This window comes from Perognathus longimembris, chromosome 2, assembly GCF_023159225.1.
Source record: "Perognathus longimembris pacificus isolate PPM17 chromosome 2, ASM2315922v1, whole genome shotgun sequence".
Lineage (NCBI taxonomy): Eukaryota > Metazoa > Chordata > Mammalia > Rodentia > Heteromyidae > Perognathus > Perognathus longimembris.
In genome coordinates this window covers 153531459-153674443 of record NC_063162.1, presented here as the reverse complement: position 1 = coordinate 153674443, position 142985 = coordinate 153531459, and the positions used below count along the sequence as shown (strand labels likewise).

At 48.3% G+C, this 142985-nt stretch overlaps 2 protein-coding genes and 2 long non-coding RNA genes across 9 annotated transcripts in view; 2 read left to right on the top strand and 2 right to left on the bottom strand.

Annotated features, from left to right (window-relative positions):
• LOC125347359 overlaps nt 1-2724 on the top strand; it is a 10054-nt gene extending 7330 nt beyond the window's left edge. The window contains exon 3 of the long non-coding RNA XR_007210153.1: nt 2712-2724. This is a non-coding gene — a long non-coding RNA (uncharacterized LOC125347359). The remainder of the gene's footprint in view (nt 1-2711) is intronic.
• Dnajb6 (DnaJ heat shock protein family (Hsp40) member B6) overlaps nt 1-29189 on the bottom strand; it is a 74006-nt gene extending 44817 nt beyond the window's left edge. For 4 of the 6 annotated variants that reach the window (XM_048340541.1, XM_048340542.1, XM_048340539.1 and 1 more), the window contains exons 1-5: nt 29045-29189; nt 9765-9855; nt 6931-7040; nt 5006-5065; nt 4111-4221 (exon numbers count right to left, since the gene is read on the bottom strand). In XM_048340541.1, coding sequence (XP_048196498.1) covers nt 4111-4221; nt 5006-5065; nt 6931-7040; nt 9765-9829 — 346 coding nt within the window. In that variant the 5' untranslated portion in view covers nt 9830-9855; nt 29045-29189. Of the gene's footprint in view, nt 1-1223; nt 1329-4110; nt 4222-5005; nt 5177-6930; nt 7041-9764; nt 9856-13267; nt 13273-23594; nt 23606-29044 lie in introns of those variants that run through there. The other 2 variants (XM_048340544.1, XM_048340543.1) reach the window with 2 other exon arrangements.
• Nucleotides 29190-54671: 25482 nt separating this feature from the next.
• Ube3c (ubiquitin protein ligase E3C) lies at nt 54672-140653 on the bottom strand. The gene is made up of 24 exons (XM_048340538.1): nt 140410-140653; nt 140219-140378; nt 128223-128276; nt 126191-126265; nt 124942-125088; nt 123569-123684; nt 120507-120664; nt 116163-116316; nt 114830-115047; nt 113656-113807; nt 111794-111981; nt 104452-104538; nt 102271-102428; nt 101885-102117; nt 92527-92631; nt 91795-91882; nt 91364-91461; nt 89763-89895; nt 86377-86624; nt 70860-71072; nt 66024-66212; nt 65864-65930; nt 61679-61809; nt 54672-56170 (listed from the first exon to the last, which is right to left on the bottom strand). Exons 2-24 carry the CDS (start codon nt 140282-140284, stop codon nt 56000-56002), a joined length of 3249 nt encoding a protein of 1082 aa, XP_048196495.1. The 5' UTR covers nt 140285-140378; nt 140410-140653; the 3' UTR covers nt 54672-55999.
• On the top strand, nt 97862-115662 carry LOC125347357. Its single transcript, XR_007210152.1, has 3 exons — nt 97862-97875; nt 105662-105667; nt 115420-115662. It is a non-coding gene; the product is annotated as an uncharacterized LOC125347357 (long non-coding RNA).
• Nucleotides 140654-142985: the final 2332 nt, after the last annotated feature.

Here is a 142985-nt window from a genome sequence, read left to right as displayed (position 1 = left end):
CCCTAACAAAGTCAGAAATGAGCTGTGGCTGGAGTGATAACAGTGGAAGCCTTGAGCAAAAAGGAGCTCAGGGACAATGCCTAGGACCAGAGTGGAGGAGAGGGGTGCTTACACCCAGGCAGTTTCTAAATACTTCTGCCCCTGACTCTAAAGGGATGGAAAGGCTGTTAGCCAGGTGCCAGTGGGGTCACTCTTACATTCCTAGCTATTCAGAAGGCTATTACCTGTAGGCCAAGGTTCAAAGTCAGCCCAGGGAGACAAATCCAAGAAATTCATCTCCAACTAATTAGCAAAAAAGTTAGAAGTAGAGGTATGGCTTAAGTAGTAGGGCATCAGCTTTTTTTTATATTTGGGTGGGGGGGACGACATGGACCCACTAAGAGTCTCAAGTTTAAGAATCCACTGTCTCGGGCTGGGGATATAGCCTAGTGGCAAGAGTGCCTGCCTCGGATACACGAGGCCCTAGGTTCGATTCCCCAGCACCACATATACAGAAAACGGCCAGAAGGGGCGCTGTGGCTCAAGTGGCAGAGTGCTAGCCTTGAGCGGGAAGAAGCCAGGGACAGTGCTCAGGCCCTGAGTCCAAGGCCCAGGACTGGACAAAAAAAAAAAAAAGAGAATCCACTGTCTCACCCCACTCCCAAGAAAAAAGAACAATTATCAGGAATTTGTCTATTGTAGAACACCAGTCATGGTGGTATCCTGAGATGAAGCGACCACCCTAATCCAAATCAGAACACCCTCTACATACCCAATATTCTGATGGGTGTACTTCCATGTGCCCACTGGCTGTGGTCTGGAGTACAGTCTCATTTTAGAGCTCCTTCCAAACCCAGCTCTCCCCCACTTCCTGGGAGAGCTGCTGCCTGTGGGGTGGGTACTGAGGGGTTCTGCCATCAAGACCCCAGGCACAACTTTCCCTAACTGCCACCACCTCAGGAACAGGCTGTGAAATCCCCAAAGGGCTCTAGAACTGACAAGTGTTTCAAAGTGCAGCTACAAACTCACAACCCTCCTGCTTCTGTGCCTCCTAAGTATCTGGGATCTAAGTATCTGAGCCCAGCCATCTTTTGAGCTATTTCTCTGAAAGCCAAAATTGAGGAGAAAAACTAGGACTGAAAAATAATTTCCTACAAGCAATGGACACTGTCACTAGGTTGTGCTACTAACCATCGCCAGGCCCCCAGCCAGGCAAGCTGGGCTCCGCCCTACACTACACATACCGCCAGCGGGCTGCACAGTCACTTCATACAGGTAGTAGCCGTGAAGCAGCTTCTTTTCCTGCGAGTAAATCCTTACAGCCTGAAAATGGAAGTCCCCCAGAACACCTACAAGAATGGAATGCGTTAGTATCACACCTCCCGTCTCAGGGCTGCTGGCAGGCCTGCTTTACATCTGAGCAGTCCACCTGAGATGGAGCACAAGAGCAGTTTCGGTAGCCTAGGGTCTCTGGAGGAGAAGGCAAATTTACTCATTCACAAACTTATTGTACATTCTTATCCCTTGGTATAATCATACAAAAATTATTTATAGGAAAATCATTTCTCACGGAGAACTTTGGCATGTCAAGTTCATTTTCCCAAGAAAACAAATCCTCGCTATAAAAGGCATCACTGAAATAACCATTTCCCTTTCACATGCTTGGGGATTGGTGGTAGAGAGGGACTAGTGTTCTATCACTAACCTTCATTCTTTCCCAACCTCTGCCCCACTGGAGCCGTGAAAGGGCGCGGCTAGGAAGGTGGCTTGGTGGTACAGTGCTTGCCTGGCATGCACGAAGTCCTTGGTTTGAATCCTTAAACAGAAAAGGCTGGAAATGATGCTGTGGCTCAAGTGGTAGAGTGGTAGCCTTGAGCAAAAGACGCTCAGGGACAGCCCCTAGGCCCTGAATTCAAGCCCCAGGACTGGCACAAAGAGAATGAGGAGGGGAGGGAGGGGTAGGAACGGGCAGTAGAGGCAGGGAAATATTATGTAGTCCAGACTGGCCCCCAACTCACCATCCTCCTGCCCCCCAAGGGCTGGGATTCACGGTGATACACCGCCACACTGACTTCTGGGGGGGGGGGGGGGGGGACGGCAGGGTGCCAGGATACTGGGATTTCTCACTCCTGCTTTACTTTTCTGTTCAAGGCTAGCAATCTACCAAACCTCTACTTCCAACTTCTTGAATCATGTAAGATAAAGTTTTAGGGTGCGCCTGACATCTTTCGCTGCAGAAATCAGCCCACTTCATCTTGTGTACACCAGAACTATAACTTAAGCCAGGAAGGATGCTGTTTCCTAATCTGGCCACCAAGACACTCATGGCATCAGAAAACTGGATGTAAAACCACCCCACACAGCCTTGCCTCCAAACAGCCCATGCAGGGTTTACTAAAATATTTTGAAGAGAAATCAAAATTGTTCATTTTTGGCCAAGTACCATCATGCCTAATCCTTGCTACACAGGCAGCTTGAGATTTGAGGATCACCATCCAAAGCCAGCCCAGTAAAATCAGTGACATTTTTACTTCCAATTAACCATCAAAGAGCTAGAGGTGGGACTGTGGCTCAAGCAGTAGTAGAGTGCCAGCCTTGAGTAAAAATGCTAAAGGACAGCGTCCAGGTCCTGAGTTCAAGCCCTAGGACCAGAACAAAACAGTTCTTTAATTGTTCATTTTCCTCACAAACTATTGCCTATGGCAAGCAAACAGTAACAGACACAAATGTAGTTCTGTTTATCTATGTTACAAGTATCCTTCATCAGAAGTACATGGAGGGCATAAGTGGTGAGACGCTTAATGAACATCACTACCTGTCCTCACAGAGAGGCCTCTCAATGCATACGGTGCCCATGGCAACAGTAAATCATGCCCATTTGTAGCTAGGAAAAGACCAAGGCTCACCGTGTCCCACAGCAAACATTTTCCTGCTGATTCTTTTTGGCTTTTCATGTGTCCATGAACAAGCTATTAATGAGCTGTCCTTCCCTCCCTCAATAAGGTTGCTCAAAACCATACTATACTCTAAGACTTAGAAAAATCTCAGAACCCATACATTTTGAGGTCAGATGAAGGACTCAAGACCTACTAGATCCAGGGCAGAACTGCTCTTCACAACGAGGACAGGCAGCTCCAAATGCCCCCTCTCCTTGTGAAACCCAACTACTCTTCTCTCTCCCTCCTGGGAAATGCCTGGTAAGTGTTCAAGCCTCCTCAACCCATGCACCCAGCAACAACGAAGACAAACACACAATATGCCTTCCCCCCTTAATATACAAAAGACAAGACCAGAAGTAGCAACCTGTTCAGTGCTGACTTCCTAGGCCCCCAAGGCATAGCAAGCAGAGGACCAGCAATAAGAAGAAAACCCTACAAGCAGACACCTAACAAGAACGTGTGACACCTGAGACGGTTTCAGACATCAGGACTGAGGCAAGAGATAAAAACACTTTTTCCCATAGTCCAATAGCTGCGGAACCAACACTGTCTTTAACTACTGACTTCTTAAGTCAAAAAGAATGCTCTTTAAAAAAAAAAAAAAGAATGCTCTTCTCACAAACTGTGAAGCCAATGACTGTAAGATAATAAAAGAAAAGTGTACAAATGAAATGTCTTCTGAACAGATTCTATGATGTATAGTGGTTTTAACAAGACTCCAGAGCAAATTCATACATTAACTTGGGAGCAAGAGTACAATTAGTGCATCACCTTTATAATAACAATTTAAAAAGTCTAAAGAGTGGGATTAAAGCATACCTCGGTGGAAGCGGTATCCTTAGTATGTACAAGGTCCTATGGGTTCAACACAAGTAAATCAAAATACAAGAAAAAACACTTCCCAGACCCCTTCACTAGGGTTCTGTCCTGTCTTCACCATGGTTGCCTGAGAGCAAAATCAAGTTAATTAGTACCCTATATGGTCAAGAGAGAAGATGCATTAATTTATCTTAAGATTCTAACATGCAAGTTCCAGTACTCTTCAAAAGGGAAAGGGTAAAAAGTGTGGTCATCTTACTGTGCTTAAACACAGAAGTTAGCAACAAGACACAAGTTAAATACCAAGGGGTCCCCCACTTGCCCTCACCACACACTGAAATACCTTACACCAAGCAGATGCCGTTTAACTTACCAAAAAAGTCGAATGAAAATGGGTCCCTTCCACCAAAAAATTCCCTGAAGACATCATCTGGGTTCCGGAATGTAAAGCCAAACTCAAATGGGCTGTCAAAATGACTTCCACCTACAGAAACACAGCACAGCTTTTAGTTGATAAATTCAATGTTTTTAGACACGTGACTTGTTTATAGAACGTTATATACACTTTGTGATCTAAAGAGAGAGAATTCTCTCAACCACCAGCCATTTCCTGGAATGCAAACCAGGCCCTATAGTGCTTGGAACTCTGTGTGCCCAGAGCCGACCACGCAGCACCACTCCTGCTGTGAGGTTACTCAACATCTAGCACACTCCTTCCTCATCTGTCATCACCACGCCGGTGCCTGTTATGAAGGTTAGCGCAGACCACCTTTCCCCAGGCACCAACTTGACCGCACACATTCCTAACAGAACCCTAGGCACCGGGGATGAGCTCCCTACGCCGGGAGGAGTCTGGGCTGCAAACCCTGTGGACAGATTCCTTAATACAGGTGAACTGTGTGCCCAACATGGCAGTACAGTAAGGGTCAAAGTTACCTCACACCTACAGAAGTACACCAACATACACTTTCTACTCTAAAAGTGTTTGTGGGTTTGTTTTTTTTTCCATTTGATTTATATTTTAAGACGTTGACTTTACACATAGGCCAGCCTGGCTTTGAAATTCTGCCTCTACCATCTGAGTATCAGGATTAAACATGTTTAACACATTTGTGTGCTGCCAATTTTTCCTTCCTATCCAATTCAGCCTACTGTTAATGGAATGCATCAGTTATTTTATCATCTTCCAACATCAGACCCAGTCTCAGTAATATTATCATTCAGATGACTAAACATTTTGTCCCCAAAGAGAAAACTCATTTACGTACCTCCTCCGCCACCATTTAATCCTTCTTTGCCATATTTGTCATAGATGTCCCGTTTTTTAGCTTTAAATTTGAGGGGGAAAAAAACCATTAGGGGTCAATTCCTTTCAAATTCTCTACAGTCAATCAGTATTTCACACATTTCAGCTTTTCAAATTTTAAGAAGGTAGGCTCCTCAAGCAGAAAAGGGGAAGCTGCAGATCCCTCACTCCAGAAAGACATTTTGATAACTTAAGTACCATGAAATTTTAGGACAAACTTACTCCATTGGACAATTTATCTCACTCTAGTACCAGGTTCAATGCATACACTGAAATCACAGGCCAAGGTAGAAAACCATTCCCCCATCACGGCAGTGAAAGGAAGGCCCGTGCCTCCCTGGGTGAGGTGAAAGCAGACGTGCCTACAGAGCAGCGCACCCGGGGGGGGGGGTGGGGGGGGTGCCGTGCTGACCCTTGACAGCTGACCCTGCCTCCACACCCCCGGACGACGACAGCCACAGCGTGGCTGTGCGGGACACATGCCGCTGATGATACGACAGTGACTCCTCAGAAACATGACATCCCAAAGGATGACAAACACGCACAGAACCCTCACAAAAATAGAACCTGCCAGGTACCCATGGCTCACCTGTTTAGCTATTCATGAAGCTCTATCCGAGGGATCACACATGTGCGTGCACAAACACACGCATGCACGCACGCACATACACAGATTTCAGTAACGATATTTTATTTTTCATAAGTTAGTGAGTTACATGTAAATAAGATAAGCAAGGAACCCTCTGAGATTGGGAAGACATTCAATAATGTAAAGGGATCGTATGCTAGTAACTGTGATGACTATGTGAGGTTTACACTTGGGGTTCTTCTAAAAACAGTCTTATAAAAATAGTGACCTGGAGGCTGGGAATGTGGCCTAGTGGTAGAGTGCTCACCTGGTATACATGAAGCCCTGGGTTCGATTCCTCAGTACCACATATATAGAAAAGGCCAGAAATGGTGCTGTGGCTCAAGTGGTACAGTGCTAGTAGCCTTGAGCAAAAAGAAGCCAGGGACAGTACTCAGGCCCTGAGTTCAAGCCCCAGGAATGGCCAAAATAAATAAATAGTGACCAGGGCCCAGAGTTTGGCCTAGTGATAAGAGTGCTTGCCTAGCATGCATGAAGCCCTGGGTTCGATTCCTCAGTACCACAGACACAGAAAAGGCCAGAAGTGGTGCTGTGGCTCAAGTGGTAGAGTGCTAGCCTTGAGCATAAAGAGCTCTCAAGGACAGTGCCCAGGCCTTGAGTTCAAGCCCCAGGACTGACCAAAAACAAAACAAAATAAAACAAAAAAAAGTGACCTACTCATTTCCTACCTGACCATATGGAAATATGCTTGGAAGCAAGTTCGCACTTCCTGTGGTCAATGAATCAGTACTTAATCCTTTACAGCCTCTGCCTGACTCACTCACTCTGGGCCACCCAGCACCTAAGGTATCAGGAGTACTTTTCCAGGCTCTAGCACTGGCCCTGCCCCCACCCATACTAGGTCTTATATTCATCATGAAATCCCTGGCTGTACCTAGCCAACAGATGAACCTTTACCTACTTACAAAGCCAACCAAGCCAATAGACCTGACTTTCAATGACATACAGTGCCTATTCTGTAGACCTGGGATGGATGGGAAAATATGCAGATGTTTGAAGTCTCAATCTTGCCCATTAATGGACCTGTGCCACGAAGACAAAGGAGATGACAGGTCAGAATGACCCGGGGCCATTACAGCACTGGCACCAACAGGAGCAGCCACCACCACACAGTGAACCCAAATGGCCCCTTCCTCAGCCCTTCACCAGCCCTGCAGAGGGCACTGGTGTCTCCACCCTTTCTGATTTACCACTCAGCCCATCAGGCTTTCGGACACAAAAGGCTCAGCACCACTTACCATCTGACAACACCTCATACGCCTCAGCTACCTGTTTGAATTTTCTCTCTGCTTCTTCTTTATTCTCAGGGTTTTTATCTGGATGCCACTTTAATGCCAGTTTCCGGTATCTTGAGAAAAAAATGAAGAGTACTGATCATGTTCAAAGTCTAGAAATCAACTGGGCTTTCACACACACACACACACACACACACACGTGGAAGTATAGCTGTGGCTTGAGCATTGAGCACATAAAGCTATGAGGCAGTGTGTTCAGCCTCTGAGTTAAAGCCCCCAAACCAGCACACAGAAAAGGAAACGGGGGGGGGGGGGGGGGGGAAGGGGATCAAGATCTAAGGATCATGGTTTGAAGCCAGTCCAGGCAGGAAAGTAAATGAAACCCTTATCCCCAATAAAGAAAAAACAAAAACAAAAACAAAAACAGAAGTAGAACTGTGGCTCAGGTGGTAGGGCACTAACCTCCTAGCCTTGGGTAAAATGAAACTCAGGGAAAGCACCCAGGCTCAAAGTTAAAGCTCCAGGACTGGCATCACCAAAACAAAACAAAGGCGTCCGATCTGCCAACTAATGAAATTAATACAGCTTTAGCTGTGAAGCCTCCCTTAAAAATGAAATAAGCAGGCCAGGCACCAGTGGCTCACACCTGTAACATTAGGTACTCAAGAGGCTGAAATCTGGGGGAGGGTCACGGTTCAAAGCCAGCCCAGGCAGGAAAGTCCCTAAGACTCTAATCTCCAATTAACCAGCCCAAAACCAGAAGCAGAGCTGTGACTCAACAAATAAATAATATCTTAATACAGATACACCAGATGACTTCCAAAATTAGGAAGCTATGAAAACTACTTGGGGATTCAAGTGTCTACCACACAGACTGGTACTGACTAGGATAAGTACAAAAGGACCTACAGAAAAGAATCTGGATCCAACATGACCGTCCATGGCTTTAAATGCTCTCCTCACTTCCTAAGCAACCCTCTGCTCAGATCAGTGTGGCCAAAACCAGTTGGCGCCACCACAGACCAGAATCCCTCTGTTCTGCATTCACTATCTAAAAAGTAGGGCTGAGAGATCTACTCAGAGGTGGAGCTCTGCCACCAGGAAGGAAGGAACAGGTCTTATCCACGTCGTTTTTATTCAAGAAACTAATATTCTCCAAGTAAGAGACAAAGAAAGGAAAGGAAAAACAAAAGAGAGAAAAAGAAAAAGAGGTGGAGGTGTGGCTCGGGTGATAGGGTACCTGCCAGTGAGTATAAAGCATCAGGGAGCAAGTGCAAATCCTGGTCTTGGATAAAAAAGAGAGTCCTAGCCAGGCACCAGTGGCATCTGTAACCACAGCTACTTAGGAGGCTGAGATCTAGAGGCTCAAAGTTTGAGAACAGCCCTAGAGGGCAAGATTTCATCTCCCATTAACCAGACAGCTTAGCAACAGCTAAGCAAGAAAGAGCAAGGCCTGAATTCAAGTCCCAATAAAAGAAGAAACTGAAAAAAAAAATTTTTTTTTTAAAAGCACACCTGTAATCCTAGCTACTGTGAAAAAGGTGGTTTTTTTTTTCTGTCAAATTAGCTTGCTTCCTTTCTGTTTACCTTGAAAGAATTGCTTTTTGAAAAGTTCCTACTTTGGTCAGGTGGCTTGGCCCTTGTTAATTTACGTTTTATTTACAACCTTTTTTCCAGCTGCACTTTAGGGAATCCTATTAGAAGCTCCTTGAATTTGTTACATGTCTGTAAAATAAGCCACATCCTTTTAAGGATTGTAAACCTGAGTTGGCCAGTGGGAGCAGAGGGGCAGGCAGGGCCTGATAAAAGGGGGAGCAGCCTGCCTGCTCTCTGCGCTTGTTTGCCCCACTTTTGGCTGATGGCACATCCTTCTGCAGAAGTAAATCCGGCCTTGCAAGTCCCTTTAGAGTTGGTGTCCTTGTGTAACATTCCAACATCCCGAGCTTTTTCTAGACAATCCTTAGGCTTGAACTCAGAGCCTAGGCATTGTCCCTGAGCTCAAGGCTAGCACTCTACCATTTGAACCACAATGCCACTTCTGGCTATTTCTGTTTATGTGGTACTGAGGAATCAAACCCAATAGACAGAGCTGTGGTTTAAGTGGTAGAGTGCCACCCTTGCATGTAAAAAGAAGCTAAGGGCCTAGAGTTCAAGTCCTGGTATCAGCATACACATACACACACACACAATAGTACTCCAGACCTATTGCTGTTATGTAAATTAATTGAGTAGACCAGGACTGCCATCTCTCCAGAGCCATCTGTGCTCCAGGACTTTGTCCTGATCACAAGGGTAATGTGTGCAGCACAGTGAACAGCTCTGATCTAAATGTCAGAATGGATCTTACCATGTCAACTGTGTCAACAGTGGAGTTCCAACTCCAGGATTGCCCTGCTCCCCCATCCCCCCCCCGGGGGGGGTGGATAAACTTGCCAAGCAATGTTGGCAAATCCTAGCTACTCAAGAAGCTGAAATCTGAGGGTCACAGTGTGAAACAGGCAGGAAAGTCCATGAGACCTTCCTAGAGACTACAAAAGGAAGCTGGAAGTGGAGCTTATGGCCCAAATGGAAGAGCCCTAGCCTTGAGCAAAAAAGCTCAGAGACAACATCCAGGTACAGAGTTCGAGCCCCAGTACTGGCACAATAGGAGAAAAGAGAAGTCAATTTAGGGCTAAGGGTATACCTCAATGGTAACATGTGAGGTCTGTCTTAGATTTCTATGACTGCAAAAGAAGAAAGAAGAGGGGAAAAGCCATTTGAATAGATAACAGAAATTTTATATTACTCAATTACCAATGGGTAATTGTACAGATGTATCCAGAAAAAAAAATACTTACGCCTTTTTGATGTCCTCGGCTGAGGCCTGCCTCTGCACGCCTAGGACTTCATAGTAATCCACCATGTTTTAACAGATTGTTGGAGCAAGTCCTGCAATTTAAAAGTCTGTGGTCAGGTTGGGTAGGTCATGAGTGAGAACTAGGCAGGAAAAGGGGGCTTCAGCACCTACTAGCACAGCCAGAACTCCTGCTCACTACCAATCGGTCAGTCAGGGCCTTGTCTAGGAAGGAGCTGAATCTACTACAACTCATACCTAAAAGCCTTTCTCTACTGAAAGGGAGACCTCTGAAATACAGCCTAAACAATAACCTAAAGAGAGCCCACAACCTTGCTGAGTCTGTTTTCCTTGACCAGCAGCCTCGGGGGAGCTTCAGTTATCTCCCTCCTTCACTATGTTGCTGTGCCAGGCTTTAAGCAAGACTGGAGCTCCCAGAACAACAGTCACCGTCCTGCTACATTCCCCTCCAGCTCTGCTGCTCTTATGGGGCCCAGCAGCAGCTCTTGCATGTTCCACAGACTGAATGGTACAAGACCTTAGACTATGTTGGGAGCGCCTAACTTCACAGCCCAGCTTCCAAATCCTATGCACCACCTACCAAAGGACGGTGCCTGTGGAGGAGGAAAGGCACGCACAGATCAATCACATGGAGCGAGCTCCCACCCCCTCCCTCACAGGGAGAATGAGGAAAAGCCACTGCCCTTCTCAGACCCGCTCTCCAGGGGCCATCTACTTTTCTTCCACCTCCTGAGGCCAGCATGTGCCTTTTCTCTTCAGATGAACCGATTCGCATGAGTAATGGGAAAAGGGTGGATGTAAAAAGAATGGGAGGGGAAGAGGGGCAAAGCCTGCAAATCCCCAATTCACATCCTGACCTCCCCCCAAGATAACCAACTGGATCTCTCTCTCTCTTTAGGGCTACAACACAAGCCTGGCTCTTCCTCCACTGCTACAATTCCCACTGTCAATCCTTTATTCCATCTCCACAGGACACAGGACAACCACTTTGTCTGTTTGGAGTAGGAGATTTTTGTGAGGTGTGTGCCAGTCTAGGAAGGATCTGAATCCAGGGGCATTGGTCCTAAACCTAGTTAACCGAAACCCAAAGAAAGGGTTCTCCACCAGAAGATATTAGGGAAAGGGCAAAAGACAAAAAGGAAAGGGCAGAAGGCAGAAGAAGGCTAAAGATGAACTTAAGAGGAAAGGAGGTATATAATATGGAGGTCAGATCTGGCCAGTGAAAAGGGGCAGAAACTGACTCCATCTCCACTATCTCCCCTGCCTCTCTGCTCAGAGGCCCTGGAAGATTCCCTCTCCCTATAAACAACAGTGCCCCACCAACTTGAATCCCTGTGCCAATTCTTGATGGGCGTGCCTGGGTTCGTACAGGAAAGTAAGGGAAGCCCCATCCCCAGGTAATGAGAGTTCCTGAACCCCAAGAGACAGGGGTGGCACATGGCCTATAGGTGACTGAACCTGTCTGTCAAGTGCTTGGAACTGGGAGCTTCCTGTGACCCTGCCCCCTGACCTGAGGCTATTTAGGGGCAGGCCAGCTCAGGCGCCATGACGCCATGCCACATGTTCGAGTCTTGTGTCTCTCGTCCCCATGGCGTCCCAGTTCAGCTCTCCATTGGAGCTGAATTGGTTTGATGGTACTTGGAAATCCTCCGGAAGTAACTCCCTGTGCCACTGTCCTGTTTTGTGTTATGTTTTTCTGAAATCTGGAACCGGTCCATCCAGAACTTCCCCAATAAACTCATCTTTTTACTTGAGACTGGGACTCTTGGAGGGATGGGGGATTCCCACACACATGCCATTACAGAAGGAAGGGAGAGCCTGTATCAACAGCATTCTAGGAATAAGTACTTTACATGGATTAAAGAATAACTCCTGGGCTGGGGATATGGCCTAGTGGTAGAGCGCTTGCCTCGTATACATGAGACCCTGGGTTCGATTCCCCAGCACCACAAGTACAGCAAATGGCCAGAAGTGGTGCTGTGGCACAAGTGGCAGAGTGCTAGCCTTGAGCAAAAGGAAGCCAGGGACAGTGCTCAGGCCCTGAGTTCAAGGCCCAGGACTGGCCAAAAATAAAAATTAAAAAAAAAAAAAGAATAACTCCTGAGTAACGTAGCCTCAAAAAAATAAAAAAAATCAGCCAGACTCTGGTGGCTCACACCTATAATCTAGAATCATGGTTAAAAGGCAGCCTGGGAAGGAAGTCAGTGAGACTCATGTCCAATCAACCACCGAAAAGCCAGATGAGGAACTGTGACTCAAGTGGTAGAGAACTAGCCTTGAGCAAAAGTGCTCAGGCCCTGAATTCAAGCCTCAAATCAAAAAGGCATCCCCGAGCTGGGAATGTGGCTTAGTGGTAGAGTGCTTGTGCCTAGCACGCACAAAGCCCTGGGTTCGATTCCTCAGTACCACATAAACAAAAAGGCCAGACGTGGGGCTGTGGCTCAAGTGGTAGGGCAGGGACAAGTCCCTAGGCCCTGAGTTCAAGCCCCAGAACTGGCCAAAAAAAAGCACCCCACCCCATCCATCCCCAATCTAAAGCAAAATTTTCAAGGGCTGGCTGGGAGTGCAACTCAATGGCAGAGTATATACCTAGCACCAAAAGACAAAGACAACGAAAGGTAGTGCCAGTTGCCAGCTGCTAAGGACTGGGGTCTTTGCTACTTAATGGTTATCAAAAGGTTTCATTTAGAAAAGATTAAAATATGCTGGATAGCGGTCAAGTGGCAATGGATGCACAACCATGAGAATGGATTCAATGCCAAATAACTGCACTCAGAGCTAATGAAAGTGGTACATTTTACCTTGTATACATGTCACCAAATTTTTAACAGTAAGAAGTATGTGGCACTGAGGGGATGAAACCCAGCACTCTATCTGCAGCCCCAAAACTTAATATTTTGGTAGTTGTGGGTTTGAACTAGAGAGGCACTTCTACTGAATGAACCTCACCGCAACCTCCAAGAACTGCGAACCATTCACAGGAAAGATTAAGGAAAAACTTTAATCTATTACGGAATTATAACCCCTTTGCATAACTTAACAATAATAAACAATCAAGAAAGTTGCACATAGCGAATGAGCATACATACAACTAATGAAGGCTCCCTCCCTGGTAGTTAAAATGACACAGTACATCAGGATTCAAAGCACACCAGTCAGACCAGTCAGAACAGGAACCAATGTCAGTCAGGCTCTACAGAGGCAGCAAACAATTCCCACACAACCCAAAAACACAGCTTGTATCTTCCAGGAACCAAAAACCTGACCACATCATCTATAACACAATCAAAGTATCCAAACAACCACGGGAAAGGGCTGGGCATTGCGTGCAAATCTCAGTGCTCATCCTCATCTCTCCAAAACATAGGACAGCAGCCCTTCAGATCTACTTCAAAAGGCTCAGAGTGCAAGACAGTAGTCAAAAGGGTTCTGAGAAGGCATTTTAGGAGCAATAACAAACGAACTACACCATTCAGCTGAGATGACAAACTCTCACAGAACAAAGGTAGAAAGCTCAGAATGATATTCTACTCTAAACATCTGAATTACCATCTACAAGAGACCAGCCACCAGACACCTTTGCTTTCTACTCAGAGCATGTCTGTTTTGTACTTGTATTCATAAGGCGTGTGTCTACAAGTAATGGTGGTAGCGGGGCAGAAAGATGATGCAGCAAGGCAGTGAGCCAGGAATAAGGAACCAGAGGGCCAGGATGACTCAACTACCACGACCCCTGCAGAACTTCTACCAGGAGAATTCTCTAAGGCAGTGGACAACATCAACCGACATCCCTAGCACTTGGGCAACATGCGAAAGCTGGCATTCTGACTTACTGAATTAAATAAAGACTATCTCACAAAGAAAACCATACTGAATGAGAGACAAAACAGAGATTCAAACCCTGTGCCTCTAGACAAGTAAACTGTTTAACACTTCTCCCCAACTTCGCTTGTCCTCCACTGGCTCCTTGCCCTCCCTCTCACCATTGTAATCTAAGGTAACAGCAACTCCATTCCTCTCCTTCACTTGAGTAGCTCGGTGGCAAAGCGCTTGCTTACCAAGTCCAAGGTCCTGGGTATGATCCCCAATACCAAAAAAGAAAAAGCTTCGTTCTCACACCTCCCATTAATTAGATAAACTCCAGCCCCAAATGCAAAAATCCATCCTTTGTGCCCAGACACAAACAGAGGACTATGTAAATAGCCATGGGGGGTATCTAACAAGCATCCCAAAGCTTAACTTAGTCCCCCCTTTGCACCTTCCCCTAATAAATGCACAGACTGGGCTGACAACTCAGGTATCACTTGGGAACTTGCCTCATTCTGCCCAACCACCTGACCCAGCTCAGAGGTAAGCCAGTCCCACGGAGCCTATGATGCATGCTGAGAGCCATGGTCCCAAAGACCTGGCACCTACAACATACAGGGAAGGAAGGATCCTCACCAATCCCAGCAGACATCCCTACCAGGGGAAACCAGCTTAGGGTGGAGACCACTTAGCAGTGGATCTTTGGAAAACTTTGCTCTCTCAAGAAGTGATATAAGGGGCTGGGGATATGGCCTAGTGGCAAGAGTGCTCGCCTCATATACATGAAGCCCTGGGTTCGATTCCCCAGCACCACATATACAGAAAACGGCCAGAAGTAGCGCTGTGGCTCAAGTGGCAGAGTGCTGGCCTTGAGCAAAAAAGAAGCCAGGGACAGTGCTCAGGCCCTGAGTCCAAGCCCCAGGACTGGCAAACGAAAAAAGAAAAAAAGAAAAGAAAAAAGAAGTGAAGTAAATGTCTTCTCTTTGGGAAAGGGAACATTTCAATTTAGTCCAGAATCATCTCCAATACAGGAAGGAGATAGGAATGGAGAGGAGAGGGGAAGAAAATCACCCAGTAACTATAAGGTCTACCAAAGGGCTCCAAGCAGATGCGCCCCTGTCTAAAGTCCCCACCAGTGGAGCCCACTGCATAAAGCCCTCTGGTGGACCTTACAGTAACTACCTGCTACTTACAAAGGGAAAAAGAAAGTCTATCAACAATGGATGCTCTCATACAATAAGGGACAAGGAGAAGATGCAGTAGGGAGATATACTAAGAGCTGACTACACATCTCTAGTCAATAAAGCTGATCTGCAGGGGCACCGCTCCCGGGCCAACCACACCTCATTCTCCTAAACAAATAAGACTAACTGCTAATAACCTATCATAAAATACAGGTTGACAATGAAGTACAGCCTGTTTGCAATTCCCGGCAGCTTGACTACAGTAGTCTGTCATACATTAGAAGTTTGGTAATGAAGGTAAAGTGTTGCTTGGGAAATCTGTGGGGCTTACCGTTAGGACTTGATCCCAACTACTTAGCCTTCCCCATTCATATCAAAGACCCAGAATAAAAAGATTGAGAGGGCTGGGGATATGGCCTAGAGGCAAGAGCGCTTGCCTCATATACTTGAAGCTCTGGGTTCGATTCCCCAGCACCACATATACAGAAAATGGCCAGAAGTGGTGCTGTGACTCAAGTGGTAGAGTGCTAGCCTTGAGCAAAAAGAAGCCAGGGACAGTGCTCAGGCCCTGAGGCCAAGGCCAAGGCCAAGGCCAAGGCCCAGGACTGGCAAAAAAAAAGATTGAGAATCTTCAAGCACAGGACCCAAGAACCTGAAATCCAAGCTGGGAGCTGGTGACTCCCATGGGCAATCCAACCTACTAGGCTGAGAGCTGAGATATTATCTCTATGAACCCAGCCCAGGACTGGGAAATTCAAAAGGTTCTGTGTGTGTGAGTGTGTATGAGTGTGAGTTTGTGTGACAGTCATGGGGCTTCAGTTCAGGACCTAGGCACTGTCCCTGAGCTTTTATCAAGGCTAGTGCTGACTCTTGAAATACAGATCCACTTACAGTTTTGTGGGTTGTTTGGTTTTTTTTCGGGGGGGGGGGGCTTAAATGAAGATAAAGAGTCTCTTGGATTTGTCTGCCCTAGATGACTTCAAACCTCAATCCTAGCCAGGCACCCGTGGCTCATGCCTGTAATCCTAGCTACTCAGGAAGCTGATATCTGAGGAAGCACTTCCAAAGCCAGGGCAAGCAAGAATCTCCATAAACTCTTATCTCCAATAAACTACTAAAAAAAAAAAAAAAAGAGTGGAAATAGCTTTGTGGCTCAAATAGTACAGCACTCACCCTGGGCAAAAGAAGCTCAGGAACAAGTGCCCAGGCCCAGAGTTCAACCCCCAAGACACACAAAAAAAGAAAAAGAAAAAAAGCTCGACCTTCCTAAGTAACTAGATTACAGGCTTGAGCCACCTGCAGCCAGCCCAGCCAAGGGACTACCTCCAATTAACCACCAAAAAGAAAGAAAAACAGACAGCAGAGGAGCTGTGGCTTAAATGGTAGAGCACCAGCCTTGAGCAAAGAAGTTAAGGAATAGAGCCCAGGCCCTGAATTCAAACCCAAGTACTGGCATAAAAAAATAAAAGGCAGAGTACTGGTGGCTCATACCTGTAATCCTAGCTACTCAGGAGGCAGAGATCCGAGGACCCAGGTTTGAAGTCAGCCCGGCAGGAAAAATCTCGAAGTGGAGCCATACTAATCTTGAACACCAAAGCTCAGATAGCATCCAAGGCCAGGGATTCAAGCCCCAGGAAAATACAATAGGTAGGTGGGCGGGCAGATCCACAGACCGATCGGACCAGATGGATTTCTTTTTCTGCCAGCAAGTCTACATTACTAGGCCTCTACAGCTAACTCACACAGTTATCAGAATAACAATTTTAGGCTAACACTATTTAAAGGCCACTTTTTCCTCTTAAAATGGTAAGAAAAAAAGTCAAGTACTCTGGGTGCCAGAGGCTCACCCATGTAACCCTAGCTACTTAGGAAGCTGAGATATAAGGATCACAGCTCAAAGCCTAGAAGGGAAATCCATGAGATTCTTATCTCCAATTACCTACTCAAAAACCAAAGAGCTCTCTCTGGCTCTAAGTGGTGGAGTGCTGGCCTTGAGCAAAACAGAAGAGAGAGAGAGAGAGAGAGAGAGAGAGAGAGAGAGAGAGAGAGAGAGAGAGAGAGAGAGAGAGAGAGAGAGAGAGAGAGACAGCGAGAGCACACACCCAAGTTCCACTGTGGCAAACAGGAAGAATTTTATTCTTAAATTTTAACTGGCTAGAGCTGGGAACCTGTAATCCTAGCTACGCAGGAGGTTGAGATCTGAGGATAACTGTTCCAGGATGGCCCCAGCAAGAAAGTCATGAGGCTCTTATCTACAATTTACCACCAAAAAGCTGAAAGTAGAGCGGTAGCTCAAACGATAGAATGCTATAGCCTAGAGCTAAAAAGATCAGTTCAAGCCCCAGGATCCATGTAAGTATGAATGTACATACGTACATATGTGTACACATGTACATACACACACAGAGTTTCAACTGGCTGCATTATCAAAAAACAATTTCAAGGACTAGAGGTGTGACTCAAGTGCTGCATGAGCATTAAAAAAAAAAGAGAAAAAGCAAGAGTATAAGGCTTTTGCGCAAAAGAAGCTCAGGGACAGTTCAAGCCCCTAGACTGGCAAAAAAAAAAAAAAAAAAAAGTGTGAGGCTCTGAGTCCAGGCCCCTACTGCCAGCATAAAACAGCACTGCACACGTAAATGGACGTGCTAAATTGTCATTCCTTTGTACAACCACTTGAAGGCCTGGGGTGGGTTTTGGGGTTTTTTTTTTCGTCTGTGTGGGGCTTGAACTCTGAGCCTGGGCACTGTCCCTAAGCTCTTGAGCTCAAGGCTAGTGCTCTACCACTTGAGCCACAGCATCACTTCTGGTCTTCTGGTGGTTGATTAGAGATTAAGAGTCTCACAGACTTTCCTGGCTGGGCTGGCTTTGAACCCTGATCCTCAGATCTCAGCATCCTGAGTATCTAGGATTACCGACATGAGTCACCGGTGCCTGGCCACTTGAAATTTAAAATATAAAAACTCAGAGTTCAGGGCTGGGAATATGGCCTCATAGCAAGAGTGCTTGCCTTGTATACATGAAGCCCTGGGTTAGATTCCTCAGCACCACATATATAGAAAAGGCCAGAAGTGGCACTGTGGCTCAAATGACAGAATGCTAGCCTTGAGCAAAAGAGTAGCCAGGGTGCTCAGGCCCTGAGTCCAAGCCCCAGGACTGGCAAATAAAATAAAATAAGAAGAAAAGAAAAAGAAAAACACAGAGTTCAATAAAACAATTCCTCGGGGCTGGGGCTATGGCCTAGTGGCAAGAGAGCTTGCCTCGTATACATGAAGCCCTGGGTTCGATTCCCCAGCACCACATACACAGAGAAAATGGCCAGAAGCGGCGCTGTGGCTCAAGTGGCAGAGTGCTAGCCTTGAGCAAAAAGAAGCCAGGGACAGTGCTCAGGCCCTGAGTCCAAGGACCAGGACTGGCCAAAAAAAACAAAAACAAAAAAAAATCCTCATGAGACCTGCCATTCCTAGTCTACAGAGTCAAAGGTATCCTGGGGGGCCAGGAATGTAGCTCAGTAATAGAGCCTGACATGTGCGAGAAAAAATGGGAGTGCGGTGAAATTGTTCAATGTGCCTTGTGGGTAGTGTCACCAATAAAACCCCCTCATACTACTAAAGGAGGATATACTTAGGGAAGAACCCAAAGGCATAAATAACTCTCAACAGCTAAAATACTATTTTTATAAAAATGAGTTCCAGGGAATGGAAATGCTTTTTGTTATTGCTGGTGGGGTTTTTGGTTATATTCTTGGGGGCCACCACAGGGGACACAGAAATGAGTAAGGAAAAGTAAACGAATGCAGTGGTGGTATTCAATATACATTATGTAAAAAGTGAACTAGAAAACCTGTGGGCAGGGACAGGAGAATAAACTAGGGGAATGCAAAGGGGTAACGTCCAAGAAAAACTACATGACTCATGGAATTGTAACTCCTCTATGCAACTCCTTAATAACATATAAGAGAAAGGAGAGAGGGAGGTTGGACATCTAGCAAACCACCAAAAAAGACAAGTAGAAAATATTTCATCCACCAGCCACCAGTGGCTCACACCTCTAATCCCAACTATTCAGGTGGCTAAGAGCTGAAGATCAAGGTTCAAAGCCAGCCTGGGCAGGAAAGTCCCTTAGACTCTTACCTCCAATTAACCACCAGAAAACCAGAAGTGGCACTGTGGCTCAAGTGATAGAGCACTAGGCTTGACCTGAAGAGCTCAGGGACAGTCAGGCCCAGAGTTCATGCCCCACGATGGAGGGAGGGAGGGAGGGAAGGAGGGAAGGAGGGAAGGAGGGAAAGAAGGAAGGAAGTTCATCCAAACAGAATTGGGTGCTGGTGGGGCTCACCCCTGTAATCCGTAACTACTCAGGAGGCCAAGCTCTGAGGATCGTGGTTCAAAACCAGCCCAGGTAGAAAGTCCATGAGACTCATCTCCAATTAACCACCTAAAAACTAGATGTGAAGCTATGGCTCAAAGCGTTAGAGCACTAGTCTTGAGCAAAAAAGCTCAAGGCCCAGTGGCAAGAGTGCTTGCCTCTTATACATGAAGCCCTGGGTTCAATTCCCCAGTACTACATACACAGAAAGCAGCCAGAAGTGGAACTGTAGCTCAAGTGGCAGAGTGCTAGCCTTGAGCAAAAAGAAGCCAGGGACAGTGCTCAGGCCCTGAGTCCAAGGCCCAGGACTGGTAAAGAAAAAGAGACTACTATAGCAACTATAAGGTCAAGACATAATAAGCCTGTCTCCTGTTCCAGCAAGTTTGCCTGCTACATGTCAGTCCTCTGTGTTTTAGGACTGTTTATAAGACCCATACCTTCACATTAGATCCCTGAAGCACCAATCCATTTGTGATCATTAACAAGATCTCAGGTTAGTCACTGGTGTGTCATGCTTGTAATTCTAGCAACCCAGGAGGCTGAGATCTGAGGATCATAGTTTGAATCCAGCCAGCAGTGAGTCAAGTCTGTGATATTACCTCCTTTTTTTTGGCCAGTCCTGGAGCTTGCATTCTGGGCCTGGGTGTTGTCCCTAAGCTTTTTGCCCACTTCACTTCTGCAAGCAAGCGTTCTGGCTCCTTTCCCACCCTATCTATGAAGGACCAGCAGTGTCCTTTCTAAAGTCTGAGGGTTACAGGCCAAAGAACAGCTAGCTGGACACCAGGCTACAGACACCTGACACATTGAAGGAAAAAAAAAAAGGTCAAAGGCCAGGTACCAGTGGCTCACACCTGTAATCCTAGCTACTCAGGAGGCTGGGATCTGAGGATTGCGCTTCAAAGCCAGCCTGCACAGGAAAGTCTGTGAAACTCTTTATCTTCAGTAAACCAACAGAAAACCCAAGTGGCGCCATGGCTCAAAGTGGTAGGACGCTAGCCTGGAGCTCTTCTGAAGAGCTCAGGGACAGCACCCAGGCCCAGAGTTCAAGCCCCATGACTGACACACATACACCCCAAAAAAATCACAGGTCAATCTGAGTCCTAACTGTGTCAAGCAAAAATAAATAAATGTATCTCATGCCCTTTCACCCAAACACAACAGCTTTAATAAGGCTGACATGATGACTATTTCCTGTCATTTTCTGGCTGGGAAATCTGAAGCTAGTAATGAAATGTGTAGGTTTAATGCTGCAGAAGCAGGGCAAGGAGTCTTCATCAGACCAAGGTGCACCAGAGCTACCCAGAGTGATGCTGTCTTTGTCTCAGGGAAACAGATCACTAGCAGTGAGCAAGCAGGGTGAACCCCCACACTGGCAAAAAGGAAAAAAAAAAAGTCTCAATGTTTCCAATTCACTCTTTCAACACAGAATACCTAACAAGCAGAAGACACTAGTGGGCTGGGGATATAGCCTAGTGGCAAAGAGTGCCTGCCTTGGATACACGAGGCCCTAGGTTCGATTCCCCAGCACCACATATACAGAAAACGGCCAGAAGCGGCGCTGTGGCTCAAGTGGCGGAGTGCTAGCCTTGAGCGGGAGGAAGCCAGGGACGGTGCTCAGGCCCTGAGTCCAAGGCCCAGGACTGGCCAAAAAAAAGAAGACACTAGTAATAGTAAGTCGGGAGCTTGGGAGGATTAGGTTGATAGTGCTACTGAGATATACAGCTAAAACTCTGGACTGCATCCAGAAAGGAGAAAGGAGGCAACCAGCAATGAGTTCCAAGTGTAAGTGTAAGAAGAGTACTCTAACATCCGAAACAGTAATAAAAATTAGTCAAGTCAAATTGTACTCAGGGCCTGGGCAGTGTCATGAGCCTAAGCCTACTCTCAAGGAAAACCCTGCATAACTAGAAGCAACCACGAAGGACAGAAAAAAAAACACCCAGGCCTATAAATTTTCACTTTACTGAAATTCTAATCACTCCTGCCAATCCTAAAAATACCTTTTATCTGAAAGAGAAAAACTACTACAAGCCTCTGGAGTGTGAAACCTTCAATCCATAAATTTATAATCTCCCATTTCCAACCCTCAAGAGTAAGAACCTGCTCATCCACTTTCATTGTCACCTTCTCCAGACAGATTTCATTAAGACAAAAAAATCCTTGTGTGTAATAGGACTAAGGTATTCACCCATGGGCATTAAACAGGTTGCTCAGTGCTACTTCAGGGAGGAGGCTGGTGATTCAAATACCTAAATATCCATTCTCTACCACTGCTGGCATGTCAGTGTATTCTCAACTCCAAAGAGTTCTGATTAAGCTGGGTGCCACCAGTGGCTCATGTCTGTAATCCTAACTACTCCAGAGGCTGCGATCTGAGGATCACGGTTCAAAATGCCAGCTGTTCAAAGCCAGCCTGGGCAAGAAAGTCCATGAGACTCATCTCCAATTAACCACCAGAAAACCAGAAGTGGTGCTGTGGCTCAAGTGGTAGAACACAAGGCTTGAGCTGAAGAGCTCCGGACAGTGCCTAGGCCCAGAGTTCAAGTCCCACAACCAACATCACTAACAAAAAAGTTCTCATCAAAGCTAAATAGTGCTGGTGGGCTCATGCCTGTAATCCTCATGCCTGTAAGGAGGCTGAGCTCTGAGGATTGCAGTTCAAAGCTAACCCAGGCAGGAAAGTCCGTGAGATTCTTATCTCCAATTAAAAAGCTGAAAGTGGAGCTGTGGCTTAAGTGGCTTAGTCATGAGCAAAAAAAGCTCAGGGCCAGCATCCAGGCCCTGAGTTCAAGCACCCGGATCAGCCCCCAAAAAGCTAAATTGCCTGTCACACCTTCTGCAATTAATGATTCTACAGGTGATGCTAGGTGCGTTTGTAAGTTTTGTTAATAGAACATTCTAAAGACAGAAGCCCAGTAATTTTAACAGTGTTGATAGAACCAAGACCTTGAACCAAGACTAAGCAAGCACTCCACCACGAGTGAGATCCCTAGCCCAGTCCAACTCATTTCTTGTATCCTTTTTGTATGAGGGAGAAAGTGCATGAATTTCTCAAAGAAACTGCCTGCACTAACCTTATTACTAGGTGTCACTTGTGCTCTAAGGACTGGGCGTGTAGCTCCACTGTAGAGCCCTCAGTTAGCATGCACTAAGCTGGAGGTAGAGGGGAGAGAGAAGAAAAAGAAAGGAAATGGGAAGGGACCATCAAAACAGTTGGCTAACCTCAAATTCCCGCTGTATTTTCCAAATGCTTTCTCTAGCCAACCTACCCACCTTCTATTTCTCTAAATAAATGCATTAAATCAAATTTCTAAGGAATTCTACCCCTTACACACATACTTAAATGTCAATTTCAAGCAAACCTGTATTAAGAAGATGACACAATTTGTTTTTGCCAGTCCTGGGGCACTGTCCCTGGTTTCTTTCTGCTCAAGGATAGCACTCTACCTCTTGAGCTACAGCACCACTTCTGGCTTTTTCTGTATATGTGGTGCTGAGGAGTTGAACCCAGGGCTTCATGCATGCTAGGTAGGCACCCTACTGCAAAGCCACATTCCCAGTCCACAGAAGTTGTCTGAAAGATAACATTTAGCCAGGTGCCGTGGCTCATGCCTGTAATCCTAGCTACTTAGGAGGCTGAGATCTGAGGATCATGGTTAGAAGCCAGCCAAGGCAGAAAAGTCTTACCTCCAATTAACTACTCAAAAACTGAAGTGGAGCTGTAGCAAAAGAGCTAAGGGACAGCGCCCAGGCCCTGAGTTCAAGCTCCACAACTGGGAGAAAAAGAAGGATAACATATTTGCTACACTATGATAAAGTACACAGGGACAAATTACAGAGGTGTCAAATACAGTACAGGGCTGTGATGGAGTGCCTAGCATTTGAGAGGGTGTATTGCTTAGTGATAGAGAACTTGCCTAACATAGGCAAGGACTGGTTCAATCAACAGCCAGGTGAATGAAGAGATGGATCTGGAGGTTTGCTGCCAGTTGGGAGAGAAAACAGCCAGTCAATAAGCTGGGGACATGGTGGTATAAGCCTGTGACCTCCCGGGAGGCCTTAGGTGGTAGATGGAGCACTGTGTGAAGATGGATGGGAGGGGAGAAGGGGTATGGAGACACAAAACTATGTAAGAAAATGACACTGGATGCTTGAGGAAGAAAAAGAGAACAAGAAAAATAGAGCAAAAAGGGGCTGGGACGTGGCTCGAGTAGTAGAGTGGAGTTCAAAGTTCAGTACCTGTCTCTAGAAAGCAGCAGCACAGAAATCCCAGTGTGAGGCGGCAGAGATGAAGGCATCCATCTGGGAGGCTCTTCAAGGGGCTTCATGCTCGCCCTGTCTTCCCCAACCACCAAGCATAACCCTTCCAGGGCACCTTGGCACTTTCTCCGGCCCAATCAAGTATCCACCCTTCCCATCAGCCTAAATTTCACACCTGTTTCAGCTACTTGAGACACTTAAGAAGTTAACCCTAAAAACACGTTTTCCCCCAGCCCACATGCTAAATGTCAACTACAATGCCTTTCTAAAGGAGAACTTAACAGCCAAATAAAGTACAGCTAATGAAGTAGGCATAACAATTACAAACAAGCTTGAAGCCTCTTTGATATGCACTCTGGATCTTTTCTTTATTTCCCAGAACTTAATTTTCCCTCCTTCAAAAAAGTAAGATTTGGAAGTCTACTTTTCAGGTAGGTTAACACAAAAGGAGTGGTGTGGTTTTTCATGTCCATCCCAAAGTTATGGATACCTTAATGCGTAACAGTGACTAAAGGAAATACCAAATTTTTACAGGCTCACTTATCGAGGTACTGTAAGTCTTTGTCTCCAAGCCTCCTTCTGCCCTGTTGCTTTTACCGCCCCTCTTAGCTTCACACTGACCTAGGCTTCTGTCTATCCTCCTGCCTTTGCCTCTCTACAATTACCAGCATGCCACTGAGAAGCCCAACTAATTGCCCCCATTTTCTCTCCCTATGTTAAGTTCTCTCTTCTCTTCATAAAGAGAGAAGAAACTGCAGCCCTCAATCTTGCTACTCAGAGTTCATTTATTCATGAGCTTGAAGTCACCAGCACATCACCACTAGATGGTGTCCTGAATGAATCAGTCCCAAAGATTTAGCACAGAATTATCACTTCCAAACAAAGTGGAGAAGCTAAATAAAAAAACAAACAAACCTGATCACGTGTCATCAAGTAGAAAGTCTGATTATAATCACTTCTTACTAAACTGCTATTGTTGTTTTGGGTGTCAGAGCTGAGTGCCATGGCTCAGGCAAGTAAACCTAGCTACTCAAGAGACTGACTCTCATCTTCCATTACTCAACAAAAACAACAGAAGTGGAGGTGTGGCCAAGTGGTAGAGCACTAGCCATGAGCAAAACAAAAGCTCAGGGACAGAACCCGGGACCTAAGTTCAAGGCCCAGGACAGCACAAAAAAGTGTATCTTTGGGAAGCATTACCAACATAGGTGACCCCTCAACAAGCAAGGCTGACGTATGTGTACTCGTGGATCGCCATACAGGTAGACAGTGACCGGGAGGCAAGAGTTTTGTGGTATCCTCTCTGCAAAGTATGCAAGCAGATAGACAATCCCACTCCAAAACTGTTTTATGGTGTTGGTCTCCAAGGTTTGAACTCAAGGCCTGGATAGTGTCCCTTGGCTTTTGTGCTTAAGGCTAGCCCCTCTACCACTTGAACCACTTTTGGATCTTTGCGTAAATGGAGATAATCTCACGGACTTTCCTGCCAAAATTGGCTTTAAACTCCGATCCTCAGATCTCAGTCTGCGTAGCTAGGATTACAAGAGTGAAACACCCACCAGTGCTCCCTCCAAACTGGGTTTTTAAGTGGCACTATGGCTCAAAATGGTAGAGCGCTGGCCTTGAGTGAAAGGGCTCAGGGACAACACCCAGACCCTGAGTTCAAGCCCCACAAGCAAAAAAGAAAAACTGGGTTTTTAATTTGCTAAGCTGAAAATCCTTAACAGTGGTTATGAAGACAATGGTGTATTTGCTTGAAACTGTCCAAAGATAAGAGAAACACAAGGGAAAAATGGCTCTGCCACTTGAAACAATGGGATAAACCAGTGCCTCCATCCAACAACATTATAAGCAGCTGAGAACAGGAGAAGGAAGTCAACCTGGGCTGCTAGGTACCCTGTCCTCAGGAAGCCGGAGGGGAGGGACTTACTTAAAAAGGAGAGCTTGCAGATACAATAAGAACTAGACAACTACTATATCGAACAGTTCTGTACAGAAGAAAATTCTAAAATAAGTTTTTGAAGACAGTGCTCAACCCACTGGGTTTTTTGTTGTTGGTTTTTTGTTTTGTTTTGTTTGGGGGGGGGGGGGCCTTGGCCAGTCTGGGGGCTTGAACTCAGGGCCTGAGTACTCCCTGGTTTCTTTGTGCTCAAGGCTAGCTAGCACTCTACCACTTGAGTCATAGTGCTACTTCCGGCTTTTTATGTTCGTGGTGCTGAGGAATGGAACCCAGGGCTTCATCCATGCTAGGCAAGCACTCTACCACTAAGTCACCTTCCCAGCCCCTCCATCAGGTTTTAAGGTTCTCAGCACCCTCAACTCCTAACTCTCATCTCCCACAACCCAAAACCAACTTATCTCGGAGGAGGCTCTCCTGGATTACATAGGGAGATCACCAGAATTTCCCCCAGTCATGGGGCTTGAACTCAGGGCACCGGCCTTGTCCCTGAGCTTTTTTGCTCAAGGCTAGCAACTCTACCACTCCGAGCCACTGCTCCACCGCTAGAGTCTCACTGATTTTACAGCCTGGGCCGGCTCTGATTCGCGATCCTGAGATCACAGTCTCTGAGTAGCTAGGATTCCAAGTCTGAGTCACGCGCGCCCAGCTCAGATTTGTGTTTTGTTTTTTTGCCAGTCCTGGGGCTTGAACTCAGAGCTTAGGTTTTGTCCTTGAGCTTCTTTGTGCTCAAGGATAGAACCCTACCACTTGAGCCACAGTGCCACTTCTGAGCCACTTCCAGCATTTGGGGTGTAGTTTATTTAAGAATCTCCAGGACTTTCCTGTCTGGGCTGACCTTGAACTGCAATCCTCAGATTTCAGCCTCCAGAATGGCTAGGATTACAGGCATGAGCCAGCCACCAAAGCCCAGCTTGAACTTTTTTTTAAATTAGAAACACATGCAGGCAAAGGGTGAAAAAGTGGACCGGTGGAGTGCAATGGACATTGATGAAAGTGAACTGTACAACTCCTGAGTGGAGATGGGAGGGAATGGGAGTGAGGGAACAGATGACTCTGTATGGAAGGAAATGTATTTTATTACCTGAGGTATGAATGTAAATGTAGCCCTTCTGAGTAACACCTCTATAATAACAATAAATAAATAAAAAAACCACGTAGCCTGGGGCTGGTGTAATCCTAGCTACTCAGGAAGCTGGAATCTGAAGATCACAAGTTCAAAGCCAGCTGGGACAGAAAAGTCTAGGATACAAGCAGCCTCACTTTTGGGCATCTACCCAAAAGATAAAAGCAAGACCACACTAAAGCCACCAGCACAACTATGTTCATTGCAGCACAATTTGTCATTGCTAAAATATGGAACCAACCCAGATGCCCCTCAGTAGATGAGTGGATCAGGAAAATGTGATACATATACACAATGGAATTCTATGCCTCTATCAGAAAGAATGGCATTGCCCCATGTAAGGAAATGGAAGGACTAGGGGGAAATCATACTAAGTGAAGTAAGTCAGACCCAAAAAAACATACTCTATGGTTCCCCTCATTGGGAATAATCAGTACACGTGTAGGATAGTCCTAGCAAAATATCACAATAGCTCAATGGCTATGTCCATAACATGATACTAAGTGAAATGAACTCCAAATTATGGAAACAAGTGGTATATCATTATTTTCAACATAGCATATGAAATTATGCCCTTTTTCTTTTGTATTTCCTCCCTGTGGTTTCACCCGATATCCCTGTAACTGATTTTAGTACCCTGGATATTGTATATCCGTGTATTGGAACTAGGGAAGGGAAAGGGAATACCAAAATCAAGAGACAAAGGATGAAAAAATATGCCAATGCAACAGTAATACTTACAAAACTATATGGTGTAACTGTACAACTCATGGGGGAGGGGGAAATGGGGACGGGGGAAAGGAGGGGAGTGAGGGAGGAGCTAAGTTGGATAAGAAATGTATACTAAGTGCCTTAGGTTTGAAAACTGCAACCCCTCAGTACATCACTTTGACAATAAAGAAATGAAAAGTCTGGGATGTTCCCAATTACAGCTGTGGCTCAAGTGAGTGCGCTAGGATTGAGCCACAAAAGCTCAGAGACAGTTCAAGGCTCAGGACTGGCACACATTATTATTACTATTATTATTACTACTGAAGTTAGGTGTGCCTTATGGCTCACACCTGTAATCCTAGCTACTCAGGAGATGGAGATACTGAGAATCTCCGGTGCAAATCTAGCCTGGGTAAAAAAAAAAAAAAAGTCCACTGAGAAGTCTCCATAATCATCAAAAAGCAGAGCTGGAGGCACAGATGACAAGGCTGAGAGGGCCGAGTTCAAGCTCCAATACCTCCCCAAAGTAAACTTTAATCCTTTCGTTCTCCCACTTCCAAATGATCGAATCACCCACATCCACAAGGACCACACCAAAGGCACCTTCCCGAATTTCATATTCTACATATTCAAAAAAGCCTGCACAGCCTCCAAGTGTGTAGATGTAACTCACCATTTTATCAACAAAGAAACCTAGAAGATAATCCCTAACCACAAGGGAGTTAAAAACTTCTTGGGGTTGAAACAGAAACACAACCTAGAGGAAACATCCCCAGAGGGAAGAAAAGCTAGAGGGGAGAAAGATTTGCTAATTACTTTCAGACACTGGGAAATTCATCATCAGAAAAAAAAAACGAGGTTAACCTGAAGAGCTAGTAGAGACCAGACTGAAGTCACAACTTAGTCGTTTGGCTAGTTTCTTTTTTCTTTTCTTTGGGCCCCCTGCTCTTAACTTTTTCCAATAAACGGTCTTCCAACAGTCCACACATGGAGTGAGGGATGGAGCCAGGGAGGTAGGTAGAGCGGGTCTCCATGGTACAAACGTCCACTGGAAGCCACCCAGGGCGCCCCGGGTCTCCGGCGGCGGGGCCGAGGCCGGACCTCCCGCGGCGGCCCGCGCAGCTCCGGGGTACCCACCGTCGTCTCGGGAAGCCCTTTCTTTTCCAGTCCACTCGAGGTCTGCAGCTCGCAGCCCCCGGTCTCCACGACCCGCGCGTTAATGTAAACTTCAGTTACGTAAACCGGAGTTACATAAACCACAGGCGGCGACGCAGTTGCCAAGGGAAACCCCGAGCCGGTCTCCCAGGAATGGAGTTCAACACCACCGACCAAAACTTCCAGCCGTCCCTGGACGGTTCTAGAAAGGGCTCGGGCGCCCCGGCCCCGTCGGCAGCTCGGGCCGGCCGCAGGGGCTCCCTCGCCCGAGCCTCCCGTGCTCACGGCGCGGGCTCCCGGGCGGGCTCGGGGCCCGGGGCCCGCCGAGGTCGCCGCCCTCCGAACCCGCCGGCCCCGGCCGGCCTCGCCGCCCCACGCGCGGGCCCGGCCCAACCGCCGCCGCCGCCGGCCGGGGGGAGGGGTCGGCCCGGCGCAGACCCGACGCCGCCGCCGAGAGCCCCGGGTCCGCCGGCCCCCGGCCCGGCCCCCGGCCCCGGCCCGCGGCCCACCCCCCCCCCGGCCCGCGCCCTCGCCCCCGGCGCCCGCGCCCCGGCCCGGCCTCCCCGGAGGGCGCCCCGGCCGCGGCCCGGCGCGACCCCGGCCCCCGCACCCCGCGGCCCGGCTCCGGGTCGGGTCCGCGGCCGCCGCCGGCCCCGCGGCGCGCCCGGCCCGCCCCCGGCCCCCGGGCCCCTCCTCACCGAGGACGCGGGCGGCCGGCGAGAAGAAAAGGGCGGGCGGCCGAGCTCCTCGCGGGTCCGGCACGGCTGCGCTGGCGGCGGCGGCGGCGGTGGCGGCGGCTCCTCGCGCTTTCCTTTCTCTCCTTTTCTCCAACAACAAACAGGAAGTGCGTCACGCGGCGGCGGCGCGTCAGCGTCGACTTCCGCCCGGCCCTGACGCCGCGCATGCGCGGCGGCCGCTGCCCGCGCCGGAGCGCCGCTCGAGCGGAGAGCCAGGTCGTCGCGGAGCGGGCGGGCGGGCGAGCGGGCGCGGCGGCCCCATTCCGCCCCCCCCCCCCGTCCCGGGCCCGGCACGCCGCCCTGCTGCGGGCGGCCCCGGGGGACGGAGACGCCCGGGGCCTCGCGGCCTTCCCCGCGCGCCGGGCCGCGCGTCCTCGCGGAGGCCCAGCCGGCGGGCGAGGCGGGCGAGGCGGGCGCACGTGGCCGCCGGGTGGGGGAGCCGCGCCCTCCGGCCCGGCCCGCCGTCATCGCCCGGGCGGAGGAGGCCCCCGCGCCGCCCCAGGCTGAGGGCCCGGGCCGCCCCCGCGTGGGCACCGCCGAGCGCCGACCAGGTGGGGCCCTCGCGCGTGTGATGGGTTTTACGTACTTGTTCTCCCGTTAACCTGCCCGCGGATTACTTCACAGGCCTGTTAAATACAATAGAAGCTGGGAGAGGCCCGGCTTTGAGGCCCAGCCCTGCCCGGAGCCCCAGGGAGCCAGGACAAACTCCAAACGGAGTCACCACGCGCGGAACCTCAGACCGACCGACCCGAGAAATCGGGATTCCCCAAAGCGGCCCCGTGAGGACGTGCCCCAACCTGGGTCCGTAGATGACCAGACCTGCAGAGGGGCTGGGAGTAAGGCCCAGTGGTAGAGCGCTCGCCTCCCATACGTGAAGCCCTGGGTTCGATTCCTCAGCACCACTTACGTAGAAAACCGGAACTGGTGCTGTGGCTCAAGAGGTAGAGCGCTAGCCTTGAGCAAAAGGAAGCCAGGGACGGTGCTCAGGCCCTGAGTCCACGCCTCGGGACCGGCGACAAAACCAAAACAAATAAAAAGACCTGCAGTGACCTTGAGGTAAACACTTCAGTGCTAATCCTGCCTGACAAGAAAAGAAGCTTTGGAATGGTCTTAGTCTTTGCTCCAGGTCATTGCTTTCGGGCCAGAGTAAAGCCACGCTGTGCTGACAAGCCCTTGAGACTCTTGAGTTCAAGCCCCAGGACCGTCAAAAATAAATAGATAAAGATAAACCCAGCCTCTTCCCCTCAGCCCACACATGAAGATCTATTTTATGGGGTAAAATGCCCAATCCTAGAGTTAAAAATAAGGTCAAACTAATGTATGCTATTTTCTTGACAGTCCTGGGCCTTTAACTGAGCCTGGGCACTGTCCCTGAGCTCCTTTTGCTCAAGGCTAGCACTCTTACCACTTTGAGCCACAGTGCCACTTCTGGCTTTTTCTGTGATTAGAGATCAGAGTTTCACTTTCCTGCCTTGGAACCATGATCCTCAGATCTAAGCCTCCTGAGTAGCTACGGTTACAGGCATGAGCCACCACAGCCCAGCTGCTTATTTTTTTAAATGGTAGCAAGTAAAACATTCTCCCCAGGGGGGAGGCGAAATACACATACATATGTATATGTGTACATATGTATGTGGTTCTGTATGTTTATGTGGGTATGTGTATATATATGCATATATGTGTGTGTATGTATACGGGTATAGTTAAACTCCCAGGGATGACAAGTGTACTCAGGAGCTGAAGAAGTACGATTGGAGTATGCGCTTTTTGTCCCTGATTTGGTTTGGTGTGGGCCATTCTGAGACGGGGTCTCATAACATCGTGGATTGATCCTCTTGTCCTCTCAGCATCCTGAGTGCTGGGGTTACAGACATACCACACAGTGTCCAGCATAAAAGTTTAATTATCTGTACTGGAGACCCAGTCGAGAGTGTTGTAAATGCTAAGTGCTTTACCACTGAGAGCCGAAAGAGAGCTCAATTCTTTTTTTTTTTTTTTCCTGATACCAGAGTTCAAGACCTCATGCTTGCTCAACTTTCTTGCTTGCCTAGCACTCTCCCACTTAAGCCATGCCTCCAGCCCAGCATTTTGCTAGTTATTTTGGAGATTAAATCTCATGGACTTTTTCCTTTTTTTTGCCAATCCAGGGGCCTGAGCACTGTCCCTGCCTTCCTTTTGCTCAAGGCTAGCACTCTACCACTTGAGCCACAGCGCCACTTCTGGCTTCTTCTCTTTATGTGGTGCTGAGGAATCGAACCCAGGGCTTCATGCATGCAAGGCAAGCCATCTACCGCTAAGCCAACCTCCCAGCCCCCTCATGGACTTTTTCTGTCTAGACTGGTTTCATTCCTCTGGGCCTCAGCTTCCTGAGTAGCTAGGATTACAGAAGTGACCCACAGGCCCTCAGCTTTAGTTCTTTATTTTCTCTAAGTGATAGTCAAAAGGAAGATAGTCCATTTACTGTGGGATTTGGATTTACTAGGGGATATGTCCACTTCACAACAAAACTCATGATAATCTGAGGAAAGACTAGAATTTCATTCAGCTACATTCCAGCTTGGCTGGTCACTTGTAACTGTATCTGCCAGCAGGTTGGAGTTTTGTTTCCATTTTGGTGTGTTGACAGTGCTATCATGTGACATTTCACATTCAAGTAAGTCTCTAAAGGCATTGTGAGCTAATCTTGAAGTGCAGGCACATGAATTTTAAATAGCAAGTTGGCAGGATAACCACAAATAGCTTCTCTTCCCCATCTAAAAAAGTAACAGTATGCACGAAGACATTCCTGTACACACGGAGGTCTTCCACTGTGAGGAGCTGTACCTCGAGACACACCAGTACAAAAGCAAGAATCCACAGTACAACCGGCATGAACCACTGAACGTCCAGGAGGTCTTGGTGTCTGAAGCCGCTCCAGGAGAAGCAGAGCTCCACTGACGAAGGCAGAGGGTTCCTTCCAAGCCCTAAGCAGGGCTCCTGGACGCTGGCGCAGAGGAAGAGTACCTCTGACATGGCCAGAGAGGATTCACAGGAAGAAGCAAGTTGGGAGAGGAGCCAGAGGCAAAGGACTGAAGGCCCAGAACAGGCCCTGCAGCTTGAAGGGAGCAGAGCTCTTAACCAGCGACAGAAACTGAAGAAAGCTGAGACAGAAAGGAAGGGTGGGTGCCTGGAGTCGGGAAGTTAAGGAGGGCCACTAGCAGAGGTTTTGGAACAAAAGCAGCCAGATTTCCACAGACCTGCAGGTGGTTTTCAGGGAAGACGAGAGAGACCAGTCATTCCCTAGGACTTCCTTCTTGTAACATGGATAATAGGCGTGGGGTAACCATAAGTTGTCTGTGCTTGTCTCCATGCCGGACAGTCATACACAACACGTAACAGCTCCTCCTCCTCCTCAGCTTCTGCATAACGAAGCTGGAGAGTGGATGCAGACGCAGGAGCACATGCACACAATGTAGCCAGGCACTGCACTGTGGCTCACACCTGTAACTCTAGCTGCTCAGGAGGCTGAGATCTGAGGATTGCAGTTTGTAGCCAGCCAGTGCCCGGGCCTTAAGTTCACGTGCCACCACTGACTGTGTCTGTCTGTGTCTGTGTCTGTCTGAGAGAGAGCCAGGCTCCAGTGACACACCTGTAATCCTAAGATCTGAGGATTGCGGTTCAAAGGCAGCCCAGGCAGAAAAGTCCCCAGGAGACATTTATCTCCAGTTAACCACACAAAAAAACAAAAGTGATGCTATGGCTCAAGTGGTAGAGCACTAGCCTTGAGCACAAAGAGGCTCAGGGACAGCGCCTAGGCCCTGAGTTCAAGACCCACAACTGACCAAAAACAATTTTTTGACATATATACATATATATAATGTGTTGGGGTCTGGAGTTAGCTCAATAGTAGAGTGAATGCAAGAGTTCCTGGTTGAATTCCCAGCACCGCAAAATAGTAATAATAATAATAATAACTAACGTGGTTATGTTTGTTAACATCAAATAAGGGCTATATATTGCTGAAGTTATACACTGTGGCCCATCTTTTAAATTTGTCAGTACACACAACAAACCCATGAACCAGGCACCAGCAGCTCACACCCGTAAGTCCAGCTGCTCAGGAGTCTGAGATCTGAGGATCCCTCGAAGCCAGACAAATCTGAGATACTTCTCTCCAGTTAACCAGCAAAAAGCCAGAAGCCGGGCTGTGCCTCTAGCGGGCACCGTGTGAGCCTTGATTGACAGAACTAGACAGGAGGACCCCTGAGCACCTGTCAAAACTACAGACAAACAAAAGCCCACTTAGAACCCTGTCCATGTGGATGTGGAGATGCATCCAGAGGCTGAAACACAGCGGTTTATCTTTGTCCCTCCACTGAACTCCTAATGTTCAAGCACTACTGGGATTTCAGGAACCAAAACAGAGACAGCATCTGCAGGAAGCCCCTGGGGCTGAGAAGAGAGGGTGAGGCCTTGGAGAGGGGGCGGAAACCATGGGGGGCACATCAAGGAAGAGCCAGGGGGGTTCATATTTTCAAGCGTGGTGGATGGGCACTTCCAGGTAGGGTCTCTTTCTGAGGGAAGCCTGGGGCTTGGCGGGGAGGGGAGGAGACGGACATAGGGGTAATAAAGTATAAAGTGTTGGACTCAGGGCCTGAGCACCATCCCTGGCTTCTTTTTGCTCAAGGCTAGCACTCTGCCACTTGAGCCACAGCGCCACTTCTGGCTTTTTTTTATGTGGTGCTGAGGAATTGAACCCAGGGCTTCATGTATGTGAAGCAAGCACTCTACCACTAGGCCACATTCCCAGCCCTGTACTGTTTTTTAAATAAGCTATTCCACATGCTTGGGATGACAACGGATTCTCTGTGTAAAATTCTTTTCTGGGCATAAAAAGCTAAGACGGCTGTCAGCCATGGCTCAGGATGCTAAGCGCCGGCAGCTCACGCCAGTAACCTACCTACTCAGGAATCCGAGATGTGAGGATCGTGGTTCAAAGCCAGCCAGGGGAAGGAAAACCCACGAGACTCTTAAGCTTCAGTTACTTGTCAGAAAACCAAAGTAGAGCTGTGGCTCAATGTGGTAGAGCGCTAGCCTTGAGCACCAAAGCTCAGGGACAGCGCCCAGGCCCTGAGTTCAAGCCCCAGGACCAGCTAAATAAATAAGTAAAGGATACTGACAGTGGGCGTCCCTCCTTAGCCACTGAATTCCTAGAAGTAGAAAGAGGTGTAGAGGCTCAGGCTGGGGCTCACCACCCGCGGAGGAGGCCGCGTTTCACCAGGCCAGCCAGGGTTGTCCCGCAGGCCTGAGACAGCCAGCTCACTGGGCGGGGACTGCCCTGACCATCCGCAGGAATCTGCCCCTGATCTCAGCCCGGGGAGTGAGCCTGGCCACGGTCCCCACAGAAGCCCGTGTCCCCAGGGCCCCATACTTCTGGAATCTGAGACGTCTTCCTTCCTAAGGGGCTTCTGACCCTATGTCCAGGACTGAAATCAAATCCACAGACCTTGGATGGATGGGTCACGACAGACAGCGCGCGCACGCACACACACGCACCGCCCACACTCCCCCCCCCCCCCCACTCTCCACCTGTCTATAATCCTAGCCAGCCTTGGCAGAAGTCTGAGATGAAACTATCTCCATAGTAAATGGCAAAAAGCCAGGCTGAAGGTACAACCTAAGCCAGCGAGCGGAGCGAGTAGAAGGCCCTGCGTTCAAACCCGGGCATCACACCGGAGGGGAAGCTCGCAGTAAGCTCTCTCTGAACTTTCAGCAGGGTCAGGTGACGTGCAGCCCCCCCACCCCCCATCCATAGGACGGGTGACTCCCCCTCAGGACAGAAGCCGTTTCCCCCCCAGCCAGCCGCCAGAGCCGGCAGGGGCTTCCACTTCTGTTCTTTTGTAGGGACCACGGCTCCCATTATTCTATCTTTTAGCTTACAGGAGCTGTGAGAAAAACAACTCAAAAACCACTGACACCACCGATGTAGATCCTCCCCCTCCCCCCCACCTCCCCATCTCCATACCTCTCCCCCATGCTGACCCACGGAAAGTAGGCCCGCTGCGCTGAGGGCCAGGTGTAAGTCCCATAGAGCCCAGTGTCAGCATGAGACACACAGACGCCATACTTCACCGCGAAGCATTTACCCTGCAGCTCCTGAGAGAAAGCAAATTGCCCCAGGTGAGCAGTCTGCCCCATTAGGCCACACTTGCCGAGTTTATGCTGGAAACAAATCTCCTAACAACCAGAGACTCCGCTCCACTTGCCAACCATTAGGGGGACCCCCCCTTTCCACTGCACCCCTTGGAAAGTTATCTGGTGTGTCCCCGCCATGCCCACCTGGTAAACCCCAACGAGCAAAGCTCCCTCTGCTTCCTAGAATAGGTGCCCTGACTCAGAAACGCCACGAAACACAACGCCAAACAGAGACAGGTGTGTCCGGACCTTCCCCCCCCCCCAAGCTCCAAGACGGCACACGCTGGTGTGTAACACAACACGTGTGTGGCAGACATTCTCTGCTGCCCGGGCAGCAGTGGGGCTGAGCATTGTGCGGGAGCCCGGCCTCCCCTTCCACGACGGGCTTCCCCCGAGTCCAGACGACCCGTTCTGGAGTGCCCCAGCCCGGCCTGCGCCCTCCGCGCCCCCAGGAGGAGACTCCGGTGGCTTCCCTGGCAAGGCTGGTCGTGGGCCGCCCTGGCCCTGCTGAGCCAGGAGGGACGGGGCGCACGGGAAAGCTGCAGCGAGGCAGGGCGCCCCAGGAGCTCCTTTCGTGCCTCCTGGGGGACCTCTCTCTCACCGGGCTCTGCACACCCACGGGGACTGGAAGGCGTGGGCATTCTCAGAAGCGCTCAAGCCCCCGACACCGCGGCTCGGCCGAGACTCACCCCACCAGCCATCCACTTCCTGTCTACTGAACCCACAGGCGTCTACGCTGCGGGGCGGCCACCGACCCGCGCACAGCGCGAGGAAACCTTAGCAACTCTGCCTCCACCCTGCACAGTCTCCATGGGCCCAGGACAGACAGGAGCGCGGGAGAAGGAAGCGCAGGGCCCTGAGGAACAGCCACAGAACGAGCGCATCACGCGCGGTGATGAGCACGGTGATGAGCGGCACCGGGGGGAGAAGGCGCCTGCGGCCTGGACCTTCAATCACACCTACTCCTAATGCTCCCTCTCCTTGCCCCTGAGCTCGGGCTGGACCCCGGAGCCTGCATCCGGCCCCTCGATGGATCTCCTTCTCGGGGGCCTGTGTTTCCTGCTAGACTTCCTCATCACCCTCCGCACATCTCCCCGATGCCTGAATCCTCCTGTGGCCGACACAAGGGCCGCGCCACCTGACCCACACCCAAGGACATTGCCTGTGCCACAGTGTACTCCAGAGGCTTACTGCACTTCAGGCATGCATACATAAAATCCGCAGGGCAGCTGGGAAGGTGGCTCAGCTGTAGAGTGCCTGCCTAGCCCTGGGTTCGATTCCTCAGTGAAGTGGAGTGGGGGTTCGCTACAATGAAACGGGGTCCCCCCCCCAAGGGAGGGGATTCCTGGTTCCCCTAAGAGTCCACCACACAGTCTCCAGCTACAAGATGACAAAAAGACGGATTTATTGGGGAAGTAAAAAGTGAACCGACCGGCCTTGGTCGCAGCCCGGACTCGGGAGCCGAAACTGCCGACCACGTGTGCAGCCCAGACTCGGGAGCTGGGACCGCGTGTCCGTGTGGCCTCCAGCCTGGTTATTATAAGGCAAACATCACAGTCAAACGTGCCACACGCAGGCGGCCAATGAGGATACAACACTCACAGAGCATGCCAGGCCGCACGCAGGTGGCCAGTAGAGTTACAGTCTGTCTCATAGTATCTATTTGAACCAACCTATCGTTCTAGTTAGAATTGGCGCATGGATTTGGCGGGGCTCACATGACGCAGGCGGATACGCCTACTCATCGGAGGTTTCCTTGAAGCTCCCAGGCCTCAGGTGGTCAATCTACATAACTTATCATAATAAAGAAGACACAGTTAGCTCCCAGGCCTCAGGTAGTCAATCTACATAACATAGTAAAGGGGAGCTTCCCTGAATAGGGTGGGGGAGGGCTCAGTGGAGATGGAGTTGGCTCCCTATTACACTCAGCACCACATACACGGAAAAAGCCAGAAGTGGCGCTGTGGCTCAAGTGGCAGAGTGCTAGCCTTCAGCGGTAAGAAGCTCAGGGACAGTGCCCAGGCCCTGAGTTTGCAAGCCCCAGGACCAGCAAAAGACAACAACAAGAGTTTCATGGACTTTCCTGCCTGGTCTGGCTTTGAACTGCCATCCTCAGATCTCAGCCTCCTGAGTAGGATGACAGGAGTGAGGCACTGCCCCCCCCCCCCCCGCTCCCCCTTTTCTTTTTCATTATTAGACAGGTTTCAATTCAGCTTAGGAGTAAGCGATATCTTCCATCATTCTCCACCTGCTTCCCCAGTTTCAGTCCTCCGAATCTCAGCCTTCCAAGTAGCCAGAGTTCCAGGTACAAGGTGAAGTGAACTTAAAACCAGAGAAAGTTTTGTTTGTTTTTTGTTTTTGCCAGTCCTGGGCCTTGGACGCAGGGCCTGAGCACTGTCCCTGGCTTCTTCCCGCTCAAGGCTAGCACACTGCCACTTGAGCCACAGCGCCACTTCTGGCTTTTTCTATATATGTGGTGCTGGGGAATCGAACCCAGGGCTTCCTGTATAGGAGGCAAGCACTCTTGCCACTAGGCCATCTTCCCAGCCCCAACCAGGGAAAGTTCTAAGTCAAGGGTTCTCTCAGGTAGTCTGGAGTCCCCCACGCAAGTGTCAGAGCTGAGAGCGTTCTCAGCTTTAGGGCTGGGCAGGGTGCCATGTGGAGATCTGCTAAGATCCCAGACAGGGTCTGCAAAGTTTGAAGTTGGCTTATTGGTTGGAGAGGAGAGTGTTCCATCAGAAACGAAAATGGGGGTGCTTGGCTATATAAGGACCTGACCTCCTAGGCAAGGCTGGCTCGGGCTAACATTCCACACCCACAGTCCACAGTGGGGGGGGGGGGGCATGCCCCTCAGTGCTGGGAGGAAGAGGAAGTCCTAGGCTCAGGCACTTGGAGCTGGGGGGGGGGAGGGGGGCTGCAGGGGGAGGCCCCGGCCCTGGTTCCCTCCAAAGGAAGAGCAGAGGCGGCATCAACAGATGAGTCAGGATTTCCTCACCACCGAAAAGGGCACCGAGACGTGAGGGACAGGGAGAATGGGGCTCAGGGTTTTAAGCATCCGTCAGACAAGGAAGTCAGATCTGTCAACTGAGGCAAAGCGCAGTGCTGGAGGCAATGCATACTTGTGGACAGGTGAGGTTAAGAAAATGGAGAATGGAAAAGGAACAGGCTGGACTCCATCCTCCACGGGCAAGGACAGTTTGGTTGAGGAACAGCCAGGGGCAGAGACCTTCCCTGTTAGCTTTTCCCTAGCCTCAGGTCCTCAGCTCCACCCATAGCCCCCAGACCCACCCACACCTAATGAGCCACTCCTACTCACTACCTACCTACTTCCCCTTTACCCCCAGAGAGAAGCTGCCACCTGGCTAAGGAGCAGACGCCGTGTGTAGAGGTCCTGGGAGGCTGCGTTGGGCTATGAGAAGAATTCAGATCCCCGTCTGTGTGGCGCTGTGGTCTGTGGTGTATGGGTGCGTGTACAAAGCCAGGCTGGGCAGGAAAGTCTGTGAGGCTTTTATGTTCATTTAGCCCCCTAAAAAACTGATGTGGAACTGTGGCCCACGTGGTAGAGAGCCTTGAGCAGGAAAGCTCAGGGACAGGAAGCGGAGCTGTGGCTCAAATGGTGGAGCGCTCGCCTTCAGCTGAAGAGCCCGGGACAGCACCCAGGCCCAGAGTTCAAGCCCCAGAGCTGGGACCCATTAAAACAATGCTGAGGCCAGGAGTCCCAAGTTGTAGGGAGCACAGCTGGCTCCATCTTGATGAGGGAAACATGGTAGGAAATGTTGGGGGCAGTAGATCAGGTCAACCTGACCCCAGAATTCTGCTTCTGTAAATGGCTTGTTTGTTGGGTGCTCTGCCCCCTGCGTCAACCTCCTACACCTGTGCCACACTTTCACCTTTATGAACCCCAATTTGAGGACTGCTCGGGGGGGGTCACAGTGTCAGCGCCCCAGTCTGCCCTGGGTCCCCAGCCGGTCAGCCCGCTTTCACTGTCGCAGTTTCAGTCTGCGCTGCGTCCCTCGCCGGTCAGTTCGCTTTTTGCTTCCCCAGTAAATCCGTCTTTTTGCTTGAGCCTGTCTCTGCGTGGCGGACTCTTGGAGGGACGGGGACTCTCCTCCCTCGAACCCGTAACACTGGTGCTGTGTGGAGCCCACCGGCCCTCCCGCCCTGGCCGGCAGCTGGAGGCTGTGAGCTCCACGTGCCGGGTAGATTCCACTGGCCATCAGGGAGACACCGCCGCACCCGAGGCCACACCGGCCGGAACGGACAGGAATTCTGGTTTGGGACGCGGCCTGGGAAGGAGAGCGCACGGGGAAAGTTCCCACTTCCTCAACCCGGTACTTTTCCCTCCGAGGGAAAACAGTGGGAAAGTCAGAACCCTGTGGCTCATCCGAGAGAAATGAAGTCACAATGGCTGCATTGTTCGCATGCCAAGGTGACAGCTGGTCCTTTGTGTCGGTGCTGAGCCCTCCGAACAAAGGCGCTTTGACGCGGCCCCCGGGGAGTTCAGGTTCTACTCACCTGAGCTGCCACCCGCCCCATTCACCCCCAGAGAGGGTGGGAGCTCCACCCTCCTCCCCATTCACAGTCACATCGATCCCGCCCAGGCCTCCACCCGGGCTGCGGGCAGAGGAAGTGGGGGCTGCTACTTAAATATCTGAAGACCCAACACTCGGGGATTCCTGGGGGGAGGGGGAGGGGCAGCATTCAGGAACGGGATGGGGGGGGGTGTCTCCCGCTGCTCCCTCGTGAGCTCGGGCTTTGCAGAACCTGCCCTGGGGTCGAGCCAGTTTCCTCCAGCGGGGAGCACCCTGGTTTCCCGAGCAGGGGAGGTGGGAATGGTGGCCTTGGGTGACTTGAAACCCCGAGGTTGGTGACCAGGCCCGGGCCCCGTGCTAGGTGGAGATTCCAGCACGGTAGGCTGCCTGACGTGCAGCTGGGAGAGCCCCGCCGAGCTGGGCTGGGCTGGGCTGGGCCGGGCCGGGCCTGGGCTTCCTGGCACAGCAGATCACGGCCCTGGCAGCTGGGAGAGCCCCGCCGAGCTGGGCTGGGCTGGGCTGGGCTGGCCTGGGCTTCCTGGCCCGGTCGATCGGGGGCCCCCGCAGCTGGTTCAGACCTGGCCACGGCACGGGCGGCACTGCCTCAGCACTGGGTGCGAGGACCAGGTGCACGACGACAGGGGAGTCGCCAAAAGGAACCGTGGAGGTGGGGGTGGATGCCCACCCAGACACAAACACCCCCTCGCCTGGTCCTCCCCGCGGGTGAAACCACGCCTGAGGAAGTGGCGGGAGAGGAGCCATAAAGGGTGAGCAGAGCTGTTATACTGGTAGCTGGGCGCCGGTGGCGCACGCCTGGAATCCCAGCTACTCAGGAGGCTGAGGTCTGAGGATCGAGGTTCAAAGCCAGCCTGGGCGGGAAAGTCCGTGAGATGTTATCTCCGATTAACCAGCAAAACTGCAAACGTGGAGCTGTGGCTCAAGCGGTAGGACACCAGCCTTGTGCACAAGCCCAGCCTATGTAAGGTCCTTCAGGTGGCCCCGGCCGTGCAGCACCTCGGTCACCGGCCAGCAGTTCGGTAATAAACTTTCTCTCCTGCCTGGATATGGTGGCGTTCCCCTTGATCAGCTACCTACTTTCATAACTCTTACACCTACAGTTCAAGCCTCAGTACCGGAACTGCTCTTCTAAGTGAGTAGACACAAACTTACTGCCTGTGCTCTAGGAAGTGTGCTGGGTGGGGGTACCCCGAGCCCCAACACTCCCAGCCCAGGGAGTCAGACAGGAAACGGCATCTTCACCACATGTATCAATCACCCCCAGTGCACCTGCTCCAGGACAGCTGGGAGGGCCTAATGACCTTAGTTTTTTGTTATTTTTTTTTTCCCAGTCCTGGGGCTTGAACTCAGGGCCTGAGCACCGTCCCTGGCTTCTTTTTGCTCAAGGCTAGCACTCTACCGATTGAGCCACAGCGCCACTTCTGTCTTTTTCTATATATGTGGTGCTGAGGAATAGAACCCAGGGCTTCGTGCATGCTAGGCAAGCCCTCTACCGCTGAGCCATAGTCTCAGCCCAGTTCATATAAATGTTAAAGCTTATCTAGAAAGATGTTCCTTTTTTATGTATTTGTGAAAGGATCTGTCCCAGGCATCCCAGGGGACCATGCAGAGGTCGTCACAGACAGAAGAAGGTTCATAAGGAGGTTTATTCGTGGGGCTGTATCTCCCACGGGAGAGAGAGCAACATGGCGGCTGCACCTTATCCAGGCAGCAGCTTCTCAGGGGCTAAAGGGGAAGTAGGTAGGTCCTAATGGTGAGCGCCAGTGGCCCGTTATAGTTCTAGGGCAGGGCGTTTAGGTCTTGGTGGGGCTGGGGGCTAATGGGAGGAGCTGAGGACCTGAGGCGGGGGAAGTGCTAACCAGGTGTAGGGTGGATAAGTTTTCTAGGCGGTACTAGGATTTGAACTTGGGCCTTGAGCTGCTAGGTAGGTACTCTACCACTGAGTTTTGCAAGTGAATCTGACCCTAAGCCACATTCCCAGCCCCTTGTCCTTTGTGGTAAAGGGACAGCAGGCACAAAGCCTTACCTTGCCAGGTGCTGGTGGCATCCTAGCTACTCAGGAGGCCGAGATCTGAGGATAACGGTTCAAAGCCAGCCAGGCAAAGGCAGAAGAGTCTCTGTGAGACTCACCTCCCAGTCAACTACTCAAAAACTACTCAGAGGGCTGGGAATATGGCCTAGGGGTAGAGTGCTCGCCTCATATACATGAGGCCCTGGGTTCGATTCCTCAGCACCACGTATGTAGAAAAGGCCAGAAGTGGTGCTGTGGCTCAAGTTGGCAGAGTGCTAGCTGAAAGCATAGGTCCCGGCCATGCCAGAGGACCATGCAGAGATCATCACAGGCAGGAGAAGAAGGTTCACAAGGAGGTTTATCAGTGGGGCCATAGTTCCCAGGAGAGAGGGAGCTACACGGTGTCTGGCCCTTATCCAGGTGGCAGCTTCTCTCTGGGGGTAAAGGGGAAGTGGGTAGTGAGTAGGAGTGGCTCATTAGGTGTGGGTGGGGCTGGGGGTATGGGAGGAGCTGAGGACCTGAGGCTAGGGAAATGCTAACACTAGCCTTGAGCAAAAAGAAGCCAGGGACAGTGCTCAGGTCCTGAGTTCAAGCCCCAGGACTGGCAAAAAAAAACAAAAACTATTCAGAAAAATGGGGCTGTGGCTCAAATGGTAGAGCGCTTGCCTTGAACAAAAATGCACAGGGACAGCGCCCAGGCTCTGAGTTCAGGCCTTAAGACCACCACCACCAACAACAACAACAACAACAAAAGCCTTGCCTCGCTCATCCCCCCGAGTGCCACCCCCTTCGCCAGCAGCCTCGGGGAGCAGGGTCGGGCGGCCTCCTCCGCAAGCAGACGGGGCACCGTCCTGCCTGATGTCTGAGACCAGGCACCCAGGCACTGTAAGGCAGGAACTGAGTCACAGCCCTCGCTAGCCAGGCCAGGTGCTGGGGGCTGCCGTTCACCAACATCCTGGAGCCGGCCGCAGCTCCGAGGCCCCCAGGGGAGAGGAGACATCTTTTGAATTGCAGATGCCTGGAGGGCCGGCTTAGGGAACGGTGCAGACGTTCTGTTGTTCAGCCCCCTGCGGTGCTCACGGAAACGCTGGCTGGGGCTGGTCTCCCCCACCGGGGACCTTTGTCTTTCAAAGCTTGGTGCTGCGCTGTGAGGGGCGCGGGTCTTTGTCACTGGCCACCTGCAGACCCCCTAAAGACTCCAAAATTCAGACTTTCAAGGCGTGGCTTCTCCATTTTCTCACGACTGGTTTTGTACCTGACGTGAGGTGTATCTTACCATGCAGGACCGGAGGTGCCCGTCCTGCTCCTCGGCTTCAGCACTATCTGCCCACTACGCCACCCGTGGGCCGCTGGGCAGAGCCTCCAAGCCGGTACCATTGCCCCCGGCCCGGCCTCTTCACGCTTCAGGAAAACCAGTCCTCCTTGAGGAGCACCGGGAGGGGGAGCCGTGCCCTCCCAGGGTGGACGGACACCACGGGGCGTGGCGTTCCCACATCCTGCCCGCGCGTGCTCCGAGGGGCTAGCCCCGGCTCCCCGCACACCCGCACCGGAGCACTGAGCCCCGCGCGGGGCCTCCCCGCCCCCCTCCCACCTTCCGACTGGGGTGTGGTCTGCGCTCACCCGGGGCCCGGTCACCCAGAAGCCGCGGTGCTCACCTTGCTGGGAAAGCTTTGCCCCTGCTTTCAGCCCCGAGTTCTCTGTTTTCGTTGGTGTGGTGCTGGGGTTTGAACGCAGGACCGCACATTCCCACTTAGCTTCTTTGCTGGTTGAAGATAAAGATGTGTCTTCCCAGGCTGGCTAAGAACCACGATCCTCAGATCTCACTTCCCCAGTAGCTAGGGCCAGCCCCCAGCGGAAGGGGACCGTCCTGGGGCTTGAACTCCAGCCTGGGCACTGTCGCTGAGCTTCTTTTGCTCTATCACTCCACCATTTGAGCCACAGCACCACCAATGGCCTTTTCTGTTTGGATTTGAACCCAGGGCTTCATACTTGCTAAGCAAGCACTCAACCACCGAGCCACCTTCCCGGCAGCGCCTAGCTTCTCCTTGCTCTTCTTCCTTCTTCCTTCTCCTCCCTCTTGCCAGGGATGGAGCTTGAACTCTGAGCCTGGGGCTGCCCTGGGCTCCTTCCGCTCTCTACCACTTGAGCTGCAGGGCCACTTCGGGCTCCTTCCGTGATTTACTGAAGACAGGAGCCTCAGGGACTTTCCTGCCCAGACTGGCCCTGACCCTCCAGCCCCAAACCTCAGCCTCCGGAGTAGCGAAGGTGACAGGCGCCAGCCTCCAGCGCCCAGGTCATTACTCAGCCAGGTTGGAGCCCTGGAGGTGGGCGTCTGTCCCGACGCTCCGGTGACACCTGGAGGAAGAGGGCCCAGGCCTGGAGCCTGCAGGGGACCCGGGGGCTGTGTGCGGCTCCCCCAGGAAGGAAGCACAGCTCCCTTGAGATGTCACGGATGGGGGGAGGAGGGGACTGCGCTGGGCATGGGGGAAGCCCTGGGCTCCATCCCCAGCACCCCCGCCATTAAATGGAGTTTAAAAACAGGACAGAATACATTTGGACTTACAGTGGTCTTGGGGTTCCTTGCATTTTCTTCTGCAATAAACGACCGGCACGTGACAGATGTCAGAGTCATTTTTCGTTGCTGAATGGGTTTCTCAAAACATGGAAGTTCCGCACTGACTCTGACACCCAGAGAGCGGGGGACCTTTGCCAGGAGCGGAGGGAGAGGAGAGGGAGCGCGCCCCAAGGGGGTTTCTAGGGCGGGTGCTGGGGAAATGTGGGCTCCAAGGACGAATACAGAGTGGGGATCAAAGTCCACAGGTCATGCAGAGGCGTCTCCCTTGGGTCCTCAGGGCAGTTCCCGTGGGTGGGGTCTGAGGGGAGCCCCTCGGCAGCTCTCTGGAGAGACGCAAATCAAGGGGAGCAGGGTCTGAGGGCTGCACACACTGGCTGCTGGCTGTGTGTAAGGTCCCGAGTTCAAGCCCTAGTACCCGCACAAAAAAAGAAAGACAAGGGGCCGGGAAGGTGGCCTTGTGGCAGAGGGCTCGCCTCGTATACATGAAGCCCTGGGTTCAATTCCTCAGTGCCACTTAAAAAGCAGGAAATGGAGCTGTGGCTAGCCTTGAGCAAAAAGAAGCCAGGGACGGTGCTCAGGCCCTGAGTTCAAGGCCCAGGACTGGCCAAAAAAAAGGCAAGGAAGGAAGAGAGGGAGGGAGATAAAAATTCCCTGGACGTTGTTCGTCATCCAGCAGTCCCAGCCCAGGGAGCCATGGCGGTCGGAGTTCAAGGCCCCCTGCTGCCCCGCCTGGCTCTCTGAGGACAGGCCTGGCCACCTCTGCCAGGAGGGTGAGGCCGTGCAGGAGGATGGGAAAGCAGGCAGTGCGGCGTGCTTTTTTTTTCTTTTCTTTTCTGCCGGTCCTGGGCCTTGAACTCTGGGCCTGAGCACTGTCCCTGAGCTCTTCATCTCAAGGCTAGCAAGCACTCTACCACTGGAGCCACAGCGCCCCTTCTGGTTTGCTGGTGGTGAACTGGAGATGCGAGTCTCGCGGCCTTGCTTGCCCATGGCTGGCTTTGCATAGAGGTCCTCAGATCGCAGCTCCTGAGCCTCTGGCGCCTGGCTGGGCCACGTTCTCATCCTGCTCTTCCATGCTATTGGACACTTTCTGTAGTGGCAGTTTCTGTTTGTTTTGGGTGTTGTTGTTTTTTGGGGGGCCAGTCCTGGGCCTTGAACTCAGGGCCTGAGCACTGTCCCTGGCTTCTTTTTGCTCAAGGCTAGCACTCTGCCACTTGAGCCACAGCGACACTTTGGACTTTTTTTCTATATATGTGGTGCTGAGGAATCGAACCCAGGGCTTCATGTATACGAGGCGAGCACTCTACCACTAGGCCACATTCCCAGCCCCGCAGCAGCAGTTTCCAAGCAGCATCTCCAAGCGTGCGGGCAGGCTCAGGAGCACCACACAGTGGTCCCTGGTGGCCCGGGGGGAGGGGCTTGTGCCATGGCCACGTGGCCACTTCAAGCTTCCACGTCAGCCTTAACTACCTATGAGCTTAGCTACTCAGGAGGCTGAGATCTGAGCAGCTCCGTGCAAAGCCAGCCCAGCAGGGAAGTCCCTGAGGCTCTTACCTCCCATTAACCAGCAAGTGGAGCTGTGGCCCAAACAAGAGCTCCCCAAGGCCTTGAGTAGGGGCCCCAGGACTGGCACAAGAACACACACACAGGGGCTGGGAATATGGCCTAGTGGTAGAGTGCTTGCCTCGTATACATGAAGCCCTGGGTTCGATTCCCCAGCACCACATATGTAGAAAACGGCCAGAAGCGGCGCTGTGGCTCAAGTTGGTAGAGTGCTAGCCTTGAGCAAGAAGAAGCCAGGGACAGTGCTGAGGCCCTGAGTCCAAGCCCAGGACTGGCCTAAATAAATAAATAGATAGATAGATAGATAGATAGATAGATAGATAGATAGATAGATAGATAGAACACACACACACACAACCCCAGTGCCGCTCACACCGGCCCCGGTGTGCAGCACAACTGGCCCTGTGTGGGCACAGGGCACGGCTGCCCCATGACCCTTCCTGACGGCTGCCCACGAGGAGCCTGGCCCCCGGGGGCCTCCTGCATGCGCAGGGCTGGGCCCCAGCGGAGACAGTGGGCGGCCATGAGCCTGGCCTGTGGCAGGCTTCCCTGCCCTCCCCGCCACAGCCACAGCTTTCATCTGTGCGTGTCAGATCGTGGTGAGAGGCGTGTGAAATCACGATCCTGATGTTACACACTGACCGCTCCCTCTGAGAGCCTCCTCCTGACAGGCCCCCGGCCCCGTCTCATGGCTCCGTGTGGAAGGGGGGGTGAGGCAATGGGCCCTCCTCCGTGGCAGGGCCCCGTCCTCCCCCCTGCTCCTGCATGTCCTCTGCCATCAGATTGCTAAGCAGGGCCCGGGCTGTGGAGTTTGCCCCTCAGAGCAAGCCTGGGCGGCAGGGCGAAGGTCAAAGCCGTGGCCACCTCCCCAGGGCCGTCCCTGGCCTGGCCACGGGCACCCCGGGGCCCTGCCCACACCCGAGGGCCACCTGTGGCTCACCGCACCCAAGAGCCCGGTGCTGTGCCGGCCAGGGGCAGACACCAGCAGGAAGGCAGCAGGGGCAACTCAGAGCCGCCTCGCCCGGTGCTTCCCCGCGCTTCCCCGCGGTGACGACTCAGGGGCAGCCAGGCCTCCTCCTTCCTCCTTCCCGGAGACCCCCCCCCCCCCGGGGAGCCCCATCCTCCCCGCCCCTCTTCTTGGGCAAGGCGTGGGGTGGCCGGCAGCGGCCTTTGCCCACCCCCACCCGCCCCTGCCCGCAGAAGAGGCTCCTGAATTCCCCAGAGGACGCCCTCCCTTTCCCTGTTCCTCCTCTGCTCCGGGAGGCTCTTAGTCACTGGCAGCTAGTGAGGGCCCGAGGGGAAGGGACCAGCCCAGGGGCCCGTGGGGGGAGGGGGGGACCAAGCCCTTGTTCCTGCAGAGCAGGTCTGGGTGCAGCAGGACCAGGAAGCCGTCATTTCCCGACATGACAGGCAGCGCCCTTGCCCAGGGTGACCATGGCCATGGGCTCCTGCACAAAGCCCCTACCCCAGGCACTCAGTTCCCTTTGTGCCAGTCCTGGCACTTGGACTCAGGGCCTGGGCACTGTCCCTGGCTTCTTTTTGCTCAAGGCTAGCACTCTGCCACTTGAGCCACAGCGCCCCTGCTGGCTTTCTCTGTGTCTGTGTTGCTGAGGCATCGAACCCAGGGCTTCATGCATGCAAGGCGAGCACTCTACCGCTAAGCCACCTTCCCAGCCTTGAGGATCACAGTTCTAAGGAAGCTGGGGCAGGAAAGTCTGAGACTCTTATCTCCCATTAACTATCAGAAGATTAGACGTGGAGCTGTTCTCAAGGAGGGTGAGGTCCGTCGGGGGACAGGGCCTGACACCCCGGGGGCGTTGTGAGGGTGTTCCTCCTCTCGGGCTGGGTGTGCGGGGCCAGGGGCGGCTTTACCGGAGGCAAACCTCAGTCCCCACGGTTTTGTCAGTGGCCAGCAGAGCCTCCGCGGGCCTCTCACAGGGGAGCCCGCACCAGGCACGGGGCCGGGGGGTATGGGGAGAGCCCAGGGTCCCCCCGAACCAGGCCCCCGCCCCCACCTCAGGACGAGCAGGGCTCTGCCTCGGCGGCAGCAATGCGCAGCAGCTGCAGGCACTGAGGGTCCCGGGCCCTGGGCCCCACCCAGGCACCCGCCCAGTCCCCCCGCCAGGCCCACGCGGGGCTCCGACCCTTCAGAAGCGGCACGTCCCAGCAGGAACAACACCGCTCCTCACCGCACACACCACCACGGCCATCCTCGGCAGGCCCGGGGGTTCTTGCTTGTGCACGCTGGGGGCACAAGTAGGAGCCACCACGGAGGGACCTGCGGGGGTGGGGGGCTCTACCCACCCACCGAGGCTGCAGGGAGAGGCACCAGGCGAGCCGGGCCTGGAGAAGCAGGCCGGGTGGGCCGGAGGGCCTGCTCGCTCTCGAGGGCCGGCGCTGCCCGGCCCCGAGTCCCCGCAGCCCCCCCCCCCCCGCCCGCCCCACTCCCAGGCGGTGCCACAGGCTTCCCCACGAGTCCCGCGCAGCACAGTGGCGCCCAGCCCCAGGCCAGCACTCGAGCAGCGCACACAGCAGGTGTCCCGTGCTGGAGGAGAACGGCGCTGTGAGCTTCAGCGTGGACTCCCGGGCCTGGGTGGGCTCTGGGCATCCCCGCCAGGCCGGTGTCCCAGCGCCAAGGCCTCGCGGGAAGACAATTGCTCCGGAGTGATGTTAAGAGCTGGAGTGCCCGATTTCGGGTGAGCGGTAGCCCTGTTCGCACCCCAGGGGGATGGGCTGGAACTAAGCACATGAAGCCCTTCCAGGGCCTCCGGGAAGGCCGCCTGGGGTCTTGGGACAAGGCTCTTCCCTCCTCTCCGCGTGGTGGTACGGAATTAAGTGAATCGCAAGCAAGCCCTGACAGTGATTCCCTCTCAGCCTTAGTTCTCTTAAGGCCCATTCCAGTCATTTCCTGAGCTGTGGGCCTACAAAGCCTGTGCCTCCTATAGTCTGCCCACTTGGGCCTGCCTCTGTCCAGCGTAAAACCTTCCTCAGCGGTACCTAAGACACTCTGACTTTTTATTTCTTTAAAAACTTTTTTGGTCCGTCGTGGGGCTTGAACTCTGGGCCTGGGTGCCATCCCTGGGCTCTTCACCTCAAGGCTAGCACTCTACCACTTGAGCCACAGTGCTACTTCTGGTTTTCTGGTGGTTAATTGGAGATAAGAGTCTTACAGACTTTCCAGCCTGGGCTGGCTTTGAACCCTGATCCTCAGATCTCAGCCTCCTGAGTAGCTTGAATTACAGGCGTGAGCACCCAGCCTAAGGGCAGTTGTACTGCATCTCCTTCTTTAAGTTTTTAACCACCTAAAAGCCAGAAGTAGAGCTATGGCCCAAGTTGTGCAGTGCTAGCCCCAGCAAAAAAGGTCAGGGACAGCGCCCCAGGCCTCGAATTCAGGTCCCAGGACCAGCACACCAAAATAGTCATCCACTTCATTTCACACGAATCCCATCAGTTACATGTGTTATCTCAGTTGGCAACTTCAAATTTCCTTTGAATTTTTTTTTTTTTTTGCCAGTCCTGGGCCTTGGACTCAGGGTCTGAGCACTGTCCCTGGCTTCTTCCTGCTCAAGGCTAGCACTCTGCCACTTGAGCCACAGCGCCCCTTCTGGCCATTTTCTGTATATGTGGTGCTGGGGAATTGAACCCAGGGCTTCAAGTATATGAGGCAAGCGCTATTGCCACTAGGCCATGTCCCCAGCCCCTCCTTTGAATTTTTTAAACTCATTCAAAACAGTTTAAGGTATTTGCAGGCTGCTGGCTGCTGCCCCCTGCTGGCGCGTGGGGTGAGGCTGCGGTCTTGGTCCCTGGGGAAGGGGTGGGGGGCAGAGGGCAGTGGCCACCCCAGTGGCCTGGGGGAGTTTGGGTCTTGTCCGGCTTGCGGCACTGCTTGGAGCGTCTTCTGCTCCAGCTGACGGCGTTTCCTGGCCTCGGATCGCATGGAATGGCGCGCCGGGCTGGGGCCTGCCAGCCTGCCTCCCTGCCTGCCTCCCTGCCTGCCTGCCTCCCTCCCTGCCTCCCTGCCTGCCTCCCTCCCTCCCTCCCTCCCTCCCCAGTGCCAGGCCTCGCCTCCTTCCCGTGAGGGTCTCTGAGACCACCCTGGGCCACCTGCGTGGCGTCATTTCACCAGGGAGGGGAGGTGGGTGGCTCTGGAGACTGGGTGGGGGCGGGGCTGCGGGCCCCCAGGGTGGAGCAGTGCCACGTGCAGCTGCCCCGCGTGGTGCCCCACACAGCGACGGCAGCTACACCCCTGCCCCGAGCAGACACCGCCATCCCTCCAGCATGTGGGCCCCATGGTTCCGACTCTGCTCCTTGCATAGGGGTCCAGCATGGATGGAGGCTGTTTCCCACCCCCCACCCTCCTCAGCCCCCACTAGAAGTGCTGCTCTCGCTGGACTATGGAGGTCGGATCTGGCCAGCGCCATGTTGGCCACGTGGCAAGCTTGACCATGTGGCATTTCTAGCATCGTGTCTTGATGGGCGTGCCTGGGTTCGTACAGGAAAGTAAGGGAAGCCCCATCCCCAGGTAATGAGAGTTCCTGAACCCCAAGAGACAGGGGTGGCACATGGCCTATAGGTGACTGAACCTGTCTGTCAAGTGCTTGGAACTGGGAGCTTCCTGTGACCCTGCCCCCTGACCTGAGGCTATTTAGGGGCAGGCCAGCTCAGGCGCCATGATGCCATGCCACATGTTCGAGTCTTGTGTCTCTCGTCCCCATGGCGTCCCAGTTCAGCTCTCCATTGGAGCTGAATTGGTTTGATGGTACTTGGAAATCCTCCGGAAGTAACTCCCTGTGCCACTGTCCTGTTTTGTGTTATGTTTTTCTGAAACCTGGGACCGGTCCATCCAGAACTTCCCCAATAAACTCATCTTTTTACTTGGAGGGATGGGGGATCCCCCCCTCGGACCCCATTATATACCCACGGTCCTGGAAGTCCTGCACGAGGAATGCCAGCTGCTGGAGTTGCAGGGGCATTCAAAGCCACAGTAATTCTAGCTACTCAGGAGGCTGGGACCTGAGGATTGAGGTTCAAAGCCCACCTGGCCAGTGAAGTCTGAGAGACTCATCTCTAAGTAACCAGCAAAAGGTTGAAAGTGGAGGTGTGGCTTACATGGTAGAGCACTATCCTTGAGCAAAAAGCCCAGGTGAGAATGTGAGATCCCGAGTTCAAGCTTCAATACCAGCAACGATAACGAGTAAGTAAAACAAGCCATCTTAGAAAATGCTCTGAAGAAGCAAACACCTTCTGTCCAGGGCACTGGGGGGGGGAGGGGGGAGGTGTCAGTGTTCCTGGTCCCGCCCTCCCCTGGCCCCTCCCCTCTGAGCTCCACCTGCAGCCCATCATCAATATAAAGGCAGGAAGGGGACTTAAGATTACCTTCACACACCGCCCGTAGCCCCACGCCTGTGATTCTGGACAGTCAAGGAGGCTGAGATCTGAGGGTCATGGTTCAAACACAGCTTGGGCAGAAAGGTCTGTGAGACGCTTACTTCCCACTGATCACTCCCTCCCTGCAAAGGAAGTTGCCCAAAGTGGAGCTGTACCTCAATTGGTAGAGCATTATCCTTGAGCTATTGACGGGGCCCAGAACCATGGCCCCGAGTTCAAGCCCCAGGACTGGCATGCATGCCCAGCTAGGAACCCCATCCATCTACAGTGTTTTGTATAGTATATTCACAATGCCGTACAATAACCCTCAACACTATCTAAATTCCAGAATGTTCTCACCAAATGTCATCCATGCCAGTACCCATGAGCCCAGTGGTGGCCCGGGCCCTGGGCCCAGCTCCTTGGGCACACTCCACACGAGCGAGCGAGCGAGCGAGCGGCATCAAATGCTGGTCCCACTCCATCTTCACTAAGATCTGCCCCGTCCTGGGCCTCAGGGTTGGGTGTGCCCAGTCTGCTGGGAACCCAGGGAAGGCCCCTTGCTGTGCTAGGACTGACCACCCGCACTGTGGAACATTCCAGGTTTAATCTGTGTCCTCCCACCCAGGAGCCTGCATCACGTGGGGACCCGCCAAATCCCAGCGCCCATTCCAACTACAATGATAGGTTGGTTCCAACTGATACCGTGCGGCAGCCGGTAAGGCCCATGGCCACCCGCGTGTGGCCCGGCGTGCTCTCTAAGTGTTGTCACCTCATTGGCCACCCGCGTGTGGCAGGCCTGACCATGTGCTACTTGCCTTTATAGCCCCAACCTGAGCGCGGCCCGTGGTCACCGTGTCAGCTCCCGAGTCTGCGCTGCCAGCCTGGCCGGTCCGTTTGCTTTTTACTTCCCCAATAAATCCATCCTTTTCATACAAAAAAAAAAAAAAAGTTTGTCCCTCGTACCTGGCTCCTCGCCGAGCGGGGCCCGAGCCCTTGCGTGCCACGCGCAGGTACAGGCCGCACACGAGGACCCCCGGGGGCTCCGTCCCTGGGCGGGGAAGAGTGCTTCGCTGGGCGCCGCGCCGAGGGAGCGCCTGCAGAGGAGCTGCTGGCCTGCGCGGCCACTCTGGCAGCGGGGCCTGGCGGGGGCGGGCCTGGTCTCCCCGCCCTCTGGTACTACCAGGAAGGGACGGGGGACGCTGCGGACCCTGTGAACAGACAGAAGCGTCACCATGGTCACTGGCCTCCGGGCCAGGAGGAGCAGGCTGCAGACGCTCGCCCGGCCAGCAGGGGGCGGCCTCTCCCAGCCCACAGGGACAGCTCCCGGGGACCTCAGCCCAGTGGCTTTTTCCGTTATGAAGTCTACTGTGGAAGACCTATTATGTGCTATGTGACGCTAGGTCCTTGGGGCTCAGCAATTTGCTCATCGCTCTCCCCAGTACTAGTAGCTCTCCCAAACAAAACTTACACTATAGTGTAAGAGGGAGAAAACACCTAGTCAAACGCAGTCTATGTAATGGAAACGCGTGCTACAAGATGCTGGTGAGGGAGGATGGAGGTGTAGGGGCCAGGAAGCTGGGGGGCTCTCACTGTGAGGCCCAGGCTGACCTTGAGCTTTTGGGCGTAAGTGATCTTCCCCTTTCAGCCTCCTGAGTAGGCACACATTGACCACAGGCATACATTACCCATTGTGGAGTGGCTTGTGTGCGCACACGCGTGTGTGCATGCCAGTACTAAGGGTTGAAGTGTGTGTGTGTGTGTGTGTGTGTGCGCGCGCACCAGTACTGGGGCTTGAACTAAGTGCCTGGGGGCTATCCCTGAGCCTTTTTTTGCCCCAGGCTAGTAGTGTTTCCATTGAACCACAGTTCCACTTCAGGCTTTGTAGCCTGGAGGTAAGAGTCTCTCAGACTTTCCTGCCTGAGCTGGCATTAACCGCAGTCCTCAGATCTTAAGTCTGCTGAGTAGCTAGGATTACAGGTGTGAGTCACCAGTGTGAATCTGCTTCTTAGCATGGCCCCTTCATCCGTGATGGCGCCTCTCCTTGAACCCCAAGGTACCCGCAGCATCTGCTCCTCCTTCACATGCAGAAGACCTTGGCGCCTTGCTCTGGATTAGACTGCAATAGGCCGGCTTCACTTCCTTGTCATCCAGCTTGCTACAGCAGAACGTTTCTCCATTTCCTGGTTATTTTGTATTTGTGGTAGAAAAAACCCAAACCCAGTTTCTCAGAAATGCCAGGAAAGCATTCTACCATTGAGCTACACACGCAGCTGTTCCTAGTTGGTGATTACAAGGGAAGAGTTTTCTTTCATTTGGATGCCTAGGAGCTATCCCAGGCCTCCAAGGCCGCTTGGAGGACCGTGTGCTATCTGGTTCCAGGCTGGGTCTCTCACCTGAGAACTGTAACAGCCACAGATCATGGGTCCGCGTAACAGCTCTAGCTGTTCTGGAGAGACCCGAAGTGAGCTCTCCCTGCTGGGCGTGCTGTCAGGACGTCCTGGCTGAAGGCTGGCGCGTGCTCAACAGTGCTCCTACAGGGCTCCCGCAGCAGAGGCCTCGGCCGGCAGGGCACGGTCCTGACCCCGGGCCTGCGGTCTCTCTCGCACTTAGCACCCGGAGCCTGGAAGCCAGCCAGGGCCTCCCAGAGGCACCGCCCGGTGTGGAGCTGGGTCACGCGTGGTTGAACAACTCCTGAGCTCGGCGTAGCTGCAGTCTTCACTTCTCTACCGTGACCACGGTGTTCAGGACGCCTCTAGGCGTCACCAGCAGTGCCTGACCCCGGGGCAGAAGCACTCGGCCGGTGCTGGTGATGGCAGCCGGACAAGGCCAGCGCCAGACAAGCCCCAGGCACCGGGGCGCTGGGGGACAGCGGTGACAGGTGGGCACCAGCCTGCCGGCTGGGTCGGAGCAGCCACCGAAAAGAAGCACGACTTACAGGAAAGGCAAGGGCAGGGGAGACCCGCCCCAGGAAGACCTTTCGAGAAGGGAAACCCCTAGACAGGGCTTGGGCACCGTCCTCTGAGGTGAGAAGGGCGGCTGGCTGGGAAAGACAGAGCGCCAGGCGGGCGGGGGCCATGCCCTCGCCCCGCGGCACCTGGCCACGTTGGAAGGGGTGCACTACGGGGCAAGCTGGCCGGAATGATGGGGGGGGGGGGAATTTTAATGCAAGTATTCTGCCACTAAAACATGCTAAAAGCTGGGGGGTAAACAAGTTCAGTATAATTGCAGATTTGTCTTTTGTGTCTGATATTACATTTTAAAATACTTACATAAAAAAACCCTAGTAAGATGCAGAACATTTAATATAACCAACCCAAAAGAAAAAATAAAAGAAATGCTATTTCTGTATAGCATTTGAACACTTAATTTATTATTCAAATTAAGAAATTATACATTTTGTTTTGATAATGGTCATTATCTTAAAAGTGTCATTCAGTTTTCCCACATTTAAAAGTATATTGCTAAGTCCGGTCCACTAGCTGTGTGAGCCCCGAGGCCGCAGCTACAGACCCAGGGCGGCCTGGGCCGGGGCGGGGCGGGGCGGGGCCGGCGGGGGGCTCCTCGGTCCTCAGCAGCACCAGCACACAGGTCCTCGCAGGGCAGGGCCGCTGGCCACAGCTCACCCCAGGTGCTTTCTGTGGGTGGAGGCCAAGGTCGCCGGCTACCGCCCAGGCTCCAATAAAGTGCCGACAGGAGACCCATCCGGGATCTTCGCTGACACATGCCAGGGAGGCCCACGCGTGCCAAGGCAGCAGCAGGGGGTGCCGAGGTCTGGACAGCCCCCAGGACGCCCAGGCTGGTGGCGGCACGGCCCCGGCCAGGGGCCCGTGGGTCACGGAGAGACGCAGCCCACCACTTTGGTTCAAACGGCTTTAATAGAAGCTGCAGCGCCCACGCTCCCCACCCGCCACTCAGGGCAGGCGCCCCACAGGCCCGGGGGGCACAAGCACTTCCTCTTCCTCCTCCTCCTCCTCCTCCTCCTCCTCCTCCTCCTCCTCAGAGAGCTCTCCAAGCACAAAGTAGAGACAGGGACAGCAGAGAGAAGAACCCACCGCACAGCTACCCAGCAACAGCCCGACCGACCGCAGGACGCAGGTCAATGGTATCCCAAAAATGAGCATGCGAGTCCCGCCTGGGGGAAAATGGCTTAAAAAAAGCACAAATAAAATAAAAATAATACTACTGTTTTCTATTTTCCAAACCTAACCACTTTGGGAAAAGGCAGCAGGAAATAAATGCCTTTCATTTTAACAATTAGGCTTGTAAACAATCAACCACACAGAAGCGGTGGCCCCAGGGCTCTGCGTCCCTTCTCCCTTCTCTGCGGACCGCAGGGGCCCGCGGGACCCGGGTGGGGCTCCGGCAGCTCAGGAGGGCATGCTAACGATCCGATCCGCAAGGCCAAGGTGTCGTCTTTGGTTCGTCTCACTGAGTTGCCACTAGTCTGAACACGGTGCTCTTCTTGGCAAAATTACTAACCCACATGGCACCTAACATTGGGTTTATCAAGTTATCTGAAAAGCAATGTCCGACTAGGTAAGTGGCCACGTTATCATAAAAATAACCTAAAAACCCAGGGGAGAAGTGTCAGGAGGAGAGCCGGAGGAGGGCCTGGGTCCGCCCGGGAGCGCTGGCTGCGGGGGTCGGGGGGCCGGTCCCCTCTCCCCCAGCCCCGCTCAGCTCAGCTCGAAGCCGGCCGCGCACTCGATGGCGTAGAGCAGCTTGCTTCGCAGAAGGGCCTCGTCGTAGAACTCGGGCAGCTTCAGCAGGTTCATGCAGGTGCTGGCCGTGGGGAGCCGCTCCAGGTCGGAGCCTCCATTGTGGATGCAGAAGGCGGGGTACAGCTCCTGGAAGACAGGGTGCGGGGTGTGGTGACACACGGCCCCCCGCGGGGCAGCGGCCGGGCCAGGCTCAGGTCAGGCACTGCCTTGGCGGGACGCTCACCAGGCCGTCCCTGGCCAGCGCGAGGGGCTGCTGCTGCACTCCGGCTTCCCAAAGCAACGCGGCTTCCGGGTCGCCGCGGGAGGTGGCAGGGCTGCCCTTCAGGGGCCGCGAGGAGGAGGACTGACGCGAGTCCTCGCCGAGCCATGCGGTCCACGCTTACGGCCTCTCAACAGAGGGCTTCCTATCCCGCGCGCATTAAGAAACTGACATTAAAGTCGGCTACTGGTGCTCACACCTGTACTTGTAGCTGAGCTCTAAGGTGGCTGAGCTCTGATGACCTCAGTTTAAAGCCAACCCAGGGCAGAAAAGCCCACAAGAGTCTCATCTCCAATTAACCACCTACAAAGCCAGAAATGGCCCTGCAGCTCAAAGTGGTAGAGCTGGCGTTGAGCAAAAAGGCTCAGGGACAGTGCCCCGGCCTGAGTTCACAGGAGTGAATAGGAGCCAAATCACTGACTGGGAAATAAAAACGCTAGCCAGGTGTGTGTGAAATGATCCTAACCAAGATGTACTGCACACAGAAAGTGGCCTGTTCATCTGAACACACACCCAAAAACAAATCCCGTTGGCCCACGTGGTGGTGCCCACGTGGTGGTGCCCACGTGACTGTTCCAGCTGCAGGGGATGCGATGCAGAGGTGGGAGGGCTGGAGTTGAGGCCAGCCAGGCAGTTCCTGTGACTTTATCTCAAACATGAACTAGGAAACTGGGAGGCAGGGACGGGATGTGAACATCAGATGGAAAGGGTGGCACAGACCGAGAGGCGCCGCACTCATTACCGACTTCTTGAACTGAAACCCCTGGTACAACTCCTTACAAGGGGGGAGGCACAGCAATGGAGGGACAAAGGCGAACAAATGTAGCAATGGCACACACTAGACACTAGGTTGAAAATGAGCTATACTGGGCTGGGAAGGTGGCTGAGTGCTTGTCTAGAGCGCATGAAACCCTGGGTTCGATTCCTCAATAACAAGTGAACAGAAAAGGCCAGAAGGGGCGCTGTGGCTCAAGTGGCAGAGCCCTAGCCTTGAGCAAAAGAAGCTCAGGGGCAGCACCCAGGCCCTGAGGTTCAAGCCCCAGGACTAGGAAAAACAAATTAACTATACAACTTGTGGGTGAGGATGGGAAGGAAAACTGGGAGAGAGCGAGGGAAGGGGGTGACATTGTTTAAAAGGAAATGCACTCTCTTTCTGACTTACGTACATCGCCTTTATAGTAACAATTTAAAAAATGCATGAAAGGTTTGACTCATTTGGCTTTCAGGTACAAAGCCCTGAGAACTAACCAACAAACAGAAAAACTTCCTAAGCTGAGCTTGTCACTCTCACCTGTATTCCTAGCTACTCAGGAAGCTGAGATCTGAGGACTGCAGTTCAAAGCCAGCCCAGGCAGAAAAGTCCTTGAGACTCTTATTTCCAATTAACACCAAAAAGCCAGAAGTGGAGCACTAGCCCCGAGCAAAACAAGCTCAGAGATAGCACTAGGCTCCAAGTTCAAGCCCCAGGATGGCATGAACACAAAAAAAGTTATACATTTCATCTATGTGCTGGGTGGTTGTTCAGGAGGCTGAGATCTGAGTATCAAGGTTTGAAGCCAGCTGGGCAAACAAATCCAAATACTCCTATCTCAAATTAACCAGCCCAAAACTAGAAGTGGAGGTGTGGCTCAAGCAGTGCAGTGCTAGAATTAAGCAAAAAAGCTACACATAAGTACAAAACTCCGAGCCCAGGCTCCAGTATTTAGACATACACATAACTTATATATTTCTATAGCAATGCATGCTAATGCATTCCCAGCCTTTGTGGGACTCTCCCAGCTAGTGTAAGAAATGTGGGGGGCCAGAGGCGTGGCTCCCCAGCACAGCAAGCAGTGGCCAAGCTCAAACCCCAGTATGGTCAAGACAGAAACTCAAGGCAAGCATCCTATTTTGAGGTAGACAAAGGGCCCTGATCGGGACAGAGCTTGCTGAGTCACGAGGAAATGGAAAGCTTGAGAAGTATTTTCTAGTGAAATTCCACTTTTTTTTTTTCATAATGCAAATTGAATTTCCTACTTGAAGTCTTTAACATGAGAAAATGGAGTTCTTCATTGAAATCTGAGTCAAGGGCACCATTTTGTGCATAATTAAATACAGTAGAACGGGAATCTGCATTAATTCAGAATGAGAAAAATCATCCATTTATTGTACGGCCTGATGGTAACGTAACCGTTTTCCATGGCACTTGAATGATTTTTTTGGTCTGTAACAATCACATTTATTAAACATAGTAAACGTGAATTAGTTTAGTATGTTATGCGTCTCCAAGGGTCAAGCCTTGAGAGGAGTTCCATAGAGGCTTGCCTGCCTCTGTGGTCTGCAGCACTTCAGCTGTTTGGGGGGTTGGGGGGTAGGGGCTGCTCAGGAGGAGCCACACCACACAGGAAAGGGGCCTGTGAGGGCCGGGGCCTAAAGGAACAAGAGAAACACGACCTGCAGGAGGGAGCCTGTGAGCGACGCCCTCTGCCTGCCAGCATCAGCGCAGCCACTGCCTCCAGTCCTGGAGCGTGGACTCAGGGCCTGAGCACTGTCCCTGGCTTCTTTTATTCAAGGCTAGCACTCTGCTACTTCCAGCTCTTGTCATGATTAACGGCAGACAAGAGTCTCAAGGACTTTCCGACCAGGGCTGACTTTGAACTGCAGTCCTGAGACCTCAGCCTCTTGAGTAGCTAAGACTTACAGGCATGAGCCACAGGTGCCTGGCTGTAATTTGCCTCCTGTAAGCTGTTAAAAGGTATGATTCCGTGATTCATTTACAGATGATTAGAATCATTTGTACAAACCAGTTTCGGAACATTTCTACATCCTCAAAAAGCAATGGAGCCACTCTTCTGCACATCAAGACACTTTACATGGTAGTAGCGCCTTCCTTCTTCTGCTTCGTGCGCTTTCCCTGCTTGTGCTGGCTGTCCACTATGTGGGAATCTCTTACTACCTGGCATCCATTGTGGGCTGTCACCATGTCACTGTCTGGCCCGGCTCCCAGGCAGGCACCGAGAACAATGCAGCTCTCGACATGCAGTGAATGCCAAGGGGACAGACGTGACCTGGCCCAGGCACACTCTCGATGGCAGGGTCGCTCATGGCCAGGAGATCGTGCTGCACCTGCGGCATCGTCAAGGGCTGCCGCACGCAGGGGGGCGCGAGTCCATGCCATGGGATGGTGACAGCTGTGTCCCAGCAGCATGCTCCAGAGCTGGTGAGGCAGCGGGGCCCATAGCCCCGAGGGTCCATTTCTGAACTCCCAGGGGTAGTGGAGCTGCTGCCTGGGACCACAGCATAAACTAGGAGGTGGAAAGCATCCATCTGCCCCCAGTGAACCTCATTTGATCACTCATGTGGTTCCCAAAGACAACATCCCTCATCTTAATAAGGACTTGCTCAATCTAGAAAGGAAAGAAAAACCTAAACCCAAACCAGCCCAATGTCACTGACGTGCTCTCCTAAGACTTAGAAAATGCTGGCCAGAAAGAAATGTACTCCACGCTGGGCTCAGGTGGCTCATGCCTGTGATCCAAGCTACTCACAAGGCTGAGACTTAATCCTGGTTCGGGGCTGGGAATGTGGCCTAGTGGTAGAGTGCTCGCCTCCTATACAGGAAGCCCTGGGTTCGATTCCCCAGCACCACATATATATAGAAAAGGCCAGAAGTGGCGCGGTGGCTTAAGTGGCAGAGTGCTAGCCTTGAGCAAAAAGAAGCCAGGGACAGTGCTCAAGCCTGAGTTCAAGACCCAGGACTGGCAAAACAAAACAAGAATCCTGGTTCAAAGCCAGACCAGGAAAGACAGAATGTAAGACTTTTTTTGTTTGTGGGTCTTGAACTCAGGGCCTGGATGCTTGTCTCTGAGCTCTTTTGCTCAAGTCTAGTGCTCTACCACTTTGAGCCATAGCACCACTTTTGGTTTTCTGGTGGTTAATTGGAGATAAGGGTCTCTTGTACTATCCTGCCTGTGCTGGCTTAGAACTGAGATCCTTAGATCTCAGCCTCCTGAGTAGCTAGGAATGCAGGCATGAGACATTAGTGCCTGGGTAATGTGAGACTCTTATTTTCAATTAACCACCAGAAAACTGGAAGTGGCGCTGTGGCTCAAAGTGGTAGAGTTCTAGCCTTGAGTGAAAAAGCTCAGGGACAGTGCCCAGGCCCTGAGTTCAAGCTTCATGACCCTTCCCCCCACAAAGCCCCCCACAAAACACCACAAAATACTTTTTACCTGAGTTATGTAACTGTAACCCCTCCGTACATCACCTTTACAACAACAATAATAATACACCAAAAAAAGACTTGGAAAAGAAATACACAGAATTATGGCCACATGCCAGTCACAGTGGGTGAGGAGAGTCTCAGGCCAATTTCAACTGCTGCAACATTTCTGTATATTTAGGGTAATTCTCTGTGTGTGTGTGTATGCGCGTGTGCGCACGCACACATATGCACGTGAACTCAGAGCCTAAGAACTATTAGCTTTTTAGCTCAAGGCTGGTGTCCTACCACTTGAGCTACAGCATTTTGATGGTTAACCAGACATAACTGTCTCATACTTTCCTGCCTGGGCTGGCTTTGAATCTCAACCTCAGATCTCAGCCTCCTGACAGGATTACAAATGTGAGTCACCAGCACCTGGCCATTTAAGATAATTCTAAAGCAAAGGTTAAAGAGTAACTTCACTACAAAATGTTAATGTTCACTGTAACTTTCATAAATATAAGTAATACAAAAGGCTTATCCAATCCAGCATAATCCGTATCATACATACCACCTGTCATCACGTCCTCTCAAATACAAAGACTTATTTAATCTCAATTCATAACTAAGAAATAGTATCTCTCAGCCGCTAAAAATTATATACCAAGCTAGGGCTGGAAATATGGCCTAGTGGCATGCCTCGTATACATGAAGCCCTGGGTTCGATTCTCAGCACAACATATATAGAAAATGGCCAGAAGTGGCGCTGTGGCTCAAGTGGCAGAGTGCTAGGCTTGAACAAAAAGAAGCCAGGGACAGTGCTCAGGCCCTGAGTTCAAGGCCCAGGACTGGCCAAAACACAAAACAAAAAACAAAACAAACAAACAAACCAGCAACTAAATAAGGCTAGGCCACAGAAAGTAACAGAGACAATTAGAACAAAAATTTACTTCTGCTCATATATACCAGACCAACATTTGTAGACTGAGATTTCTTCAATTCGGGAGTAAAAACACAGGCATTGTGGATTCAGGTGACAGATGATTCCATCCCAACATAGGTATGTTCAATCGTATGCCTAATGCACAACTAGCACAAATGACACACAGCAAACTCAGCGCAGAATACACAATAATAACCATCAACCATGACTGCGGTTGGTATTAAAGCAAACAGCACTGAAATTATGTACCTTAAATCCCAAGAGAGGAGGTCTAGAGCAACTTGTCACAAACTTGAGCAGTTTGCGCTTTTCTTCATCAGTGAAACCTTCTACAACTCTCCAAAAGATTTTAATGACGGGATGCTCAGCAGAATAGCCTCCTAGGACAAAATGAACAAACTGCATTACAAACAATGTGAGAGAAGATTCTCTTAAAAGTCTTGGGCTCACCACTGGGCGCCGGTGGCTAGCTACTCAAGAGGTTGAGATCTGAGGATCAGGATTCAAAGCCAGCCCAGGCAGGAAAGTCTGTGAGACTTTTTATCTCCAATTAACCACCAGAAAACCGGAAGTGGTGCTGTGGCTCAAAGTGCTAGAGTGCTAGCCTTGAGCTGAAGAGCTCAGGGACAGTGCCCAGGCCCAGAGTTCAAGCCCCAAGACTGACAACAACAACAAGAAGAAACAAGTGCCAGGCCCAAGAAATTGGGGCAACTACTCCCACATTTCACTGTGCCTGTTACAGGAGGGAGTTGCAGAGCTATCTTTCCAGCCCCCTTAATTAGAGAGGAGAGTCTTTTCTGCCCCTGACGGTTGAATTCTGATCCTCAGATCTCAGCCTCCTAAGCAGCTAGAATGTGAGAGCTAACTGAAAGAAACCCCAGCCCAGTCCTTTGGAGGTCATGAGCACATGAGGCATGGAGACAGCAGGGAGGGGAGGGGGCGCAGAGGCTACAAGACGGCTGCTGGCAAATCTTTTTTTTTTTTTTTTGCCAGTCCTGGGCCTTGGACTCAGGGCCTGAGCACTGTCCCTGGCTTCTTGTTGCTCAAGGCTAGCACTCTGCCACTTGAGCCACAGCGCCACTTCTGGCTTTTTCCATATATGTGGTGCTGAGGAATCGAACCCAGGGCGTCGGGTATACGAGGCGAGCACTGTTGCCACTAGGCCATATTCCCAGCCCCCTGTTGGCAAGTCTTTTACAAAGTCTGATTTTTATTTTTCTATGTGTGTGCTGGTCCTGAGGCTTGAACTCATGGCCTGGGCACTGTCCCTGAGTGTCACCCACCAGTGCCCTGCCAGAAGCATATCAACATCATCTCCAAGCAGACACTGAGGTGTCTATACACATGGCCATTCAGCTGGACAATGGCAGGTGCCGGGATCTTTATTTTTAATACAGCCAGGAATTTGGCCAATGTGATCTCAGTGTCTATGTTAATTTTATTACCTCTCCTTCTGATAATAAGGTACAGAGCATGGCTAACAACCAGCCCTGCACGCAATTAGACCATTATTCTAAAACATAGTATCTGCTACTTACAGCATTTAATTTCATTAAATGCTCCCTAAAACTAAAATAATAGCTATACATTGTTCCCTCATTATTAATACACTATAGAAATAACATTAATAAAACATCTTAAGTGTACTAATTGGGAGCAAAATGACTATGATACCATCTTAAATAAACCTATTTACTGGAATAGCTAAGATCATTAAAGGTATAAGCCTTCAGTGCAAATTGGGTGATGCAAACAACCAGATAGATTTCTTGGCAAAGAAAAGGTCAAATTGACTCTATTTCCTCAAACTTAAGGCTTGAGTGTGTGGACAATGTGAATTTTGGTACTGTTTGCCTATTTATAAACAACTGAGTTCAAATTTAAAACAATATGAAATGTGTATTAGGGGTGTGATTTACAATGATCAGCACAACCCATTTTGAGTGTATGTGTGTGTTTATGTATGCACGTATGTATATGCGGCACTGGGGCTTGAATTCAGGGCCTGGGTGTTGTCCAGTATTTTCCACTTAAGACTGCTGCTCAGGGCTGGGATGTAGCTCGGTGGCAAAGTGCTTGCCTAGCAAGTGCAACGTCCTGGGTTCGATCCCCAGTACCAAAACACACACACACACACGCACACGCGCACACACACACACACACACACACACACACGTACGTTTAAAAAAAAAACCCAACCAAAGACTGCTGCTCTAGCAGCTTCACTTCCAGATTTTTTTCCCCCGAGTCTTGGGGCTTGAACTCAGGGCCTGGGCACCGTCCCTGGCTTCTTTTGCTCAAGGCTAGCACTCTACCACTTGAGCCACAGCGCCACTTCCGGCATTTTCTGTGTATGTGGTACTAAGGAATCGACCCCAGGGCTTTGTGCATGCGAGGCAAGCACTCTACCACTGAACCACAATCCCAGCCCCACTTCCAGTTTTTGTAGTGATTAATTGGAGGTAAGAGTCTCACGGTCTTTCCTGCCGGGGCTGGCTTTGAACCTTGATCCTCGGGTCTCAGCCTCCTGAGTAGCTAGGATGACAGGTGCAAGCCACCGGTGCCTGGCTTGCTGTGTCCTCTGCATGTTGCCAGTGAGCAGCAGCACTCTTCCTCCTCACCCAGCCCTGGGTATCTCCATCGACTTCAGAATCTACCAACTGGCCTGTTCTGAGTACCTCGGACAAAGTGAATCATCTGGCATGTCCAGTCACATGAGAACACAAAGCCTTCATTCCTGTATGGACATCTGTTTATCCAGTCACCATCAATGATGTTTACTTCCATTATTTTGACCACTGTGATTAATGCTGCTATGAATATAAGCTGCTAGACTACATGGTGTTTTCCTGGTGCTGGTACTGGAGGTTATACTCAGGGCCTCCTCACTTGGCTTTTGTGCTCAAGGCTAGCACTCTTCCACTGAGTTCTACCCCCCAGCCCATGTTTTGTTCTTTTCCAGAGCAGCTGTGCTATTTTATACTGCACATTATTCTCAACACCTTCTATTTTCTGATTTTTCTTTAGTAATAGCCATTCTAATGAGTATGAAGTAGAATCTAATAATAGTTGTTTTTTTTTGCTGCTGATCCTGGGTACTGTCACTGAGTTATTTTATTTTTTTTTGTCAGTCATAGGGCTTGAACTCAGGGCGTGGGGGGCTGTCCCTGTGCTCTTCAGCTCAAGGCTAGCGCTCTACCACTTGAGCCACAGCACCACTTCTGGTTTTTCTGGTGGTGAACTGGAGATAAGAGTCTCATAGACTTTCCTGCCCAGGCCAGCTTTGAACCACGATCCTCAAGATTTCAGCCTCCTGAGCAGCTAGGATTACAGGTGCGAGCCACTGATGCCAGCCACCTGAGTTAGGCTAGTGCTATCAACTGAGCCATACCACTACTTTAGCTTTTTGGTGGTTAATTGGAGACGAGAATCTCATGGATTTTCCTGCCTGGGCTGGCTTCGAACCACAAACAGCCAGGATAGAGGCTCAAGCCACATAGTAGCTGGCTCCTCATTGTTTTTAACCACTTCCTAACCCCCATGGCCCAGGTAGTCCTGGAACTCTTAATCTTCTACATGCAGCCTCCTGAGTGGCTGAGCTCCCAGGCAGGTATCGCTATTTCTGGCTTTCATTGTGGTTTGATTTGTATTTCCCTAGATGAGTCAAGCTAAGAATCTTTTTGTGTCTGACAACCCAGGTTTACTGTTTTCCTTTGGTTGATCCTGTTTTGAGTTCCTATCTGAGAATTCACTGCTGAATCCAAAGCCGTAAGAAATCATTCCGTTGGGGCTGGGGATATGGCCTAGTAGTGGCAAGAGTGCCTGCCTCATATACATGAGGTCCTGGGTTCGATTCCCCAGCACCACATATACAGAAAATGGCCAGAAGTGCCGCTGTGGCTCAAGTGGCAGAGTGCTAGCCTTGAGCAAAAAGAAGCCAGGGACAGTGCTCAGGCCCTGAGTCCAAGCCCCAGGACTGGCCAAAAAATAAAAAAAAAATTAAAAGAAATCATTCCATTTCTTCCTATGAGTTTTATGGTTTTACTCTTCCCGCCCTCTCTTTTTTGGGGAGTAGGAGGTTTGAATTCAGGGCGTAGGTGCTGTCCATTCACTTTTTCTACTCAAAGCTGACTGGCAACTCTACTGCTTGAGAAACAGGATCATTTCCGGTGTTTTAGTGGGTAACTGGCTTTCCTGCCATATCTGCCTTTGAAGTGTGATCGTTAGATCTCAGTCTCCTGAGCAGCTTGGATTATACATGAGGCCTTTCCAGAAGAGGTGAAACCACAGCCTAGAGCCAGTGGCTGCCTCACACATTCTGGTTCTTCAGCCATGCCAATTACACATATAAGGATTCTACTAGAAGCTGGTTTTGAGACCTGACTGCCTATAAAATCTCAGGACTCATTCTCAGTCAGATGGGTTATAACATACCTGAATAGTTGGTGAAGGATTTTAGGTCCTCCAGACTTATGGGAACTTGTGCACCAGAAATTAATACCTAAAAAATAAAGTAAAATGTGAGGCAGATTTTATTAAAGGAAGCTTTTCATTTCCTGAGACAATGTATCCCCAATGGTCAGGGGGAGTGTACCTGAATTTCCTGCTGATCAAACATCCGGAGCCACTCCAGACTGACGACGTTGGCCAGGCCCTGTCGGAAAGCCAGGCAGTGCGGGCGGATCTGCTTGTTCAGCCGGTAGTCAGCCACCAGGTGGATGTACGCGATGCGATTGGCACCCGTGACAGGAATATCTTTCCCACCAACCTTTAGCTCAACTACCTTAGAGGATGATGAAGCACAAGATAACCAGTGTGACAATAGGTAACAAAAAAGCTAGTATTTCTTCCTTCCTTCCAGGCTTGGGGCTGAAACTCAGGGCCTGGGCACCGTCCCTGAGCTTGTTTGCTCAAGGCTAGCACTCTGCCACTTGAGCCACGGCACCACTTCTGACCTTTTCTGTTTGTGTGGTACTGAGGAATCGAACCCAGGGCTTCATGCGTGGTAGGCAAGCACTCTACCACTAAGCCATATCCTAGCCCCAAAACTAGCATTTCAATGAAACAAAAACCTAATACAAGACAGTACAACCAGGAACAACACTGCAGGTTCAAAGATGACTCCCAAGCAATCCTCAGGAGGCTGAAAACTGAAGATCACAGTTTGAAGCCAGCCCCAGATAGGAAGGTACATTGGCCAATGTCCTTGAGATTGTATCTCCATTTAAACCAGCAAAAAGTCAGTGGGAAGTGTGGCTCAAGTGGTAAAGCACCCAGTCATGAGCAAACAATGAAGAATGCTTGGCACTGACTTCAAGCACCAAAAAACAACACACACACACACACCCCTCAATCACAGCAAATTCATTAAAAAAAAAAAATCAGCTTGGGCTGGTTTTGAAATAATCTCAAATCATAGCCTCCTGAATAACTACAATCTCAGATGTGAACCACTGGCACATGTCAAAGACAATATTCTAAGCAAATGAGCTTAAGCCAGGAGAGAATAATGGCATTCACTCTGGGAAAAATATAACTTAAGGCATTAAGGTTATGGCAAAATGATGACTCAGTTACTGCACTGCTCACTTTTTTGGGGCCAGTCCTAGGGCTTGAACTCAGGGCCTGGGCACAGTCTCTGAGCTTCTTCTGCTCAAGGCTAGCACTTTACCACTTGAGTCACTTGTGGCTTTCTCTGTTTATGTGGTCCTGAGAAATTGAACCCAGAGCTTCATGCATGCTTAGGCAAGCAATCTACCACTAAGCCACATTTTTATTTCCCCCAGTCCCACTTTTTTTTCTGTCAGTTGGGGTGCTTGAACTCATAGCCTGGGTATGCTATCCCTGAGCTCTTTTGCTCCAGGCTAGCGATCTACCACTTTAAGCCACAGTGCCACCTCCCGTGTTTTGCTTGCCTAAGCAAAAAGGTATCCAGACACTATCTCAAAACCAAAGCTGGGAGTTGGGAAGAAAGGAAGGAACACTGCAAGTTCAAGGCTAGATTGGGCTATACAGTAAGACCCTATCTCACAAATAACCAAATGAGGGAAAGAAGAAGAAAAGAGAGTAACTTTTTCAGGACACAACATACCTACAATTTCTAACTATATAAGAGGGCTAGGAAACACCTTCATAAGCATCACAATAGTGGTAGTGTGCACCAGGAAGACAAAAAACCAGATTCTAATTTTCACAAGTCTTTTTGTTCTCTTTGTCTTTCTCTCCCTCCCTCTATTCCATGGATGCTGTCCATGAGCATTCTTGCTAAGGGACACGGTCTCCCTTCTGACTGTGTGTGTGTGTCTGTGTGTGTGTGTCTGTGTGTGTGTGTGTGTGTAATTGGATATCAAGAGTCTCAAGGACTTTTCTGCCTCAGTTGGCTTTGAATTGATCCTTCAATCTCAAGTCTCCTGAGTAGTTCTATCACCTTCTTAATGGCAATTTGATCTTCTTTACTAATTTCCTTTTTTAGTTTTGGAATCATCAAATCTAATAGTGGGCTTTCAAACAATTGTCTCTGGACTGAGTAAATACTGTTCATTACCTTAATCCTTCTGCTAGGACTCGGGGACAGTCCATCTGTTAACTAGGCCTCCTGAGGCTATTATACTTCCATACATAAAAACAACATCCGTCCTTTAAGTGGATTAAGGCAGGTAATAAATGATGGAGTGAAAGTGTGAGTTGGAAGACAAAGGGCCAGTGAAGTTTTCAGCTAAAGGAATTTTGAAAACTCCAGTTACCTTGCCTAATCAGACACAGAGAGTATTTCTAATAACTTTAAGACTGTTAGACTTTTTTTTTTTTTTTTTGCTGGTCCTTGTACTCAGTACCTGGACACTATCCCTTAGCTTTTTTTGCTTCAGGCTAGGGCTCTGAGACCACTTGAGCCCCAAACTCCACTAGCAGGTATTTGGTGGTTAATTGGAGATAAAAGTCTCATGACCTTTCCTACTGGGGCTGGTTTTGAACCTAATCATAGCCTCCTGAGTAGCTAGGATTACAGATGTGAGCCACCAGTACCCTGCTTAGAGTACTTTTAATTTAAAATCCTAGCTGGGTGCAGGTTGCTGGGGCCTGTAATCCTAGCTATTCAGGAGTCTGAGATCTGAGGAGAATGGCCTGAAGCTAGATGGGAAATGCTACACTTAACAACAGTTGTGCCTTGCTCTAGAATTTTATTCCCATTTCCATCACACCACCAGGAGGCAAAGAACAGCAGTAGCACACAGTGCTGTCTACAGGACAACATCTTTATGGTGACCAAGTTTACCTTCCAGGAAACACTGGTGCTTTCAGCTTGATGTGGAATGTTTCAGCTTTATACTACAGAAGACACAGGGAAACAAATACAACTAAGTTGTAACTTAGTTAAACTCAGCCCTGTTTCTCTCATGCCTGAGTCATGACATTGTTACTAGTTCTGGCAACACTGCTCAAGCAGTGTTGATTCTTTTATTCCAACCTAGGATTTAATCCAAGCCTATTTCTGCAGCAGGTAAATTTAAAGGCTGAGAAGCAGACTGAAAACACAAATTCTAAAAGATGATTTAAGAACTGCGTCCACCCCTTCCTATGGCTGTACCTGCACTATCACTGGATCTCATCTGAGTACACTGGAAACTGTATATACTGGTTTTAGAACTAGGAAAGTGAAAGGGAATACCCAAATCGAGAGATATAGGATAAAAAGACAAACGACTACAAAAGCAATACTTGCAAAACTGTTTGGTGTAAACCAACTGAACAACTCATGGGGGGAGAGGGGAAGGGGGAGGGGGAATGAGGAAGGAGGTAAAAAGTAGTACAAGAAATGTATCCAATGCCTAACGTATGAAACTGTAACTTCTCTGTACATCACTTTGACAATAAATAAGAAAAAAATAAAAATAAAAACTACGTCCAGGGGCTGGGAATGTGGCCTGGTGGTGGAGTGTTTGCCTAGCATGCATGAAGCCCTGGGTTCCATTCCTCAGTACCACATAGACAGAAAAGGCTGGAAGTACCGTGACTCAAAGGGGTAGAGTACTAGCCTTGAGCAAAAGAAGCCAGGGAAAAACAACAACAACAACAACCAACTACGTCCAGAAAGTTTAGACATCTGCATATTCAAATGTGCGAGTCTGTGCGAGCCTATGAATTTCACCAAGGAAGCCCTGCCTTAGAGCAGGGTACTGTGACTGAAATGAAAACAGCACAATAAGAACATCAGGGTGGGGGAGATGGGAGAGAAAGAGTGAGTGGGTACATGTGTGGGGCACAGAGTGCAGTGCTGAACCAAGTCATCACAAACGGGAGACTCAGAGCAACACCCAGCTTATTGCCTCAGTTCTACCAGTCTTGGCAGGACTGTGCTCTCAGAGTGAGGGAGAAGGAGAAAGAAGGAAGGGACTGAAAATGCTGCCGTCACTGTGGAAACTGGTGATTTCTGAAGTCAAGTCAGAGAGCTGCCACCACCACACCACCGTGTGACTCAGCCTCTGGAGTAGCTGGAGACGGCCAAGACACGTTCCACACGCCCAGCCTTCTGTGCTTCTAAGAGTTCTGTAGGTGAATCTTAAACACAGAGTAAGGTGCATAGGATGTTGTACACAGCTGGCTAGAGGTCTAGAAGTGCAATATTCTACATTTAGTTCTGGTGATGGCTGTCTAGCTCTATTAGCTGCGTTGCATATCCTTGTATACTAAAAGCACTGAAGTCTACACTCACGGCAGGTAGATTTTATGCCAATAAAGCTGCTATTAAGAAAATTAGTTTGGGGCTGCGGATATGGCCTAGTGGCAAGAGTGCTTGTCTCGTATACATGAGGCCCTGGGTTCAATTCCCCAGCACCACATATATAGGAAATGGCCAGAAGTGGCGCTGTGGCTCAAGTGGCAGAGTGCTAGCCTTGAGCGGGAAGAAGCCAGGGACAGTGCTCAGGCCCTGAGTCCAAGGCCCAGGACTGGCCAAAAAAAAGAAAAATAGTTTGAAGACAGGTTGTGGTGGTTCACTCCTGTAATCCCAGCACTTGTGAGGCAGAGTCAGGAAAATTGAGTTTGAGGCCAGCCTAGGCTACACATCAACACCTTTTCTCAACAAAGAAAAGAAGTTTGAATCTCTAATAGAGTTGTAAAAAAGAAAAAAAGAAGAACAGAAATACTCACAAGCAGCCAGAGGGATTTTAAGGCCCTGGGGGCAAGGCGGAGGGCGGTTAGCAGGCCTCCAGTCAGGCCAGGGGAGGGGGCCAGACAAGTGTGGGCTTCACAGAGCCCCAAGGCTGAGCAACTCCAGAGGAGAAGGGGCTGGCAGCAGGTTCAGGGCTGAGGCCGAGGACAAGACCCAGCGGACAGGCCTGGGCTGACTCCATATCCTACCTCCTGGCCAGGAGGCGGGAATGAGGCTGGGCGCAAGCGCAGGGTCTGGGAGCGGCATTAAGGCTGGGCTCACCTGGGCCTCCCCCAGGTCGTTGTTCACCACCGTGAAGTTCAGTCCGAGCTCTTCCACATCCCCCTCGTAGCTCTTGAGGAACAGAAGGTTCCTGTACACCTCGGGGTCCAAGGAGGCCAGGTGGTGGATGTCCACGTCAGCACTGGTTCCCAACAGCTTGGAGAGGAAAAAGCCCGCAAAGGGCAGCTCCACCAGCATGTTTTCATAGAGCGCCTGTAAGCAGAGGGCAGACAGCAATTAGCGCAAGGCATTTTCCCTCTGCTTCCTGCACACACAAAACAGTGGGGCGACCACAGCCAGGCCACCGTGGAACAACTCCCCCATGCATTCTGTATGCAGACAGCTCTGCAGCGGCCTGCGGCCAGGCCACACAATGCTAAGGCAAGATGGGAATTCTAAGAGCAAGGCAAGTCCTTTCTGGCTGCAACAGAGGCCCCCAAGTGTGTTCCATAAATGTTTTAGGCTTGCAAGTGTTCCGGGGCTGTTGTACCAAATCATCCCAAATGGCAGACTCAATGCAACACGAAGGTCCCGAGGGCCAGGACCGCTTGTGAAGGCTAAAATGGAGGATCCTTCCCTGCCCTTGCAGCACGGGGGTTTGGCCATTCTTGTTCCTAGCTTCAACTACATCACTCGACTGTGAATCTGCTATGTGCTGCTTGTCACTAGATTTGGAACCCTCTCTCCGAATCCAAAGCATTTCATTTGAACTTGATTATGGACACAGACCCTATTTCCAAATGACGGTTATGCCTGTTGATTGAGCATGCTAGGGCCCAGACACAGGCTAGGCCACCTTTCCAGTCACGGCTCTGCAGTGCAGAAGCAGCAGACAGCACGTGCAATGCCACATGAGGAAGTTTCACAGGTTAAGAAACCCAACTTCTCAGCACTTAGGAGGTCGAAGCTGGAAGGTCTTTTCTTTTCCTCTCTTTTTTGGTGCCAGTTCTGGGACTTGAACATAGGGCCTAGATGCTGTTGCTGAACTTTTGTGCTCAAGGTAGTGATCTACCACTCGAACCACAGCTTCACTTTCAGCGTTTGGGTGGTTAAGTGGAGATAAGAATCTAATGGAATTTCCTGCCCAGGGTGGCTTCAAACCTTGATCCTCAGATTGTATCCTCCTGAGTAGCTAGGATTATACCAGTGAGCCTCTGGTAGCCAGCTGTCCCTTAACTTTTTGTTGGTACTCTACCCCTTGAGCTACAGCTCTATGCGCGTGAGCACGTGCGTGTGTATTTATTTGGAGACAGAGTCTCATTGACTTTCCCACTCAGGCTGGCTTCCAACTTTGATCCTCAGATCTCAGCCTCTTAGCTAGCTAGGATTACAGGGGTGAGCCACCAGCACCTGGCATTACTGATGTTCTTAAGTTATTTTTACCTTTATACCCAAGGATTTCAATGCATCATAATTTTTCATCTATGCACACTAAAGTATAATAATCTGTAGTGAAACCTCAAAGGCACAGCTGGCCACCTGCTCATGGGGCCGTCCCTGGGCAAGGACTGTGCAGGTCAGGACTTGGGGCCTCACCCCTCACCTCACAGAAGGCCTAAGGCCTTAGGCCCCAGGCAACTCCCAGTGCAGGTTGGCACCGGCCATCCTTCTGTCACCACGGCATGTCATCTGCATCAGATCTTTACACTACCGAGCAGGAGCAGGCTCCTCTGTTACAACGCGCTAGGGTATGTTCATAAGAAACTCCCAGGTCAAAGGACAGGGTGTGATCACCTTGATTGGTCGGTGGGGAAGCTGAGCTTAAATTATGGAGAAAGCCTTTCCAGCAGAGGGGGAGTGATCTTTCTCATGTTAGAGGTGTAGCATTGGGACTCTTGCCCAGGCTTGTGGAAAATCAAGCACAGAGGGAGTGAGAGACGCAGACAAAAAAGACCCCCGCCCCCCACTCCAAGGTGCCCTCGGTCCCACCTTGTAAGTGCTGCGCTGCGTGTCGTGGGAGGTACACCACGGGCATGGGCAGGTCTCCTCTGCCCCACAGCTTAGCACAGCACACGCCATGTCCAGACACAATCCACATGTTGTCCCTAGGGTGGTCAGGACTCCCTCTCCCACTGGAAGCCTACTACCAGACCACACCATACACACTGGGGCCAGACCTGACCATACAAGTGCACAGGTCTATGGGAACTAACCACAGGAGTCCAGGGCTGTCTGCAACAGTCTACACTACTCTGGGGACTGGATCCTTCTCCCAACTTCTACCTGCCTGCTTCACCCTGAGCTTTGAAGTCCCCAGCCCCCAAATCTACCTGTACATACCATCAGCACAGACCCCACTACCCCGGGCTTGCCCTCTTTAAATGACAGGAGGAAACCAGAAAACAGCTGGTAATGCATTCTCCCCAATAAACACTTCATGTGTCCCTGGTGTCTTGTCCACTTGTGCTATTTCCCGAGGCGGCACAGCATTCTCTCTAGACCATGGCAGCCACAGCAAGGAGGCTCAGGACTGTGCCCTTGGGCTTTATGTTGGATGCGAAGATGAATGATTTCTTAATTAATATGAAAGGAAGGCAATCAAGAACTTCTTAATGAGAGACTGGGTAATATAATGACAACTGGCACTTAGCATCTACTGAGAATGTAAATAAGGAATCGCTCCAAAAAGCCACAATTTGCTTGAAGTTAAGAATGGCTAATACTATTAACCTGGAGCACTTATAAGCACCATCACTTCAAAGTGAATGATGAGTTCAAAGCCTGGGAGAACATTCTGCATCCAAATACTTGATTGATCCCAGGTGTTCATCTGCACCATGGACTTTAAAAGTAAGCAGGAGGCATAAATCAGCTGGTGTTCAATACATAAGGTCATTGTTTGCCATTTCTGCATTAGTAACAATAAACCAGAGAAATTCCTTAAATATATCAGAGCTACCTGAATTTTAAACAGAAATCCCACTGTGACTCATAAAGTGTAAATGCATAGGTATAATTTTTTTTTTTACATAAGGCAGGTTTAAACCTTTTGAGCATTTAATATACAAGCACTAATAAATGATAGCACTAAAAACTATGATTGCATCAGCTAAATGGATTATAAATTAAATTTCCATAATGTATGCAACCAAGATACAAATGTAAGCATAAATCAAGGTATTTTCTAAACAGGTTAATTATACAACTTCAAAATGGCCTATTTTTTATGCAAAATAATCCACTTAGCATTTTCCCAGTCACTTGTGCTACACTTGTCCCTACAACCATATCAATAACTACCTGTCAGGAAAAAATAGCAATAGGTATATGGGAAAAGCCTGTAACATATTTTTCAACTGTCCGTCCTTTATGAGTGTTTATAGCTAGAAATTGTGCCAAAATGATTTGAAATAAAAAGGATTAATTATAGTAGAAGCCTTTTAATATAAGTAAGTGCAGTTGCAATGTAATTAATGCAAATTGTGGCTCTATCAGGAGAATAAATGTGAGCCACACCATAGACCACTTCTATTTGCTGCCAAGTAACTTCAGTAATTTACTACATTAAGAATCAATAAAAAAAATAATGCTTTTCAAATGCATCTCTATCAATCTTCAGGAAGTTCTAAAGTGAACATTTATAACTTAATCTAAAAACTATATGAGATGATGCCTTGCTTTAAAGTCATCCTAATTGAGCAGGCAGATAATAATTTTAATTATTTCTAATCATTCCAACCACAATGTTTAAAAAAACACAAGAGAAATGTCAGATAAGGCGGTGTATGTGCTAAGAGAAGCAGGCTTGAGAACTGGTAATGGAAGCGGACACTCTGTGACCTTGCCCCTGAGACATCACCTAAGCTCCCGCTTAGCAGGTCTTTACTATGCGTGTCCACATATTTATTAAGTCCAACTGTACACTCATGCATTTATTTGCAAAGAACATTTGTTCTTTCACCTTTCCGGTTATGCTGCATAACTATGCCTATCTTCAAGATTCATGTCTGCCTGGCCTCACTGACTCCGGCCTGTAATCTTACCTATTCAGGAGACTAAGACTGCGGGACTACAGACCAAAGCTAGTATGGGCAGAAAAGACTCCAGCTACAGTTAACCAGCAAAACACCAAACTGGAGGTGTGGCTCAAGTGATAGAGCACTAGCCATGAGCAAGAACATGAGGCCCTGAGTTCAAAACTCTGTACTCGAATGCGCACGCACACACACACCCCCCACCCCACCCCCACACAAAATCTAACCCTAGGTGATCAACAATAGTCCAGATTTTTCTACAGCATCAACTCCTGTGACAATTTGGCTCACACAGACTCCTTGACGCTCAATCCAATACCAGTGTTCTCACACAACAGTCTTCCTCACACACGTGCCCGTGGCCAGGGAGGGTGCTGAGCCACCTGAGCCAGGGCCGAGCCCCAGCCCCCAGGTGCAGAGCACTGTCGGCACTCCCCACTGTTCAGGGTCAACACAGACGGACCGCAGGATGCCAAGAGCACAGCCCAGCGGACCTGTCATTTAGGGTTGGGGGGTCTGGAAGCCACGTGGCGAGGCGGCACTGCCTGCCCTCGACTCCCCTCCGCACCCAGGCTGCCCAGAGCGCCAGCGCCTATGCTCCTCACAGGATGCGGAGTCCCTGGGCCTCACCCCTGCCCCTCATTCGTCTGCTTTAGACCTTGGCTCTGAGAAAGGCAATGAAAACCTCGGAGGCCACCTCCTTGCCTACTGGGGGTTTTCTCAGGGACTGGGGCTTGCTAGGCAGTCATTGTACTTTATGGCTTTAGTTATGTTCTGTCTGCTCAGGTGGACCTTGGACTGTGGCCATAGCTAGGGTAAGAATTCTGCACCACCACGCCCAGCTTTCCGGCTGCGATGTAGTCACACCGCGCCCCCACCTGGCTTATATTATCTTACTTAGTACCTTCCTCCATGAGCCTCAACATAAGACTAAAGTGGACTCCATCCTCACTCAATCTACTACAATTACGTAGCAATGTCTTTTCTAACTGCTTTATTGTGAGAGAAATCACCTATTTCAAAATCCACCCATTTAAAGCAAACCACTCAGTTGAGGACATAGATCAGTGGTAGAACGCTAGCTCTTTACCACACACAAGGTCAAGCCCAGCCGCTGCAGAATGACCGTGAACAACACACTGGTCCTTCCTGCGTCTCCAGCTGTACAGTCATCACCACGTTCAATTCTGAGCACTTCATCTCCCACAAGGCCCTCAGCCCATGGCAAACACCACTGCTGCTTCTGTATCCAGGACATTTCATAGAAACGGAGTCAAACATTTGACCTCTGTAGCTGGCTCGTCACATGGCTTACGGTTTCTGAGGTTTATTCATGTGGAAGCCTGTACCTGGGCCTCAGGCTCTTAAAACAGCAGACTTCAAGTGGGACCAGAGAGAGAGAGTGCTTCCAACACCCAGAGCAGCAACTTACCGCAGGGTACAGCAAAGGAAAATGGCCTCTATGTGATACCGACTCTTTCATTCTCATTACTACTTTAGTTCTTAAAAGTGCAAATGTGTATTATGTTGGGGTCAGCTGCACCTTTAAGGGGTCACAGCTGACCTCGGCCTGTCCCTCCCCTTCCTGTCTTTAACAGGAAGAGAAGCCCCTGTCCCTGGGGCTAGCACGTGTGCTATGGCGGAGGGGTACCCCAGGGGCCCATCCATAGGGGGCTAGACCTCTGCCAACAGAGGAAGTCTCCTGACATCATTTGAGGGACAGCTCCTTGGGACCAATCAGGGACCCCTCTCTTGTGCCCGCCTTTGGGGTATATCTGGGAGGCTCCTCATTTGAATAAACAGAAGCCCTAGACGTTTTCTCCAGGGGCCCACGCATCCGTGTCGTTCTTGGCGGTTTTGGGGCACCCTGCGACCACACACCACCGAGGCTACCTGTGGCCATCGCTCCCGTGTGAGCGATAAAGGACCACCCAGGAAGGGGCGGACAAGCCCCTTTCCCCCCCCCCAAGCGAGGGGAAGTAGAGAGAGAGAGAGAGCCCACAAATTGGCGCCCAAGGGCCACAGCTGGCCTCAACATATTATAGTAGTTAGAAAGTATTTCTGTGAATGTCTTGGGGTAGCTTAAGCTACAAGAACTGTCATGCATTGAACACAAGTGAATTCTGAATAGACCTGTCACTTTTTATGGTACAACTGAAACCATTTTTGGTTTTAAGGTTCTGAAGAAATGAAATGCATCAACACAAAACCATGACCTCAGTTTATAAGAAGGGTGTTCACCCATTTGCCAACACCACTGCTGGCTAGCTGTCCATGCAGGTATGGCTGGGTGTGTGAGGCGCTGGGCTGCATCCTCAGCACTGAGGAAAAAACAAAAGAATCTGGGCACCAGCGGCTCACATCTGTAATCCTAGCTATTTAGGAAGCTGAGATTTTGTTTTGTTTTGTTTGCCAGTTGTGGAGCTTGAACTCAAGGCCTGAGCACTGTCCCTGGCTTCTTTCTGCTCAAGGCTAGCACTCTAGCACTTGAGCCATCGCACTACTTCTGGCTTTTCCCATATATGTGGTGCTGAGGAATTGAACCCAGGGCTTCATGTATACGAGGCGAGTGCTCTACCACTAGGCCATATTCCCAGGCCCAGGAGGCTGAGATTTGAAGACGGAAGTTCGAGGCCAGCTCTGGCAGTAAAGTCCTTAAGACTCCTACCTACAATTAACCACCAAAGAGCTGAAAGCGAAGCTGTGGGATTCATGTGCCAGTATTGAATGAAAGTGCTCAGGCCCCGAGATCAAACCCTAGTACCCTGAACAAAAGGGGAGGGGGACGAAGGAGAGCAGGAAGAAATGGGAGGGAAGAGAGGGAAAGGGGGAGAGGAGCAAAGGGAGAGAGATCAGGGAAAGGACAAATGAAAGTAAATGGAATCAAGTACAATTCTCAGGAAGAATAAACTTCAAATAAAGTAATCATCTGTCAACTATGATTATCTTCTATTTTCCTGCTTCCAGAAGAGATGGTCAACAGGACCAAATTCTTAAGCACATGGCCCCTGCTGAAGCAGGGAACTCAGAAGCGCCAGAATCACCCCCTAGTGACCGTCCCACTCACAAGACCCGGAGACCTCAGGGTGAGGTGGTCAGGGTGAGGGCCAGAGTCCATGGTGAGCAGCACCAGAGCACGACATCCTCAGAGAGAGACGCCAGGAGGCGGCCCAGAAGGTGACCAGCATCAGCTCCATCTCTGCAGGTTCAAAGCCTCCCCAAGATGAAGTGAGCGTAATCCAAAGGCATGATAATGATACAGGAGGATAAATTCTCACAACTTCCAGAAAGGTCAGGATCAACTCAATGCACACTGAATTCTAGCAAGACACACAACTAGAGACCATGCTGAAGTTATACAAACTCCTAATTAAAGATTTCAAATAACTGTCCAAGGTCTCATCAAATAATCTGATTCATGGGAATTCTGTTCCAATTAAATCAATATTCTGAAGCACGAAAAAAGGTACTTTCAAATAAAATTCAAATATGACAGAAGATCTGCTTCAATAAATATTCTGTACTTAATTGGCTTAAATGGCCCTAGGTGCTTCCATCTGTAAACACATTCAACATGACATTACCACATCCTTGGCTGTTTATTTATTCCCTGTCTGGAGGCTGATTTACAGGCGATAAAGTGCAATCATGACCTGCACCAGAGGCAGGAGCCATCTGCTAATGGAACTCTTAGCTGGGAAGTGACCAGTGACGTGAGGTAGTCCTCCTACACAGGACCACTCTCAAGGGCCTCCTGCACTTCATCACAGTAAACAATCACTAACATGTGCATTAAAGAAAATTTAAATACATTATGACCCAATAAATACCCTAATCAATCTATATACAGTTTTCTTCTCTTAAAGATTTAAGGCCCACACATCTCAGTATTAGTGCTATACGATAACATTTATTTAGACCTGGACAGTTTTTAGCATGTTGGTACAGAACTAACCATATATAATCAGAGGATAATAATGTATGTTTTAGCAACTAGTACTCCCTTAGGAATTTCCACACAGAAAATTGTAAGGAGCATATTAAAAATGTGGAGTTAAATTAACTACCATACTCCAGTGACTTAAGTGTTTTGTGGTTTTTTGTTTTTTTTTTAAAGGAAAATTAAACTACTTAATACCCTGGCTCTGGGGCTGGAACCCAGAAAGTTTAACCAGGTAGCCATAGTGTTACCCCAGGTTGGCTTTGAACTACTTAGGGTTCCCCTGCCTTGGCAGAGCACTCTACTCGGCTAGAGTGCTGGGATTCAATGTGCACCACTGCACTTTCCTTTAAGACAAGACTGTGGCTGGGAATATGGCCTAGTGGCAAGAGTGCTTGCCCTTGTATACATGAAGCCCTGGGTTCGCTTCCTCAGCACCACATAGATAGAAAACGGCCAGAAGTGGCGCTGTGGCTCAAGTGGCAGAGTGCTAGCCTTGAGCAAAGAGAAGCCAGGGACAGTGCTCAGGCCCTGAGTCCAAGGCCCAGGACTGGCAAAACAAGCAAACAGACAAAAAAAAAAAGGACAAGACTGTAGAGTGCATTTCAGGTTAGTCTGACAAAATAAAAGCTTATCTTTACTTGTATTTATTCTTTATTTTATTATTATTAATTCTAAAGGCTCTTGAGCTTTATTTTGATTTTTAAAAAAGTGTCCTTTTCTCTTTTGTGTGTGTGTGTGGAGGGGGCTTGAATTCATGCCTCATGCTGTCACTCACATATTTTGATTAGGGGTGAAGCTCTACCACTATCACCATGCCTCCAGTTCTGGCTTTTTGCTGGTTAATTGGAGATAAAGTCTCTCAGATCTGTCTGCCTGTACGGGCTTTGAACCTTAATCCTCAGATCTCTGCCTCCTGAGTAGCTAAGATTTGTAGGCATGAGCTACTGGTGTCTGGCAAGTCACTGTTGAAAAGATTTTCTTGAACTGAGAGTTCAAAGTCACATCTTCCAGGAGGCTGACATGGAACTTTAGTAACACACGCATCACCACCGAGGAGCTGTCACCCTGACACAGGGCCACAGCCAGTGCCACCCCTGATCCGAGAGTGGAAGGTCGGCTATGGCTTGGTGGTGGAGTTCTCCTGGAGACTCCTGCGGTGGGGACCTGGGGAAGGACTAACACAGCTCTTTGTCCTAGGACCACATTCACGGCCTGCTCTTTCTGGCTTCCTGCTAGGTGATTTTTGCTCCGGCAGATGCTCCCATCACGAGGATTCCCTCTGCCACGAAGTCTTGGTAAAAGCCAAGTCAGTGCTGGTGCCATGCCCCTTCCCTGAACTATGAGCTCAACATGCCTTTCTTATAAAGTAGACCACTTCAGATATCACATGATAGGATCTGAAAAATTGTGTGTGTGTGTGTGTGTGTGCTATTACTGAATTTGAACTCAGGGCCTCACCCTTGCCAGTAGATCCATGCCTCTATCAGATAGTCTTGTGTTTTTGCCCAGAGGTGGCCTCAAACCATGATCTTCCCTACTTCTGCATTCTGTGTGGCTGGGATTACAGGATGTGCACCACCATTCCCCCTTTGTTCTTTGAGACAAGATCTTGGTAACCTCCTCCTTTCCCCGCCTTGAACAACAGTCTTATCTCTGCCTATAAATGGCTAGAATGATTGGTGTGAGCCACTATGCCTGCTTTTTTTTTTTTGGGGGGGGGCAGTCCAGTCCTTGCTAGACAAGTACTCTATCTGCCACTTGTGTCACAACTACAGGCCTGTCACGTTTTACGAAGTAAAATAACAATCTATTTTAAACTGATGTATTTTGTCACTATAACAAGGTCACAGTATATATAGTTGCTGTGTGCCTCATAGAAAGGCTAAGTTGGAGCCACTCACTAAATGTGAAGCATGCTTCTATCTGTTTTACCAAAGCAGCAGCATGTGGAATCCAAACAATAGACCCCAGAGAGCTACAAATAAAGGGAAAGCACTTTACTCTCCAGTGGATGGGCTCCCTCTCAGCATCCCCCACTTTGTCAGAACTGGAATCCATCACCATTACCCATCAATAAACATATAAACACCTCTCTACAAAACCACAGTAATCACCAGTGCTGTAGTGGCAAGCAGCTGGGCACAGCCGAGCAGAGTCATCGGATTATCTCACATAATCTATAAAAACGAACTCAAAACAGAGAAAGCCCTGCAGGTAAGAGTGCATATAGCACAGCACTGTCAGGCGAGCAAAGAGCCACCCACCTTCACGATCTGAGGGTAGGCAATGATTTACACAGAGCACACCAACAGCACATGCAAGACAAACAAGGAAGGAGCAGAGGTACTTCACCGGAGGAAGCAGCATGAGAGAGAGCAACTGTGGATAGGGGAGCCTGCGAGGGACCTGAACTAAAACCAGGGGCAGCAGGCTTGACTAGATAGTCCTCAGAGAACAGGACAGATGAGCCACACTGTCATTCACCAAAGAAATGCAGACAAAATCTACAAACGCCACTCATACCCACAGGGTGGTTTTAACAAACCCAACCGTCAGTAGTGAGTACAAGCATCATCCAATACGGCTGAGATGCTAACAGGCTGCAGATGCTTTGAGAGTCAGCATATGATACAGCAATCCCCTTCCAGGAATGAGTTCAAAAGAAAAAAAATAGATCCAAACAACACTTGAGCTCAAAACAAGCAAAAGTAAAACGATTTACAAATGTCTGCAATGTATACATTCACAAAACATTAATACTCTTTAGCCATACAAGCCAGGCACCAGTGGCTCATGCTTGTCATCCTAAGCTACTCAGGAGGCTGAGATCTGAGGATGGTGGCTTGAAGCCAGCTCAGGCAGGAAAGTCCCTAAGACTCTGATCTCCAATAAACTACTCAAAAAAGCCAGACGTGGTACTGTGGCTCAAGTGGTCAATCACTCACCTTGAGCAAAAGAAGCTACAGAGTTCAAGCATCAGAATGGGGGGGGGGGGGGGGGAAGAGTGGAGCTTCTGATACATGCCTCAACATGTAGAAAACTTGTAAGTATTATGCTAAAAATCAAGTCGGGAGGATCAAGAGTTTAAGGCCAGCCTGAGCTACTTAATGTTGAAAGAGTGACAGTGATCAAGATGCACTGTATTCATAAACTGCATTGGTGAATAGCAACTCCTTTATACAACTACTTAAAGATAAATAAAGATTTTTAGAAAAGACTCTAATTAGACAATGGCCTAATATCCAGAATATTAAAAAAAAAAAAAAACAAACCAAGAACCTAGGCCCTCAAAGAGTCAACAATTCAATTACTAAATGGGCAAATGAACTAAATAGAGTATTCTCACAACAAGTAAAACTGGCTAATGGACAGTGAAGAAATATTAAACATCTCTGGCCATAAAGGAAACGCAAATGAAAAAAAATACTGAAATTCCATCTCACCCTAGTTAGAATGGTCAGCATCAAGTATACAAACAACACCAGATGCTGGAACAGATATGGGAGAAAAGAAAACCCTCTATTGTTGGTGAGAATGTGAACTTTTTCAACCACTGTAGGAAGCAGGTTGGAGATTCCTGAAAAAACTAAACATTACCCGGTGTTGGTGGCTCCCACCTGTAACTCCAGCTACTCAGGAGAATGAGATTTGAAAGCTGCAGTTCAAGGCCAGCCTAGGCAAAAAGTCCCTAACGTTCAGGCCTGGGCTGGCCTCTGAACAAGGACCTTCCCACGCTGCCTCCCACGTAGCAGGTCTTGGTTATGTCTGGCAGGAGAGCGCAACTGCTAGGGTACTCCTCTTGGGAGAATGGCCTTTCTCTACAAAGAGGGTTGTGTGGGGGCCCATGGGTGGTGAGGAAGGGGACATCCACTTAGAACAGGGGCACCAACCCTGGAAATTAACGCAAAGGGACAGAAGATACAGCCAGTTCTCCCTCACACCCTTCTTTTTGTCATGTTTGTATTTTACGACAAGGAGGGTCTCATCATGTGGCCGACCCAGCCTGGCCCTGCCTATCACACCATCCTATCATAGCCCCTAAACTGCTGGGATTACAGGCCATCATCACAATGCCCAGCTATTAAGTTTTTCAATGAACCCTGGACATTTAAAGCTGCTTGTACACCAATATATGTGAGTAAGAAAATCTTTAAAGAGGCTGGTGGTTGCCTCAGTTGATAGAGCACCATCCAATGAGTAAAAGTGTCAGGTACTGAGTTCGAGTCCTGATCTCAGACCTAAAAACAAAATCTCACAAAGACAGGGAAGGGTGCTGGGATATAACTCAGTGTGGCAAAGTACTTGCCTAGCAGGTGCAACATCTTGGGTTCAATCCCCAGTACCAAAAAAGAAAAGAAAAGGGCTGGGAATATAGCCTAGTGGCAAGAGTGCTTGCCTCATATACATGAAGCCCTGGGTTCAATTCCCCAGCACCACATACATAGAAAACGGCCAGAAGTGGCGCTGTGGCTCAAGTGGCAGAGTGCTAGCCTTGAGCAAAAGAGAAGCCAGGGACAGTGCTCAGGCCCTGAGTCCAAGGCCCAGGACTGGCAAAAAAACCAAAACAAAACAAAAACAAACATACAGTTAAAAAATACCCAAACATAGAGCTGAGAATATGGCCTAGTGGTAGAGTGCTTGCCTCACATACATGAAGCCCTGGGTTCGATTCCTTAGTACTACATAAACAGAAAAAGCCAGAAGTGGGGCTGTGGCTCAAGTGGCAGAGTGCTAGCCTTGAGCAAAAAGAAGCCAGGGACAGTGCTCAGGCCCTGAGTTCAAGCCCCAAGACTGGCATAAACAGCAGGGATAGGAAAAAAAAATGTACTCATTACCTGAGTTATGAAATGCTTATCTCTCTGTTCAACACCTTAATAACAATAAAATCATATTTTAAAAAAACCTATAGGCAGGTGCCAGTGGCTTACGCCTGAAATCCTATTCAGGAGTCTGAGATCTGAGGATCACAGTTTGAAGCCAGCCCAGGCAGGAAAAGCCCTGAGACTCTTATCTCTGATTAACCATAAAAAGCTAAAAGTTGGGCTGGGGATATGGCCTAGTGGCAAGAGTGCTTGCCTCGTATACATGAAGCCCTGGGTTCGATTCCCCAGCACCACATATACAGAAAATGGCCAGAAGTGGCGCTGTGGCTCAAGTGGCAGAGTGCTAGCCTTGAGCAAAAAGAAGCCAGGGACAGTGCTCAGGCCCTGAGTCCAAGCCCCAGAACTGGCCAAAAAAAAGGTAAAAGTTGAGTTCAAGTAGAGTAGAATCCTAGCCTTGAGCATAAAAGCTCTGGGACAACACCTAGGCCCTGAGTTCAAGCCCCAGGACCAGCTTTAAAAAAAAGAAGACCACTGAGCTCTTTCTATCATTGTGCCATGCTCTCTTTTGTACCCCAAAGCAAACTAGTAGTCATCACATAATTCCAGTGATTATGAATTCCCACCAACGGAGGAATGGATAAACACATGCAGTATGACATCTAATGTAATATTATGTAGCATTAAAAGGAAATTGCGTACTAAAAGAGCAGCAACTTGGAAAAGAGAATCTAGTCAGGAAAGGCCAAGCATTGAATGATTCTATGATTATGTAGTGGTTGGAAGAGGCCAATTTGCAGAGATAAGAGTTGATCGATATTGGTGCTTGGGGAGGGCTGATGAAATGTTCAAGGGTGGACTGGGGGTGGGGGGAGGGCGCAGTACAGCTCTCAGGACACGGAGTCCATGGAGGGGCCCGTGCTGACTGGGTGAGGTGCGTGGTATGCGCTGGATCTCAGGACAGCTGAAAGCAAGACATTCCTAACAAGCCAGAACCCGTCAAGGCCACTGGACAGGTCTACCACAGGCCCTGCTCCTCCTCACCCAGTCCACCCTCATCTATGCCTTAGTCAAAAAGCCACATCTTGCTTTTTTTCCTTTTCTGCCAGTCTTGGGGCTTGAACTCAGGGCCTGAGCACTGTCCCTGGCTTCCTTTTGCTCAAGGCTAGCACTTGGGCACTTGAGCCACAGCATCACTTCTGGCTTTTTCTGTGTATGGGGTACTGAGGCTCCATGCACGCTAGGCAAGCACTCTACCACTAAGCCACATTCCCAGCCCCTATCTTAGCTTTTGTACTTGGGCCCCTTCAGTGAAGCTTCATCTAACAATGCAGTACTAACAATGACCATCTTGGTCATAACGCTTACAAAACCTAGTTTCCACTATCTGTGACTGTATCATTTTTTTTTCTTTTTCTTTTTGAAACAAGAGTCTCACTATGTAGGTCAGGCTGGCCTCAAACTCATAAACCTCCTGCCTGGCACCCTCACTTTTGGACCTGGATGACGTTTAACCGGCTTCTGACTCTGACCAAGGACTTGGGGGTTAAAGTGCCCATTCCCGTGAATACTGGGATCACAGCCCAGTGCTGGGAACTCTTGGGTGTATTCCCAGAATATATCCCATATCAGACAGCTGGCTCCACCCCATGGGGGCAGCTCAGACGATGGGTTCTTCCCTCTCTGAAGACACTTTACAACAGCAACATCAACTGTTTTACCTAAAACGCAACAGCATAAAGTGTAGCCACATATGTAAAGCTGCAGGGAAAAGCTCTTGTTAGAGTACGCCTGACTATCAGGAGAGCAAGACTCCAGTGACTCAAGTACAGGGCCAAAGTGCCCTTGCCTTGTTCCAGACTTGACTCAACAGGAGCACTGGAATCCTCATTACACCCCAAGTTAAACAGCTAACTGTCACCCTTACGTTTACATGAAGGCTAGTCTAGTCTGTATAGATGGCTGGGTGGCCAGTGTTGCCTGGTCTGCATAGATAGGTGGGCGGCAAGTCTGTATGGGTGGCAGGTGTTGCCTGGTCTGTATGGGTGGTTGGGTAGCAGGTGTTGTCTGGTCTGTATGGATGTAGGGTGACAGGCACTGTCTAGTCTGTATCAGCAGGTGGCAAGTGTAGCACAATGGCTACTAAGGCGTCCCCAGACCATCAGTCAGTGTCTGCAAAATTACATAGAGCATACACAAAACTTGCAAAGTGAAGTGTGGCCTGCCACTCAAAGCACGTTCAACAATATTGACAAAGCAGCTGAGAGAAGGTAGAGAGGTACAGTTCACAGATCAGGCACATCTGTGCAAGCAGAAAGCCAGTAAAAGACTTCTACCAGGAGAATCTTTTTTTTTTTGGCCAGTCCTGGGGCTTGGACTCAGGGCCTGAGCACTGTCCCTGGCTTCCTTTTTGCTCAAGGCTAGCACTCTGCCACTTGAGCCACAGCACCACTTCTGGCCATTTTCTGTATATGTGGTGCTGGGGAATCGAACCCAGGGCCTCATGTACATGAGGCAGGCACTCTTGCCACTAGGCCATATCCCCAGCCCTACCAGGAGAATCTTACCAATACTTCCTGTTTCCTAAACTACACCAACTATTTTGAAAATTTCAATTAATGTGCATGAGATGTAAAATGATGAAATGTAATTACTATGTACATAAATATTAAAACATTAACAATTCTGAATAAAACTCACCAATGAAATTTGTATCAAAACTATACAGAAGCAATGAATGACATCTTTTGTGATGTGTTTTTATATAAAGATCGCATTACCTTTCCGAGCATTCTGCCTAGGAAGTAGTAATGTCTGGCAAAAGAATCTCCCACAAGCATCTGGGCAGCTGGGTTCGGATATAGGAGCCCTTCATTAGTGGTCTTAAAGAACCCCTGGTTGGGGTTAAATCCGGATTTTAGTAGTTCATTTAAAAACTCTCGAAAAATACCCCCACCATCGATGCCAGCTTCATCCAAGCCGTGGGCATTGAGCAGGTGCACGCGGATCCGCTTTTTCAAATCTGGTTCTGGTAAGGAAAAGGGAAGGGCGTTAAGCGGTTAAAAAAAAGAAAGAAAGAAAGAAAGAAAGCAATGAGATCAAGGGTAGTTCAGGAAGTATTAGGGGAGGTAGGGCATTAGGAATATTTTCCTAATGTATGACTCAGCAAAGCAATGATATTAAAGGGACAATGCCATTAAATTCACATAAAACACAAATAAGCGAGCATAATCCAAAAATAGAAACGTATGTACGAGTGCCATTTTAAATCTACTAGCAACCAATAAAAACATCTTCTCCAGAGTCCATAGGGAAAGTCTTTTTTGCAAGACCTGGAAGACCAGGAAGATCGTGCATGGTAGGCATTGAGCCATGTCCCCAAGCCCTTCTGAGACAGGGTTTCACTAACTTCATCTAGGCCGGCCTCGAGGGTGAGCCCCTGCGCCCGTGCTTCCAGAGGAACCGGGATTACAGGAGCCCAGCACCACAACACCCAGCCCAAACGTCTCCTTCGGCTCACTTGCAAGAAGGGAGCCACAGGGGGAACATTTAGGGAAAAGTTAAACTATGTCACCTATTTTATTTTTTGCCACTCTTGGGGCTTGAACTCAGGGCCTGGGCACCATTCTTGGGCTTCTTTTGGTCAAGGCTAGCACTCTACCGCTTGAGGCACAGCCCCACTTCCAGCCTTTTCTGTATACGTGGTACTGAGGAATCGAACCCAGGGCGTCACACGTTAGGCAGGCACTCTATCACTGAGCCACATTCTCAGCCCTGTCACCTCTTTTATGATAGAGGAGACTGAAATGCCTGTAGGGGAGGAAGGATGAAACTAAGGACATGGGATGATACTAGAACAGTTATTATCACCGGGAAAACTGCAGAGTGGTTGCCAATGGTCCAATGAACGAGAACATTCACCGTGACCCAACTCTAGGGTATCTTCTCCCAGGACCAGCACCAGGGACCACATCTCTGTGGGACTCGGACAAACACCTATACCTTTGGGACTACAGCTACTGTGTCATGCCCAGCTAGAATATACGCTGGGGATTATGTGTTATTGAAATCCCTTAACAGCCCCCTGGATAAGAATCACACCCTTGTGCAGGACAAAGCTGAGGACAACTAATACTCCAACGATCCAACGACTGCAAATGTGCCTACCACCGCACAGTTGAGGGTGCTGTCTCTAAACACACTTTTCCATAGTTGGAATCATACTCAAGATGAAGAACATGCTGTTCACTAATAATCCCATACCAACTTCTGTTCATATGATTATGAAATATGTTTAAACTAAGTTTCAGTTAAAATTCCAAAAAGAAATCCCACCAGCTAAGCAAACAAAAACAAAAATGTATTTGGCTCCAGCCATTAATGGCTCACAGCTATAGTCCTAGCTACTCAGGAGGCTGAGATCTGAGGGTCATGGTATGAAGCCAGCCTGGATAATAAAGTCCATGAGTTTCTTATCTACAATTAACCAGCAAAAAGCCAGAAGATGGGGCTGGGGATATGGCCTAGTGGCAAGAGTGCTTGCCTCATATACATGAAGCCCTGGGTTCGATTCCTCAGCACCACATATACAGAAAATGGCCAGAAGTGGCGCTGTGGCTCAAGTGGCAGAGTGCTAGCCTTGAGCAAAAAGAAGCCAGGGACAGTGCTCAGGCCCTGAGTTCAAGCCCCAGGACTGGCAAAAAAAAAAAAAAAAAAAGGCAAAAGTGGAACTGTGGTTTAAATTGTACAGCACTTCCTCAGCACCACATAAACAAAAAAAGGTGGAAGTTGCACTGTGACTCAGGAGGTAGAGTACTGGCCTTGAGCAAAAAGAAGCCAGGGACAGCACTCAGGCCCTGAGTTCAAGCCCCAGGACTGGCAAAAAAGAAAAAAAAACCTGAGTTGGCCTGAATTCGAACCCCAGTACTGACACAAAAAAGGAAAAGAGAACATATTTTTGGTATTTTTACATTTATATTTATATCATCTAAATATCTTATCTTAGTGCATATACTTGAATACAGGGACTTGTGTTTGTTAGGTAGGCATTTCATCACTTAAGCCACACTTCCAGCTCTGAATATCTTTTTTTTTTTTTTTAAGTGCCAGTCCAGGAGTTTATACTCGGGTATGGGTGCTGTCCCTGAGCTTCTTTTGCTTAAAGCTAGTGTTCTACCACTTGAGCCACAGCTCCACTTCTGCCATTTTTGGTAGGTTACTGGAGATAAGACTCTCATGAACTTTCCTAACCTAGTTGGCTTTGAACTTTGATCCTCAGATCTCAGCCTCCTGAGTAGCCAGTATTACAGGCATGAGCCACTGGTACCTGGCTTCTGAATATCTAATTTGAAGTTAGTGGTAAGTTACTTGATATATCATATATACTATTTCAAAAACTGCCAGATATAAACAATAAATGTTGTAAGAGTTTTAAATATAAATGTATCTAAGTGGGAAATGCCGACTCAATCTATTCTTGTGCCTCTTGTTCAAATTGTACACTAATGGAGGAAGGACCAAGTGACATGAAATGGCCTCTAGAAACTCACTTCTGGATACAGCAATATACGGCAACACAACAGTATTTCCTGCATCAAATCTAGCCTTGTAGGTATCTTGACATAATTTGTCTCTAAGGATCAATTAGAAATGTCCAGAGGACACTGGTGACTCATGCCTGTAACCCTAGCTACTTAGGAAGTTGGGATCTGAGGATTGCAGTTAGAAGCCCGTTTGGGTAGAACAGTCTGTGAGACTATTACCTCTTAGCCAACAAGAAGCCACAAGTAGAGGGTACGGCTCAAGTTGTAGAGAGCCAACCTTGAGTGAAGAAAAGCCAAGCAAGAGCATGGAGGTGCTGAGTTCAAGCCCCATGACTGGCACTGGTGTGCACACACACCAAAAACAAAACAAAAAACAAACCCAAAACCAAAAACCAAAACAAACAAACCAACATAAAATCCCAAACCCAAACCAGTGCCACCACCACAAAAACATTATTCCAAAGGGCCGAGGATACAATCAGTGGTAAAACATTTGCATGTATGTGGAAATCCCTGCATTAGATCCTAGTACTTGAAAAACAAACGAACAGAGATTATAGAAGATTGTTTTCTAAAATAATTTCCCAGCCTCCCCTATCATATACAGAGAGCATTACACATACCATTTTCTGGAGAAAGTTTGTCATAAGCATCCTCATAGATATAGTTCCTTCTTATTGTGACATTTATTCCATCTAGAAATGGACCATCTCCTTGAACTTCTTGCTTATCTGCATAAATCAACCTTTGAAAGATCTGACAAATAAGATAATTTACAGTTATTATAAACGACAGACTTGTTAAAGACATAAGCAATCAAAACAAAAAAACCGCTAAATAATTTTTTTTGGGGGGGCACAAGGGTCATGGGGCTTGAACTCGGGGGCCTGGGCACTATCCCTGAGCTTCTATTGCTCAAGGCTAGTGCTTACACCACAGCTTCATTTCTGTGTTGTTGTTGTTTGGTGGTTAATGGGAGTAAGAATCTCATGGACTTTCCTGTCCAGGCTGGCTTTGAACCACAATCCTTAGATATCAGCATCCTGAGTAGCTAGAAGGATAGGTGTGAGCTACAAGTGCCTGGCTTAGCTAAATAAAATGTAATAGTCATGGTAACAAATAGCCATGGTATCAACATTATTATTTTCTTCTGCTTTATAACAGATTCTGAAAGTCAATTGCATTCTTTGGTCTATATTCATTTACAAATCTTTCATAAAAATTCAGGAGGTAAAAAAGAATACAGCTTTGTAAAAGTCATATTACAAGTCCTAGTGGAAATACTTAGATTGTGAAAATCAAGCATAGGGAGCTCAGGAAGTAGTTGCTATATTGTGTATGTATTTGTAGTTTTGGAGAAGTAATGCCAACAGTTTCCAAAGCAAATGCCCAGGAATGAGGAGGCCTAACCAATACTTCTTGAAACCCGCACCAAGAGAAGAACTAATTTCTAGAAAAAAAATTAAATATAGTTGAAAGACTATAAACAGAACATTTTAAATGACACTTGGGAACAGATACATGCAATTCTGGTATGTGAGTCATATGACCAGGCAAGACAGTACAGTAGCTGCCCATTTCTTCTTTTTATAAAGCAGTGTCAGTGTTCATGATCTGCAACTTCTACTTGAATGAATGGAGCATGCCTCTACAAAAACTGACACTTTTAGTAACAAATTCACTTAGAATCCACTATCAGAAATCTATTAGTCTAACAGGTACTTCAGCCAGCTGTAACTAAGGGAAAACTCATTTTGTGCCACGAGGCACCTTGTTGGGTTTAATCAACTATTGTGAGCTATTACAACCTAATTAAAAAAAAACACAAATTGGACTCGAGTTAGAGGGTCTGTGGGTTGGTGTTTTATGGGAGAGTGGGGGGTGAAATTGGGGTTGAACTCAGAGCCTTATGCTTGCGAGGCAGGCACACTGGAACCATGTCCTCAGCCCTTTTTGGGGTCATTTTTTTTTTAACAGGACCTCATATTTATGCCAAGGCTGACCTGGACTGCAAGCCTATTTACACTTCTAGTGCAGCCGCAAGGACAAATGTGCACTGCTCTCTATTTATTGGCCGAATGGGGCTGCTCAAACTTTTTGCCTGAGCTGGCCTAGAGCCCTGCTCCTCCTGCGGTCTGCCCTCCTGGTGAACGAGGGCTGCAGGCATTAACTTTCCCCACACCTCGTGTGGGTAAGCTACCGTGAGACGCAGACGGTGGCATACCTTCACTCGTTCCTCAAAAGGAACCACAAAAGGCAGTTCTGTCAGGATGGCGAGCTGTCGTTCCTCAGATACTGACAGTGGAGGGGACTCCAGACCCACTGCAATATTGGAAACCCATTAGTCCGTTCCGGCCCACTTTCCACACTCACGTCAGCCATAGCCACCAGAATTCAGCTCCCCACCCCAGCTTCCCAGGCCCAACCCAAATGCATTCTGGTCTTCCAGTCAAGTGAGTGGCACTACAACAGCATGGGCAGGACAGCACGTCATTTTGGGGAGATTATGAAACTATTTTATGGGGTGGATTCTGGCAGTATTCCAAGACTATATGTGTTCAGAAAACAAAACAAAACAAAAAAAAAAACGCAGGGTAAAAGGTACGGAAGCTGCAGCGTGTACAGAAACGCTGCCGGGAAGGACGCGGGCCTCACCCTCCAGAGCGGACTGCAGCGGGCCGATCCTGCCCATCCGCCGGAACCTCCAAACGTGTCTGGAAGCCGGAACATAGAGCTGGGTGACCTGAGGGGACCAAACTGGTGTCAGCACTTCATTCTAACCCCACATAACCTTTTGCTTTTCTCTACAGCAATAGAGCCTGGGCCTTGTATTGTTTAAATGAGCTGGCCCTATCTAGTTTGCACTTGCTTGCTTCTCCTATGCTGACTGAACTTTTACACTGAATTAACAACTGTCTTCTTTAATGATACATAGTCTGAGGCACAGCAAGTGGTCATAATAATATAATGGCTTTATGAAATAAAACAAACATTATCCTTAAAATATTCTCATAAATTTGTGCAGGGTGCACTGCAGGTATGAAACATGTCACTGGTGTTCTCCTGTAGTGAACTTTCTGGACTAAGGACGGAATAGGGGTGGTTTCTATCTGGCACCAGCCCTCATGTCCTGGGAACTAGCTTGAGGTCAGCAACCCGCCGTGGGGGCCTCAGACTGAGGTGGACCACAGCCACCACACACCCACAACAAAAGGAAAAGCTCAAAGTCCGCTCTCTGAATGCTCTTGACAGGTATAGGCTGAATGTTTACTACTTCTTTCTAAAACAGGGAGGTACAAAATTAAATAATCATTCAAATAATTTCAAGGGATGTACAACTGAAAAGTATTTTAAATGTAAAACATTACAAAGGTGTTTTAGTAGTACCTTATCTGCTTTAATATCCTCTTGCTCTGACAACCAGTGATTTGGAGGACAAAAATTTCTCCTTGTATCTCTGGACTTGAGCATTTTCACTAGGTTGGTGATAACCTATAGAGGAAGAACAAGCTTGGGTCAGATAACTAGCTCAGGAAATACCACCGTGCAGAAAAGCCCGTGCGTGACTCTGATGCCAGAGGCGCATGCTTGAGACAGATGCTCCTCCACCCATGTGGCTCAGGAGTTCCCAACCAGGGTACAGAAGAGCCCTCCCCGGCTGGGCACCCCACGCACACCTGCCAGCCTAGCTACTCAGGAGGCTGAGATCTGAGGATCAAGGTTCAAAGCCAGCCCAGGTACAAAAGTCCTTGAGACTCTTATCTTAAATTAACTACCTAAAAAGCCAGAAGCTGAGCTATGGCTCAAGTGGTAGAGAGCTAGCCTTGAGAAAAGAAGCTCAGGGACAGCGCCCAAGACACGATGAGTGAAAGCCCCAGGAAAAGCACACACATAAAATGAGCCCTACTCAGTCTGCAATCACAAGGCTCATCTGCCAACAGAGAGAGGAACGTGAACTCCAGTATACAAACACAATGGTCTTCATAAGCTGTAGGGGAGATGGGGGTTTTGAAATACTTAAACTTAGACATAGCTCAGCTGAAGGATAAACTGCCACTCTTTTTTCCCCCTATTTTTTCTGAGAATCACTGTATCCTGTCTTAAAAACAATTTCACAGCCCACCATGAGCCTCTGCAGCCAGACTCCATGAAGCCTGACCCTCATCTCAGGGTATGGCCTCCAAACCATCCTGTCCACTCCACTGCACCCTTCCATTTGACCTTTGGTTTACCTCTCCACTTAGCTGTGGATCTGCTTATGCCGAAAGCTACTCCAGAATGGAACTCAGCTACCTGTGGGACCTAGTAGTTCTCAGTGATCAGAAATGACGAATAGGTTTTACCTGGCAGGTGCTTTGTAACTAATTAGCATATAGGCTCTGATACTTTAAAGCCAGTCCTGATGCTTGCTATGTTACCATCCTTTCGGCTTTCAGAGAAACAAGCTGCAGTAATGGTCAGGGCAGACCTAGATCGGGTTATTGCTTGATGTTTTCTTCGTGACTGAGTTCCTGTACAGGTGGGGAGAATACACAATGCTTGGTCCTCTCTGGCTGATGGCACGGTCTAAACAAAATGCTGTAATCAACCTAATGTACTTATTTCCTGGGAGTTAGCTTTAAGGTTCCCAAGTAAAGAGTGGATCTCGGGGAGACTAGTAGAGACATGTTCTATTTAGGGAAGAACTTTACTATATGAAATGTCATGGCTTATGTCCATTTTCAGGGTAAACAAAATAGATAATTAGCCACTGTGTTGAAATGTGACCTGTTCACAGCACCACAACTGCTAACACTGTGTTTTCCAGAAATTCTTAGGTTTCCTACCTGACCATCTGTGTGAAACTACCAGAGATAAAGCTTTACTACAGACACTGAACCTGACCATGCTCATAGACAAGATCCAGGCTGCCCAATTCCACAAAGTAAAACTTCCCCACCCCATGCTACGGCTTTACCCTCCTCTAGTTAAAAAGTATGCTTTGTGTGGAGCCTTATAAAGAATAAGCAGCCCCTTGAAGAATTAACTGTGATGTTCTGTGCTCCTACCCAATTCCATGCTACTGATAGTTTGTTTTGTTTTATTTTTGTCAGGGGGAAGAGGGAGAGGGTAATACTGAACTCAGGATTCTGTGTTACTGGTAGGTAGGCACTCTACCAATTGAGTGGCATTTCCATGTTAACTCGGGGTAAGAGGATTCTGGACCTTAAATCAGGATTTGGGTGCTGTCCCTAAGCTTTTTGTTCAAGGCTGATGTTCTAGCATTGGGCCACAGCTCTATTTCCAACTTTTTTGGTGGCTAACTGGAGATAAAAGTTTCACAGACTTTTCTGCCAGGGATGGCTTCAGGCCTTGATCCTCGGACCTCAACCTCCTGAATAGCTAGGATTACAGGTGTGAGCCACTGGTGCCCAGCTTTGATAAAATTTACCGAAGGTAAAGTCAACATGTAAATTCAGAAGTGGTCATCCATTGATCAGTTTAAAATTATCTTCAGCTGTTCATGTTCTTCAGTTATAGATTTTTTTTTTTTTTCTGGCCAGTCCTGGGGATTGAAGGCCTGGGCTCTGTCCATGAGCCTCTCTGTGCTCAAGGCTAGAGCTCTACCACTTGAGCGACAGCCCCACTTCTGGCTTTTTCTGTTTGTATGGTACTGAAAAATGGAACCCAGGGCTGCATGCATGCTAAGCAAGCCACTAAGCCCCATTCTCAGCCAGTTTATATAATTTTTAAAGCTTATCTACACATATGTTCCTTTTTCATATATTTGTAGAGTGGATACATTTTCTTGGTGGTACTAGGATTTGAACTTGGGCCTTGAGCTTGCTAGGAAGGTACTTTACCACTGAGTTTTTGATACTGAAAGTGAATTTGAAGAAAATCGGTATGTTTAAAGGTGTTTTCACTTCACAAAATGGACCCAGTCAAATTTTCTCTGATTATTAAAATTAGGTATTTTCTTTCATATGACATGGAAGAAAACCTACAAAGCACCTTAGTTGAATTCTAGAGTATGGTATTTGACATTTCAAAACAAAACTATTGGGAGGCACTGGGAATGTGGCTTAGTGGTAGAGTGCTTGCCTATCATGCATGAAGCCCTGGGTTCATTCCTCGACACCACATAAACAGAAAGGGTCGGAAGTGGCACTGTGGCTCAAGTGTTAGAGTGCTAGCCTTGAGCAAAAAAGAAGCCAGGGACAGTGCTCAGGCCCTGAGTTCAAGCCCTAGGGCTGGCAAAAAAAAAAAAAAAGAGTTTCATGAACTTTCCTGCTCCAAGTTGGCTTCAAACCATGATCCTCAGATCTCAGCTTCCTAAGTAGCTAGGATTACAGGTGTGAGCCACTGCTGCCTGGCTTAAAGTATCTTAAGAATTATTCTGCCCAAAACAAAAAATTTATTAAAACAAGAAACAACCAAAAGGCAATCAAGCAAACAAGCAAAAACTCCCAACCCAGAAAAGGGTGGAGTGCACTCGGCCTGAGTGGAACTCAGCTCCCCGCTTTGCATCTTCTGGTGATACTGACAATTAGTGATTATCAGGACTGCAGTGAGGCACTACCGCTGCTGCTAAAACTTTTTAAATTTTAATTTTATTGTCAACGTGATGTACAGAGGGGTTACAGTTACATACAAAAGGTAGTGAGTACATTTCTTGTCAAACTTGTTACCTCCTCCCTCATTTTTCTCCCACCTTCTCTCCTCCCCAATCCCCACCCCTGAAGTTAAAGTTAGTTTACAACATCATTGTCTTGTAAGTATCTCTTTGTCCTTTGTCTCACCAAGTTGATGTTCCCCTTCCCTTTCCTAATTCAGATAAACATACATACAATACCTAGGGTACCAAAATCAAATACAGTGACACAGGGGCTAAACCATAGGGAAGAAAAATGCAAGAAAAAGATATAATTTCACATAGTACATTAAAAGTAACAACAACAATGACAAACCACTTTTTCCCTTGTCTTGTAGTTCATTTTGCTTAGCATCATCTTAGGTGATCTTATGTACATAAGTCATTGAGCTATTGTGATCATCCGCAAGGCCCATCCTAGACATATACTAATTATTACCCATGAGGGAAAACACAGAGACAATGCTTCTTTGGGTGTGGCTCACTTCTCTTAGTATGATGTATTCCTTAGTGGTGTCAGGGACAGAACCCAGGGCTTGCACATGCTAGGCATCCAGCTGCTCTGTCCAACACTGTACAACATCCCGTCCCTGTGAGTCAAAACTAGGTCTTGCTACTCAGGCAGGCTGCAAAGGATCCTGCACCTCCCAAGTGCTGGTACTATAGGCATGATCACACACCCTCAAAAGGAGAACACAAATCAACCACAAAGAAAGCAGGAATGGGCATACTACAGTTCTTAGTACAGTGGTAACTGGACAGGCAAGGCACAAGAGCCAGCCTCTTTATCGCCTGACATGTGCCTTTGAGCTTTGTGGCTGCATACAAAGACATCTTAAAGCAAGAGATCCTATTGCCTCACAGAGCAAAAGCAATTACAGCTACAAATTACATCTCAAGGGGAGTTTATAAACTTGATAAATGCATAAACTGTTTTAGCAATGTCAATGAAGGGCTTAGGAACTGACCTCAATTCCTGTAGTGACAAAGAAAGATGACTCTATCCACTTAAAATTCTATGTTCTATGACCAGCCAACAGAGCCTCTCACAAACGAGTTCAGCAGAGCCATCATCGACTGAAAATGACAATGGCCAGTGCCAAAGGAATCAGGTCCCATCACCTGCAACTCTGTCAACATCAATGGGAGGCAAATGCTTTCACCTTTTTTGCTTGGTTCTATCTTGATTACTTCAACTCAAACTTGAGACTGTGATACACAAAACTGTTGGTAAAATTTTAGTTTGTACTTTCCAGAGGAAGGATATGGCTGGCTCTACCACTCACTATGTCCTCCTCCACAAGCAGGGCCCGCCTGGATTTACACCACCCACGGACAGAAGCAACAATACACTATGTGGACGGAAGCAGCACTTTCAGAAAACACTGTTAGGAAGTGGCTATTCTGGATGAAAGCCAGTAGCATTTCCCAAATGAAGGTCATGTTTTTTCTTAAAGGAAATACTGCTAACAGCTCACCATCAATTATGCCTTGGTTTTTTTTTTTTTTATTATTTTTAGGATTCAGCACAATAGCATGCTGTATAAAATAGTTTGGGGTGGGGTTATGTGTTCAACCACAGAAATCTTTTTAAAAATTCTATTCTAGGCTCAAAAGGTCTTTATACAAATGCGATTTCAAACCTAAGCCAATCTTTTTCTTTCTTTTTTTGGTTGGTCCTGGGCCTGGTGCTGTCCCTGAGCTCTTCACCTCAAGGCTAGCACTCTACCACTTGAGCCACAGTGCCACTTCTGGTTTTCTGGTGGTTAATTGGAGATAAGCGTCTCACCCACTTTCGTGTCCAGGCTAGCTTTGAACTGCAAATCTCACTCAGCTCTTGGCCTCCTGAATAGCTAGGCTTACAAGCGTGAGCCACCAGTGGCCCTAAGCCAATCTTACACAAAAAGAATGGATTGTCAGAGCTGGAGGCATAGCTCAGTGGTACAGCTTTTGCTTGGCATGCAAAAGAACCAAGGTTCAATCCCTAAGACCATAAAAAAGGCTCGGTGGGACCAGGAATATAGCTTTGTGCTTGCCTAGCACGCATGAAGCATTGGTTCAATTCCACAGTAGCACATAAACAGAAAAAGCCAGAAGTGGTGGTTCAAGTGGTAGAGTACTAGCCTTGAGCAAAAGCAGCTCAGGGACAGTGCTCAGGCCCTGAGTTCAAGCCCCAGGATTGTAAAAAAAAAAAACAAAAACAAAAAGGTATGGTATATGTGTGTGTATGGTGTGCTTTGTGCTGGTCCTGGTCTTGTTTTTTTTTTTTTTTTTTTTTTTTTTTTTTGCCAGTCCTGGGCCTTGGGCTCAGGGCTTAAGCACTGTCCCTGGCTTCTTCAAGCTCAAGGCTAGCACTCTGCCACTTGAGCCACAGCGCCGCTTCTGGCCGTTTTCTGTATATGTGGTGCTGGGGAATCGAACCTAGGGCCTCGGGTATACCGAGGCAGGCACTCTTGCCACTAGGCTATATCCCCAGCCCCTGGTCCTGGTCTTGAACTCAAGACCTGAGCACTGTTTTGCTCAGACCTAGGGCTCAACCCCATGAGCGACAGCTCTACTTAAAGCTATTTGGGTGGCTAATTGGAGTTAAGATTCTTATCGACTTTCCTGTCTTGGCTGGCTTGGAAAGATGGGTGCCCAGCTGTGTGTTTTATTATCCAATCCTGAAACCTTCACTGATTAGTAGTGGCAGCGAGTCACTGTGGTGCACATGACATAGGCTTACTACAAAAGGGTTTCTTCCTCCTTCTTTTCAGTTTCTGAAACAGAAATGAATGCTACATAGCTAAAGCTGGTCTTGTCTCAGCTTCAACTATAGGTGTGCCTTACTCTACCTACCTCCACAGAATTTTCATTTAATGTGTAAGCAAAACAAAGCAGGACCAGTATGGAAAATACCTGATGGAGTATTACTAAATGCAGATATATATATATATATATTTTTTTGGCCAGTCCTGGGCCTTGGACTCAGGGCCTGAGCACTGTCCCTGGCTTCTTCCCCCTCAAGGCTAGCACTCTGCCACTTGAGCCACAGCGCCACTTCTGGCCGTTTTCTGTATATGTGGTGCTGGGGAATCGAACCTAGGGCCTCGTGTATCCGAGGCAGGCACTCTTGCCACTAGGCTATATCCCCAGCCCTAAATGCAGATATTTTTAATGTCCTAAAGATAAGCCTGTTATAGGAAATTATGCAACTCTCAATAGGGACTTAAAGATAACCTAATTATCAGGTACTCTGGACAGTGCCTGTTAGCATGTGTTTAAGAAGAAGCAGTGCTAGCAAAAACCTCAGAATTTAATCAATGACAAAAAGAAAACATGCTCCCATAATACCCATAATCAAGGTTTGGGGGTTTTTCTTTTTCTTTCCCTCTAGTCATAGGGCTAGAACTCAGGGCCTGGGTGCTGTCCCTGAGAATTTTTGTTCAAGGCTAGTGCCCTAACACTTTGAGCCACAGCACCACTTTCTGGTTTTCTGGTGACCGATTGGAGGGAAGAATCTCACACTTTCCTGCCAGAGCTGGCTTTGAACTCAATCCTCAGATCTCAGCCTCCTGAATAGCTAGGATTACAGGAGTGAGCCACTGTCACCCTCACTCCTAATCAAGTCTTAATAGGTGTGATGGTTTTTCTTTTCTTTTCTTTTCTTTTGTGATAGCTTAAAAAAAAATATATATATATATCAATGCTGGTCCTGGGACTTGAACTGAGGGCCTGGGTGCTTTCCCTGGGCTTCTTTTGCTTAATCCTAGTGCTACCACTTGAGTCACAGCTCCACCTCCAGCTTTCTCTGAGTAGTTTATTGGAGAGTCTCATGGCCTTTCCTACTTGAGCTGGCGTCTAACCATGTTTCTCAGATCTCAGCCTCCTGAGTAGTTAGGTATGAGGCATCAGCGCTGAGCTCGATAGCATATTTTTAACTTAAAAACTGCAAAATGGTCAATCTTAAAGAAAGAAAGCAAATACTAAGGACTGGACATGTGACTTTAAAGTTTACTTAGGATTACAAAGACAGGTAATTAAAATAAATTGTGCAAACATGTATTACATTAATCTGCACAAATTATGAATTCAATGGTGCATTAGTCCTGTATTCACACAATCAAAACATTATCAGTTACTTTCACTGCTGCTAATGCTCATGCTCCTAAGTGAAATGTGTTGTAAAATCAGGCAGAATGGGCTGGAAAGAGACTCTGGTGGACTTGTAGGATGAATAAGCATTCCTTAATTAGCCCATCAGGTTAAGTGCAAGCATTAATGGGCCTTTCCTAAAGTCTGGCTTGACATCTTTTTCCAAACATGGCCAAGAAGAAAGTTCCATTAGCAATATTAATACAAGCTTAGTTGATCATTTTCATTCAATTAGCTTCTTTCAATTAAATAGATAGCTTGACAAAAGCAGTGATAAAAGACCTGAAGGGACAGCTGATGACTCGCGCTGAACATTAGTGTGCGCAAGGTCACTGGTACTAAGCGGACTGTAAATCTAGCATTCAATTTGGAAAATGCATTTCTTCTGCTCTCACTCTGCTAATGAGCAATTTTAGCTGACTAGATGTGTTTGCAGCAGAAATTTCATGGCAAGTCAAGCACCCTTTTCCTTCTCTCTCTTTTTTAAACAACCGTGGTTATATTCTCAGTGGCAGTTTCCTGCCAATACTTCTGCCATGGTTACCCTTAACTTCTTTCTCTGCATGGTTAAAGATAAATTTAAGAATAACTTGTATGCAATCTGTATTAAAAAATACCACCCTACCTTTGTTAATCTGCTTTTTAAAGGATTCAAAAAATCTGTAATATAATTTTTAGTGAAAAATAAAGCATTAAAAAGCTTTAAAAACAGAGGTGAGGTAGATGTTTGCATGTATAGAAATAGGACAATAAAATCTATTAAAGTAGTTTTAGGAAGGGGGTAGAGGAAGGGAGAGAGACTTCTAGGAATAAGGCTGATTGGAATGCATGTGTAGAAATGTCACAGTGACACTCCCCCCAGTCATTTAGTCAATGTGCTAGCTGGGTGCTGGTAGCTCAGGCTTGTAATCCTAGTTGCTCAGAAGGCTGAGGATCACTTTAAAGCCACCTTGAGCGTAAAGTCTGTGAAACTCTGATCTCCAATTACAGTAACTACCCAAAGACAAAGTGGGGCCGTGGCTCCAAGACCGGAGCACTAGTCTTTACTAAAAGTGCTCAAGGACAGTGCTCATGCTGAGTTCAAGCTCTAGGACAGGTGCATGTGCACGTGTACACACACACACACACACACACACACACACACTATTTAAAAAGTTATTTACATTTCACCTTTAATACTTTACAGAAAGTACTTAGAGCAATTTATAAAGGATGCATGGAAAAATAAATAAATAAAACAAGGTTTTAAAACTAAGTAATTGTGAACAAATGCAGGCATAGTACTCGGCATACACACATACGACATGGAAAGTGAACCGTGTAATTTGTGAGCAGGGCAGGAGAGGGAAACTGGAGAAAAGTGAAGGGGTGACACTATCCAAAAAGAAAAGTACTCATTAACTGACTTATGAAACTGAAACCCCTCTGTACACCACCTTAATAGTAACAATAAAATTCTATTTAAAAAACGAGCAATTTTAAAACAAAGATGCTGTCCTGGAAAGTTTTACAAATGTCTCAAACGAACCTGTGCACTGTGGGGCTTGAACTCGGGGTCTGGCAATCTCATTCTGATTTTCATTCTTGGTAGTCTTTTTGTGCTAGTACTAGTACTGGCTTTGGCTTGGCTTTTTTTTTTCCAGTCAAGGCTGACCCGATGCCATTTAAGCCCCATCTTTACTTTGGGCTTTTTGTTGGTTACTTGGAGGTAAGAATTTCGCAGACTTTTTTGTCTGGACTGGCTCTGAACCTTCCTGATCTTAGCCTTCTGAGTAGCTAAGATTATAGCTATGAGTCACTGGTGCCTGGCTCACACCTTACTTTTTATTCATATAAAATAAGTCTAAAGTAACTGTAACCTCTCTGTATATCACTTTTATAATAGCAATTTATAAAAACAAGTGAATCCACCCCACACATCTTTGCCTATTAGTCAGTGAGTCTCAGCAACCCCCCTCGCACAGGCCCACTGCTCACCTTGAACAGCTGGACCCAGCGCTTCTGCTCCATCTGGATGCACTGCTGCATCTCGGAGCTCGTGCTCACCCCGACGCTCTGAAAGGCTGCGATGTACTCCTCTCGCACTTCGGGCTTTGTTTCTGGATAGGCCAGCTTGATGATCCCTAGGCAGGCATCCCGCAGGCAGCGAGACAGCAGGATGAGCTCCTCCAGAGTAAAAGGCATCATGGACGATTGTCTCTGACCAATAACTAAAAACACAAGCAAAAACAAAACCCAAAACAAGCTCGTTTGTTTCCCCCCAACACACGTTGTTGGGTGAAAAGAGACAGAACCTTTCTATCATCTATGAAAACCCACAGGCCATTTGCGACCAGCAGCAAATGATTCCCCCAGGTTCTCACCTTCGATGGGATCACCGAAGAACTCGTTGTCATGTATGGAAATCAGCGAGTGACTGAACAAGGAGCTAAAGAGGTAAAAGAGGGGGATGATTCGACTAGAATCTTCAAAAGACATGGGAGAACCCCTTGAGATCACCTGAAGCAATGGCACCATGGACCTTGAGTTGAGGAAAACAAGAAACAAAACCAGATGGTTATTTTAAAGATCAGTTTTGGTTTGGGAAGTCATAAAAGAAATGACGCTAGACATTTTCAGTGAAAATAAAACAACACTGCCAGTTACAAGTGAAAACACAAAGCCCTAAGTCCAAGCCCGTACTAGTACTGACACATAAAAAATAAAAAATACATCAATCGTTTATAGTACAGGACTGAATTCTGCATCCTGAGCATTTTCTTTTTCCTCAGTGGCACTCCCCTTGAACCAAGTATCTCTGGATACCAGTCTGCCATAGTTAAAATCCTTTTTTTCTCATCATTGTCTCAGTATCATCATATCATCCATAATACACATATATATGCCAGTATGCAGAAAACTTGTATTCTATCTAGCTCCCTGAAAAAATTGTGACAATTAACCAACATTAACTTGTATTGCTTAACAGTATGAAGTGAACAAAAAGGAACTGTTTGAACCCTAATGACAGAAAAAGGAACTGGAGAGATGGCCAGAAAGGTGCACTGGCCTGTGTAGCCGCTCTGCTGCCATCAGCAAGGACTCAAGGGTCCTCCTGCAAACAGTCCAGTCTCGCAGCTGTGGCAGATAAAAACCCCAACATCTACTGAAAGAAGAAAGGCTCGTTCCAGCTCGGGGAAGGTGGCTGACTCACTGACCATCAGGGGGACTGCAGGCAAGCCCTGCCCCGAGCATCCCTCAAGGACTCGACAAGGGCGGGCAGAGACCGCTTCCTGCCCCACCTTAATAGAGCTGAGCACACTTCTGGCCAAAGAGGTTGCAAATTAAATTACGACCTATTCCCAGAAAATCCAACATTTCATTTTAAACTTATTCCCAACGATAATGTAATGCAACACATATTAGGAATTAATATATTGTTCAAGTCTCTGCAAGGAGTTTAACCAACTAAACAAGATGGAACTCAAAATTTCAATTGTCTTTTAAGAAATGCTTTCCAAACTTTTAACTTTATCTCCTTATAAAATACTATTCAGTATAATTAACAGCATAATTTTTCTTTCACACATCATGACCCCACTTCCTTATGAGCAGACAAACACTGTGCACAGACAAGCAAGGATGGCGGGGTGGGGCCCAGAAGTATCTCTGTTGCTAAGCTGGGGTAAACAATAATTTCCTGTCCTAATGATCTCCAGTGCCTTTACCCTAAGTAAACGTGTCAATCATAAAACCAAGGCAGGCATCAACAGGATGCAGTAAAGTACAACAAAACCCACAGTGTGACGAAACACACTCCAGACCAAACATTGTCTACTTTTGTAGATTTAAGGGCAGTCTAAGTGTCTCTATGTTCTGCTCTGCCATTCAGTATTGATTCAAGAAAAATGAACTAACCTTTATGAATTTCAACCAGCTTCAGTGGTACTTGTTCAAAGCTCCCTTCACTCACTGGTTTCATTAAGATTAAATGAAAACCATGGCAGCCATGCTCTCCATGAACGGACCGCCCCCTCCGTCATTAAGCTTTCCCAGGCATAGTGAAATGCAGCTAGAACCCCAGCGCTCAGGAGGTTGAAGCAGAGCAGCAACTTTGAGGGCAAGCCTGGCTACACAGCAGTCAGATCCTATCCCCCAAACTCCAAAATCAAATGACTAGGATTTAAAAAGCAAATTCACTTTCAGATAAAGCTCATACTCTTAATGCTAACACATAAGTTAACTTCAATATCAGGCACTAAGAGTGCTGGTGGCTTATACCTGTAATCCCAGCTACTCAATTGGCTGAGCTCTGAGGATCACAGTTCAAAGGCAGGCAATGCAGGAAAGTCCATGAGACTGTTATCTTCACTTAACCACCAGAAAACCGGAAGTAGCACTTTAGCTCAAGTGGTAGAGCACTAGCCTGGAGCTGGAGCTCAGGGACAGCACCCAGTTCCAGAGTTCAAGCCTCCGCCCCCCAAGATTAGGCACGAAGTTTTCTGGTCAACAGAGAAACAATTCTAATACAACACAATAAGCCTATGTAGTAAGTCTGCACATACCCTGTGATCATCTGTGTTGTCATGGAAGAGATGAGAAACCAAAGGTGCCTCAGAAATCTGGCATTAAAGGCTAAGCTGTAGAGGAGCCTGAAAAGAAACAGGAGACATACAAGGAAGTAAGCCAATAGCCATTTAGCACATTTCTTAAAAACAAACAAAACAATGTATACAGTGAAGACAACATACAATCCTAAACAATGCCACTTGTATTACAAGAGCACATGTAAGGGATGGGAAGCCAGGGGGGCTGGGAATGTAGCCTAGTGGTAGAGTGCCTGCCTCGCATACATGAAGCCTGGGTCCGATTCCTCAGCACCACCTATATAGAAAAAAACAGAAGTGGTGCTGTGGCTCAAGAGGTAGAGTGCTGGGCTGGGGATATAGCCTAGTGGCAAGAGTGCCTGCCTCGGATACACGAGGCCCTAGGTTCGATTCCCCAGCACCACATATACAGAAAACGGCCAGAAGCAGCACTGTGGCTCAAGTGGCGGAGTGCTAGCCTTGAGGGGGAAGAAGCCAGGGACAGTGCTCAGGCCCGGAGTCCAAGGCCCAGGACTGGCCAAAAAAAAAGAGGTAGAGTGCTAGCCTTGAGCAAAAAGAAGCCAGGGACAGTGCTCAGGCCCTGAGTTCAAGCCCCAGGACTGGCAAAAATAACAACAAACAAAAACAAACAAATGTAATACAGACCTCCAATAGATGCTCTAGGCAACCAGTGGCTCTGGTGCACTGTTAAAGCCCTGAGACCTCTCCAGACAGGGTGTGCTGGCCAGGGTGTGCTGGCCCTTTCTCAACCAGCTAAGATTGTTCTCCCCCGGCATCATATATTAAAATACTACTCAAAAATAACACTACTCATATCACCAATACTAATATCTAACATCCCTGAGACTCATTTAAGTCTGTTTGCTTAAACACAAAAATGTCAAAAGTCCAAAAAATATTCAGCTGATTTAAAAAACTGAAAACCTAAGAGGTCATGGCTCATGCCCATACTCCCAGCTATTCAGGGAACAGAGACAGGAGGGTTGTGACTTGAGGGTTGTGGTTTGAGGTTAGCCGAGGCCAAAATGTTAGCAAGACCCTAACTCAAACACACACACACACACACACACACACACACGTCCCACCTGGTATACACACCTATGTTCCCAGAAAACTAGAAGTGGCACTGTGGCTCACAGTGGTGGAGGGCTAGCCTTGAGAGAAAAAGCTCAGGGTCAATGCCCAGGGCCTGAGTTCAAGCTCCATGACTGACCAAGAAACAAGTTAATTCTTCAGCTGGGTGTCAGTGACTCACACACCTGTAATCCTAGCTACTAAGGAGGCAGAGATCCTGATGATTGAGGTTCAAAGCCAGCCCAGGTAGAAAAGTTCTTGAGACTCTTATTTCCAACTAACCACCAAAAAACAGGAAGTCGATCTGTGGCTCAAGTGGTAGAGGGCCAGCCTTGAGTGAAAAAGCCTAGGGATAGAGCTAAGGTCCTGAGTTCAAGCTTTAGTACTGGCACGCACGCGCACACACAAAAATTTCCTTTCTTCTCTGTATAACTAATGCAAGCTAACTCTGACTGTAATGTGACATACTGAGCAGTCACTTAAATAGTCACAAAATCTTAGGATGGCAAGACTATGAGATCATTTGATCCAATCAAATGTGAGACAGGCTAGAAACAATCTGCCTGTATGAGAAAAAGAAGCTTTTTCTACTTTTCTATAGTAGCTTATCACAGTAATCCAGGAACTTCGAAGGCTGAGAAAACAAAAGTCAATGTGCAAGGTAAACCCAGCCAAAAAGTTTGGGACCCCATTTCAACTAATAGAAAAGCTGGGCATTGTGGCACACACCAGTCATGCCACCTATGGCAAGAAGTATAAGCAAACTGCAGTCCATTCTGAATGCCCATGCATGAAAGTGAGACCCAACTGGAAAAAGCAGAAAGAAGTGAGTGCTGTGACTCCGGTCAAATACAAGTCTCTGAGTTCAACACTAGTACCCTTGGCTCAATTGAAATATTTCGCACCTCCAAAGTGTCACCGATTTATGACAATGTCTGTCACAAGCACACAACATGACAAAGTGGGGTTGATACCACATGAATTCCACAGGAAAATGGGTCCTTGTCAGAATTAGACTGGGAACTTGGAATGGCACCAAGGAGAGGAATAGGCACGCCAGTATGTCCACCTCCCACAGGCCTGCCCTCTAACACTCACCCTTCCTGGCAGCGGCTGGGAAGGGGCTCCTCTACTTTTCCCTGCTTTCACTGTTAAACTAAAATAAATCCTTAAGAAAGCTTAAAAAATACATACTGTTGAAAACTGATGCTGTACTAGAAAATACACACCTTATACTCGATATTAAAATGCGCACCTAATAAGAATTATATGTACACATATGTGTATATAACAAGTGTTGAGGCAGGAGGATTATGAGCTTAAGGCCAGCCGGGGACCCTGGGATGCTCTGCCTCACACAAAAGGATTCTTTGTCCTTGCTTTTGTAGATGCTTATTTGCTAAGAACCATCCCCAGCATCCACATGCAAACGGAATAAGCGAGGATACGGGTAAGGGCACCTCTGCAGGCAGGGTGCGTGCCTAGCACACCCTAGCCCTGTATGCACAATCTGAGTCTTGGGGGGAAAAAATCCATAAACTTTTTACACGAAAAAATTCTAGCCAGGCACCAGTGGCTCACGCCTGTAATCCTACCTACTCAGGACAGGAGGATGGGCTCTAGGGATCACGACTGAAGCCAGCCGGGGCAGAAAAGTCCCCATGAGACTCTTATCTCCAATTAACCACTCAAAAACCCGAAATGGCACTGTGGCTCAAATGATAGAGCACTAGCCCTGAGCACAAAGAAGCTCCCAAGTCCTGAGTTCAAATCCCAGGACCAGGTAAAAAAATCTAGCAGGTAGTATTTGTTTTATTTTTCTACAACCAAAAAACTCCTTTTTTGGGGGGGGGGGGGAGAATCAGTTATGGGGCTTGAACTCAGGTCCTAGGTACTGTCCCTGAGCAATTTTTGCTCAAGGCTAGTGTTCTACCACTATGAGCCTTAGCACCACTTCCAGTAGTTAATTCTGTTGGTTAATTGGAGATAAAGGTCTCAGTGACTTTCCTGCCCAGGCTGGCTTTAAACCGCGATCCTCAGATCTCAGCCTCCTCCTGAGCAGCTAGGATGACAGGCGTGAGCAATCAGCACTCAGCAAGAAACTAATTCTTTTTTAAATGCACTATATAATATTCATGTTTTCTACAGGCATGTTTCTTTTAGAAGAAAACTAAAACAAAGTCAAAACAAGTCAAAAAGAAAAAAAATACCAAGTTCTTATATGTTTTCTCACAAGATTTTTTAAACTAATTTACATGTTTCCACATGTATATACATGTATTTCTGAAACATCACTTTAATGAATACACAATTCAGAACGCACATTTGAAGCTAACTTTGAAATAATTATTTGCTAAATCACAATAAACAATAGTAAAGCAATAATAATAAAAACTAAACTTTTTAATTAAATTACTGAAGGTGATTTAGTGTGGGGCTTTATTTCCAAGAGATAAATAAGTGACTTTGTTTTTTCTATTTATTGAGCTAGATTAAAAATGACCTATTACACTTTATACAGCTGTAACCACACTATTCAGTTAATTAATGGAGAGCAACAGTATCAGCTCCCAGGTCATAAACTCGGCCCCGTTCTCCCTGGGGATGCTGAAGTCAGGAAAGCGGTGTGTGTGGTGGGGGGCAGGGGGGGTGGGATACGACGGGATGGGATGACAATGACAACCCAACATGGACACAGCTCCCACACTAGGCAGCCTGGCTCTCCTGAAACTCCCCTGACTACAGCTTCAGAAACACAGCCAGACACCCAGAGCCAAGGATGAGCCTTACAGCCCACTGGGGTTTCTACACGAAGTACATGCTTCGTGGCGTGCAGCTGGTGTGGCCCATGAACTGAGGGAAGGGCCGGGGCAGACTCCTGGACAGATGGGAAGATATGCTGGATGGGCCCAGGACACTTCTCTAACAGCTGGGCCCAAGTCTGGAGCCCTAACTTGGGAGGTATCAGAATGTAGCTGAAGCTATTTGTATGAATGAGTCTACTCAAGAATCAGCTGAAAGAACTAAAAATTCACCAATATGGAGAAAAAAAACCCACGAGGGACAACATTGAACAGAAGCTCAAGAGTAAAAAACATAATGCACACACAGTGCAAGAGGAGCAAGTTGCAAGGGGTGGAGAGAGCAAGGACAGGGAGCACAGGCAGCCCTCCCAAGCCCAGCCAAAGCAACACCACTTTGCTGCGGGCAGCCATTTAGTTTTGTGCATGCAGACCATGTGCCACGCTAAAGCAAAACAAAGCCATCCCTCCCATGGTCTGATAGTGTTTACTGAAACCACTGTCATTTCTGACAAGGGCTCAAGTACACCTGAACACATAGTCTCCTTTCTCTAGATGGTTTGCTTCTCACCCCTACTGGGTACAGCACTAACTCAAGAGCTCCGTAACACAGGAGGCTGGGAGATGGGGGGCTCAGAGCGCTGTAATTTAGCAGGCGGGAAGGTGCGGTGAAGGGCTGCAGACTTTGGTTAAGTGCAAATGTCCAGAGCACTCAAGACTAGATGCTCCCTTGGGAAACTGATACAGCATGGACTCTCAAAACACTGCACCAAGTTTGTCACACAAAGCAGGCAATCACCAGAACGTGCAACGTGAGAGGCAGCTCATCTAAACGCCACACAGCGGCAACCGGGCTCCACTCAATAGCACAAGAAACCCAACAGACGACTTTAGAACCTTCCCAATGCGCTCCTGCTTAGATCCAGATCCTTGTCTTATAATACAACTAATTCATAATCGTTCATATTCTAAAATGGTGACCATATTTTCCTACAGAAAAAGTATTTTGGTGTGTGGCTGGGGACAGAACTGAGGCCCTCTCACATGACAGGCAAGTGCACTAAATAAATTCAGTGCCTAAGAAAAAAATAAGGTCCAAACCCGCACTTCCAAGTACAAAAGCAAGGTACATAAATATCCTCTTGAAAAAGCAAATGACAACTTTAAAACCTTTATTCATTTCCTTAATCCACACATTACACAAAAGGCACAGTGGAAAGATGGGTCCCCACACTTCACCATTTCCCTGAGTTTCTTCTATGGACGCTTTTCACACCACACCTTCTTTTAAAACACCAAACACTTTTTTAAAATACCAAACTAGGTAATTTCTGACAGTCAATGCTAAACAGAAATTAAAAACAGTAGAGCTCAAAATCTGGAAATAAAAAAGGGAATAACTAGAATTTCAGGGATGAATCTTGGCAGTTAGCATAATTTACCAGCCTGAAAATATGCTAATAAGCTTTTAATACTTTTTAAAAATCAAAACTGAACTAGGTCTACAAAACTCTACTTAATGTCCTACAAGCTGTGAAAACCACTCTCCATTTTTACACCTTATTTAAATCATAAAGTCCCTCAAATAGCTTGTGTGGAGGAAACGGGAGCTGTACTCATAAGAAGAGATCTTCACCTTTTCAACACCTTTGGAACCCACTCCTCAGTGGGCCTCAGCCCAGGGCACTGGTGCCATTTACATTCAGTAATCTCCGCCCCAGGCAGAGGCGCACAACCAGAAAGCGTGCGTCCGGGATCAGCTGCTAAGCCCCCGGGGCCTCACGTCCAGTTCTACAACTACCTACAAAGAGCTGGCAGTGCACCAGGGCTACCAGCCACCCCCTCACAACCGCGACGGCAACCCAGGAACACTGGAGCAGCGGGTGACACTTGTGTTTACAAGGCAACGCCAGCGGGTGGCACACTCCGTACATCTTCCCCGTCCATGTCGGGTCCACAGGACCCATCACCCAGGTGCGGTCTGCCTGTGTACCACCAGGCCCTTGTTCCACAAGAATTTCTACTTTATAGCTTGCTTTGGATTAAATGTTTTCCTAGTAAATATGTGCTCAAGAGACCACTGCAATACACTCCATTTATTCACAAACTAGTCACACTGGAAAACTAGTTTTCAAAAGCAAATATCTGCCAATAAGAGTTTCTTTCTATGCACAAATAGCTGGATCAAAAACTGCTATGAAGAAATTATATGAAGTACAATTCCTCACAACAAAAATGGTAGGACCATTTCAATGGATAAGAGTAAAAGCCTGTGGCAAAATTCAGCATCCTTTTATGTGGAAAAACTCTCAAGAAACTAAGAATAGAAGGAATGCACCTGAAACTCCCTACTCTTACTAAATATGCTACAGTTCCTAGCTAGAGCACTCAGGAGAAATAAAAGAGATTCAAACAGGGAAGGAAAAGGCCAAATTATCCTAATCTGCAGATTATAAATACTGAATAGACTCTACAGGCACATTGGAAAAACTTGTCCATCTGATAAATGCTTTAAGAAATAAGTGATAAAATGCAGCAGGACAGAGAGAGAGCAAAGTAAGGGGTGACACTGTCCAAAAAGAAATGTACTCATAATCTGACTTATGAAACAGTAACCGCCCTGTATATCACCTTTATAATAATTAAAAATACTTAATAATAAAAAAAATGTAAGCTGGGTGCCAGTGGTTCATGCCTGTAATCCTGGCTACTCGGGGGGCTGAGATCTGAGGACTGCTGTTCAAAGCCAGCCCAGGCAGGAAGTCTGTGAGATTCTTATCTCCGATTAACCACCAGAAAACTGGAAGTGGCACTGTGGCTCAAAGAGAAAGAGTGCTAGCCTTGAGCAAACAAGCTCAGGGGCAACGCTCAGCTCCAGAGTTCAAGCCCCATGACCAACAATCAATCAATAGCAAAAAACACAGCAGGATATAAAATCAACCCTCAATATCATTAGCTTTTCCATACACCAATAATGAACAGGCTGAGAAAGAAGTCAGGAAAACAATTCATTCACCATTGTCTCAAAAACAAAGAAGTACCTAGATATGAATTTAACCAAGGAAGTGAAAAACCTCTATATTGAAAACTATAAAACCTTGAAGAACACTTTGTAAACACTTGTGGAAATGTCACCATGAAGTCCCCCCCATTCCTGTATATCCAATATATGCTAATATTTTTAAAGGATGTAGTGTCTTAAATGCTCATATGCAAGATACTACAGAAAAAGAAACAAACTTGATTTGCTAACATGTTACACATGAGGCCAGAAAAAGACTCCAACAGCATTCATGGTCCAGAAAAGCACATTTCTCAAAGATATAAAAAGCGCAGTTTGCTGTTTCGTCAGGATCCCAGCATGCACCGCAGTGTGCGGGGGTGGAGGAGGGGACAGTGCTGGGCACGCCCAGAGGGAGACCTGCCTGACTTTGGGCACCACCATGCGGTGCTGCACCATCAGCGTGTGGCAGACGGAGGCCATCCTGGTGAAGACTTCCTCACTGGCAGAGTCCCTCCACACTAGGTTCAACAGGGTGTTGGTCTGCTGCTTTGTGTCCAGCTTCTTCAGACACTCCTCAGTTATGTATGGGGTCGAGACCCTGCCGTCCTCCTAAAAACACACCAAAAAACTAGTCTGAGCAAATAGTGCTCTATTACAATTTGCCTATACTCAACAATCACAGATAGATATTACAGGGCTTACATAAGGATTATCTAGCCTGGTGTCGGTGGCTCATGCCGTAATCCTACTCATACTCAGGAGGCTGAGCTCTAAGGACCACAGTTCAAAGCCAGCCCAGGCAGGAAAGTTCATGAGACTCTTATCTCCAATGAACCACCAGAACATTGGAGAGGACACTCTGGCTCAAGTGGTACAGTGCTAGCCTTGAGCTGAAGAGCTCAGGGACAGCACTCAGGCCCAGAGTTCAAGCCCCATGACCGACAAAAAAGAAAACAAGAATTATCTACATTCTAGCATATCTACCAAGGTCTGTCCTAACACACCCACTAAGGGAACCTGAACCATCCCAGGTAGCTAGGCACTCCATGAAGGAAAGCTGTGTGCACTATACCAACCCACCCCTTCACCTCAATGGAAATTACTATTAATCACACCCGTAATTCTAGCTACTCAGGAGGCTGCGATCTGAGGATTCTGGTCTGAAGATAGCCCAGGCAGACAAATCCAAGAGACTCTTATCTCTAGTTAACCACGAAAAGGTCAGAAGTGGAGCTATAGCTCAAGAAGTAGGACGACAGCCTTGAACAAAAAAGCTAAGCCAGTGCAAGATCCTGAGTTCAAACTCCAGTACCAGCGCACACATGCTCACACACAAACAACCCCTTCACATTTAACAACTTGTGCTAGCCATGCCTCAAGTCATTCCAAATAAGAGAAAAAAGGTCAATGACAGACAGTATTTCCTTGGCAAAGCACATAAATTAGTGTGTATATAATTTCAAGGGTTAAATTCCTTGAGAGTACACAGTAAACTCATAATAGTAAGAAAGGATGGGCTGAAGGTATTAATTCAGTGGTGAAGCACCTGCCAAACATGTGCAAGGCTTGGGATTCAATACCCAGCACCGCAAAGGAAAAAAAGGAAAGGGACAGTGTCCTCAAGGGTAATATGACAATGTACTTAAAAGTAAATTTTAACCTTCAGCTTCTACAAAAGTAGAAGGAACTGCTGGGTATGTCTGTAATCTAGTTGTTATCCAGGAGGTTAGAGATCGAGGACCGCTTGGACAAAGAGACCCCTCTCATCTCAACAAAGAAGCTGAGTGTGGTGGGGCACACCTGTAACCCAGCTATGCAGCAGACACAGGTGGGAGGAGTGGGGTCCAAGGCTGGCCCCAGGCCTATCTGAAAAATACTGACAGAAAAAAAAAGAACTAGGGTCTGGCCTAAGTGGTAGAGTACTTGCTTAGCATGAGATGTTGAATGTAAACTACAGCACCAAAGAAAGAGAGAGAAAAGTAGTAATTACTCATTTCAACTAATTACTCAGTGTCCACAGGCTAAATTAAGAAGGCACTTACTCTTTTGGGCTAATAATGTCACTTTTAGAAAATACTATATAAAAAAATTTAATGTGCAGTATGACCCAATTTTACATAAAAAACAAAACGAGGCATCTCCACATTCACTATCACACTGGCAAGAAAAGTCTAGAGGAATACAGTCCATCCCAGGGAGGAGGAAGAGGGTGTGCAGCAGGGGCTCAGGGCCTGGCCATGTGAGGACTACATCGCTCAAAGCACTTTCTACATCTCTGCTTACAGGGCTGGTGCGCTGGTCAGCCTCCTCGTTTTCATCCTCAGAGTCGCTGGCAGAGTCCTGGTGGCTGCCACCGGTAGGTGAGGCGGGGAGCTGGGAGAGGAAGGTCTGGAGAACATGCAGATACACCAACAGGCCGTCTTCAGAGAGCGCTCCTTTGTGAGACAAGCAGTGGACACAGGTTAGGGAGACGCTACCTTACAGGTGGAAGCAGGTCTCATGGTGCTTATCGTACACTTGAGAGCAGAACGCAAGGCCTGTCCCGGTGTGACTGGGGTGTGCTCCACACTGCACTTGGTCTTTGCCCAGAGCACCTCTAAGCCATAGAACACCTCAGGTTCTTCTTGACATGCCCGTCTGGGTTCTTGCTAGAGGTGACAGGCTGCTACCCAGAAATATCAAGCTGTAACTTTGAGCCCACTCTGCAGTCTTCCACAAGGAGGAGGAAAAGAAGGCCCAAAGGCTCTGAGTGGCTGGGAGGTACCAGAGGGGCATGTGAGCCCCAAGACCTCCTGAGTCCCTGCGCATCTCATGCCTGGCTGAAGGAGCCACAGCCTCTGAAGAAACTGGTAAGCCTAAGTGTCTGTGAATCACCTTGGTGAATCATAGGGCCCGATGGGGAGGCTGTGGGAACTCCAACTTTTGGATCTTGGTCAGAAAAGCACAGGTGACAATCTACTTTATGCAACCGGCACCTAAGTCTCATAGAGCGGGCCCTCCTCGTGGAAGATCTGGTCCTTCCCTGAAGCCAACCTCATAGCTGAGCCTCAGAGCAGAGCACAGACGTGCAGCCACCGCCGAACTGCTGCGTGTGGGGAAAACAGCCTCAGGCGTGGAGGTGGCAGTGCCGAGTAGGCAAACGGCCTGGCTGCCCCTAGATCTCGTGCTTGCACATGGGAAAACAACGTCACGGAGGGTGAGACTCTGGAGGCAGCGCACTGCATGCATCCAGGCGCCTCAGAGGAGGACCCTAGGTCAGTCTGCTGGCTCGCTCACTCTGTCCTCAAGCATGCAGCTAAGTCCGCCTTCGTGTCCTTGAGCAAAGACAACCGTCTCACGCCTACCTGCAGCCCACCCTTCCCCAAGGACACCTGCCACCCCCTCAGGCTTTCTCTGGGCTCATCTGCTCACACGACCTATGTAGGAGGACAGGTAAAATGGATCGGGAGGTTCATACCCAAATAATTCTCGCCAGCTGTTAAAACAAAATAGAAAAGCCATGGTGCTCCGCTGCTCCTTTTTGAATATCTACTCTCCAGTAACAGTGCATTCAGGAAGGGCTCATAGGGGAACACAGTCTGCACATCTGCTAACGCCGGGATGACGAAATGAAAAATCTGATCGGTGAAAGGTGCTGTCAGAAACTCCTCTGTGAAGGCCAAGAAAACTTGCTGCCTAGACAGGAAAATGAAAGCTTTAAGAAAGAAGTAAGGGGGGTGGGGGGAATGAGGAGGTAACAAACAGTACGAGAAATGTATCCAATGCCTAACGTATGAAACCGTAACCTCTCTGTACATCACCTTGACAATAAAAAAAAAGAAAAAGAATTAAAACATATTACTCAGCTGAACGCTGGTGGCTCATGCCTGTAATCCTAGCTACTCAGGAGGCTGAGATTTGAGGACCACAGTACAAAGACAACTGGGCAGAAAGCCCATGAGACTTTTCTTCAAGTAAAACTACTCAGAAAAAGCTTAAGGTGGTGCTGTGGCTCAAGTGGTAGAGTGCTAACCTTGAGGAAAAAGAAGCTCAGGAACAGTGCCTAAGCCCTAAGCCCTATGACTGGCAAAATCAAAACCCCCACAAATATACACACAAAAAACATACTATTAATCAAATTCCAGATTCAAATCACCTTGCAAGATATAAACAGATAATCTACATCCTTAAATTAATGGTTTTGTCATTTAACATATACTACAAGAACTAGAAATTAGTTTAATGTTTTTGCTATTGTTGTCTTTCTTCTTCTTCCTCCCTCTCTCTCTCTCTCCTCCCCCCCACGTCCTGGAGCTTGGGTTCAGGACCTGAGCACTGTCCCTGGCTTCCTTTTGCTTAAGGCTAGCACTCTGCCACTTGAGGCACAGCACCACTTCTGGCTTTTTCTGTTTATTTGGTGCTAAGGAATTGAACCCAGGGCTTCATGCATGATAGGCAATCCCTCTACCACTAAGCCACATTCCTAGCCCCTGTTGTTGTTTATGTCGGTCGTGGGGCTTGAACTCTGGGCCTGACTCTTCAGCTCAAGGCTAGTGCTCTACCACTTGAGCCACAGCACCACTCCCAAATATAATGTTTTAATTTAGCCTAATGATTAAATCTCAGGTTTATCTTTTTTTTTTTTATAATTAAGACAAATATACCACACTGGTGGATCTGGAAAACAGTAAAATAAGTACAGCATGAGAATTACAAATTCAGGTTAGTGTCTCAGTTCCCTTTCCTATGAAAAAAAAACCACCTAATAAAATGAAAAGGTTAATGGCTGGCCAGTTTCTTTGCTCACCCACCTTGCGCCTTCTGGACAGGAGTTGTATGTAAAGTGCAGTGGCTTTAGGAGATTCTCCAGCAAAGTTTTTGCTATAGGAACTCGAGATAAATCAGAATATTCAATACTTGATGGAAGCTTGCTGTTAATCAACAAGTAGAGAGACCTATAATACCCTAAAAGAAAGAAACAAATGCCTCTAAGTTTTCCTAGCTTTTTATTATTCTTTTAAACATGCTCCCCCTCCCCAATCAATTTTAAGTCTTTTACAATCTTCTATAGGTCCAACTTTGAGTGGACTCTTCTCTTAGGAAAACTATACATAAGAACTAAGGATCTGATGGCACATAATCTACCATACCACTACTTAGCACTATGACTCTACTCCAGCTAGCCTTGCCTCACTCGTATGGAAGAAAACACAGGAAATAATTACTCCAGTTTAGCATAAAATGATAGACAGAATCTTTTAAAAAGATTATTATCAGCTGGATCCTCATGTCTATAATCCTAGCTACTCAGGAGGCTGAGCTCTGAGAACTGTGGTTCAAAGCCAGCCTGGGCAAGAAAGGCAGTGAGACTCTATTTCCAATTAATGGGCAAAAGCCAGGGGTGAATTGTAGCCAAGTGGTTTGAGTAAAAAAGCTCAGGGACGTGGCCAGGTCAAGTTCAAGCCTCAGGACTGGTGTGTGTGTACGTGAGTACACAAGCCTCACTAACAGAGTGAGAGAAAATGAACAGTAATTCCTCATACCAGGAGCCAGTCACCAAGTCTTTCATCCTGCTATGAACAAGTACGCTGGGCCCACCCATGGTGCCCTGAACTTCCTGAGCCGTAAGCTCATTCTGTGCCAAGGGCTTCTCCAGATCGCCCGGAGCTCCTGGGTCCACAAACACGGACATCCTTCAAGCCGGCCTTCACCCTGCCCGATGGCCACTGCCAGCACGGCGCCCGGCACCCGGCGTGGAATCTCTCCGCGCCTGACTGCGGCCTGTCACCCACTCATCACCATTCCTTTCGGAGGAAACTACATTCTGGATGTTATGAAAATTACTGACTTAAAAGTGACTTACATGTGGGCAGAAACATTGGCTTTTGTGACCTTTCTTGAACGTTCCTAAGCTTCTGATAGGATTTCTGGATATATAGCAAAGCCATGATCCAAATCACATCTTCTTTTAGGAATATTTGCCTCAGTTTGATAAAAGCAGTAAGAATGATATCCAGGCTCTCTAGACAGCACAATCCATGTGCTTGGAGTATTTTCATAATAATCCTACAAAGCCTTGCACCCAAGCTACTACTAAACAATGGAAACTCAGGGCTCAACACCAGAATTACTTTTATGTAGGCCAGCCTGGGCTCACAGTAGGACCATTCCTCAAAACCCCCAAATCTAAAAGGTCAAGCCTGTTCTTAGGCAAAAAGAAAGAAAATGTAGTCGGGCACTGTCGGCTCACACCTGTAATTCTACTACTCAGGAGACTGAGATTTGAGGACCATGGTTCAAAGTTAGCCCAAGCAAAAAAGTCCATGAGACTCTTGTTATCACCTATTTACTACCAAAAATCTACAAGTGGAGCTATGGCTCAAGTGGTGGAGCCTTGACTGAAAAAACTCAGGGAGAACACAAGGCCCTAAACATGATAAAAAGAAAAAAAGAAAAAAAGATTAGTCATGCCAAGGAGCTCTACAGATGGTTCTAGAATGTCATAAGTTACTGATAAAAGCATGAGTAATTTTTTGTTTAAGTCCTAAAGTAACTGAAACCGTAAGGATTGTCACACTCTTTGGCTTGGATTTTAATAAATCTAACCATCTGGTTAGAAGTGACCCCTTTTTTGAATTGGTGTTTTGTGTATATCAACATTAAGATTAATCATCTGATGAGAAATTTACTTTTCCTGTTTGCTTTTAGAAACAAGTACATTAGTAAGATAATTTAAAAATATTTTTTGAAATTTGTCTGAAAATAGGAAATGCTTGAAAAATCTCTACTCACTATAGTTCATATTGGTAGTTCATGCTGTGTGCTTCGATTCTTTTTACAATTCAGTGGAGAGCAGCATTCTAGGGCTGGAGGCACGGCTCAAGTAGCAGAGCACCTGCCTAGTAATCAGAGGTCCTCCTCACAGTACTGCCTCCCTCAGCCAAAACACAACACTGCCACGCTCCCTTACAGGAAGAGCCCAAAGGGCTCCCGTGGCTCATGCCTGGAATCCTAGCTACTGAGATCTGTGGATGGAGGCTCACAGCCAGCCCAGCAGGAAAATCTTGGGAGACTTTTATCTCTAATAAAAACTACTCAGAAAAAAGTTGGAAGTGTGCTGTTGCTCAAGTGATAGAGCGCTTTTTCTTTGGCCAGCCTTGTGGCTTGGACTCAGGGTCTGACCACGGTCCCTGCTTCCTTTTGCTCGAGGCTAGCATCCCACCACTTGAGCCACAGTTCACAATTCCCAGCCCCCAGAGTGCTGCTAATCTTGAGCACAAAGAGGCTCAGGGACAATGCCCAGGCCATGAGTTCAAGCGCTAGGACCGGTAAAAAAAAAAAAAAAAAAAAAAAAGGAACACTGCAACCCTCTTCCTGCAGTCCTGGGGTTTGAACTCAGAGCTTATGCTTATTAGGCAGGCACACTATACTCCTCTACCCTGACCTCAACCAAGATTCTGAGATCTCAGCCTCCTGAGTAGCTAAGGATTGTAGGAGTGAGCCACCAGTGCCCAGCTCCCTTTTTCTTTTAGTTATTTTTTTTTTCAGAAAGGGTATCATGTTTTTTGGCCTGGGCCTGGGCCTACAGGAATGTAGAACATACCCAGGTTTTTGCTGAGATGGAATCTTGCTAACTTTTTGCACAGGCTAGCCTTGAACCATGATCCTCCTGATCTCAGACTCAACTCCTGGGATTATGGGTTTGAGCCAGTGTCCAGCAGCTCATTAGAGGTTCTAAAATAAAATTTAATATAGTTTTCCCTCAAAATGGTATTACAAACATTCGGAAGAATTTCAGAGGTAGGTTATTCTTATTTATATAAGAACAGTGTCAGGCCAGGCTTGTGCCTAGGTAATCAGACAGCTGAGGTCTGGAAAAGCCAGCCCAGCAGAAAAGTCCAAGACTCCATCTCCAATTAACCAGCAAAATGCTGAACAAGAGGTGTGGTTCAAGCTGTTATGACAACAGCCATGAGGAAAAAACCCAATCAAGTGCATTAGGCCCTGAGTTTAAAGCCTAGTATCAGCAAAATAATTAAATACTTTTAATACTGAATTAGAAAACTGAAATAAATGAATTATTATTTTTTGTCAGCTGTGGGGCTTGAACTCTGGGCCTGGGCACTGCCCCTACACTCTCTAGCTCAAGGCTAGTGCTCTACCACTTGAGCACCACAGCGTACCTGCACCACTTCTGGTTTCTTGAGTGGTTCACTGGAGATAAGATCGCACCGACTTTTGTGCCTGGGCTGGTTTTGGACTGTGATCCTCAGATCTCAGCCTCCTGAGTAGCTGGGATTACAGGTGTGAGCCACCAATGCGGCTATGGCTGAAATAAACTAATTATTACAATCACTTCTACTAACTAATGTGAAAATAAAGTATTCTTTTAATATAAATAACTTATTTGCCAGAAGTAGTGGTGGCACACACCTGTAATTCCAGCCCTCAGGAGGCTGAGGTAGGGTGATTACAAATTCAAGGCCAGTCTGAGCTACAAAGTAAGATCCTACCTTCAAAAATAAAACAAACCTCAGTAAAGCCAGGCACTGGTGGCTCACATCTATAATCCTAGCTACTCAGGAGACTGAGATTTGAGGATTGCAATTTGAAGTCAGCTCAGGAAAGTCCTTGAGACTCACCAGAAATGGAACTATGGTTCAAGTGGTAGAGTGCCAGCCTTGAGCAGAAGCCAAATAAGAGCTTGAATTCTAAGTTCAAGCTTCAGCACTGGCACCAACATCAGACACAAACCAACAACAACAACAAAAAAAACCAACCCAAAAACATCATCAAGGTTTTCAAGGGCCTATAAGAGATTCCTCAAGTGACCAAGGCGGGACACCTATAGAACAGCCTCTCCCCCCCACTCGGGCAAATGCAAACCTCGGTTCAAGGGCCTGGAGTAAGCTGTGAACACACATGCCCAGGATCCTCCTTGACAAGCTAGGAACTCCTTAAGTTCAGAGAGCTAAAACATTACAGAGCAATGGAGCACCTGACTGCAGTAAGACTCGCAGGGCGCATTTGCTTCTGCTGTGAAGGCCACAGTGTGCTGTTCAGAGCAGCTGCTCAAGCCCTGAGAAGCACTCGGCCTACACTCTCACCACGATGATGCCCACCTAGGCTGCCATGCCCCCCCTGCCCCCACTTACCACTGTGAATCATGTAGAGCAAAATCTGTTCGATTACGGACACCACATAGCTAGTATCTTGTAAAACAGGCAGGTAAGTCTTCTCAGATGAAAATACCTCAAGCATTCGCATTGGAAGTGCAACATTCAAACTGTCATCATTACAGTTTTGCAGCAGCCTGTAAAATCAAAAAGTCCATTCACTTACTACATATCCAAAGTACCAGATTTCCTCAATTCCTCCTAGTCACGGAGCTAAGCACGTCAGCTAGTCAGATCTAGTGCCCAGTTTATCAGACAGCAGGTACAACTCAAAGGCCAAGAGATCACATATGTCATTCAGACTTAAGAGTGTTTACCACGTCAGCAGTGCACTGACACTAGTGATGAAGAAATCAAAGTGCACACCCTGAAAGAAAACAGATGGGACAAAGCCTTCCACCTAGAGCAGAGCCTCACTCCCTCCAAGAGGGGCACCAGTAGCAGAGGCTTTGCTGTCACTGGATTAGTCTTATTTTAAGATAGGTTCAATGTCTTTTCTTGCTTCTTCATTCCATTCATTTATTAAATATTTGTGGTACTGAGGGTCATATAATACCTTTTCTTTTTTTGTGCAGGTAATGGAGCTAGAACTCAGGGTCTAGGGCTGTCCCTGAGCCTTTTTTTGCTGAAGGCCAGTGCTCTATCACTTGAGAACAGCTCCACTGCACATTTTTGCTGATAAATTGGAGACAAGAGTCTTAGAGACTTTCCTGCCCCAGATGGCTTCAAACTTCAATCCTTAGATGTCTACTTCTGGAACAGCTAGGATTACAGGAGTGAGCCACAGGTGACTATCTTCTCTTAATTGCAACTACACAGACTGAATTGCTCTAAACTCATCCAGCAGGCCACACTCTGTGGCTGAAAGAACCTGCCTACCACCCCAAGGGGCAAGTGCTTCCAGACTCATGTCCCACCCTTTCCCTAGGGCTACAAGCAGGGCTCCTGCCCTTCCAAGGGGAAGAAGCTTCTCCACACCACACCGCCCTTGCAGATCAGTGTCTTCTGTGTGGAAGGGAGAGGCGTGCAGGGACACTCACAGGGGTACATTCCCGGGTGGGGACAACCATATAGGAAACCATCAAATTCCTAAGAAACATAATGAAGTTTTAAAAACAGCTTTCTAGTGGGCCTGCAGGTATAGTCTACATTTCTATTTCCTTGGTTACAAATTACAATTGTTTTCAAGTATGCAAGAGTCATCCAAGTGTCCTTTTCAAAACTATGTGCCCAGATATGTTGCTCAATTTTGTTTTGTTAGTTCTGGGGCTTGAATTCAGGGCCTGAATGCTGTCACTGGGCTTCTTTTGCTCAAGGCTAATCCTCCACCACTTGAGATACAGTACCATTTCAGGCTTTTTCTGAGTAGTTTATTTATTTATTTATTTATTTTTGCCAGTCCTGGGCCTTGGACTCAGGGCCTGAGCACTGTCCCTGGCTTCTTTTTGCTCAAGGCTAGCACTCTGCCACTTGAGCCACAGCGCCACTTCTGGCTGTTTTCTATATATGTGGTGCTGGGGAATCGAACCCAGGGCCTCATGTATATGAGGCAGGTACTCTTTGCCACTAGGCCATATGCCCAGCCCCTCTGAGTAGTTTATTGGCAATAAGAGTCTCAAGGCTTTCCTGTCTGGGCTGGCTTTGAACCATGATCTTCAGATCTCAGCCTGCTGAGTGGCTAGGATTACAGGTGTGAGCCACGGGCACCCAGCATGTTACCACTTCATAGGGATTGAACCAGTCCTTTCCTGCTTCTGAAGCCTCCTCCTCCGGCTCTTCTTTCTCACCTAGCAGTCTTCCTGCCCCACCAAGGCTCCGGCCTCAAGCCTGCAGTGAACGTTTCTCACCCCACTGTCTTCAGCTGTTCTTCCCTACTCTGCACCTGCTCTCACCTCTCCATGTCTACCTCCTTGCAGGGCCCTGACACCAAACAGGGTGCCCAGCGGCCTCACCCCTACCCCGAGAAGCCAGTGGGGCTGCTCAGGGGAGCCTAAGCAAGGCCCAACTCACGCCAGGCTCTTCTCAATTCTACAGAACAGGAGTCCTGTGCAGAAAGCTCAAGTGAGCCTGGAGCTCCCACCCAGCACTACCACACAAACCACAGGCTCTGTCCAGAAGAGAATACACATGCCACAGAGGCAAACTTTAGTCTGAAGAGGTTAGTGCTTCACTGGAGCAATAGGATAAACTTTTCACCAACATTTCTAACCCTAAGCCAGTCAGGACTCCGCTCAGAGCATCTGTGCTGAGCACACCTCTGCTCCCCCCTGAGCTCTCGGCTCGGCCAGGGCCTGTCCTGCCCTCCTTTCTGTAGATTTCTACACTGGTGAAGAGAAAGCCCCGGGGACCCATCTTCCAATGTCTCCTCCCTAACTCACTCAGTTCTTCCAGTTTTATGTCCTTCTACCCTCTCAGATGACATTGTTCCAATGTTCAGACTGGGAATTCACATGCACACAGGTTCTTGCCTCTCTGAGCTCCCATTCACTGACCAGCTCCTAGCCACAGTCTCACTTCCTATCTGGTTCTGCCTGACCTTGTCCCTAACGGGCCTGATTCTGCCCTCACTCCTCTGCAGTCACTTCCAGCACACTGGACGGACTGGGTCCACTGGAACTTGAACTGGAGGTGTGGGGAAGGCACTTCCAGATGGAGAGAATGTAGACATCAAATGTACTGGGTGAGCTGGGTGCCGGTGGCTCACCGCTGCAATCCTAGCCACTCAGGAGACTGAGGTTTGAAGATTACTATTTGAAGCCAACTTGGGTAGGAAAACTCTGCCAGACAGTCTTATCTCCAATTAATCACCAATAAAGCAAGAAGTGGATCTGTGGCTCAAGTGGCAGAGCGCTAACCTTGAGTGAAAAAGCCCAGGAAGAGTGCCCAGGCTGAGTTCAAGCCTCACAACTCTCTGACTTTCTCTCTTTCTCTCTCACACACACAGTTGAGCTCCTCCCAAATCTTGTATCTCCTTTTTCATCTCCCCAACGTGAATTTTGTTGGCACTAGAGATGACCAGCACGTTAAGCTGCTCAACTCACCTGCAGCAGAGGCTCATCAACCTCTTTATTTGAAATAAGCATGTCAGTCTTTCTGATCCATCCAACTGCTTGACAAACAGAGAGCTATGTTTAATCAAGTTCTGATACAGCCATATCTGGAACAGCAAAACAAAAAAAATACAACTTTGAATCCATTGCTAGTTTACAGAATACTATAGAGTTCCATGTACATGCAAGCCTAATCAAAATCTGCTAGAATAAATCTGCTATTCCTAGAACAAGATTTTTTTAGTACTACTTTTATTTTCCATCTTATTACCACTAGCTACTAAAATATGGTACTAAAATAAAGCTTCATTAAACTTGAAACAAGAAGTTCACTTGCAAAAAAGCAGTAATGCATAAATATACACCACTATTCTTTGAAGTTTCATGAAATGCATTTCTTTTTTCTGCTTTTTTCTCTACACTCCTGTACTACACATATGCCCCTAGCATCCTTTTCTTCTGTTATTTAGAGTGCTAGCCTTGAACAAAAGGAGCTCAGGGACAGTGCCTAGGTCCTGAGTTCAAGCCCCAGGACTGGCAAAAAAAAAAAAAGCAGCACCATACACATTCGTAACTTGCCTATACACACCATCTTCTTGAGATGTCTGAAGCAACTTATATATTTTCTTGAAACCAGCATGACACAAATAAATTCCCATATGTATGACACACTGTACATCTTAAATTTTATACTACCTATTAACAAATAAAGATGTATAATTACAATACACCACAAAAAGCTAAAGAATAGGGCTGAGATGTAGCTCAGGGGTAAAGCAATTGCCTAGCTAGTGCAATATCGTAGGTTCAATCCCCAGTACCAAAAGATAAAAAAAAAAATAAAGCTCAAGAACAATTAAAGGAACTCCTGAACAAAGACTCTACTAGATTTCATTTTATTTTATGTATGTATGTATGTATTTATTTTTGCCAGTCCTGGGCCTTGGACTGAGGGCCTGAGCACTATCCCTGGCTTCTTTTTGCTCAAGGCTAGCACTCTGCCACTTGAGCCACAGCGCCACCTCTGGCCATTTTCTATATATGTGGTGCTGAGGAATCGAACCCAAGGCCTCATGTATACGAGGCAAGCACTCTACCACTAGGCCATGTTCCCAGCCCTCTACTAGATTTTATAGTCCTTCAGCCTTTAGCCTCCTACAGGATTATCAGCAGGAGCCACCTGCAGCACTTGGCCTGGACTGGGAAAAAGAAAATTAATGTGGAATTTTCCATAATAAAGAAGCCCAGAGATGGCCTATTATAACCAGCAGAGGGAAAGAAAACATTCACAGGAGCTCAAAGGGAGGGTGTTATCCAGCTTCTTCTAAATCCAAAAGGCAAGTGAAAATCTAAGAAGTACTTACCAAGCGTTTTGAGTCTTCACTTTGATTATAAAAGAACAGGAGCTGCCTGACCAGGAGGGTCAAGTTTGGAGCACTTGCAATGGAGAAGGTGCCGCCAGCCTGTGCGGAGTCGGTGCAGCGGTCAAACGCACTTCTTTGAATGGAGTACTGCAAACAAAGGAAGAGACACATAATGTGTAACTGGGGCACACAGTGTACAGATCCACATAAAAACCTCAGTAAAACCTCACTCCTTTCAGGGGGGAAAAAAGAAAACAAAACAAAAATCAAGTCCAAGATCCGAACACTCACTAAATAGTACCTTTTACCCTTATTGCTATTCAGATGATCACTATTTTAAAATTACCTAAAAGCTGATCTGTCTGTAAACTTTAATGTAAATACAACCAATAAAATTACTTACTAGGAAAAACTAAATAGAAGCAAAACAGATGCTATTTATAAGAACACTATTATATTTAAAATGGGCTCTTGACCTTCTAGTTCTTTTTTTTTGTTAAGAGAACATTCATTGATCTTTATTTGATTTGACAAAAATCTGCATTATTAAAAGACAGGTAACAAAATCTGAGCTTCTATGAATCTTAAATATTAAGTTCTATAGGATTATGTAAGAAGTAATATCTGACAGACATTATCACATGCAGACGCTCCTGCCAGACCTTCTAGTTCTTTCTCTTTAAAAACAAACTATGATTGTCCAAAAAAAGGAATATACTATTTACCTGACTTACGTAACTAACCATATCTCCTCTGTATATCACCTTTATGATAACAATAAAAATTTTGTTAGGAAAACCATACTATTACATAGCTATAAAGAAAAGATGAGGGGCTGGGACTATGGCCTAGTGGCAAGCGTGCTTGCCTCATATACATGAAGCCCTGGGTTTGAGTCCCCAGCACCATACATATAGAAAACGGCCAGAAGTGGCGCTGTGGCTCAAGTGGTAGAGTGCTAGCCTTGAGCAAAAAGCTGAGTCCAAGGCCCAGGACTGGCAAAAAAAAAAAAAAAGAAGAAGAAAAGATGAAATGATGTCATCTGCTGGAAAATTGATGCCATTAGAGGATACCATATTGAGCAAGACAGCCTCCAAAACAAAATATTGTATGTTTTCACTCATCTGTAAAAGCTAGACCTAAAAGACACGTACATAACTACACAGACATATCTATTGCAAATGTGTGGAAATATAACAGTGAAATACACACTCATATAACTAGTGGAAACTAATGAAAAGAAGCTTACTTGCTGTTTTCTGTCTCTGTAGCCTCGTATAAATGACTGGATAATTATTGCATTTTTCAGTCTTCGCCTTTCTTCCTGATAATGGAGTAAGGAGGAAAGTAGTAATTGGTCAGAATTAGTGAAGATGATTTTCAGCTAGTCAGGTTTTAAAAAATCCTGGCTATAAAATTCATTCATTAAAGTATACCACTCATTGAGTGTATTTTCATTGTACTCCAAGTCATGTACCAGCATCACTATTTAACTTCAGGATTTCTTCATCCCCCAAGGAAACCCTGCACCAACCAGCACTTATCCCTCATTTCTTGCCCCACCCTCCCAGCCACCACTAATCTACTTCTTGTCTCAACAGATTTTCCTGTTCTGTATATGTGCCTGGAGTGGTGAGCGAAAAATGCAGTCATTATATTCAGTGTACATTATGTAAAAGTTGAACTACATGACTTCAAGATAGGGATGGGGGGAATGGAACAATTAAAGGAACGACACTGATCATGAAGCATTGTACTGGTAACTGACTTACGAAATTGTACAAAGACTTAATAATAAGATTTTTAAAAGGAGGGAGGGAAGAAGAAAGGGAGGGAGGGGCGAGTCTAACAGACACATGGGGCACAGGGCCAAGGAAAGACGTTTTCAGTGTGAGCTGCAAAGAGGGAGAACAGAGCAGAGCACTATTGGAAGGGTAGTGAGAATGGCAAAGAATGTTCCAAAAACAGATGCAAAAGCAGTGGCCCTGGTGTGCAGTGATTCTTAACTGAGGGCCACTTTACCATACTGGAAATAGGTAATGAGTTCTGCCATTTTGGTTTGCCTGCTAGAAGTACTGGCAGCATTTCGGGCTGAGGCTGGTGTCCTCCAGGAGAGGATGCCCCACCCCAGCAGACCTTCAGGCATATGGGGCCCCAGTGATGAGGCAGCCAAGTTTTGGCCCTGTTGCTGTTCCTTCAGTCAGCAATGCTTGTTCAAAGGGCATCTGCTCACTCTCCATTCTTCTGTCTACTGCAGGCCGCCCAAGCTCCCAGCAGAGTGCCTCTATGCTTGACAGCTCTCAGGGCTACCGTCCACTAACACCACACAGCAGGACTCTGGTCTGTCCAATACATGTAAAGCTCTTAAACAGCTGCTAAATGCAAGAGTGAGTTGATAAAATAACAAAAACAGGGCCAGGAATGTGTGGCTTAGTGGTAGAGTGCTTGCTAGCATGCACAAAGCCCTGGGTTCAATTCCTTAGTACCACATACACAGAAAAAGCTGGAAGTGGCACCGTGGCTCAAATGCTATCCTTGAGCAAAAGGAAGCTCAGGCACAGTGCCCAGTCCCTGAACTCAAGTCCCAGGACTGGCACAAATAATAAAATAATAAAAACAACATTAACTCTTATCTAGAAAAGCAAGCCTAAGATAAGCAGCTCTGTTCACCCACAGTTGTGGTGACAAGCCTGTAACACCTTGCTTGATGAAATGTGAATACTGTACACTAAACTCTTCTAGAAACCCTATTAGCAAGATAGACAACCAAGAGTTCATACTCCTCTGCAGCCTGGACTGGGCCCTTCAAGTCTGTCTTTTCTTAGAGGGTTTCAGAATTAATTCTGAACACATCTGGAGATGTTGCAAAACCCATGTGTGCACAATTATGTTACAAATGTTGCAAACTCTAGCTGCACTCATATATACTTGGTGTCAATCCAGAAATGTTGCAGAAGCTAGAACATTGTCATATGCAATATGTGAAGGTATACATAAAGCAAAGCCAAGACTTCCTTTTCTCCAGTAGTAGGTGTTCAACAGGGACTCCTGGCTGGCACTCTACTATATGAGCATGCCTCCATTTCTGGCTTTTTTTTTTTTTTTTGAGAGGAGGGGTAGAGTTGAGAACTGCATGCACACACGCATGCACACGCACACCAAACTGAAATTCAGATCTCAGTCTCATGAATGGCTAGGATTATATGTGTGAGACACTAGCACCAGGACCCAGCTGAAACTTAAATGGTCATTTATCAAGATTATCACAAAGCTATTGTTACCTCTCTTTTCCGTCTTTCTTCCTGAGTACGATGTAGAAGAGAAGCCTTTTCTTCCTAAATGCAAAAAAAAAAAAAGGAAAAAATATGTAAGGAAGGTTATATCAAATTTGAAAACACTCCCAACAAAGACCATAGAGTGTTCTGGCCCACAAGTGATTCTACAATCAAACTGTATGCACCAGACAAGAGATCTGAGGCACTGGGTGTTCCAGGGTGCTCCTGAGGCTGCAGGTCTAATGAACAGCACACTCCGAAGCTTCTAAGCACATCTGTTGTACACACACACACACACACACACACACACACACGTGAGTACAGACAGGGAAAAACTGAGCTCTAAGTAAGAGCCATGCATCACACCCATCAATGCCAATGAACACACACAGTTCTGCACACCACCCCCCTGAAAGGGGGAGGGAGGGGCTGGCAATGCACACAGGAAATCTCTGATTCCCAACAGCAGCATGTATGCCTGCAACTACTCAAGAGGAATTTCAGTGAAAGGAAACCAACAACTTGTAGCAAATTAAAAAAAATTTTTTTTTCACCATAAGTAAAATTTTTGAATGCAATAGCATACTTTGTAGAGGGAAATGAATAAAGGGAAAATTTTACAACACTTCAAATAAATGAAAAATAGTTAAAGACAGGCCTCTTCTCCCCAATGGATCTAATCTTTAGTATAGATTATTTTTGGAAACTTAACTGGAAATAAAATGAAAGGTCTAAGATACTGCATATGAATCACAAAAAAACTAGCCATGACCAGATGTGGCAGTGCACACTTGTAATTCCAGAGCTCAAGGTGCTGAGGCAGGAGGTTCATGAGCTCCAGCTTAGCCTGGGACTATAAAGGGAAAGTCCATCTCCAAACATAATAATAAAGTTTAAATTTCAAGTTATCCCCAAGCCTAGTGGCAGTCATGCCCATTTCATAAACACACACTGTGCTTTCAGTGAGTGAGCCTCAAAGCCTCCTCCCTTCATGGTCTCTCCCACCCCAGCGGAGACACCCACCATCACTCAAAGCTAAACACCAGCTGGGTGATGGTGGCTCACCTGCAACCCTATCTACACAGCAGACCGAGATCCGAGGATAATCGTTTGAAGCCAGCCCAGAAGTCTGTGAGCCACTTATCCCCAATTAACCACCCAAACAGGCCAGAAGTGAAAGTATGGCTCAAGTAGTAGCTCAAGAGCAGTGCCCAAGTTCGAAATGCAAGCCCCAGGACCAGCACAAAACAAAAGAACAATGAAAGAGAATCGGCCAATTGATAATTAGACACTGACATGTAAACTAAGCAAAATAGGAGCAGAAGTTTATTAGTATCAACACATAGAGCCAAAGAAAGAAAACCCTCTGGGCTGGGAATATGGCCTAGTGGTAGAGTGCTCGCCTCATATACATGAAGCCCTGGGTTCGATTCCTCAGCACTACCTACATAGAAAACAGGCAGAAGTGGTACTGTGGCTCAAGCGGTAGAGTGCTAGCCTTGAGCAAAGAGAAGCCAGGGACAGTGCTCAAGCCCCGAGTCAAGCCCTGAGTTAAAGCCCCAGGACTGGAAGAAAAAAAAAAAAATCAAAAAACTAAAACCAACAACCCCCCACAAAAGTTTAGACAAAGAAAAGCTACAAAAATAGTATGTGTTCCCTAATCCTGTACAAGTCTTCCTTTCCCTCCATAACAAGTTACAATTATCAGCAGCATTAGTAAACTATATTAGAAACTTGGTCTGCATGAGTTCTAGAATTCCACATGGTAACACAGTCTTTAGTTACCACTCCTTCATCTTCTTCAATCTCTTGGTAGTTTGAACTCAGGGATTTGTGCTTGCTTAGCTGGTAATCTATCACTTGAGCCATACCTCTAGCCTGGCTTTTTGCTAGCTAATTATAGATACAATCTTGTAGACTTTCTGACTAGGCTGGCTTCAAAGGGCAATTTTCTGTATCTCAGCCTCTTAAGTAGCCAAGATTACAAGTGTGAGTCACTGGTGCTTGGCCTCTTTGACCTAATAGTCTTTCCCTCTAACTTTCATGTCATGGGTAGTGTCCCTCAACTTTGATTGTTTCACATTCTTTCATGATTACAGTGATCATACAGTAACAGTGCTATATTTGAATCCACAGAACTTTATCTAACTGCATGGCTTCATCCACACTTATATAAACAACTGAATTAATAAACACAGAAGGGGAAAAGGCCAGAATCACCAACAGCTACAACACTAAAGGTTGCAGATGAGATCCTATGAAATATATTAAAACTAGTGGGCAAAACTTCAAGGAGGAACAGGATTTTCCTGGCCTCAAAGTATCACCCTCAGGGTATTTTTCAACTACCAATAGAAAGTAAATTCAGAGGAGAAACTGTAGACACCTGCAGAGCCATCAGAGCAACATTCCCAGGAACATGATCTGAGCAGTCAGGAACCGGCTGGCACAGTGCAGAGGAGGCAGGTGACCATTTTGGCACTTCTGCCCAAAATTCCTTTTAATATCAATTTATTTATTTCAAGGGGAAGCTTCTGTACTTAAATAAAGGCTGGTTATAAATAAAAAATAAAATGCAAGAAAACAAACTCTATTACAATAAGATACTGAACTTTTTAAAATTAATGCCCAGGCCCCGGGTTCAAGCCCCAGGACGGCCCCCTCTCCCCCCAAAAACTTAGTTGACTTGTTGGTACCACCTGAACCCAGGTTCTACAAGGCGCAGGTTAGAAGAGGCATCAAGACTTGTCTTTTTTAAGTTTTCCTATCAGCCCACAGAGAACCCTAACTCATGTTGCTAGCTGGATCAGGCGAAGGGTGCCAAACCACAGGAGGGTTTTGATCAGACTCACACTTCTGCTCAGGAAGCCACGCACGTGGGGCCAATCTTCTGCCTGTGCCCGTCCTGCAGCGGCATTCACGCGGCCGGAAGCTCTTCTTGCTTCCGCCAGTGCCACAGGTTTAGGAAACCTCTCTCGGGCCAGTCTTGTGAGTGTAAACACTGTTTCCAGTCGTTCGCAATTCCTTCCACACAGTGTGTGGAAGTGTGTACCTCATGGTGAAAGGCTGCCCACTCTCAACACCTGGACGCAGGGCTTCCCTGAAGCGGCTAGGCGTCTTGAGGGAGTGGGGCTTGCATCTCACAAGAGCAGAGGCAACCCTCAACCCTCCCTGTCCTCCCTGTGCACAGGGGACTGCCAGACTGCTCTGGACCCCAGGGAGGAGACTTTGGCTTGAGTCAGCTTTCTGGTGCTGGCACACATGGATTAAATCTCTGTAGTCAACCAACACACTACCCTCTGCTTTTCCCAGCATATCACACTTAGCTCATGAAGTCGTCGATACATATTAAAGGACTTCCTCGAATTCATTAGCTACAGATTTCTCAGCTCATGGTTACAAACGCAAAGCATGAATTGATTCGGTGATCTCTGTTCCAGAGAACAGACTCACTGTTTTTCCAGAACAAGAGTTGCTCCACACATTTGACCCTAAATCTATAAATAAGTGGACAGTGAGCAAAATCATTAGACAAAGCAACCTTATCAATGATTTTGTTTGCAGGTCACAAATCCTCACTGGCAGTGGGTTTCCCATTTAGCCAAATAACCTCCGCTTTCACCTAGGTGGGGTGCCTAACAACAAAGAGTAAAGTCTACAAGGATAGCTTCATCCTAGAATTTGGAAGTCTATGAGATGGGTGGACTCAGTCAGCTTGTGAAAAAACCAACTTTGGGGGTTTACCAGCTATTCAAAAAGTGGGAATCAAGAATATTTTGGTTTCAAGCCAGACTGGGCAAAGTTAGGGAGACTCCATTTCAACACACAAGCAGGCATGTTAATGCTAGCTACATGGAGACAGGCAGGTCTGTGACCAGTCCTGGGCAAAAAGCTTGAGACTATATGAAAAATAAAGCAAAAAAGAAAGAGAAGCCGGTGCCAGTGGCTCACACCTGTAATCCTAGCTACTCAAGAGGCTGAGACCTAAGGATGGAGGTTCAAAACCAACCCAGGTAGGAAAATCCATGTGACTCTTACCTCCAATTAACCACCTGAAAACTGGAAGTGGCACTGATGCTCAAGTGGTAGAATGCTAGCCTTTAACTGAAGAGGTCAGGGACAGCTCCCAGGCCCAATGTTCAAGCCCCATGACCAAAAACAAAAGAAAGAGAAACTTGTAATGGGGTGAGGTGGGGGGAACCCCCATCCCTGCAAGAGTCCACCACTCAAAGACAGTCTCAAGTAAAAGGATGGATTTACTGGGGAAGTAAAAAGTAGACTGACTGGTCAGGGTCAAGGCCCAGACTCGGGAGCTGGATCAGGGTTGGGTTATAAAGGCAAATACCACATGGTCAAGCCTGCCACACACAGGTAGTCAATGAGGTTACAACACTTAAGAGAGCATGCCAGGTCACACGCAGGTAGCCAATGAGATTACAACACTTACGAGAGCATGCCAGGTCACATACAGGTAGCCAATGGAGGTTACAATATACCTTATAGCAACTGTCTGAAGTAACCTATCATTTTAGTTAGAATTGACACACGGATTTTGGAGGGGCTCACATGATGCAGGCAGATACTCAGATGGTCAAGCAGTTTACATAATCTTAGCACAGAGAAGGGAAACTTCCCTGAATAGGACGGGGGTGGGGGGTGGGTAGAGAGGAGATCTTGGTAAAGATGGAGTCAGCTTCTGCTCTCTTTAATCTGAGATGGAGTCAATGTGACACCCCTCAACAGCCAGTGATGGCGCTGGCCAGATCTGATCTCCATATTACAAAACCAAAGTTCAAAAATCTTCATCATGGGCTGGGATATATCAGAGTGGTAGAACATTTGCCTAATAAGTGCAAGGCCCCAGATTCCATCCCTAGCACTACTAAAACACACAAACAAAACTTCACAATTCTCTTTGCAGTTAACAATTTTACAAGACTAAAAAAGATGCCTCATTAGCCCTTACCACAATGAGGACATAAGACAACAATCCCTAGTATGAATGTCGTCATTTATAAGATAATCTTCACCTACAACTTATGAATATTTAATGTGCCTCCTTCTAAGTAACTGCCAACTTCTGGAAGAGAATCTCACCTGTAACTAGGAGTAAATCAATATACCAACCTACAGTGATTCATACAGAAATTTAGTCCACAGAACCCATACCAGCAATACAGAATAGAATACTCCATCCTAAGACCCATTAGCAAACTGTAGTTACTGAATTCATTTTTTAAAATGTCAGTGTGGAAGAAAACTTTCCCTAAGAAGTACGCAAAGCCGTTAGCTTATTTTAGAGTGGTAACTTTGCCTAAGAACTCAAATGTTCTACACAAAAAAATAATATAACCAAAGATAAAGACAAAAAACAAAGTGGGAACAAATATTCATAATACCACAGAAATGATTATTTACAAAGCATATAATAACATGAAAAGATAAAGAAAAAAAGCAAAAGGTATAAATAGTGCACAGGAATATCAACAGGGGGCTGGTTGCCTAGTGGCAAGAGTGCTTGATTCATATACATGAAGCCATGGGTTCGATTCCCCAGCACCACATATATAGAAAAGGCCAGAAGTGGCGCTGTGGCTCTAGTGGTAAAGTGCTAGCCTTGAGCAATAGAAGCCAGGGACAGTGCTCAGGCCCCGATTTCAAGCCCCAGGACTGGCAAAAGTAAGTAACTAAAATTTTAAGAATTGTTAAAGAAAAAACGCATTAAGAACACTAAAATAAGGCCTTTACCTTATTTCTCATAGTTGGCAAACGTGAAGATAGCAGTGAGCAGGAGGGGCATAGAACCGCCACTACCTTCACACACCAACGTAACCTGCTCTAGGTAGTTTGGAAATAGCCCTGAGTTCAAAGTGTGACCTGCCTCTGACCTAACAGACTCATTCCAGGAATTTAACCCACAGATAACAACAACAAGATATTTGAATTAGGCACAGCAGGGCTCATTACATCCTGACTTGTGTTTTAAACAAGGAATGTACACATCTACAAGATTATATTCCCAGAATACAGCTCTGAGCACCCATGTAAATCAGAAGCAAAGTCTAAATATTAACAAGTAAGAATTAAAGCTTATGGGCCAGGTGTCCAGGGCTCATGCCGGTCATCTTAACTACTCAGGAGAATGAGATCTGGAGGCTCGAGGTTCAAAACCAGTTGGGCTCAAGTGGCAGAATGCTAGCCATCAGCAAACAAGTCAAGCAAGAGCTTCAAGTCTTGCATTCAAGCCTTAGTACTAGGGGAAAAAAGGGAGTGGGGGACCCAGTATTTTAAAGTACCTTGTACTTTTAAAATTCTACAGGTCTAAAAGCGTTAGGATTCCTAGTACCAGTTATACCTGCTGTTTCATAAACACACATGGTGTTTTCAGTACTGAGCCTCTCTCAAAGCCTCTTTCCTTCATGTTAATCTCTCCCATCCCAACTGAGACATCACCCCTCAAAAGCAAACACACACACGTCGTCGGGTGCTGGTGGCTCACCTGTCAGCCTAGCTACTCAGGAGGCTGAGATCTGAGGATCATGGTTACCAGCCTGCCCAGGCAGAAAAGTCTCCAGGAGGCTCTTGTCTCCAATTAACCACTAAAAAACTGGAACTAGAACAGTTAGCCTTGAGCAAAAGAGCTTAGGGACAGCGCACTGGCCCTGAGGTCAAGCCTCACAACTGCCAAAAATAAACAAACAAAAGTAAATGGCAGAAGTCTATTTGCTCTGCAAGCAGTGGACACTATCTTATCTTCTCAGAAAATTAAACATGGCCAAATTCCACAAATATCATTTCAAAAACATTTTTATTTTATTCTTTTTTTTTTTTTTGCCAGTCCTGGGGCTTGAACTCAGGGCCTGAGCACTGTCCCCAAGCTTCTTTGTGCTCAATGCTCATGCTCTCCCACTTCAGCCACAGTGCCCCTCCTGCTTTTTTCTGTTTATGTGGTTCTGAGGAATGGAACCCAGGTAAGCTCTCTACCACTAAGCCATATTCCCAGCCCCCAAAGATATTTTTAAATTGCAAAAAATGCTTTCTTCATTAACTATAGTGGTAACAAAATAAATAAAAGTTGTTTGTAAGTACTAAGGGCTATATAATTTAAACTGGAGTTCATTAAACCATAACAATAAAAAGTTATGGTAAAAATTGGAAATGTGTCATTCAGGTAGAACTTACATCCTAAGCTCCAACGAACTCCCGGCCTTTATTTATAAGGTTTTGGTAATGCACGCTGTTCCTTTCCATGAGCACTTTGTGCCACTTGCAGAGGTAGACAGAGCCACCAGCCTCACAGGTGCTCCAACAGCTCTCACACACCAACAATGACACAAAACAAAGCCCCGGCCAAAAGCTGAGGCCACCTCCTGACAAAACAAACAACAAACAAAGCACTGGTAGTATCGCCAGCAGGTAGGGGAGAGAGAAGCAGGAGGAGGAAGGACCACAGCCCAGACACAGAGCATGACCTTGTCTCAAAAGCAAGGGGGATTCAAAGAGCTGGCCTAGCAGTTGGAGTGGTAGAGTGCCTGCCTAGCAATCTCTCAATGTCAGAATGACTCACACACAGTCTACAGTCTGTGGATTCCCCGCTCTACCTTATTTTGTAAACCTTTGTGAAAGAATATCCATGAAACACACAAATGACTTCATACACTCAAAAATACCTATTGTCATAATAAAATGGTACACCAACGAGTTGTGTTTATAAAACGATTCCTAACTAAAAAAAAACATGTTTTTAATTCTATTACAGCTGGGAGCCAGTGGCTCACACCTGTAATCCTAATCACTCAAGAAGCTGAGATCTGAGAACTGAGATTCAAAGCCAGTCTAGGCAGAAAAATCAATGAGATTGTGTCCAATTAACCACCAAAACCCAGAAGTAAAGATGTAGATTAAGTGGTAGCGCACTGGCTTTGAGCTCAGGGACAGCACTCAGTACCTGTGTTACCTAGGTAACTGGCACACCCGGAGGCAGCTACCTCCCCCTTCTCTGAGCCCACATCCAATCCACCTGGACATACCTCCCTCCCCTGCCCCAGATAAGGCATGGTTCAGCCCTTCTCTCCGGGCTTGCCACAGGCCAGCAGAATTCCAAACTTTTCTCTCCTGCCTGAATATTCCGTGTTTTCTTCTTTATCAGCTACCTAAATAAACCTTACACATATGGTGCTCAGGAAGGGACCTCAGTCAGGACGGGTGGACTTCCTCTGTTTTTCTCCTTTTTTTCCGAGTATCCCAGCAGCACATCCCTGACCACCATCATCTAGGAAGGTGACACACAGGACAGTAAGAGAAGACCCATCTCACCTCACCTCCATGCTGGTAACCTGCTGTCTGTAAGATAACATCCTTCCTCTCATAAACAGGGGTTTGGGGGTTTCGTGCCTGTCTAGCTAGGTTTGGTGACCTTTCGTCAACACTGGAAGATTTTCTTCTAGGTAATTACTGCCAAGTGAACCACATACCACCGTGAATATGCACCCTATTGCCAGGAATGCTGAGGAAAGCTGGTGCATCCGGACCAACTGCATCCAGCAGCTACTTACTCCCCAGTGCCTCCCAGTCTCACACCATCCTAACTGACCTTCAGGATCCAGGCCAACCAAGCGACACAGAGCCCCAAGGAAACCAGGAGCCGGTCCTTGGTTTATGGTTATTTAACTTTTCATGGTGGAAGTCTTACCACTCTGACAAAACCACAAACTTACCAAGACTTGATTTTTCCTACAGAGCTTTTACAGATAAGCACTAAAAACATTCATTGAATTTGAAAAAGAAAAAAAAAGACAACCTGTGTTACTGGAATTTAGAGAAAAAGCCCTGGACTTGAACTGAGGTCAGGACAGGGTTCCAATATGCCAAGTGAAGTGATGGCTAATGATGACAAGAAAGGGTGTTTATGTAATGGGGCCCCATGGAAACAACAAAAGGTTTGGAGGCTGTACATTTGCCTTTGGGGTACTGACATGAAAGTTTAAACACAGAAAAAAGAACTGGGGGAAGAGGTAGATACACTTAAGAAATCTTGGTTAAAGATGTGGTTTGGTTGATCATTATCTCAAGATTTGTGTAAAGAGCTTTGTCATGGTAAGGAAGTCTTGGCTAGCTAGGTATGCCCAGCCATGCCAGCCAAAGCAGCACTTGTGAGGCTTATGCAGGAGGATCCTGAATTGGGAGGCCAACCACCAGGCCCAGCACTGGCTACACAGCAAGATCCGGTCATTAAAAGTTGGGGCTGGAAACATGGCCGAGTGGTAGAGTGCTTGCCTCATATCCATGAAGCCCTGGGTTCGATTCCCCAGCACCACATACATAGAAAAAACCAGAAGAGGCGCTGTGGCTCAAGTGGTAGAGTGCTAGCCTTGAGCAAAAGGAAGCCAGAGACAGTGCTCAGGTCCTGAGTTCAAGCCCCAGGACTGGCTAAAAAAAAAAGTGCTCAATAGCAGACACTTGCAAGCCAGTGTCTACACAAGCAAGGTGTGCTGGGTCCAATCCTCAGCATGGTGAGCAAGGTGGGAGGGTGTCACTGTTGCTTGCAAAACTTGTCACAAGATAACTCACTCATCAGTTTCTGGAATCCAGGTGACTGTAGGGGAGGATGGCTAAGAGCAAGGAGAGAGATACAAATCAGAACAGGTATGCTGAGTTTTAAGTCTTTAGTTAACTTAACGGTCCAAAAATCAATGCTTTTGAACAAAAGATACACACACACACACAAAATCTTCCTGCTTTTGTTTTTTATTCAATAAGGAAAGAGCGTATGTAGAGTCACAGAGAATTCAGGAAAATGAACTCAACATTAGCATCAGTAAATAAAAGCGAAACCACAAGGACACCCCTTTCAGCCAGAACTGCTACATTGAAAGGACGCACAACACCAAGTGTTGGCTAGGATGTGGACCTGTACTAACAGCTTCTGCCACTAATGGCTGCCATGTGGTAAGGCCCTCCAGGGAAGAGGCACAGGCTAGGGCCCACTTGTACCTCATAACCTGGCATAGGACCATGTCCACCAAAAGACACACAAAGTAAACACCAGTAAGAAGTGGACTATACGGTATTCATACAGTGGACTGTGACAGTGAGATGGATGGATCTATGTCACACACAAAGCTAAGCCCAGGAAAGTCACAAAGAAAGGACAAAGAGGGCTGAGAATGTGGCTTTGTGGTAGAGTGCTTGTCTACCACGCAAGAAGCCCTGGGTTCAATTCCACAGCTTTGTGCACAGAGAGGATCAGGGTCAGAGCCCAGAACTTTAGCTGAAGCCCCATGAGTGGCCAAAAGGAAAATGTAATATGGAGGTCAGATCTGACCAGCAAAAAGAGGACAGAAGCTGACTCCATCTCCACTATCCCCAGGCTCCTATGCTCAGAGGCTCTGGAAGATTCCCTCTCCCTGTAAACAATAGTGCCCTCCCCCCCCCCCCCCCAATCCGTGAGCCAGTTCTTGACGGGCATACCTGGATTCCAACAGGAAGGGAAGCCCCATCCCCAGGTAATGGGAGTTCCTGAACCCCAAGAGACAGGGGTGGGCACATGGCCTATAGGTGACTGAACCTGTCTGTCAAGTGCTTGGAACTGGGAGCTTCCTGTGACCCTGCCCCCTGACCTGACGCTATTTAGGGGCAGGCCAGCTCAGGCGCCATGACGCCATGCCACATGTTCGAGTCTTGTGTCTCTCGTCCCCATGGCGTCCCAGTTCAGCTCTCCATTGGAGCTGAATTGGTTTGTTAGTACTTGGAAATCCTCCGGAAGTAACTCCCTGTGCCACTGTCCTGTTTTGTGTTATGTTTTTCTGAAACCTGGGACCGGTCCACCCCGAACTTCCCCAATAAACTCATCTTTTTACTTGAGACTGTCTCTGAGTGGTGGACTCTTGGAAGGAAGGAGTATCGCCCCCTCCCTCCGACGCCATTACAGAAGAGAAAAAAAAAAGAAAAAAAAATTTACAGTACAGAGGAGGTACAAACAAGATACCACCTGGTCAGAAGTTGAAGACCTTTGATATATCTGATTAATGTCTATTCTGTGTCTAACCAGCTTGTGTAAAACCCAGGGTCTCCCTTCCCCCTGGATCTGGACTTTTTTCTGGCATTGGCCTAGTACAGGTCGCTGGCAATGATCTCCTTTATCCTCTAAACAGTGGTGGAGATGTCTGCTAGTGTGCGCTGCAAAATGTGGGCTCTCCCTTGAGAGCCTGATCGACACAGAGAGCTGTGTTTTTTAGCAGAAAGGGGACCTGCACCTTGGCTGGGATGGTCCAGCCTCCAAGGAGGAACCTCCGCCAGGTGGCCTCGGGGATGCCAGGCCTCCCAAACCTGCAGTCCAGACCCGGCCAGACCCGGCCGAGGCCCCTCAAGTCTCCCGGGCCTGCAGACATCCTTTGCTATCTGCCCTCCACGGAACCCTGACCTACGAGGTCTAGCACCTTCTGCTGCCACGGCCTCCATCGCCACAGCCCCGTAAACCACAGCGCTTCAAGACGGTCCCCAGACACCGGCCCCCGACGCCGGCCCGGGGTCCCCGCCCCACGCCGGCCCAGCGACCCCCCCCCACACACCCCGGCCCAGCGACCCCCCCCCGACACCCCGGCCCAGGGCCCCCCCCGACACCCCGGCCCAGGGCCCCCCCCCGACACCCCGGCCCAGGGTCCCCGCCCCACGCCGGCCCAGGGACCCCCCCCCACACCCCGGCCCAGCGACCCCCCCCACACACACCCCGGCCCAGGGTCCCCGCCCCACCCCGGCCCAGCGACCCCCCCCACACCCACCCCGGCCCCGGGAGCCTCCCCTCCACCCGAGCTGGGCTCCGCTCGGACTTCCGCGGCCGCTCGCGGGGCGCCCCGCCGGGCCCGGGTGGCCGGGGCCGCGCCGCGGGTGACAGCGCGGAGGCGGCGGCTCCGGCGCACGGTGCCGAGCGGGGCCGCGGCGGGCCCGGGCGGCCCGGGGGACCCGGACCCGAGGCCCGCGACGGCCGCGGCGGCGCGCCCTACCTTCCGGCTGGCGCCGCCCAGGGACACCTTGGGCCTGGTCTTGAACTCCCCCTCGAAGCTGAACATCTTCGCCGCCTAGGCCATGGGCGCGGCCCGGCCGGGGAGCGGGCGGGCCGAGGGGCTCCGGCGGGCGCCCCGGGGCGGCCGGGGGGCGGGGCCGCGGGGCCCCCGGGGCGGGGCGGGGCGGGGCCGGGGGGGCGCTCCGGGCTCGGGCCCCGCGGGGCTCGGGCCGGGCCGGCGCCGTCCGCCCGGGGGCTCGGCTCTGCCGGGCCCGCCGGGGGGCGGGCGCGAGCGGGGCGACGCTGGCGGGAGGCTCGTCCACGCCCGCCTCATCCACGCCCGCCACCACCTCGCGAGGGGCGCCGCCGACCCCGCGCCCGCACCGCTGCCGCCGCCGCGGAAGGAAGATGGCGGCCGGCCGTGTCGCCGTGCGCGGCCCCCAGCACGCGCGCGCCCCCGCCATCGACGGCGCGGCGCTCCTCACGGCGCTCGCCTGCGTGCGCGGCCCCGCGATCGATGGCGCGGGGTTACTCCCGGCGGTCCCTGCGAACGCGGCCGCGCGCGCTGAGGCCGAGGGCGGGACGCTCCGGACGGCGCCCCCCCCCCCCCGCGGCTGCCTGCGTGCGCGTCCCCGGGCGCGTGCGCACCGCCGGCTCCCGAGGGACCGCGCGGCGGTGGGCGTGCTGACGGCTCCCCGGCCCACAGCACCCGCGCTCCCCGGGGAAGGAGCTGCGCGCGCACGGCCGCGCGCCCCGTGCGCAGACACGCCCACAAGTGCCAGGCGCGCGCGCGCGCCGGTTCCAAGCACGTGCACCGTCACGTGACCGAACCTGCGGCGCGCGTAACCCTGTCTTCACCCCGGACCGGGACTTGCCTAGGGAAGAACACGCGAGCCGTGCACACGCGTGTGCACCGAGCCCCATGCGTGCACACACACATGCACGTCTCCTAGGAACACTGGCAATTCTACACCGCAGGTTCCTGTACACGTGTGAACGTGCACGCCACACACGCGCGAATCCGTGTGTAAGTACACACCTCCTATGAACACATAAACGTACATCGCAGGGCTGCACAAGTGCACACTACAGCATCTGCGTCGCACACGCATGGAGATACGCCATGTGTACACCTATGTAACATATACACCTATGCAACCAATGTGCACACAACAGGGCGTCTATCTTTCACAAACATACACATACCTATACACAGATAAAAATCACACCATGCATATATAACACTTCATGTATACACCTGCGAACGAATGTAAACATGCAAAATAAGGCGTATACCTATTGCAAGGAAACCCCTCTGCTTCCTACGACTGTGCTCGGCAGTGCTCACTCCTACCAACACAGCCTGGAGCTCTCGTTCTCCTCCTTCTACCAACACTTGTTACCTCTTGGTGTGTGTGTGTGTGTGTGCAGTTCTGGGTCTTGAACTTGGCCTGAGTGCTGTCTCTGAGCTTTTAATGCTAACACGTGAGCCACAGCTCCACTCTGGCGCGCGCACGTGTGTGTGTGTGTGTGGTGTGTGTGTGTGTTTAGTTGGGGATAAAAGTCTCATGACTTTCCTACCCAGGCTGGCTTTGAACCTCAATCTTCAGATCTCAGCCTCCCCAGTAGCTAGAATTACAGGTGTGAGCCCAGCTGAGCACCTCTTCATGTACCTTTTGTCCGTCTTCATGTCTGTTGGGGGGGGGGGGATATGGTTATTGAGCCGTATGGAGAAGGATTAATAGATGAAAAGGTGAGGGAAATTATTCTCAACAAGTATCAAACAGGGCCACACTCCGCAGTCGAGAGTAGGAAACGACTAAGCCTGAAAACTCCCCTCCCAGCCTACCTGCGTTTTAGTGTTAGATCACGAGATTAGGAGATGCTGGAGGGGCTATCAAATGTTTCATCCTTTGAACTGGTAAAACTCCAGGAGCTTTTTCTGGATGGGTAAAGACAGAAGGATGAACAATTGGCGAAAGAAAGCGCTGAAGGCCACTTATCCGCGGGGGAGGGGGTTGCGGTCTCGCCCGTATTACCCACCCAGAACCGAGGTCTAAGTACTGTGCTAGGAGTTCCTAGACCCAGCTGACTACACGTGTGCATGCGTCCCCACATGCGGAACGTGTGACAGCAGCACATGGGCGCTGGTGTTTGAGTCCGAGCCCCCATTTTCGGCATGGGGAGCAGGAAACATTTTCCTTTTCTCTTTACTTTAACCCTACTATACTAAAATAAGTTCTTGCTAAAATGCTTACCTTGGGAGACTCTCCTTTCTGTGAGACAGCCTGAAATGCTTTTTTTTCCCCTTTTACTTAAATTTAATTTGCCACGTGTAAGGTTTTTATATACAACCCATCTGTGAGATGATTTTTAAGTGGCTCTCAAGGACAGAGGCTACATGGAAACGGAGAGGCTGAGGGGGTCACCCACCCATTCTGTGGGGACAGACCAATTTTCAACTGGGAAAAGCAGTCATATGGATGCACTGATATTTAAATTCTCCCTTTAAAAATAAATGTTAGATGAGCCCGGTGCCAGTGCCTCACTCCTGTAATCCCAGCTACTCAGGAGGCTGAGATCTGAGGAAGGAGGTTCAAAGCCAGCCCAGGTAGGAAAAGTCCATGAGACTCTTCTCTCCAATGAACCACCAGAAAACCAGAAGTGGCGCTGTGGCTCAAGTGGTAGAGCGTTAGCCTTGGGGTGAAGAGCTCAGGGATAGCACCCAGGCCCAGAGTTCAAGCCCCAATACTGACAAAAAAAATTGT

Excerpts from the sequence above, each read along its gene's own strand:
- Ube3c (XM_048340538.1), bottom strand. The coding sequence starts at position 140,284 with ATGTTCAGCTTCGAGGGGGAGTTCAAGACCAGGCCCAAGGTGTCCCTG. Across the intron at positions 125,089-126,190 it reads ACAGAGACAGAAAACAGCAA|TACTCCATTCAAAGAAGTGC; the intron begins GTAAGCTTCTTT and ends CTTTGTTTGCAG. Across the intron at positions 102,118-102,270 it reads CTTCGGTGATCCCATCGAAG|TTATTGGTCAGAGACAATCG; the intron begins GTGAGAACCTGG and ends TTGTGTTTTTAG.